General features: G+C 45.1%; 5 protein-coding genes across 15 annotated transcripts in view; 3 read left to right on the forward strand and 2 right to left on the reverse strand.

The window, feature by feature from the left end:
• Window positions 1–23,020, forward strand: part of LARP1 (La ribonucleoprotein domain family member 1) — a 41,402-nt gene extending 18,382 nt beyond the window's left edge. The window contains exons 1-20 of one of the 4 annotated variants that reach the window (XM_017834781.1): window positions 2,797–2,865; window positions 5,755–5,849; window positions 10,723–10,784; window positions 12,337–12,402; window positions 13,140–13,311; window positions 13,875–14,006; window positions 14,182–14,334; window positions 15,003–15,165; window positions 15,415–15,559; window positions 15,700–15,874; window positions 16,728–16,897; window positions 17,140–17,499; window positions 18,690–18,813; window positions 19,420–19,625; window positions 19,723–19,829; window positions 20,213–20,364; window positions 20,631–20,775; window positions 21,007–21,116; window positions 21,619–21,746; window positions 22,328–23,020. In XM_017834781.1, coding sequence (XP_017690270.1) covers window positions 5,786–5,849; window positions 10,723–10,784; window positions 12,337–12,402; window positions 13,140–13,311; window positions 13,875–14,006; window positions 14,182–14,334; window positions 15,003–15,165; window positions 15,415–15,559; window positions 15,700–15,874; window positions 16,728–16,897; window positions 17,140–17,499; window positions 18,690–18,813; window positions 19,420–19,625; window positions 19,723–19,829; window positions 20,213–20,364; window positions 20,631–20,775; window positions 21,007–21,116; window positions 21,619–21,746; window positions 22,328–22,549 — 2,856 coding nt within the window. In that variant the 5' untranslated portion in view covers window positions 2,797–2,865; window positions 5,755–5,785 and the 3' untranslated portion in view covers window positions 22,550–23,020. Of the gene's footprint in view, window positions 1–2,796; window positions 2,866–3,917; window positions 3,971–5,754; window positions 5,850–10,722; window positions 10,785–12,336; window positions 12,403–13,139; window positions 13,312–13,874; window positions 14,007–14,181; window positions 14,335–15,002; window positions 15,166–15,414; window positions 15,560–15,699; window positions 15,875–16,727; window positions 16,898–17,139; window positions 17,500–18,689; window positions 18,814–19,419; window positions 19,626–19,722; window positions 19,830–20,212; window positions 20,365–20,630; window positions 20,776–21,006; window positions 21,117–21,618; window positions 21,747–22,327 lie in introns of those variants that run through there. The other 3 variants (XM_017834779.1, XM_017834780.1, XM_017834778.1) reach the window with 3 other exon arrangements.
• Window positions 23,021–27,664: 4,644 nt separating this feature from the next.
• On the reverse strand, window positions 27,665–43,843 carry FAXDC2 (fatty acid hydroxylase domain containing 2). 7 transcript variants are annotated; one of them, XM_017834788.1, is made up of 11 exons: window positions 43,666–43,843; window positions 39,953–40,043; window positions 37,708–37,772; window positions 36,534–36,581; window positions 33,704–33,795; window positions 33,502–33,599; window positions 32,688–32,809; window positions 32,165–32,370; window positions 31,148–31,253; window positions 30,299–30,465; window positions 29,133–29,289 (listed from the first exon to the last, which is right to left on the reverse strand). In XM_017834788.1, exons 4-11 carry the CDS (start codon window positions 36,579–36,581, stop codon window positions 29,133–29,135), a joined length of 996 nt encoding a protein of 331 aa, XP_017690277.1. In that variant the 5' UTR covers window positions 37,708–37,772; window positions 39,953–40,043; window positions 43,666–43,843. The 7 variants fall into 7 exon arrangements, with proteins under 7 accessions (XP_017690271.1, XP_017690277.1, XP_017690276.1 ...); XM_017834787.1 differs by having other exon boundaries at window positions 39,953–40,062; XM_017834786.1 differs by having other exon boundaries at window positions 39,953–40,082.
• Window positions 43,844–44,076: 233 nt separating this feature from the next.
• Window positions 44,077–51,459, forward strand: CNOT8 (CCR4-NOT transcription complex subunit 8). The gene is made up of 7 exons (XM_017834814.1): window positions 44,077–44,177; window positions 45,424–45,619; window positions 47,252–47,445; window positions 48,867–49,028; window positions 49,828–49,972; window positions 50,647–50,757; window positions 51,080–51,459. Exons 2-7 carry the CDS (start codon window positions 45,503–45,505, stop codon window positions 51,227–51,229), a joined length of 879 nt encoding a protein of 292 aa, XP_017690303.1. The 5' UTR covers window positions 44,077–44,177; window positions 45,424–45,502; the 3' UTR covers window positions 51,230–51,459.
• A 2,131-nt stretch (window positions 51,460–53,590) lies between these two features.
• GEMIN5 (gem nuclear organelle associated protein 5) lies at window positions 53,591–69,937 on the reverse strand. 2 transcript variants are annotated; one of them, XM_017834811.1, is made up of 28 exons: window positions 69,722–69,937; window positions 69,396–69,550; window positions 68,707–68,888; window positions 68,051–68,202; window positions 67,697–67,825; window positions 67,370–67,502; window positions 66,779–66,938; window positions 65,946–66,158; window positions 65,170–65,255; window positions 64,591–64,685; window positions 63,767–63,903; window positions 63,401–63,474; window positions 62,839–63,020; window positions 62,595–62,734; window positions 62,023–62,194; window positions 61,564–61,791; window positions 60,943–61,056; window positions 60,431–60,559; window positions 59,740–59,835; window positions 59,303–59,440; window positions 58,790–58,937; window positions 58,548–58,667; window positions 58,110–58,320; window positions 57,269–57,526; window positions 56,453–56,615; window positions 55,247–55,820; window positions 54,722–54,818; window positions 53,591–54,186 (listed from the first exon to the last, which is right to left on the reverse strand). In XM_017834811.1, exons 1-28 carry the CDS (start codon window positions 69,924–69,926, stop codon window positions 54,031–54,033), a joined length of 4,647 nt encoding a protein of 1,548 aa, XP_017690300.1. In that variant the 5' UTR covers window positions 69,927–69,937; the 3' UTR covers window positions 53,591–54,030. The 2 variants fall into 2 exon arrangements, with proteins under 2 accessions (XP_017690300.1, XP_017690299.1); XM_017834810.1 differs by having other exon boundaries at window positions 67,697–67,828.
• Window positions 69,938–69,981: 44 nt separating this feature from the next.
• On the forward strand, window positions 69,982–77,033 carry MRPL22 (mitochondrial ribosomal protein L22; the record flags this gene model as incomplete). Its single annotated transcript, XM_017834773.1, has 7 exons — window positions 69,982–70,072; window positions 70,588–70,633; window positions 72,321–72,456; window positions 73,610–73,675; window positions 74,192–74,269; window positions 75,100–75,169; window positions 76,375–77,033. Coding segments are annotated over 7 exons (699 nt in total), but the record flags the coding sequence as incomplete, so codon positions are not given.
• Window positions 77,034–140,703: the final 63,670 nt, after the last annotated feature.

The raw sequence follows: 140,703 nt of genomic DNA on the forward strand, positions 1-140,703 counted from the left end.
AGACCCCTCTCTGAGGTGGCTGATGCTCCACTTCCCAGAGCCTGCTACTGTGTGTGGTGGTGAAATTTGCTGCCTGTTCTGGAAGGGAATACTTCTATCACTTCAAGCAGATCTCCTGCTGGCTTCGTGTGCTGTGCCTGTGCCCTCCTGGCCTCGTGTGCCACAGCCAGCCCTCCTCTCCATGCTGGAGGATCCCAGACTTTTTAGTCTCACCTCTTGAGGAGCTGCCTCTGGGTGGTTTAATTGCTTTTCTTTGACCGTCTGTAACACTGCTGTGCCCTTGTTGAAATCCAGAGACCAGAGCTGACTGCAGGGTGCAGTTGTGGATGTGCTGGTGTTCAAGAGAGCAACAAGTGATGCTCTGTCTTGGTCTCACTACTCCTGATGACTTTTTTTAATCTGCTGCTGCACCCTGACCTGTTCATTTTGTACAGTTGTCAGCTGTGGCTGGGATATCTTTCTTGAGTTATAAATGCCCCTTTGAATTAAACACTGTAAAGTTTTCCATAAAGAGATGAGGGTGATGTTACCACTGCAAGGAAGTAGTTTTTAATCCTTTATAAAGAAAAGGAGGGGAGATAGATCTTTAAATTAGGAAAGTTCTGTGTTGCTCTCTTTTTTAATTGGGTATTCCTGACTTCTTTGAGAAGACTGATTTACTGGGTTGTTTTTTATGCTGTGTATTGACACAGGGGAGGCAGCCACCTGTAGCACTGAAATTACCTAGATTAGAGAGAGTGGTTTATGCACCAGGATCAATGTGATTGAGCACCCAGGAAGGAAGCTGGCAGGTTTTTTTTGTATCAAAGTTATTCAGAAAATCTGGAATTTCTCTGCATCTGGCTTAAGGTGGGAGGCACAAGTGAGGATGTTGTATTTTGTGCTTGGACAGCATGCCCTGAAATCAGCTTGGCTGAGGTACAGTAATCCTTAAGTAGCAAAAAAAGAAGCCTTTCTGCTTGCTCTCAAAGATGGCAGGGATATTTAAGTGCCTTGTCATGGTTTTAATGCTCTGGATTTGCCAGCTGGAGGAAGCCCCCATACCTGCGCTTAGTTTAATCCAGGTGCTTATGGGACTGTAAGATTTTTCTCAGCTCATTTCTGGAGACACTTTGCTTAGCAGGTGACCTAGGTCTGGCCTCCCTGAATTCCTGGGAGCGTTTGCTGCACTTGCTCTCCTGCCTCCAAATCACTCTTGCTTTTCTCCACCCCAGGAGACAGGGCTGGATTTCTGCCTGGTGGTGGCTCTGTGTTCCTTGGCTTCACAAGCTGAGCTGCTGCTCAGTCTCCTCATTATATGCAGTCAGGGAGGCAGGTTTGCAGCTGTCCTGGTGCAGGCTTTGAGGGTGAGGTTAAGTGGTCGCTGCGCAGGGGACACTCTGGTCCTACTGAGGTGCCTCTGCAAAAGCAGCCAAAGTCAGGTACGGGAATCAAAGCGGGAGGAACTAGGAATGATGTTACTTAAATTACGTCACAGTTTCCTTTCTAAAAGCCCCTTTCTTTGAGATGACAGGTTTTTCCAGAGGCATATTTTGTGCAGAGGTTGCACTTTAGCCTTGTACAACCCCTCACCCCCTCCACTGGCGCAGTGGGAGCTGTGCACTCTCCTCACAGACAGTGTGAACGCTTGGAGCTGGAGGGTCGCGGCAGGCGCTTGGCTCTCGATTCCTGTCTCTTCATTGTTAAATATTTACAGTGAGATGTACCAGATGCTTCCCAGGAAGGGTTTTGTCAGCTTCCAAGTCCCCAGCTGCAGCTGCAGAAGAGGCTGACGGCCATTAAAGGGATAATGTCAGCACGACAGTGACCTCCTCTCGCTCATGCTGTGGGTGCCACCGGTTTTGCTGTCTCGGTGGCCACAGTGGGATGTGGGCAGAGAGCACCCCTCTGCTGATGACAAGAGATTAATGATGTCTGGTCCTCAGGCTTTTGTTTTTCGTCTCCTTTGAAGTTGTTTCACTGCAGTGGCAGAGGGAGTGGGTGATGCTCTTGGATTTTGTTGCTGCACATCTTTTCTTCTGGGACTGTCTCTCACAGCAGTAGTGCCCATGTGTGACTCCTGCACGACTGCCTTCACTCCCTCTCTGTTCTTGGCATGACAGTGTCTGTCTTGTTCACCTATCCACCTTGTGGAGAGAGGGGTGGGCTAACAGGGAGGCAAATTCCTATCACCAGCTCTGGACATCACCAGCCCTGGGCATGCAGACTCCAGCAGGCTGGAGCATTGCTGCTGAATGCCACTCCTGTGATGGTCTCACTGGTCAGGTTTCCAGTGTGCCTCCTGCTTTCAAGATAAGGTCCAGGACCTTGGGCTGGGCCCTGTTTGTGGGCTTTGGTGCTTATCAGCTTTTGCTGCTGACAAGGTGACCTGCTCTGCAGCACTGAGGATGAGGAGGGAGGGTCCCCCTAGCCTGGGCCGTGTGCTGGTCTGCCCCCCCCCACCCCCCTCGGACAGCCTGTAGATGCACACAGGGCTTGCTCCTGTCTCAGTGTTACAGCTGGGACGAAGAAATTCCCGGGTCTCATGGAGGTGGGATCTCCAGAGGTGGCAGGTCTCCTTCTCTGGGGGGGGCCAGGGAGGAGCAGCCTCGCTAGGTCATCGTTTTTCCAACTAAATATAGTTGCCTGTGCTTTCATAAGGTCAGGATTTTTGTATCACGTGACTGTCTTATCCCGCCGCCCTCGGTCAGAGTAGGGGATCGTGTGTCTGAATGGGTAATAATTAACTGTTAACTAGCTTTTCATTAGAGCCTGGCAGAACAGGCAGAGCAGTGCAGCAAAGGCTAAGGGGAGCAGGAAACTGCTCCTGGTCCCTCCTGGAGGGTGGACACCCCCTTTTAATTTGCAAATCAGTTGTCCCCAAAGGTGAGTGGGTTGGGTTTTCTATTGTGTTTTATAAGGAGTTGCAAATCTTGCATTGTTCGTCTGTCCTTGCTGTCCTGTTGTTCCTGCTCGTGTCACCCTTCCCTTCCCCCACAGTGAACTATCAACTGATCTCTGAGCTGGATTGGAGGAGGGCCTAACCCTCATCTCATCCAGGGTTTGGCCTGCCTGCATGCCCCGGGCCCCTGCAGCCTTGCCTCAGGCGCCCTGCTCTCCCAGCGCTGAGGTGTCCTTGCTGTGTGGAGCTGCCCTGAGTGGCAGCTGGATCAACTCATGCCTTTTCTCAGGGGCCCAGCCTGTCCAGGATGGACTGACACAGTGTTTTCCCTGGAGCACCGCTGGCTTTTTCAGCCCCTCTCCCTGAACCATTTAACCTGGCAGAGTGTTTGCAGGTGTCCTTGAAGGCTTTTCTGTCTTCCATCCTGGCAGAGGAACTGCTGGTTACGTGGTCTGCTGGCTGGACACTTGTCTGCACTGGTGCTGGAGTAGCCTCTCCGCAGGGATGGTGGGGTGATGGGTGCCTTTTTCCCTGGTTATAGAGGACAGGGTGGCTCAGCAGCTATGGGAGCCTGAGCCAGCCCAGCTTCCTCATTTTGACAGTTTCTGGAGTCTGGTCAGCTGGGTGACCTTGGCTGTGTCCCCTGTGTGATGCCTCTTGGTTTCTGGGAACCACTGGCTTTCTCAGCAGAGAACCCTTAGTTTAGGACTCATTTTTTTGTAGAAAACTGGGTGGGGGGGAGGGTTTCTTGTGCTGTCTCACTCTGCATGTGCCTGGCATCTCGGGGATTGTGTGCAGTGGTGTGAGCATGGATCATGTGTCAGAAGTTTCCTAGAAATCTCCTTCAGGGAAGAGCATTGCTTGAAAAGGCAGTGGAAAGATGTCACTTGCCCTTAAAGAGAGTTCATTTGCTACCTTTAATAGTGGCTGTCTGTGCCAGGAAGAATCCACAGTGCCCTCACTGACAGTGTTAACGTTAGAAATGCCTGTCAGCATTTCTTAAGCCGCTCCAGGACCGTAGCTTGGCCACAAGTTGAAGCATTTCTGTCTTGGGTAGAGAGATGCAGGGAGGATGATCATGCATTTTTGGTAAGTCCAGACCCTTCCTGTCCCCCGTTTGCCCTGGAATTAAAAGTCAGACCCTGCAGATCACTGGTGTGTGCAGAGCTTGTAGCAGCTATGTGCATTTAAAGGAGCAGTGCTGTTCCTCAGCTCTCCGTAAGCAGGGCTGTGCTCTGTCTGAGCTCCTACTCTCTCTGAGGGTCTGTGCAGGTCTGTGCTGCCTGTCTGTGCTGTCGGCAGAGATCGGCTCTGCACGTGTCCTGAGCTGCTTTACCTCCCCTTGTTCCAGGGCTTTTGAAAGTATTGGCTGAGGGATGTGAGAGCTTGGAGAGCTGGGATTATAATATGTGTGCCCACACTCTCATCCTGTGACAGAGGTGTCCTGCCTGTACCTGCTTGTATCCTGGCCTCTCTCCCTGCACTTTTCCAGGGCAAACTCATGAGCTCCCAGAGCTGCCTAGGACACCCAGGTGGGAATGTTCTCATGCTCTCTGTAGAGCTGTCAGATGCCCTTTTTGAAGTTATTTTTAGAGAGTGATCTTTGCAGCAGTTGCAGAGCTTACATTGCAGGGAGGTGTAGGCAGCTCCTTGCTTCCTTTGCTGTTACAGTAGGGCTTGTACAGTGGAGCTTCTGCTGAGGAGCTGTGGAAGATTGCTTGGAAGGCTTTAAGCCATGGTGCCTGCAGCTTATCTCCTGCTCCAGTGGAACCAGCTTCCCACATGCTTTACAAGCCTGAGTCCCGCTCAGCCATGCACCTTAAGGATCCAGTCTTCGGCTTGGTCCTGACCTTGCCTGTACTAGTCCAGCTTTTCTTGTATGTGCAGGAAACCTGTGATATTGCTAAACTGTTCCTAAGCCTTGCCTTTGTGAACAAGGCCAAATGCTTCTAGCATGAGACCATGTCCTGCAAGTGGTGGGACCAGCTGTGGTTCTCTGCAGTCCCCAGGAACAGGTGGGAACCCCTGTTGTGGAGACACCAACCTCCTCATGCTGGAAGATGTCCTTGTGATAACATCTCATTTAAAGTTGTCAGAGAACTCCATCCCGTGCTCCCTTGGTTTCCCCCTCTGTGCACGCACACACCTCCAGCTGCCACTGCAGTTTGGTGGGAGATAAAGCTATAAAATGTTTCAAACCTAGAGGAGTTGCAGTCTGTGTGCTGTCTGTCCTGAACCTTGCTGGCTTTGTGAGCCTTGTGATGCCTTCAGCAAAATGTGAGCATGCCAAGCAGTCAGTGCTATAAATCCCAGGCTTTTCCGCTCATGTGTGGAGCTGCAGCGACAAGCGTTACCCGTGTCGGTCTGGCATTTGCTCTGACACACGGCTGAGGCGGTGCTGGGAGCAGCTCCTTGGGAGGCAGGCAGAGGTGGAAGCTGCTAGTCGGTCTCGGGGGGTATCTGCACCTCTCTCTGCACACAGGAGTGCTACCAGATCACTCCCTGGGCAGGCTGAGGCCCCCTTCCATCTGCTTGTCCTTCCTGACCCCTTTATAGGAAGGATATGTTGCCCAGCACTGCTGCCTTGCTGATACAGAAATGGGTGCAGCACCCACAGTGGGCAGACAGTGTTTGTCCGTCCCTCAGGGCTTCTCTGCCTGTAATTTCAGGTGGTCCTCTTTGGGATGGAGTCTCAACAAGAAAAATCTTTATCACCATCTGCAGCAGGCGAGCTGCTGGTGGGAGGGAAAGGGCTGTTTTTGTGTTGTGGGTCACATCTGGCCTGCAGGACTGATCCTGCAAATGTCTCTGGAGAAGTTGTGCTGTTGGTGGGCATGAAGCTCAACAGCTGTGTCCTCTGATGGCTTGACCAGGCTCGGACTCTGAAGTCATGGAGCTGAGTGCATGGACAGCAATGAGTGCCACAGGAATGCCTCCGAATCCGTGTCTTGCCCCTGGTGCTGTGCAGGTAAGGCCACCCTGGGAGAGACCTTGCTTGAGGCCTGGAGGAGGGACAAGGTTGGTACTCTTGAGTTTCCCATGTTGGCAAGGTGAGGATACACCTTTGGAACTGTTATCTGTTGACTCTCTAGGTCTCCTTTTAGGCCAAGAAAGGGATTTTTGCAGCCACAGTGGTGTCCTGACAGGCTTGGCTGTGGGTGACTGCCTCTGCTGGGTCTGTCATATGGGAGTTGCTTTGCAGGTTGGTGCTGTCCCACCACATCTTTCATGTGTGTCGGTACCCCAGGAAGGACTCGCCCGCCCTCCTGGAAAAGTTCTGAGGAAGCTGTCTCCAGGGGAAACAGTTAATCTCAGGCTGGTTTTCTCTGTCCAAACAGTGAGCATGTATATACCAATAGTGTGAGCGAGCAGAGGTCCTCTTGAGTGTAAGCTGTCTAATGGTTTGTCTTTAGTCTTCTCAGAAGTTGTCATACCTGGGTGTCAATTGGTTTCTCAGGAGGTTAATGCAATACCTTGTCCTTACTGTGTCATTTTGACTGGGGCACTATTCCCCCTCTCACTTGCAACCTGCCAAGCCCCCCCATTGTTCTGGGCACAGCTCACCTTTGCTCAAGCTGCACTTGCTCTTTCTCACCTAAAAACCTCTAGGTAGCATTGCCAGAGTGGGTGTCCCGTGGTAGTGTTTATGACCTGTGGTCTTCACGTGTGCCAGGACTGTCCCGTGGAGCATGGGAGGGAGGGAGGATTATTTGGAGACAGAGTAGTGGAGTGGATCCTGGTGGACTGCTGGGCACGTGGCTGTCTATCCCACACGGCACCCTTGTGCTCCTGCTGGGGCTCTGGGGAAACTGGGGATACCAGTTTGGCTCTTCCAGCCCCGTCAGGACCTGCAGTACAGAGCATGCGCCCCTGCCTCAGCCTCTCCAGCACAAAGTCCGGGCTCTTGGCTTTGAAACCACCCTTATCAGCAGTTTCTCGGGTGCCAGGCCTTGGGCTGGAGCAGCATGGGAGCAGGCCCGCTCCTTTCTGTTGTCTTGGCTGCTGGGTAAGGAGAGGGGTGTGCTGTGTCAGGGATGGAGCATATGCTGGAGCTGAAGACTCTCTTCTATTCCTGCTGAGAGCCTGGGCTGCCCTCTCAGGCTATCCTAACTGATGCTGGGGTTCTCTGAGCCCTTGTCTCTGTCACACATGAGTGGTACACCTGAAGTAGGCACTACACCATTCTTACTGTAGGTGCAGGTATTTCTGCAGTATAATGCCAGGTCTCTGCCCATCGCTGTAGATTTATTCCCTCTCTTCATCCACCTTCTCTAAAATTCCATTACAAGTTGCATTGGGATGTAAGAAAAGACAGGGAACCAGGCTGGTGGGTGTTGGTGATTTTCAGAGGTAAGGTCTCCTAGGCCAAGCTCAGTTGTCCGTCTTGGGATGGAGGGACATTTAGCTGTGGATCTGCTGTCGCTCTGGCTGGGCTGTGCTATCACTCTGCCTGGCCTTGTGCAATGGCTCTTCTTCCAAGTACCAGGTGTCACTCACCTGGATGCCCCCATGTGCTCCCCCCCCCGAGGGCTGTGCCACTGCCATCCGTGGGCTGGAGAAAAGCACAAGGTGTCTGCACAGCCTTGCCCTTGGTGTTTGTCGGGTGCGTTGGGGAGCAAGTGTCAAAAGCCAGCGAGTGCTTTGGCTGTGCCGTGCCCATGGGAAGGGTTTGGCTGCGATACTGGTGTTGGGGCCACTGTGGGTGCTCCCACCTGTGCCTCGTCCCCTCAATTGCTAAGAAATAATCTCCTCATGGCTGGGCAACCCTATGGCTGGGCAAACGATCAGGTTCTGGCTGCAGGCAGTGAATCCAAACTTGAGACTTGCTTTTCTGTTCCTGGCTGTGCCAGCATCTGTTCTGTGGCCACAGGCAAAGCTGCTCCTTGCTTCCCTGCCCTCTGTCCCTTTGCCAGTCTCACACCACTAAAGCCCTGGCTCCTGCTGCAGCTGTTTTGTCTGTCCTCTCACACACTGAGGCCCTGTTTTTTGGGGGCTGGTCAGGGAGTGCTAGTGCAACTGAAAATTACTTATTGCCAACAAATAAAGGTAAAAGGAGGGTTGTAAAATTACCAGAGGTCTGAGACATCTGTCAGCAGCTTTTAAGGGCTCAGCTATGAACCAGGGCACTGCTTGTCCTGAGCTCTTGTGTGGGGTGAGCAGCATCCACTTGCTCCCCACTTCTCAGGTTGATGCAGTGACAAAGGACAGTTGAATTTTTGTACAAAGGGTCTTCTCAGCTGAGAACCACAAGATGTGTTGCTGTCCCTATAGGAAGGACTTCTGAAGCCTGAGCATCTGGATTAACCTAAATGTGTTTTGGGTGCGTCGGGTTTGGTTTTTAAAACACTTGTGTTTGCTAGAGTCTCTGCAAGGCAACATTAAGAGCAGTTTTGGGTTTGATGTCCAGTAGCTTGACTCCAGAATTGCTGATGGGTTGGAACTGGTGCCCTGGGTTAGGCTGGTGTGCCCTAGAGGGTGCCAGGCATGCATGGCTTCTGCTCACCATGGTCTTGGCTGGGTGGATGGTGTGTCCAGCTGTCTGTCTGCCAACACTGTCACACCCTCTTGGTCTCCTACCACCATGAATTGCTGGATCTCAACTCCATCATCCAGGCTGGCTTGGCTGTGCTGCCTGGAGCAGCCTCCTTCCCTCCCTCCCTCCCTCCCTGCCTGGCCGCAACCCTTTGTGTTTTGTCTTCCGTAGCCTCTGCAAATGCTAATTAGTCTTCTCCGCACCTCAGCGAGATAAGGGATCCTTGTTCGTATGTTGCAGATAAGGAAAGTGGCAGAACTTGTTTGAAACAATCTCCTCCCTCCCCCACAAAGATGATTGAGTCTGTGGCACACACCCCTGCAGCCTGTGCCCCTACGTCCTCTTTCACTTCGGTTGTGAGGGCACCATTCTTGACTGGTCCCCAAAAAAAGCACAGGAACATCTATGGCCGTGAGGCTTCTGAGCTGAAGCAGCTGGAGGACAAGGCTGGATGCCATTGCTGTGAGCCCTGGGGCAGCAGCATGGTGGGAGCAGGCACTGGGATGGGATATTCACAGAGAGAGAGGGAGCCCTGCTGTCTCTAGCCCAGGAGATCGGTGCTGATCAGGCTGCAGAGCAAGTTCAGTTATTTCTTTCTGCAGTGCCAGTCATGTCAGTGCTGTTGGAGCAAGCAGGGGTGCTCTGTATGTGTGGAAAACTGGGCTGGCTGAGGGTGCTGTAGCTCCGGGTGCCTTTTGAGGCTGTTTTTAGCTGGTGACATCTGTGAGCATTGAGGGGAGGATTTTGGGGACTGTTTTGAAAGAACTTGCTCGTCCTCCACTATCAGGAAAGTTCAAAAGCCTTGTGGCAAGCTTTGTGTGGTAGAACTGGGATTCTCAGTGAAGTGCATGTGGAATAAATGAGGGACATGTGGGACTGCCACTTCTCATGAGGGGAAGCAATGCAGATGGGTTGGGGAGGTCCTGCAGGAAAGGGGAGGATCCAGGGAGAGGTTGGACTTCCCTGGAGTTGAAATCCCTGTGCAGATGCCTTAGAGAGAGGAACTGGGGAAGGGGAGTGAACATGGCTCTGTCCTGCCATGTCTGACTCTGCCTTATTGACACTTCAAAGCCTCCAGCTCTGAGCAAGGCCGGGCCAGCAGGATGAATCACTGGTTTCAAGGCTCGGAAGGGGACCGGTTTTGATCATCTAGGCAAAGTTGTCCAGCCTTGCACAGGAGATCAAAGGCAGCTTTGAGCAGAGCTGAGTAGGCTACTTAGGGTGTTTCCTGGGGCATCCCCAGATAGCCTCTGCATTCCACCCACCCTCACCCTACCCCAGTCAGGGCTGCCTTGCTTTTAAACAAAGCCAGTGAGTCAGCGGAAAAGCTCACTCCTGCCGGCTGTGTGGCACCTGGCACGGGCTACCCCTCGAGGCAGGGGACAGTGGGCCCTCTTCTGCCTGTGGAGCACCACTGTCCTGGAGGAGACCCTCGTACCTGGTCCTTGTGGGGCTGGTTTGTGTTGGGCAGTGACGTGCTGCTCTGTTGGACTGTGTGCCCTGCGTGAGCCTGATCCGGAGACCTTGCAGTCAAACCTGTGAGGGGGAAAACAAATCGGAATTTCTATTTCTGCCTGTAAGGAGGTGATGTGTGAGCAGGAGCCAAGATGGGTCATGGTGGGGTTGAAGTCTTTACTTCCTGTGAGGTCTGTGGTGGTGTGAACCCCAACAGTTGCACTCTGATACATTAAAACACCCCAGAGGCACTCTGGTGCCTAAATACTTTTGGCCGTAGGAGGATTTGGGCACTTCATGGATCTGGTTACTTCTCTCTGTATATTCCCTGTTATGAACTTGCTGTCCCCTGCTGGGATGCTGGAGTTCAAACCAGGAGACAGCAGTGCCCGTGTGTGCATCCCTCCGCCGAGCCCTCCTCTGCACCCTGGGGAGGGCTGGCCGTGGCTGTCATGATGGGCCTTGGCTGTTCAAGGGCGTTTGCTTTGCTGTTCAAAGCAGATCAGGTTCTCCCTGGTGCTTTGCAGAGCGAGCTGAGCTCCTCGAAACCCCTCCTCCCTGGCTGGCAAGGCTGAGTCGGGAGGGCAGAACTAAGTCAGGGAGTGCCTTCCTGCAGCAGGACGGGGTTAAAAGTCCATCTCTTGGCCACCTGGATTGATTTTCTGATGTTGTGATAAGGCCCTTAGGAGACACAGGTTGGGAACTGGCTCTGTTTCCTCTTCACCTTTTCCTCTTAGCCCTCCTTTGCTGAAGGGGGAGCTGGTTTGCTTCCTGCCTGCTTCCCTCCAGAGCCAACATGCCCACAGCCCTCAGCTATGTTTTTAACAGTTTTGTTCTCCTCCTCCTCTTGCAGAACTTACGACTCCAGCAAAAGTGGTGAGGGCTGCCAACCCAAGACAGCGGAAAGGAAGCAAGGTAAGGCTGTACCTGCTGTCCCTCTCTCTGGCCTCCAGCTTCTGGTGCAGTTGTCAGTGCTGCATGAGTGTCTTGAGGGCCTGGAGAGCAGACCCCTCCCTTGGCAAACCTGTTTGTGGAGGGGCTGACTTGCTGGCATGGCTGCTTGCAAGGGTGTGGAGGAAAACATTGTGATTCTCCATCTCTTCAGCATTTTAGTGGTCTTGCATGATGCCTCGTCTGGTTTTCTGCCCAGCCAGGCAAGGGAAAACCTTCTTACCTCCTCTCTCACAGGGAGGAGCTTGGAGCAGTCCTGGATGTAGAAAACCTGTCCCCCCACTGCAAGGACACCCCAAGTTCCTTGTGGGCTCAGCCTGTGCCCTGTTTTGCAGTGCAGGCAGGGCAGCAATAGTGGTGCGTCCACAGGTCCCTTCTTCCCTGTGCTATCTGTTCCTCACTGGCACATGGAGAGCCAGAGTAATCGATTTCAAACAAAGCAACTCCTTTGGAGGAACCTGGCCAGTCTGTTCCAGGAGATCAGTGTGTGATGGAGGGACAGTTACTGCTGAAGATGTTACATGCAGCTGGGGCACAGCAAGGGACATGGGTTGTTGGTGTTGGCTCCCAGCAACCAGTGAAGACGGATCTGCAGCTTGATAGGCCTTTCCTTATCTTTTCCATTTTGGAGAGAGGAGAGCCCTGGGGATGGAAGGTGCTCCTATCTGTGAAACAGGCATGGCCCTGCACTGGAATTGGTTTTCTCAGGAAACCAGCCTCCTGAGGAGAGGAGCATGGCACCTGAATGTAAAGATGTGATGTCCTGAGGAACTCAGTGACTCCAAATTAATACAGAAATAAAAACCCCACAGGGGCAATGAGGAATTTCTGTGCCCAGATAAACTCAGTGCCCAGCCACGATTCATTGGTACCTGGGCAGCTCTTTAGGTTCTTTCCTCTGTCCACTGGTTCTCTCTGAAATGTGAAAGGTAGAAATGATGGCAATGGTGAGGTCATTTATTGAGCAGAGAAGTGACCAGTGTTCCCCATATGGGCAGGGGGTGACTGGAATGAGGGAGATCCCATCACCTGCTTGAATTTTCTCACCAGTCCTGCTAGACAATCTGTTTGCTTTGTTGTTGGCATGTGGGTGTAGTTGGGCACTTAAGTGGAGCTGTGCTTGGCTGTGACCTGCCACTAGGTGGAGGAGGTTCTTTAATGGGATGTGGTTGCTTCAGATGGATTTAGAGTGCTGGAAGCTGAGTGCTTTCCCTGTCCAAAGGATGGTGCTTATGGTGAGTTAACCTGGGCTGCTTGCCTACCAAATGCTGCTGCTGAGGCAAAATGAGACTTGCAGGACTGGTGACAACCTTGTTACAATTGCTGATAGACATAGTTTTTTGGGATTAATTCAGGGACCCTGCCTGGGGGGGAGAGGGGCTGTGTATATGCAGTTTGGATGTCACCCTCAAGCCTCCCAGGGACAGCTGTTTGTGGGACGGTGGTGTGTGGAAGTGCTTCTGGCTTCCCTAATGCAGAGAACAGCACTAATGGGACCTTTCTCTTTGGATTCCAGGTTGGTGACTTTGGTGATGCCACAAATTGGCCAACACCTGGAGAAATAGCCCACAAGAGTGTCCAGGTGAGAACACAGAACCATTGCAATGAGCAGGATAAGGCCCTTGCAGACCTCTCTGTCCCTCTGGAAGCACTGGCTGAGCCAGGCCATTTGGGGTGCTGTGTGTCAGTGTGGAGGCAGCCAGGAATAGTGTGCAGGGGATTTCCTTTTAGGGCTGCCCATGCAGCCGACTCCCTCCCTCAGTGCTATTCTGGGAACCTGGAGCCCAGTCTAAACCTGGGCTGGGTGAAACAGGTAAGGCAGCTCTCAGACCCACTCTCCTCAGGGCTGCTTAGTGCAGGAAGGGGCCTGGGCCAAAGTCAGGACTTCCATAGGAGGAACTGAAAATGTGTGAGAAAAGGGCTGGTGTGTCTGAGGGGCTTGGCCCTTCCTCTCCTGCTAAGGGACCTGGGTGTCATTGAAACCTTTCTATTTTTGGATGCTGCTCTGCCAGCCCCTGGTTGTCTGTCACTCACTGTTTTGCCAGTCTGGTCCATTATAGGACACTCCCATCCAGGAGCTCCAGGCCTCCCTGGCAGTCCATCTTAGTGTCTCAGCACATCTGGAGCACTTTGCAGCATCTCCCAGGCCCTTGCCCTGCTCATCCATAAGCTCCCCAGAGGAGCCGGAAGTTCTGGGAGGTGCAGAGCAGGGATGCTTCCAGCCTAGGACAGGGTCTTCCTGATGGGACAGTTGGGTTCTACCTTCAGCCCTTCCTTTTTCCCACCTCTCACATCTTTCTTGCACTGGTGTGTCTCCAGCAGCCGCATAAAGCACCAACCCTTCGGAAACTGCCTGTCAAGAAAGACATGAAAGAGCAGGAGAAGGGGGATGGGAGTGATGGCAAAGAGAGCCTGAAAACCAAATCAGATGAGTCGGGGGAGGAGAAGAACGGTGATGATGACAACCAGAAGTCAGCGCAGAAGAAGAAAGGTAAGGCAGAACCTGATGAGGGCAGTCCCCTGGCCTCAGCCTGTCTCCCCATCCACAACCCAGGTGGAAGCATCCACTGCCTTCCCTGGGGGACATGCTGCAGGAAAGAATCCCAGCGTGGGGACAGCTGTAGTGAAAGGTGTTTGCAGACTTCAGAGGAGCACAGTGTCATATTGGTGGGAGCAGGGCCCGAGTAGGGGTGTGACAGGAGCCTGCCCTCCCTGTGCTCTGTGGTGGCACAGAACAGCCCCTGACTGTGGGTTGTGTCAGCTGTGGTTGACACATGGGCTTGGTCTGGTCTGAGCAGGGGCAGAGGAGGGACAAGTGCTGTGGCAAGTGCAACAGGAAAGGTCTGTGTCATGTCCCTTCATGCCTGAGAGTCATGGTCAGTGCCCTTCTGCATCCAGCAAGGCCTGGAGGGATGTCCAAGGACAGGGTCTGTCCAAAAGGCCCTGCTGCTTTCTCTCCTCCGTGTGTGGGGGCTGTGTGGCAAGAGAGGGCTGCGGGGGAGGAAGCAGATGCTCTCTGAACCTATGTCACACCCAAACCCTGTCCTTTTGCAGGCAACAAACACAAGTGGGTCCCTTTGCAGATAGACATGAAGTCAGAGGTGCCTAGGGACAAAACCGCCTCTCGGAACAACCGGCAAAACGAGCAGCACAGGCACCCCTCCAACAACCGCAGCGAACTGAAAGGTGGGGGCTCAGGCTGGGGACCTGCTCCCTGCCCTGGCCGTGGGGCACAGCAAGCCCTCATGCCCAGTGGGCACATTTCCTGCCTTCAGAGGGCTCTGGGTGCAGCGGGCTTGCTCCAGGGAGGTGCTTTCATTCTGTAACACTCCTCCTGCCTCTCCTTCCCTGTCTGCTGCAGGCTGGCACCCAGACAACAAGTTCGACCGCAGCTGGCAGGACCACGACGAGACCTCCAGCGTGAAGAGCGAGGGAGGGGCCGTGCGAGGGACCTTCCGGGGCCGAGGCCGTGGCCGTGGCAGGGGCCGTGGCCGTGGCAGAGGAGGTGATCACTGTATGTGTGGTCTTGTGACAGCAGGGAGAGAACTGGGCATGTGACAAAGTGTGCACAGCTCTGCGTCTCTGTGTGTGAGAGATTTGGGCCTCCAGAAGTGGGCTGGGAAGGGCAGAGCACTGTAGGGATACAAGGAAATATTGTGGCAGGTCATCCCAGCTGATAAGTTGAGCTGCTTTTAACAAGACAAAAAATTCTTACTAGTATTTTAATAGAAGCAAATGTCTTCCCACTACTCAGACCAAGCTGTTCTTCCTGTTTTCCTTGCAGTATTTCTGTGAGCAGGAGTTGAAACATGTTGATACTCCGTGTAGGCTTTATGTCATGTTGAGAGCCAAGCAGGAGGTGTGTCTCGGATAAGGGAAGCGTCTGCCCTGGCATTGGACTGGGCAGTGTCTGTGCTAACCCTCACCTGGCTTCAGTATAGGGCCTTTGTGTGTCAACTGGGCTGCCCAATTACTCCTGGATAAGAGGGCTTCTGGCCTCTCCTGTGGCAAAGGCAGAGATCATGTGGATGAAGGATGTGGGTGCCCCATTAAGGGCTGCAGTGGGGTCCTCAGGAACAGTGCAGGGGGAACTATTTGTGCAGGAGTCTGGCCCCATCTGGCAGCACAGCCTGTCTGGCACATCCCAGTGTCTCTGTGCTGACCCTTACTGGTGTCCCACAGGGCACTTTGACTACCAGTATGGGTACCGGAAATTCGAGGGCTCGGATGGCTCCCGCACCCAGAAGTATGCCAGCAACATCACCTACTACTTCGACAACATCAGCAGTGCTGAGCTCTACAGCGTGGACCAGGAGCTGCTCAAAGACTACATCAAGAGGCAGATGTGAGCACCACCTCTTGTCCTTGTCTGAGCATTGGGTGGTGGGGGGGACTGCATGACCAGTCCCATGGGAATGGTTAGAACTGAGGTGTGTTGACACTCTGCTTCACTTACAGCACCAGCTTGCCCCACATCTGGGCTCCCCAGGCTTCTCCCTTCAGTAGCTTAATTGGGAGGGGGGTATAATTCCTTAGGGGTTGCCCAAGGGACAGTGACTTGGAGCTTCCTCTCACTGACATGTTGTCCATACAGAGAATATTACTTCAGCGTGGACAACCTGGAGCGAGACTTCTTCCTGCGCCGCAAGATGGACTCGGACGGCTTCCTCCCCATCACCCTGATCGCCAGCTTCCACCGAGTGCAGGCACTGACCACCGACATCAGCCTCATCATCAAGGTGAGGGCAAGGAAAGGTGGCCTTTCCTTCTTGTCCTGCATCTCACCACCCTTTGCGTGGTGCCTTTTTTCTATGGACGAGTTAGCCCCTCAACGTGCCAAGACTAAGTGCTAAGTTAACCAAGTATCCCTTGGTTCCAGGCTCTGAAGGACAGCAAGGTGGTGGAAATTGTGGATGAGAAGATCAGGAGAAAAGAGCAGCCAGAAAAATGGGCTCTGCCTGGCCCTCCTATGGCAGACTACACTCAGACTGACTTCTCACAATTCATCAATTGCCCTGAGTTTGTCCCCCGGCAAAGCTTCCAAAAAGAGACAGGTGAGCACTGGGGGAATGTGGAGGGAGGTGTGGGATGTAGTGCTAGGACTGCAGCAGGACTGAGACCCTGATAGTCAGGAGTGTTCCCCAGGGCAGGGCTCTGCCACTGGCTTTCTGCCTGGTGGTGGGAGCTGATCTGAGCTCTGTCCTTGGACCTCCAGAGCTGCTGCCTCCATACGTGGGGGGAAACATGAGAGACTGAGTCTTGTGGCTTTTCCTCTGTGGGGGCTGAAGGCATTCAGGGAGGGTCACTCCTGCTGGAAGTCTCTTGGCTGTGCCCAGTCTTATGGCTGCTGGGCGGAGCAGAGGACACTTGGAAATCCAACTTTTCCTTACCGGGTGAGGAGATACTGGGCATAAATTGGGCAGCAGGTGTGGAGCTGTCAGCCAAGTGCTGGGGAAGGGTCTGCTGTCCTTCATGAGCTGCTCCTGCTTTTGTCACCCAACCCCATGGGGGCTGGCAGGAGCCCAAACCTGCACCTGAGAGCCCAACTGGAGAATCTTCTTGGTCCTGTTGTAAGAGTTTTGGCAGGAGAAGATCTATTCCCACTGGCTCCAGACTGTCTTGGGAAGGTTTCCCAGAGAGCAGCACAGCATCTGCCTTAGGGCTTTGTGTGTCTGGGAAACTGTCACCTGGAAAGCTTTGTGGCCACCACTGGCATTAACTGGAGATTCCCACTCCAGCACCTGTGGGCACTGTGCTGGTAGCCTTGGCCACAGGATGCCAGCTAGTCCTGCAAGCTGTGCTGTGCTGCCGGAATGACTCCTCCTTTGGTCAGATAATTTGTAAGTACACAACCCTCCAGGCTCCCTCCCTCCCTCTAAAGCACCTTGTGGCTCTTTTTGGCTCTAGAGTCTGCTCCTGGCTCCCCACGTCCTGCCAGCCCCGTCCCCACCAAAACAGAGGAGGTCAGTAACCTGAAGACAATGCCCAAGGGCCTGTCCACAAGTCTGCCAGACCTGGATTCAGAGACATGGATTGAAGTGAAGAAGAGGCCTCGGCCTTCCCCAGCCAGGCCCAAGGTAGGTGGTGATGTAGAAGCTCTTGGAGTGGGTGGTTTCCCAGTTGTTGAGGTGACTTGAATCATAAGTTGACAGGCTTCAGATCAAATAGGGTATGTGAGCCCCTTTGGAGCTCCTCCTCAGTGGTGTGAATAAGGTGTTCTGGCTGGGGTGAAGAAACAAGGGGCAGTAGCTTGATCTCTTGTCACTTGTTTCGCTGTGTGGTCTTTACCCTTGTGTCACCCTTGTCCCCCTATCTTTAGAAACCAGAGGAGTCAAAGACACCCCAGCAGCAAAAGCAAAAGGACCAAGATGAGCCTGAGGAGCTCGACTTCCTCTTCGACGAGGAGATGGAGCAGATGGATGGCCGCAAGAACACCTTCACCGACTGGTCAGATGAAGATTCCGATTACGAGATCGACGACCGCGACGTGAACAAGATCCTCATCGTGACGCAGACTCCTCCTTACCTACGCCGGCATCCTGGTGGGGACCGGACTGGCAACCACACCTCCAGGGCTAAAATGAGCTCGGAGCTGGCCAAGGTGATCAATGATGGGCTCTACTACTACGAGCAGGACCTGTGGACAGAGCAGTTCGAGCCAGAGTATTCACAGATCAAGGTGAGAGCGGCTGATCCAAGGAAGGGAGTGTGTGTGGGCTGTGGGGAGCCTCACATGCAGCAGGGTGGCTGATGGTTAGTGTGGGGTGAGAAGGGCAGTACAGCAGGTTACAGCCCACTCATGGGGTAGAGCTAAGCTGGGATTAGTCCTCTTGCAATGTTTGGACTTACTGGTTCCCAGCATCATGCCCTGCCATGTCAGGGATAAACACAGCTCTGTAACAAGATGTAAGGCTGAAGCCAGGTAAACAAAGTGCCAGTAGTGAGGTGACCTGGAACATGGGGCCCATTGCTCTGCTGTCTGCCAGGGTCTTGGCTGGCAGTGCCAGATCTGTGAGGGGAAACAGGTGTCTGCACTATCCAGAGCACCCTGTGCTTCATGGCACAGTCTGTTGGAGACCACATGTATTGGGGACTGGTTCATAGATGGCTGGGCTGCACTTGGCCTCTGCTCTTCTCCATTTTGGTATCAGTTTGCACAGACATGGGCTTTTTATAGAAAGCTCATCTACTGCTTTGAAACATTTGAGTCCCAGCTTGGTGACTCTCACGGTTGGGGACTTGCCTAGACTTGCTCAGTGACAGAAATTATGGCTGGAAGTGGGGTGTCTTGTTGGAGCTACAGCTGGGCTCAGTGCTTCCATGTCTGGTTTGTGGCCCCTGGCTGAAGGAATGCTGCTGTCTGGGGTGACAGAAGCTGTGGGGGAAGCAGGTGACAGGGACAGTGCGTGCTGTGGGTGTGGGTCCTTCAGATACATGGGAGTGTTGTGCCCCACTGCTGGCGTGGCTGTAGGGGTGTGGGGAGGGAACTCTAGGGCCACAACACCGTGGCAGTGGCAGGGGGGCCTGGCTAAGAACGGGTCACTGAGCTCACCTTGAGCTTTTACTGCACCAACACTGGCCTGGGTGGGTAAAAGCCTGAGAGAAGCAAGTGCTAATTAGTGGAGCTGCCTTGAAGGATCCCTGGAAGCTTAGGAGCAGCAAGTGGTTCATAGTTCATAACTGGACTGTGCAGTGCCCAGTTTTCTGTCTGCCACACCTCCCCTTCCTACCTCTGTGCAGCAGGTCCCCCTCTGGGCACCAGGCCCTGTAACTGCACTCAGGGCCCAGTGCTGTGGCTGTTGCACATGGTTGTGATGGGGTAAGGGCAGAAGAGGGCAATTTCTTCACCATCTTCCTCTTACAACATAGCAAGAGGTGGAGAACTTCAAGAAGGTGAATATGATCAGCAGGGAGCAGTTTGACACCCTGACCCCAGAGCCCCCTGTGGATCCAAACCAAGAAGTCCCTCCAGGTCCCCCCAGGTTCCAGCAAGGTAAGAGATGGGGCATGAATGGGTTGGACTGAATTTGTCCCTGTTCCTTATGCTGAGAGGTTCTTTAAGGTTGGGTAGCAGATAGGGAGAAGGAATTGGGACCACAGGCACATGGGATTATCTTTCCCAGAGTAATTATGTTCTTCCAACTGAATGTTTTGGGTCTCCATCAGAGGAGGTGCAAAAGAAGGGGTGTCCCAGTGGAGTGAGGTGACCTTGGCAAATTTGGATGTAATTACCTATATGTGACTTTCCTCTTGGACCCTCTCTGAGTACCTGGAAGGCAGCTGCCTGCTGGGCCTTGTTTGCCTGTGCCCCAGTGCCCCAGTGCCATGTCCTTCTCTTGGGAATGGGGGGTTTGTTGCTGTAGTTTGCCACTAGAAAGCAAATACCTTGTGGGATCCCTGGAAGCTCCATCCTTGGATCTGCTGCTAGGCTTTGGGTTTTCTGACCAAGCTGATGTCATGCTGGATTTGATGCCGGTCGTGTGGGAGGGCTGGGATGTGTCCCTGCATTCCTCCCCTCCCTACTTCCCGTGTGCCAGATGGCAGAGACACTCATGCTCAGAGCTCAGCCTGACCTGGCTGGGGGGGTTTCTCCCTGCAGTACCTACAGATGCTTTGGCCAACAAGCTGTTTGGAGTCCCTGAGCCTTCCACCATCGCCCGGTCTTTGCCCACGACTGTACCAGAATCACCCAACTACCGCAACGCCAGGACCCCCCGCACCCCCCGCACGCCGCAGCTGAAGGACCCGACACAGACGCCCCGGTTCTACCCCGTGGTGAAAGAGGGCAGGACGATAGATGCCAAGGTGGGAGCCAGGGCTGGGCTACATGATGGGAGCTGGGGTTTCCCAGCTGGGGCCTAGGAAGGAAGGGAACACATCCCTGATATATTGTGTCTTGCAGACTCCACGGAAAAGGAAGACGAGGCACAGTTCAAACCCTCCAATGGAGTGCCACGTGGGCTGGGTGATGGACTCTCGGGAGCACAGGCCACGAACTGCCTCCATCAGGTACCAGGGACATGTGTACAAGATCACGGAGCAGCCAGAAATGGGAAAGGGAGCGAGTGTGGGAAGGAAGGGGGAAGGCAGCATCTGCTCTTGCAGGGGAAGTCTCCTCTTAGGTGACTGCAGAAAGAACTAGGACCAAACTTGCCCCTCCTGGAAGGGCTTGGGGAAAATCTGAAGCCATGGAGAACAGCGAGATGAAACTTTGTTAGAAACATTGATTCCCTTCCTAGTAGGCTATTCCATGGCTCAGATCCCAAGCCCAGGGTAGACAGTCACAGGGAGTGGGACCAGCAGACAGGTGCTATGGGGTGGAGCGTGGCCCCACTCCGCTGTTGGCTGGGTGGTGCCAAGGAAGGGTGTTGACAGGAGTCTCTCATGCTCAGCTCCAGCCCCTCGGAGGGGACTCCAGCTGTCGGGAGCTACGGCTGCACCCCACAGTCCCTGCCCAAGTTCCAGCACCCTTCGCACGAGCTGCTCAAGGAGAACGGCTTCACACAACACGTCTACCACAAGTACCGTCGGCGCTGCCTTAACGGTAGGGACGCTGAGGGGGGCAGGGTGTCCCTGCTCTGCTGTGTTGGGCGCAGGAACTGCCACAGGGCACAGACACAGGCATGGGCAGGGTCCTGTGGGACAGCCCTCCTGGCAGCTGATGTGTCCCCATGGTTTGTGGAGAGCATGGGCTGCAGTGTCCAGCACTGGGGCTGGGTGTTGTTACATTGCCATGTGGCCCTCCTGTGCATAAGCCCTTGACTCCCTGGGAGAGATCTGCCTTGTAATCATCCCCTCTTCCCAAAACAGAGCGGAAACGACTGGGCATTGGTCAGTCCCAGGAGATGAACACGCTTTTCCGGTTCTGGTCCTTCTTTCTCCGAGATCACTTCAACAAGAAAATGTATGAGGAGTTCAAGCAACTGGCTGTGGAGGACGGAAAGGAGGGATACAGGTAGGAGGGGAAGAGCAGATGGCCTCTCCTGGTAGGGGAGTGAGGGAAGAAGGGTTGGCCTTTCACAGGGCTCACAGCAAAAGGCAGCAGCTCTGCCTTGCTCGAAGGTGGGTCTGAGGTCACCCTCAAGTCACCTGCTGCTGGTGCTCAGCAGGGCTCTCGCCTCAAGAACCTCTGTGCCCTGTGTTGTGGGCACCTGTGTGTGAGCCCCCCATGCTGCTCTGTTCCCAGGTATGGTCTGGAGTGCCTTTTCAGATACTACAGCTACGGGCTGGAGAAGAAATTCCGGCCAGACATATTTAAGGACTTCCAAGAAGAGACCATCAAGGATTACGAAGCTGGTAGGTGCCTCCTTTGGGATTGGCAGTGATGTAGCCCAGCTGCAGGGCTGCCCCTGGGCCTCTTCTCATCATTTTGGGGAAGCCACATAATGCTGTATGTTAACATGTGCCACGGGGACTGGGTGGACATCCTGTTGCTCACTTTGTGGGAGGGTCAGTGGATGCTCACTGTCCTGAAGAGTCCTGGGGGATGGAGGAGGGCAGTGGGGGGCTGTAGCTCTCCCAAGGCATTCCTTTAGACACACTAGTTTGTATAAGATTTCTCAAGTCCCTCCAGTGGCTGGGCCTTGTCACCACCAGGTCAGCTGAGCTTGGAGACATCTCAAGTCAGGGGAGCTTCCCAGGACTATTGTAGGTTGCTTCCTTTGAGGTTTTCCATCTTGCCTAGGTTGTGCCCACCAGCAGGACAGGAGGGTTTGTGGGGAAGCCTGGAGGAAAGGTGTCTGACATCTGGTTTGGTTTTTGTCCTGCTGACATCTGGATTGGTTTTCTTTCTCTCCAGGGCAGCTCTATGGGCTGGAAAAGTTCTGGGCCTTCTTAAAATATTCCAAAGCCAAAAATCTGGACATTAACAGCAAACTGCAAGAATACCTCAGCAAGTTCAAGCGCCTCGAGGACTTCAGAGTGGATGTGAGTAGACACAGCGCCTGCACCACACTGATGTACCTGCAGACAGCCCTTGGCCCCTCCAAGGATGGAGGATTTTGGGGGGTCCCCAGGTGGTGGCAGGTTGGGGAGTGGGAGCAGTGACATCTACTGCTCCCTGTTATTGCAGCCGGGCCGGGAACAATCTGCAGGGTTGGAATGTTGTAAATCCACTCAGAGCAGGATGAAGGAGCTGGATGAGCCCGTCCTCCCTGATGAACTGAGGATGGAGAAGGAAAGGGAGCCTTGATGGTTTTAGTAGAGCCAACCCTGTGTGGAGCTTCTGCTCCTAAACTTCTGGACTATGCCCCTGTGTGGGAAGCAGGTGCCTAAGAACAAGTTATCACCATTGTGCTTGATTGGAATCAGTCAGTCTTTCTGTCAGCAGATTTGTCAGTGGGAGGTTTGGAGAGGAGGGCAGCTGAGTGCTTGGGATATGTATGTTCCTTGTGGGTCAGGGAGAGAAGTTGCAATTGGAGGCTTGCAGGAAGGCTCTTCCCTGATCCTGGGGGAGGGCACCTGCATTTGGAGGAGGCTGTGCTGATACTGGGGTGCTTCTCTTCCAGCCACCCATGGGGGAGGAAGGTGGACACAAGAGATACCCTTCGACGTCAGGGGGAGATGGCAGGAAGCGCTACCCATCCCAGTCTTCCAGCAAAACGGTCAGCCAGTGCCCATCCAGCCAAGCCCACGCCTCACCCAGCCAGCCTGCACAAGAGGATGCCAAAAACCTGAGCCAGCAATCCCCTGCCCCATCGGCCGCAGAGTCGCAGACAGTGGGGAAGTAGAGAGGCTGCAGCGTCTGCTTCCTGCCGGGGGGTGGGGTGGGTTGGTGGGGGACTGGCTTGGAGAAGGGAAGACATGAGGGGGTGGGACAGGAAGGGAGCTGGAAGGTGGGTGCCCAGGAATAGGCTGCTTGGGAGAAACTTCAACGCACACGATCTTCTTCTCTTGTGGCTGGAAAGCAAAGACTATCTACATCTAAAACACCATTTTGCTATTACAACCCTGACCAGAGCCAGACCCGCTCCCAGCAGTCCCACCCTTTCCCTTCCCTCCCCTCCTGTGCACACACTCATGTCTTAGCGTCTCTTCAAAAAAAAAATGTGTTCTGGTTGGGTTGGAAAGGGGAGATTTTTTTATTATTATATATATATATCAAGTTTTAAATTATTGCTAGAAGTTCGTCTGGATTTACCAAAACAAGTCTGCTCTGTGTGGCCCCAACGACTCCCCTCTGTGTCCCCCCTCGGATCTCGTGGGGCAGCCGCTCAGGAAGCTCGGAGGAGCGAGGTTCCCCAGTGGGGGACCGAAGCCACAGCGTGTCACGATGCTGCGGAGCCTCTGATCTCCATGACCCGGCTGGCGTCTCCCATTCCACGTACGGCGGTGCCTCTCCCGACACCGACCACCGCGACAGGAGCATCGCCCTGTTCGTCCTCCTGCTCCCTTCCCAACCCCGACGTCTTCACCTTCCCGAGGGTCTGGCTCTTCCCTCTGCCCACCTCTCCCTTCTGTCACGGACAATTTGGAAGTCAACCAAAGGACCTTTGCCAAGGATAGGCTTGTTCTGACTCCTTCCTGCGAGGATGGCTGGTTGGGAGGCTGGCAGGCACCTGGACTCGAGCCTGCGTGGACGGTGCATCCGCTGCCCCAGGAATGCCCATCGCATGCAAAGACAGGACTTTGCCGAAGGAGCTTTTCTCTTCATTTTCCCTTGGAAAAAATGACATGACATAAAAAAACCCCACAAACCCCTCCAAAAAAAACGATGACAAAAAAACTCTTTAAAAAGACACATCTCCCTTTGCTTTCTTCCTTGGAAATATTATTGAAGAAAAAAAAGAAACAAACAAAAAAAACAAACAAAAAAACCCCAAAAACACACAAAAAAAAAGTTGCCTTATGGTGGAGCTGGACGGGGGAGGCTTGTTGGTTTCCTGCATCCTGGGGTGCACTGGGCTCTTGGCCCCCCCAGGCCCAGAGACTCCTCACGGCATTGCTGCCGAGCTGATCTTCCCTGCGGCCTTTCCTCTGACCCCGCAGCTCGCTCGGATGCCTCTCCTGTCATGGAGCCTCCCTACCAGGCCTGAGTCTCCTGGGGAAGGTGCCGAGGGCAGTCAAATCCAAGACTTGTGCTCACGCAGTAGTTGAAGCCGCTCCGCTGTGTTTGTACCATGGCAGCCTCCTCCCCATGACAGCAACTGAACGTGCTCATGGCCTTGCTCAGACCCCCCGGCCCTCTCCAGGCAGGAGGTTGATCTGCTCCAGTCTGTGCTTCCAGCGTGGTTGGGGGGTGAGCACCGAGATTGTCACAGCAGCTGGAGGGACTGGTCCTTTCTGTGAGCAAGTGGGAGAGCTGGCGTGTTCCTGGTACCACTCGATGCTGTAGCCTGACAGGGAGTGATGCAGCCCTAGGAAACCTGTCCCACAGCAGTCGCTGGCTCGGGACTGCTGGTGCAACTTGTGCAGGGGCGAGCAGGAGACCTGCCCAGCAGAGGAGAGCTCTGGCTTCTCACTTTGTATGTTGTGGTTTGGCAGGTGGCTGCATGGAGCCTCCCACTCAACACAGTCCCTGTGCACCTCCCAGGGCTCAGATGACACCGTGCAATGCAGCTCCTTGCTGGGCTGAGGCAGGACATGGCTGCAGAGCTGCTGTGGCATTTACTTGATTGATCCTGCTACTCCACACCGGGTAGGCTTTGGCAGGCAAACCCTCCCCAGCCTGTGAGCTTTGCAAGGGGCATGTGTCAGAGGAGTGAGATCTGAGATTTCCAGTGGTACCTTTGGAGTTGCTCCAGAGGTAGCACCGGAAAGTTGTTTCTTTCCAGCCAGACCCACCTGCCTTGCTGCTACCATGCTCCATCTCCTCAGTCCCTGGAATACCTGCCGTGCAGATGGCTTGGCTGTGGCTCTGGTGCTCCATCGCCTGAGCTGCAGAACGTGCTCCTTTGTGGTGTGGAGTGGAGCAGGTATGCAATAGGTGGCTCCAGAGGTGCAGCTCATTGTGTGACCCTCTCTGCACCATCACAAGTTGGTACCAAACAGCGTTTTCCCAAAGGATCCAGTTGATCCAGAGCTGGGAGGAGTCATCTCTCCAGGGCTGTCCTTATGCAGCCACGGGGCAGGTGGGTGAGAGCAGCCAGGAGCTGAGGAGAAGGAGCAGGAGGGGGAGCACGGTCAGGCTGTCATGAGCAGTGTCTGTGGGTGCTCACCAGGCCCTGGCTGAGGTCATCACTTCCCAAACTGATACTGCCTCAAGGATGCTGCTTTGGTGGGGGGAGCTGGGCTGGAGTGAAGTGGCTTCGTGAACTGCTGCTAGAATTGAGAGCACGGCTGGGTTTGAGAGGCTGGGGAGCTGCTACTTTGCTGTTTCCTGGTGGTGTGATCCTGCCCTGCTCCATCCACCCCTGCTGTGTCACCCTGCAGCTGGTACCACTCACAGGCCAGATTCCAGCAGGCCAGCCTGCCTGAGGCCATGGATGCTCCACTACGGCAGCAGTGCTCTGGGGTTGTGGGGTGGGAACTGGGCAATATGGGCAAAAAGTTAACACTTGTACAGTGCTGTGGCCGTGACTGTTATATCTGGATTTCCCCTCTTGTGAGCCAGAGTCAGATCTCTTGAGGTTACGGATGTAGCCGGGTTTGTCCCTGATTTGGGAAGGAGGAGGCTGGATCAAGGACATTGGAGATGTGTTGCTGGTTGTTTGCAAGTGGAAGCGGGTCTGGATGTGCGCGGGTGGCCCCGTTGCCACGTCCTGTGCTCCTCTTGCGGGTGCGTGTTCTCTTTAGAAGCCAATTGTCTGCATTTTAGCAACAAACATAATAGGAAATGAGGAGGAATGAGCTTCTGCTGTGGAGTTGTTGCTTGTGGAGCAGACTGTGGAATTGCTTGGGTAGTAGAAGAGGTAGAACGTTTCCCCAAGAATTTCCCAAAATCTGAGTTGATTTTAAATAATATTTTCACTTCTGAGCCTGAGACTCTAGTCTCAGAGTTTTCCCTTCCCCCTCTGCCAAGTCAGTGGTTTGTCACCTTAGTGTGTGCACCTGTTTCCCAGGGGAAGGTGGGTCAGAAGAGGAGTCCCAGTGGTCCCACCACCCTCCAGGTTTGTGGACTGTGTGCCTTGTTTTACTGTCCATCAGAGAGCAGTGGGCAGGGCAGAGCAAAGAACAGATGGACATGACAACCTGAGGCAGCTGTTGCTTGCTCCCACCTGTCTTCCTCCAGATGGAGGGAACACAGAGCCATTCACTCCTGCTCTGTGCAGGGGTGGGTGCTGGCAGAGGGCAGGGAGCTCCTTGGAGCAGTGTCCTGCACCCCTGTGCTGTGTGGCCGTGGCCTGGCCAGGGCTGCCCAGGTCTGTGCGTGGCTGCAGGAGGCACCACACATGACTTGTGTCCCACCTGGACGAAGGGACAGCTGTCCAGAGGGGCGTTGTATTTGAGGAAGTTCTTGCCCTCCTGTAGAGGACGGAGTTTGGCCTTGCTTTTAGCTTGGATCCTTCACCTCCCCGTGTTCTGTGCTTTTTTTGCTTTTAGAGGTCCGAGTGGTTGCACGTGTGCTCCTGTGAGTGCTGATCCGTCCCGCAGCTCACGAGAGCTGCGTGGTGCTGGTGCCCAGCTGCTTTGGGAAAGGTCTGAGGGAGGCTGAGTCGGGAGGGGGAAGTGCTCCCCTCTTCTCAGGAGGTCCCCCAGGCTGCCACAGCTTGGGGCTCCTTGCTGAGGTCAGCCCATCTTTGGGGTGCAGGTGGCTGCAACAGGTACAGAGCTCTGGCGTGGGGTCAGGAGTGGAGGTAGAAGGTGTGTTTCAGAGGAGGTTTTGTTGCTTTGCCATGCTCATTTGGGAAAAACAAACAAAAAAATAATAATACTGCTACTCTGTTTTTGCCTGTCCGTCCCTCTTCTGCTGCCCCCTTGCACCCCTGACAGGGGTCCCTTGAGTTTTGGGAACTGCTCGGGACTGGTCGACTGTACTGTAACAAACTGACGTGTTTAATCTCAGTGTCCTGCCATGTGTCTGCATGGCAGTGCAGAGGGGGCCTTCTAGCTGTTAATGCCTTTCCAGTTATTTTGTCAAAAAGAAAAAGAGGAAAAAAAAAAAAAAAAGGAAAATTGTATATGTAGCAAGCTGTGTTTGCAATGCTTATTGTCTCCTGTCTCCTCTGAGGCTGGTTATGTCACTTGTCACTGTTTGAAATGGGTGCTGGGCTCTTCTTGAGGGGGTTGCTACACTTGATGTTAAATGCCTCATTGGCTTTTTTTAAAGCTTCCAGTACAGGTAACAGATAAATGACATTTTTAACAGATGTTCCTCTCGGTGGCATGGAGCAGGCGGCTGGAGGGCAGCATTTCCAGGCGTAGTTTACAGTTTCACTTTCTGCAGACACTTGAACATAGGACCGATGTATCTGTGACAAGCACATCCCCTTGGTGGGAAGCTCCAGAGGAGTGGGCAGTGCCCTCGGTGCCAGCAGGCCCTGCAGGGTGTGCTGGGGTCCCCCTGGCCCCCCGTGCTGTCCCTGCTTGCTCCCCAGGTGCCAGCCCTGCACCGGGGGGGCTTGTGCCCGTGGTGCCCCTCGTGGGAGGGGGTGCTTGGTCCCTTCAAGCCTCCCTGGTGCAGCCCCGCTCCCCCTCCTCCCCTCCCAGCCTGTCCTGGTCCCGCTGGGGTTGAAAACCTTTGGATCTGTGGCTCAGAAACCCCTGCTGAGCTGCACCCCAGTGAGTGCAGCCCTCTGCTCTCTCGCCTGGAGCTAAAGGGGTGATGGTTTGATGTGCTGGCCCTTCTCAAACCCCATGTGTCCAACCTCAGCCTTCTGTTTCCCAAAACTAGAAAGTGTGTGCAACCTTCTTCAGCTGCATTTATCGTAGAGACAAACTTAAAATGACTCATCACAGACCATGTATCACTTGGGAGGAAAATCTTGTTAATACGGCCGGCTGTACATGATCCATCTCTGTTGATAGTACATAATCTTTGACCCATGTGCTAGGATCATCATCACGTATAAACGGAAAAGAGAAAAATGTAAAATACTTGAATGAGAGCTTGTATTATAACATTAATATTATTCAGATTATCTGCTTTCTAGGCTGATGTGATTCATTATTCTAGTAATGCTTTAGTCCTTTGTAATTTGTGGTAATTATGCTTTTTCCTTTTTAATACAAAAAAAATGTATAAAAATAAAAACTTCAAAAGACATCGCAGCCTGGGTTTTCTTTTCTGCTGACTTGCCCTCCCCAGGGAGCTGGGAGCTGATGAGTGGGCCAGGTTCATCCCTGTCTGGCTGCAGGGACCAGAGGAGGGCTGGGGAAGCAAGTTGACTTCCACAGGTAGAGCTGGGCTGACCACAGGTGAGTGCAGCACAGGTCAGCCCTGCGTGTCCCCTCCTCGGGGGGCTGCTCTAGCACTGGGGGGAAATGTGTTGTTTTTGTCCCAGGCCCCCAGGCAAGACTGGAACTTAAAAAGATTGAGAAAATTCACAGTATGTCTCAATGGGTCTGTAGGTACTTGGGGATGTGCATAAAGCTCTGGGGGCTGCTATGCCGAGTCCTTTCTTACAGTGTTTCACTGATCTCCACAGAGCTCAGGACAGCAGGGACTCAGCTTTCCTTGGAAAGACTCTTTCAGTAATTTATCATTGTGGAATTTTGGTTGTATCTTGGAGTGAGATGAGGCTCAGCAGGAGGAGGTGATGGCATGTAGCACATTAGCTCCCAGCTCCTTCCCTGTCCCATGAGGGGAAACTCACTTTTGTTTGCCACTGGTCTGTGGAGCAGCCATGAGGCCGTGACAGCCCTAATTCAGAGTGGGACTGACCTCTCCCAAGGAGAGACTGCTCAGGGGCAGTCAGGTCTCTGCTGCATGGGCAGGGGAGAGTTTCTAAAGCTGTGGCACCACTGATTTTTCCATGGGATTGCATCTACTATCCCAGGTGCTCTGTGTCTCAGAAAAATAGTGGTTTTAATACTATCACATGCAATTACAGTGACCTTGCTGGTGTTTCTATAGAGTCAGTGCTGCTGAGAGAGGCCAAAGCGTTGCCTGTGGAAACTGGTGCCAAAACCTCAGTAATTCTTAATGAAAACTCCCCAGAGTCACGTGGCCCAGAACACACCTGGCTCATGCACAGGCAGCTGGAACCAAGGGACAGTGCAAGTAATTAAGAAGCAAACCACTACATTTTGCTTAAAAATAGATTTCTAGAGCAAGAGTTTTTTGCAGTAAATGTGCAGTCATTTCCAGCAGCATGTTTGACTTCAGTTTCGGGCCTTGTTATGTGTGAACAATAACTTGTTTCCCAGTTAAAATACTATTTGGCATAAATCATTGTCTCTCACTCTGCTGGTCACAAGAGCTGCTGGGCTGGTTCACTCGGCCCTCTTGGGTGCCTCGGGGATGCTTTCGGAGAGTGGTGTGAGGCCGAGGAGGACCTTGTGTCTCTCGAAGGCTTTGGTTTGTCTGAACACTCTGTCTGTGCCATGCAGATAATCCAGCACTCCCAGGACTCCATAGCACTGGTTGAACCTGAGAACCAAACGAAGATAAACATCGCTAGAAAGCTACTGAGGTTACCTCACCTTTTGTATTTCCATTCCTTTGGGAGCCCTGTAACCTGTCTGTGATTTCTGCCCCTGCACCAGTCTCCCTGGCAGCTCTGTTGAAGCCTGGGTGAAACTTGTGCAGCTTCCCTCTTTGGTGCCTTTGTTACCCAGAAATGGTGGCACTGAGCAGCAGCCACGACTCTCCTGGGCAGCTGAGCTGTGGGAGCAGCTGGACACTTGTATTACCATTCCATGTGCTCCCAAGACTCAGCTGCCATGGGACACAGAGTGGCTGTGCTTCCAGCACTGGGATACTGGCACAGCTGTCCTGCCCAGAGAGCATCTTGGATCTGCAATCATCTGTGTCCTGACAGGAGCTGAGATTTAGAGGAAACAACAGATAAGAACTGGCACCATGTTTGTGGTGCTGCCCAACATTTGGGTGGCGAGTGAACTGTCCCATGGGCTGGATCTGTAGGAGGGGCAGACTTGAAGATGTGTCTGGTACACATCTGGGAGATGGGAACAATTCTTCCACTGCTCAGGTATGTGTCCCTGAACAACCTGCTGCAACTGCTCTCTCCAGAATAGGAGGAGGCTGGGAATCTCTGCCAGGAAGGGTTGTGATTGTCTGGGCAAGGTGTTATCTGATTAGTGTTTCTAATCCCAGTGTATGGGAGAGGAACAGACAGGCTTCCTGCATGTTCCCTTCACCTGTGTGACTTGCCCTTGCTCTGTCTTTACATCACATGCAATATCCTCTAAACTTCTAGGAAGAGCCTTGCAGAGAACTGTCTTTGACAGGGCTTGAAATCCTGATCTGTTTTAACTGCTGTAAGAACTGGCAGCATTCAGCAAGTGAACTGGAGAGCTGCTCTGCCTGTACATGAGTCGTGCAAACCCACTTGACCCTTGGAAAGGAGCTCTGCCCACCAGCGGTGCCAGAGTGCCGGCAGGAGGGGAAGGGGAAGCTGAGCAGTGCCCAGACGTACTTGAGGTGGTGGAAGTCGTGGAACTCTGGAGATGGCAGGAAGGGCAGGTGGTATCCACAGTGTGAAATGCTTGTTGTTACGAGAGCAAGGGAGAACCACACTGAGATTGAAACAATGTGAGACCCCATGACCATCGGGCCAGTTATGACAGGCAGCGTGTTGGAGAGCTGGAAAGGAGAACAAACCACCTCAGTAATGCTCCACAACAAGCAGACCCTCCTCAAGGAGCTAAATTGTGTCACCTGGGTGATGCATGACATTAGTTTTGTGCAAACAGCACAAAGGGAAGATGCCTCTGTGAACATCTTAATAAAGTTACATAATCATCCAAAAAATAATTACAGGACTAACAGAGTTCTACTAACTGCAAAACACAGTCATAGCCCAAGCTCCCTAAGCTTGTAGGAGGAGTTAGACATGAGACCAAAATATGGATGTGAGGGCAGCATGATTCCAGTAAATCATCCTGGAGTCTGAGGTATGAATTTCAGCTTCACTGTGGAATAACACTGAGGCTCCTCTTGGGAAACCTCACTGTAAAAGGGTATGGCCTGTGGACACACACAGTGATGTGATGATCTGCATCACTTCACTGTGTCCTGCCCGTGACACACAGACTCAGAGCTGGTGCTCTGGCCCAGGACTCCTGTTAACAGGAGATGGGACTTCTAAGTGGAATCTTTTCAAGGTGGGATGTGTTTTCTGGGAAGTCTCAGCTGGAGCAGCGCTGGGAGACACTCCTGCAAACACTGATCACATTTGCTTCTCTTCCCTTACCACTCCTCCTAATCCCATGGAAATCATGCTCCACACAGCAACTGGAGGGTGATTATGGGAGAATCCACTTACTATGTGTTCTACAGGGTGAGCATAAATGGAGACCACGCCGACGGGGGCTGTCCACTCATGGTGCTTCTTGTGAATGTGCTTATACAGGACTGGGTGGTGAACAAGCCTAAGCAGAGCAAACAGAGAAAGGAGAAAACAGAGAAAGGCAGGTTTTGAGCTCTGCAGAAAGGAACATGGAAAAACAGAACACAGAATTTCTGTGGGGGACTTGCTCATATCTCCTCTCACTTAAGGATTTAAACTGGGAATAAGAGTGTAGGACTCCTGGCTTCCCATGCTCTCTCTCTGTAGTACTGAGCCTTCACTCAATTGATGTGTCCACTGGCTGATGTTAAACTTAGTCCACATAAATCCTATAAATCAATGTCCCTGAATGACTCATTTGCTCAAATATGGGAGTACTGCTTAGGGGAAGACTCTGTATTTTCACTGTTTTGACTTTTCCAACTGGCATCTATTAGAGTCAGAATTTTTGGTTCCATGGGCCCTTTGTAAGAAATAGATTTTACATTTTTTTGGTGCATTTGTCTAAAAGGGAAACCTACATATTTCTGAGAGTGCTGAGCTCACTTCTGCATGGGCTTTTGTAGGCTTTTGTCCTCCTTGTTCTAGCTTTGTCCTCTAGAAATCCTGCAGTGTTGGGAGCCAGGCCCTGTTTAGTAGGTGTTGTACAAGGGAACAGGAGATCAGTCACTGACCTTTTGGACTTTTTTTCTTTCAGGATACTGAGCCTCACTCTTTTCAAAGAACACAGCTCTTGTGTAAAGCTGCCTGTTTTGTTTCTCCCTTAGCTTCTAAGCTGTTCCACCTTTGTAATTTTACCCATTTTTGCTTACTCTAGGTAGTGGCAGCACCAAAGCCTCATGTTGTAAGGGTGCATTTCAGGACCTGTAAGTTTTCCCATATAAATACTAGACTGGTGGAAGAGGGGGACTAGGATTATTGCTGTTGTAGGAGATGAGTATAAGCTTAAAGGCATGGAGGAGAATCAGAGTCCTGTTCCTGTGCTCAACTCACCTGTGTGTATAATAGAAGAGAATTTCCTCTATTATGATGAAGATGCTTAGCTCCACAAGAAACCACTGGAAAGTGGGTAATTCCTTGCTGAAGGTGTTGCCCCACCATTTCATGACATGGAACATGGCCACAAGCATAGGCAAGGAGACAAAGAACTGATTACCCAGTGCTGTGTAGATGGCTTGGCACAGCTTCTTTGTGTCCACCTGCAAAAGAGAAGTCAGGATTTGAGGCAAAGTAAGAAGTGATGCAGCTTTAGTTGGAAGGATAAAAAGCTTTTAGATTTACAGGCAGTTCATTTTGGGACCAACTTTTTAACAAGCTGTCAATCCAGATCTGATCAGTAACCTGATTATAGGATCTGCCTTCCTCTCTGCAGTGGATATACAAGACTTGGCTTGATTCTCCTGGAATCCTACCTGGTTGCAAGAGAAAAGCATAACAGGTTCTTCTCCCCATTCCTGGCCTAAGAGACTGCAGGAAGTGTTTAGCCAGCAGAAGAGGCAGAGTGGGAAGTACTTACAGGATCATTCTTGCCCAGCTGAATGCGATAGCGAGTAATGAAAGTTGGCTTTCCTGTTATATCAGCCACCATAAGGATTCCATTGAAGCCCCAGAAAGCAAGTGCAGGCACCAATGCAGCCCCTGTGGCATGAGGAGAGGGCAGAGATGTGTGAATGAATTGAGAGCTATGAATAAATCAGAAACAAAATACACTGGCATAGTATCCAGAGGACCTTGCTGGGACTCAGACGTGCCAAGACCTGCCCTGAGATGCTTTAAAATGGAATATGGGTAAGTTTTGACATCCAGGTAAGATCTAAAGAATGGGGAGGAGGTTAGAGAGGACAAATGTCTCACAGGTTGAAACTTGAGAAAACTGAGGCTAAGAAAAGGCCTCTCTCTTCTGGGTTACTTTTAAATACAAGTAGTATAACGTTGAGTTGATCCCTAGAACCTTGCAAGGTCCCTATAAGTTCTGTTCACCAGCTGTTAATCACAGAGAAGAGTTTTACAGGTACTAGAACAAGAGTAAAATCCATTAATTGTACTTAAATTTTTAGTAATCAGTTCTGCTGAGTCATTCAGTTCTCACAGGAGCAAAGTATCTTCACAGGGAAGCCATTTCAGCAGCAGAAAAAGATCAGATTTTTAATCTGTACAGGGGGTCTAACGGTGACCCCATTCAAAGGCAGAACAGCTGCACAACATCAGCTGTCTCTGGCTTCCAAGCCAGTGCTTTTCTGTGGGATTAGTGAGTTTGGCAGGTCCATGAACCCCTTTTACATACAGTACATGGATGATTTCTCCTACAGAGGAGTGTTGTTAAAACTCACCAAGGAGGAAGATTGTCCACTCATCTCCCTCAAAGAAGTTGTAGAACTTCAGCCATGTTGTTTGCCAGAAATTGCCTAAAGTTATATCCTGCATAAACCTGTGGAAATAAGAGTTCTTGGTTGCCCATCTTCTTGTCATCCACTTTTTTCCCCTCTTCACAGAAAAGTTTCCCCTCAAGCCACTTTGTTTGAACAATCTTACCAAGAAACAGAGTTCACTAAGGCAGTGAACATGAGCAGGCCTGTACTGAAGGCGTAGGCACTGATCTTCAAGGCATCCCAGAGCTTCTCTTCCTGTGAGAATCAAAAAGAGAAAGCACATGCTGCTGAGGCCTGCCCTGGCATTTTTGGTATTTGCAGTGGTAAAGGCAGTCCTGTGATGGCCTGTTTTGTTTCACACACACTCTAAAGAACACAGTAACAAAGCTGTTATAGGATATTGTGTGTAATTGAGGGGGCAGTACACACACATCCATCTGCCATGCTTACAGAGACCTGACGTGTCACTGATGTGGAATTTCTCTGGAATAACCAAAGGGAGAGAAAGGACCACTGATTTTTTCCTCTCTGTTTTTATTTGGATGCTGCTCAGTACCTGGAGGGCTATAATACAAGGAGCTTCTGGATAACTCGGAGCAGTGGGAAAAGAACACCTGGGGGTAAGGAGTGCTGCTCCACTTCAGCACCTCCCTCCTTCAGTATTTTCTCCCTCCCAGGATACAGTATGCTTTTTCCCACCCAAAATAGTCAAGAGCTGCTGTGCTCAGATGACCTGGTTAACAGCTCCAGTTAATCCAGAACCTCTCCTCTCAACATTCCTTTTTGTTTTGAAGACCCTTTGTGAAGCCCATTGCCCACCTGCCCAGAAACTTGCCTTTTTTCCCCAAGTATAACAGAGCTTTAACACCTTTCCTTTCATAATTCACTTTGTTGTGCCTTTAGGCCATCACAGGTACAACTCAGCTCCAGTGCTGAGAGTACAACTTGGCCAGCAGGTATCATGTGCCATCTGTATAAAACAACTGCACATCAACAGGGAGCTAAAACACTCAGCTTCTCACAAGTACAAAGTTCTATAAATCCCTGCTCTCAGCCACAGAAATGTTATCTTCTGAAGAAATATTCCTGTGGGCAGCTCTAATGTTAGCAGGACTTTTTATCACAGTAAGGATTTTAACTTTACAGAGCAACTGCAAGACTCAGAAAATTACCAGTGAGACCTTTTGATTCTAGGAATAAGTATATTCAAAAAGCAGCATTCAATATTTGAATATTTAAATATTCAAAACCAAGATGTTTAGCAAATATATGACAAATTTGTAATTAATGATCTGTCTTTTAGAGTGGCCCAAATTTGAATTGGTTCTGGAGTTCAGCAATCTTAGTTTGGTTTTTCCTGAGTGAATATGAATTATATTTATCTGCAGGATAAATGTTTTTAAAAAAATCAATGTAATTTTAAAATAATATTATATAATAACCAGCTATTGTCTTCTTCATTCCTCTGTCCTTCCTGTTTTTTAACTGTGGTGTTGTGCTGTACAAACAGACTGGAGTAGAAATAGTATGATTCATAGTTGCAGTTCTGCTTGTCTCCTGTCAGAGAGGACAAACAAGAGAGGCAACTCACTGAGAAACATTGAATGCAGGTGGTTTAGGGTAATGCAATATAGAAAAATTCTCTTTACGTGGCTTTCAGATTTTGTAACAGCTACAGAACATTAAATGTGACCCAGGACTTGTCAGCAATATTTATCTGTCCCAGGACAGAACTTTGCTTGTTAGCACTGAAATATTCCTTATTAAAACAAACAAACATTTCCTCTTATCACCTTCTTTTTTTTTTTTTTTTAATCAAGTGAGCAACTGGGGAGGAATTAATTGCCAGGACTCTTACCCTACAGCTTGATGTTTGTGAACCCTAGAGGTTTATATTATAGCAATGCTATCAGCTGCCAGTGTTATCACTGGCTGTACTGAACTGCAAAGGCCAGGCTGGCAAAAGTCTCAACTCCAGCTTCAGATAGTGCCTGCTGGATCCTGGGCTGGAGATCTGCTCTCTTAGCAATTTCATACTTCCAGTTGCCTCCATGTTATGCTGAAGTAAGACTTTCTTAATCTTTAGACCCTGGAACATCACCCACATATTCTTAAAAAAAAATGTTACAAAAGCTATAAAAAGCTTTGAGCTTTTTCTCCTGGGATGAAGCAAGAACATACCAAACAAAAATTCTTATTTGGTCTAACTAAAAATTTTAACACTTGTAAGACATCAGATTTCAGATGCTTTAGCATCCTCCAGCTGAAGAACTCAAAAGTTTCAAAAATTAGTAACTCCTAATACTCACCACACACTGTGCAAGTCTTGCCTTGAGACAGGATAGAGTAGGTAAAGCTCAGAACCTCAGCTATTTAAAAAGCCCTTTGGCTAGAAACTGTTTTGTTTTGGGGCTGTGCTTTTATTGCATGTGATGAAGTGATTACATGAACAAGTCACACACAATGTAATTACATGAGCTGTAGAAGCAGAGAAGTTTACATATATATATAAAAAAAATCTTGTTCATCAAGTCCAAGTACTTAACACCCTGTTTCTCTTCATGCCAACAGCTCCAGCACAGTAGTTTCCAAACTAATTCATGGATTGCTTGAGTTCTTGCCCTTAAAGGGCTTGTAGAAGTTGGCAAATTCCTTAAGTGCAGGTTGCTGCTGGCATGGTGAAGAGACTGGGGCACATCAGCTGGGTCTGGGCCCAGTGAGGTGGTCCAGCTTCTGGTTATGGGGGAGTGTTGTGGGTTCTTGCCACACAAAGATAACAGGCCTTTCCTCACTTGCTGCTGTAGCTGCAGTCCACTGGAAGGGAAAAACACAGGGGAAATACTGCTGTAGTGATAAGAGATGAGCTCCTAATTGTACTAAAGTGATCGGAACGCGGATGTGTCTGTCACTTCTCTTAGAAGATGATTCAACACATCCAGCCTTCCAAAGCACCTGGATAATTCTTCCCTTAAAAGTTGACCTTGAGCCTTTACCTGCTTCTGCTGCTCAGCCACGGTGGAATATCCAGAGTCTCTTTTCATCTGAAATAAAAGGTGATCTAAGTAAGTGAACCTTGGACAGCTGGAGAGTGAAAGAACACACGCTGGCAACAGCAAATCCCCTCAACTTCCAGTCCGTTGCAAAAGTGTAAAATATTTACTCTGTGCGCCCTGTCCTGTCCTGCTCCATCCTTCAAGCTGAGCTCTAGAGAAGAAAAATGCCCTTATTTCCTGATGAGTTAGAAGTGTCCCAGAAGACTAACAGGGATGCAAGGATAACAAAGAAATATAGGAGGATAGCCAAACCCAAAGCTTTTTGCTCGTGGCACACGTGTGTTGTGGCACAGCTGCCTCCCTTGATCTGACCCAGGAATACAGTGCACCCAGCAGCAGCTCCAGCCCTTCTCAGACTGTGAGGAAATGATGATGTGGGATGTTTCCTTCCATAACAACAACATGCAGTTAAACTAACAGGAATGAAAAAGAAAAATCCTAAAACAACAAAGTGAGTTTGTGCCACAAAGGATTAACACAGTAGAGCTCCACAGAGCCTTCACTCATGTGGCAGAGAAACTGTAAATTACAGCCTAAGAACATGGTAACTGATAAAATCATCTTTGCTTCAAGTCCTGCTATGGTCAGTTGGAGGGTTAAAGTCCTAAATGGACATGTGGCCACCTCATAATAAATCCCCTTGCATCTGGCTCTGGCTTGACCATTTGTTAATCGTTTTGTTAAAAAAAACTTCAAAAATAAATCAGACCCAAGGTTTAAGTAGCTGCTGGCCTTCACCACTGGCCACAGCCATGAAGGGTTCTCTATGTCAGGCCACGTTCTGGCTGTCCTAGGGATTATTGTGTAGCTGTTTTTATATTGCAACACTCTTATCATCAAATATAATTAGCAAAAGTTAACAAAACATTCCTTAATGTTTTCTTGGTTTCACATGATCTTTAAGAACAAACACACAAGTTCTAATAATACAATGGCCAGATTACTGAGGACTGAGGAATTTAATCCATTTTGCTTTTCATACTCAGCAGAATATTCAAGCACAGGCAAAACATGTTACCTAAGGTACAAAGGAAAGCACAGAAAGGTTTAAAGGCACCTGTCTAAGGCACAAACACTTGGAAAATTACCCATTAGGAAGATGATACTCTATTACCTTTATGATGGAGGGAAGTCTCTTAGGAGTACTCTTCTTGCAGCGACTCAGAAAGGAGGAATACACTGCCAAAAAGAAGTCCCCTTATTAGCCAGGAGGTTATAGTTTACCTTTGAAATTATAGCCTTCTGGGTTCTTGCAAATATAACTCTGTTTATTTACAGGTGTTTCCAGCTCTGTTTCTCTACATTACATATTAGTATGCAGGCTAAAGGGCATGAGATAGAAAAATTAAGACACCTTCTTCCTGCTTACTCTTGGACAGAAAAGGACAAGAACAGCCCACCACACACTTCAGTGGAAGAAACTAATGTTAAACAGTTTTGAGAAGGAAAAAAGAAAAACTAGGTAAAAAGTGATTTGAAACTGGAAACTGTGAGCTCAACTCCCAACCCCCTATTTCAATACCAGGGTTGGCTGTACTCCTATGGGAAATGCCAACTTTTGGTAGCAGTCTTAAAAAAAACCCAAACCCAAGTTCACTTCGTCTCCCTTGGCCAAAAAAGGTAGTGTGAGAAGTGCCCTAAGGTGCTATTGCTTAAAATGAGAATGCATTAGGGAGCTCACAGTGTCCAGGGCTTCTTGTCTTTCCCCAGACCTAGAGCTCCTCACTACTGGACTCTGTGAGCTGCCAGGGCCAATCCTCTTCTCCTCTTATATGTTGTTTGCCAACCACAATTTTATTGATAAAATATAGTTGGACTCTAAGATAAGTTGATGAAGAATACCTGTAAGAAACAATCATAAATAACCTGCTGGCCTGAACACAACAGCGTGAATAATCCTTGCCACAAGGATAAATTTAAATTGATCTTATCATAGTTTTTACAAGACCTTCTGATCGCATCTGTTACATAACATGCATTATATGCCCATCTTGTCACAGAGGTCCTCTTAGGGCAGGTGTGCCCACTGCCTCCAAGAAAACAAATGCTTGAAATATGTCAGGCTTGAATAATCCATTCATTTTTGAGGCTTTGTTCCATTCCAGCTTTCTTAACAGGTTGTTCAGAGCCTTCAACAGTTGAGTGTCTGCAGGGAGGGAGATTCCACAGCTTCTCCAGGAAATCTGTTCCAGCATTTGACAACCTTCACTGTGATTTTTTTCCCCCTCAGAATTTGCCTTGTTATAACTCCTATTATTTGCCCTTTGGCTGTGCACATCCCTATCTTTACAACCACCCAGCAGGGAGCTGAAAACAGTAATGTGCAACACTTATTAATGTGTAAAATGCAATATGCAACCTCTAGTAAGCCACATTTCAGGATAAAACTTTACATTATTTACACTAAACCAAAATAAATTTGGATGGATGAGGTTTTCCCCAACATCTAATTACCTACTCTTTTTAGTGTTGGGTAATGTCTCTCCTGATTCAGAATAAACCAAATACATTAAAAAACCATTCATGTAACCATGGCTGTTTCAGCAAACAAAAAAGCCATTCAACTGCTTGGCACTGCTCTCATGTTGGCATGTTTTACAGCCCCGAATCAACCAGTGAAGCTCTCAGCTGCCTGCAGCTATTTCCAAATATCAGCTAGAACTAGAGCTGTGTAAGAAAAAAAAAGAGTTCCTTTTCAGTTATTTCAAATTAGTTAACACAAAATTTGATCCAGATCAAATTCTCAACCTTAAAGTAAGAGTAACTGATTTTCCAGTCAGTCTCTTGACATTAAAGGGGATTCATACACTAGTCAAAAAAGAATTCTAATACATTTTTTAAATTATTATTTCCATGTATAACTTCATTTGTCCAACAAGTGTTCATTAAGTCACAGATCTGTTTTCAGCAAATTTTCCACTTCAGGTACCAGGATAGGTTAGTTTGTCTAAGCCATGTTTTACAATGCTCAGTATAATCTGAAAAGGAAAGAACTGCCATATTTTTTACAATTGTTTTAACATGTGCATCATTACTTATGCCCCATCTCTGCTGTCCCCTTAGATTTCTGGTGCCAAGATGAGGCACCACAGGTGCCACTCCCCCTGCACTGTACCCATTGCACTGCACCCTTCTGACAGCAGCCAGACAGTCCTGCACAGAGGGTGCAGCTGAGTGACTGGCTGCCCACCTCGGTATTCCTTCTGCCTTCCTGCTTAAACCTTCTGTTGTAGACCTTAATTCCCTGGAATCAACCTTTATAGTGCACAGACAGTGGAAAGCTGCTCCTGGGAGAAAAAAGGCTGTAACTATTCATGAAAGTACAGAACATATAGAAACAAAACCACAGGACCACTCACCTGGTCACCTGAGCAGTTGCATATCCACGAAGCTCTGTGGACAGACACTGGACCAGACGTCGTTTGATGTCCTACCAAGCCCTGCACGGGTCTGAGGGCAACCACCGTTCCTAGAAAAGCTCACAATGGACTTCACACAGACACACGACACTGCCTTTCAATGACTTCCTCAAAGTTTCTATCATATCTTTTCAAGCTACTACACCCTTGAACTCTGGCTGCCCATTCTTCGCTCACCTCCTGCTGATGGTAGCCTAGGAGAGGTCCTTTGTGTCTATTCAGAGCCCAGAGTTCAACTCTTCACCTTTCACTACTGCTGTGGAAACTTTATGAGGGTTTAGGCAAAGGCAACAGGGGTGTGTTTCCAAGCAGAGCCGGCTGTCCCCTCCCAGACAAGTCATGTGAAGCCAGTGCCATGTCACTCACTGTTAGTGCTGGCAGTGTTCCCCGTGCCTATGTGCTGTTACTCAGTTAAGCATGTGCAATACATCTCTGCAGGTAAGAATTTTTCATCAAGAGTTCATCACAGTACCTGAGAATAAAAGAGCCACCAACGCCCTAAGGATAAGTAGTTTTTATAATTCAGCAACTCATGTTTTGAGCACAAAATAGCTAGAGTGAGTACAACTGAATGGGTCAAAGGTGTATTTGTTAAAAGCAATAAGGGTTACTGTGCAATCTGGCAAAAAACCAGCAGTCCAGTTTTCATTCTGCTGTACTAGGTCTATAAATTATACCAACGCTGTTGTTACACAGTGTCCTCAACCAGTCACAGGCAGTGGTTCCATGAGGAAGAAGATGCATATAGGTTAGCACGTGCTTGGGCTTAGTTGTCTTTGAATATGATGTTTACAGACCATAAAGTCTGTAATTATGCTATTGCAGAGAGCAAGATGTAATTTACAGTAGTATTGGTCTTTATTATGCAAATGTGGCCCCAATCTGTTACTTACCCAATATATAGTGACTTATTACAAACTAAGCTCTGAGAACTGAGTGTTATTATCATAACTTTCCAGACTTATTTTTTCACATGAGGAAAAACAAGGAATATCACCTCTCCCTCACAGTTAGCCTTGTATGGCCACTCTCAGGTGAAGCAACCTCTCACCCCAGTAGAGCCGGAGCTGCGGAGGGCTGCAAGCGTGACTAGAATTTAACAGCGTTACTGTTGCTGTTGACACTTTCTCTTGACTAATTCCAACTGCTCCATAGTAGGAATTTGTAATTCTTAGCTACTGCTACTAATTGTTATTTATCAAAGACAGCAGACTCAACAGGGAGGAATGTGATTCCTTCAAACTATGTACTCACATGCAGAGGAGGAAGTGGAAATGGGCATTTCAAGAGGGGGATGCCACATGGATGATGTCCTGAGCCCATCTTTGTTTGGACTTGAGATTGCAGTGGGAGGATTGTCCATCCAACAGCCAAAAGCAGCTGATAAAACAGCGAATTTCAAAGACCTCGGTGTTCCTTTGTAACCACTGCTCAATTCCAACATGGGTGATCTCTGAAATATTCATACCCATAGGAACAGACAGCTCAGCACATCAGGGATGTGACAGCTCATGACATTACATCATAGGGATGTAAATGTCATTTATCTTCTGCTGTAACTTGTGTCTAGCACATGTTGTCACTAATCAGCTGCTTCTCTGCTGGCTGCCCTGTGCCCTGCACTGGTGTCTCCACCACAGACACTCCAAGGCTGGTGCAATCTTTGCTGAGGAATGCAAGAAGTCTGATTTCTTCTCAGCAGAAAAGCCTTTTGATTAGAGACTTAATACCTTTGATCACTCTCCACAGTTTTTTTAATAGTCACTGGTTGTTTCAGTTGTTTGAAAAGAGTATCAGGAAAAATCTCTGAAGTACATTTCAGGCTTGTACGAGCCCACTCTGATAGTTCCTCTAACACTGAAGAGGAATCTGACCTTGGCATGCCTCACCTACTCCCTAATTCCCTGTGTTCTGAACCAGATTTCTAACCATCTCCTAGGGCACACGTGGCCACCACCTACTACTGCAGTGGTGGCTTTGGAAGCATCTGTGGAACCACAGAAGGGTTAGAAAAATGTAAAATTTTAGGATTTCCGTAAGTAAGTTATTTCCTCATTTGTGGTGCTGTGACTGAGCTCTACAAGAAAGGAACAACTGTTTCTACAGGTCATGATCCAGGACATGCAGCTCCAGCTGCCCCACACGAAGATGTTGAGCTAAAGCCCTTTATTCCACTTTATAATGTAGCTCTACACACACAAACTGTTTTTTGTACTCTGCTCTTAACAGAACCAGAGGGTGTGAGGACTCCTTGGACTTCTGGACCTGGAGCATGGTTACTTCCAAGTACAAAGACCATGAGACTTTTTTAAAGAGGAAGGTGCCTTTTCCAGCTATTCTTCGTCTTTATTAGCTATGATCAAAATCAGCCATGCTTGGAAAAACAAATTCTGATCTCCATCAGCAAAATATGTCACCAGCACTCCCCACCAGTGCTTGCAAACATCCTTCAACAGCCTTTTTTTACATGGGAATTTTTAAACACTACAAGTGTAATTTATCACAGGCGATTATTGCCTGCAACACATTTTTGTGAGAGTACCAAGGCACAAATATTTACAGTGTCCTGAGAAGATGCATCCTCCCTTTCCCCCTGGATTCAACATACCTTCGAGTGCTGGGTCTGTGAGCAAGAAAAATATGTATGTGTATTTAACTCTGAACTCTTTAGAAATAAAAAAAAAGATCTATGCACAGAGTGCTGTAATCCAACCTGGTGAATTCACCTGCTAACAACATGTTTTCTAGCATGAAATCCCAAACTCAAGTGACCACGGGCAGAAAGGTGATTACTTTCTGCCCATGTAGCATATTGCATAATAGATAAGATACTCAATGCCAGAGACTGCAAAGCTAAGGCAAAATGGTAACTATCATCTATGAAGATAAACTTCGACTCAAAATAACATGAAATAATGGCATGTCATAAGATGTTGACAGCAACAAGGTCACTTGACAGAGAGCAGCACTCAAAAACCCTCTTCTAAATGTTACATTTCTGCTGAGGCACGAACATTAAAACTGAGACACTGAACTATGAAGTGGGAAAGACCCCATGAATCGGTTTTCCAGATACTTTGATCGAAATGGGTGGGCAAGTAGCTGAGACTCAGTGAGAAGAAAGACTCCCAAATGGTGGGCAGATAACACAGTACTAGAATGCATGTAAATATATATATATACACACACACACATATGTATTTTATAACAGATGCAACCCTGTCCAGAAGGCAGGCAGTCTAAAGGAAATACTATCCAAGCTTAATTAGTAGACAAGCTTCCAAGTAAATTGCCTCTCTGCCATCAGCATCAGCCCGCAAAACAGTGTTGGCGGCCGCGTTCCACAAGCAGTTCGCTTATGCTGCTTCACCAGGTAGAACCTTCTGTTGCTAACTTAATTGAAATTCCATTCCCGGAACAGCAGAAGCCAGGCTAAAAGTCTGCAGGTGTAGCAGGGACTTGTAAGACTTCTACGCTCCTGCAGGAAGCAGCAGAATTTCCTCAACTAATGAGCTCGACACGCACTGCACCGTAGGGGCGACACGTGCCGGGACAGCGGTGGTTTGCACTCTGGGCCTTGGAAAATGAACCCTTATCCCGCTCCGCCACCCTGCGCGCCCTCGGGCCTGGCCCCGACCCGGGGACCCCCTCACCTCCCCTGTGGTGAGGGAGGGGCGGCCGCTGATCCTTCCGGGGACGCTCAGCCAAGGCCCGGCGCAGCCCGTATCCCGAGGGGTCGGGGCGCTGGGGCTCCCCATGCTGGGAGCCCATCCGGTCCCGCCGGGCGGAGGCTCCCGGCTCCCTCACCCTTCATCCCTCCCCTCCCCCCGCCCGGGGGCTTTGGACGCGCCCGCCGCGCGCAGCGCTGAGAGCCCGGTTGAGCCCATTCCCGGCACCGCAGGGGGGGGACGGGGAAGAGAAACACTGCTCTCCCAGCGCTCTGCGCATGCGCAGTGCGGGCGGCGCGGCCGCGCGCCGTAACGTTTCCTCTCTCCCCCAGCCCCGCCCCGGCCCGCCGCGCGCGCCGCCGGGTTCGCCACCTCGCGCGAGAGCAAGAGCCGCGAGACCCGGAAGCGCCGCCCCCCGCGGCGGGGGGGACTCGGAGCCATCGCGGCTGCGCGGGGACGGAGCGGCGCGTGCCGGCCGGGGCTGCCCCGGGCTGCAGGTACCGCCGGGGCTGCGGGAATGGGGCGGGCCCTGTGGCACAGGCACCGGGGAGCGGGGCTGGGCTGCGGGGCTGGGCTGGGCTGAGGGGCCGCCGGGGACAGCGGCCCGCCCGCTTCCCCCACGCCGTGAGCCGCGTCCGGGCGGCCCCGGTGCTCTGAGGGAGGGGGGCCCTGAGGGGACCCCTGGGCTGTGAGGCTGTGCTCGGTGCCTCCCGGTGACTCGTGCCTCAGGGCCCGGCCGGGGGCTGGGCGGGACTCCTGAGCAGGGTCTGTGTTCCAGCCCGGGAGCTGTCCCGGGGTAGCGCTGCTGACGCTGCCGGTGTCAGCTGGAATGTTGAAGCTGAGATACCCCCCTGCAGCCTGTCCTGAGTTACATCAGGGAATCACAGCATCCCGGAGTGGGTCGGGTTGGAAGGGAACACTGCGGGTCAGCTGGTCCAACGTCCCTGCTCCAGCAGGGCCATCCTAGGGCACATTGCACAGGATTGCGTCCGGACGGTTCTGGAATATCCCCAGGGAGAGAGACTCCACAGCCTCTCTGGGCAGTCTGTTCCAGTGCTCGGTCACTGCACAGGAAAGAAGTTCTTCCACAGTTCAGGTGGAGCTTCCTGTGCATAAGTTTGTGCCTGTTGTCTCTTGTGTTGTTGGGCACCACTGAGCAGATCCTGGCTCCAGCCTCTTGACATATCCCCCGTCAGACATTCATGCACATTGACACTTATGTTGGTGAGTGTTCTCTCTAACACATTCTGTTACTGTGTTTAAAAGCTCTTCATCACAGAATCACAGAATGATTTGGGTTCAAAGGGAACTTAAAGATCATCCCATTCCACCCCCTGCCCTGGGCAGGGACACCTTCCACTGGACCAGGTTACTCAGAGCTCCATCCAGCATGGCCCTGAACACTTCCAGGGCTGGGGCAGTAGCTGAGGGTTAAACATGAGGATTCCCTGCTGTACATCGTGTGCCCAACGTTTCAGAGCTTATGCCAGGAGAAGGAGAAAGATGGGATAATGATTCTTTGCATGAATAACTGTACTGTTAATTGTGCATCCGCTCTGAACAGGTGCTCTAGATTTCAATCAGCACATTTACAGAAAGTGATAAAAGCAAGAAGAAACTTGATGTAAACTTTAAATGGGTTGTTTGAAGCTGGAAATGGAAGTGTGACTGACTGCTACAGAACATTTATCCTCATGTGACTCTTTCTTCATTTAAAGCATTATTTATGTCTCTTTAATGCAGCTCACTGATAAGATTGCACAGCTTGTGATTCTGCACTGTTGTCTGAGTTCAGCATCAGCTGCCTTTCCTCTGCTGCAAGATGCCAGCAGCTCTTGCAGAGAACAGCCAGGTTATCTGTGAAGTATGGGCCAACAACCTGGAGGAAGAGATGAGGAAAATTCGGGAGATCGTTCTGAGTTACAGCTACATTGCCATGGTAAATGTTTTATACTTGACCCAATTGCCTTAGTCAAGGGATTTTTTTGGGTAGAGGGAGTAAGTTGATTCTTGAGTGAGAAATGATTTCTCCCTACCCCCAGTCAAGCTGCGATAGAAGAGGTGAAAAATTAAAAAGATGTTGAGTAACTTTCCAGAATTTAATACAAGCAGTGTTGAGCATGGATTGAGTGAAAAAAGGGCAAGATGGAGACCCACTTAAAAAGATAAATTAATTTAACATTTAGCTATTCATGGTGTTTTAGTTTGTACAATACAAAAATGGAACAGGTCAAAATTGTGTTTAAATTTCTATTTTTCCACTGGTGTATTTGTCCTTTGGATGTCTTTCTCTGTTTGGCTGTGGAAGATGCCATGGGACTGTAGGTCAAAAGGCCTGACATCCAGTCAGCTGGGCTGCCTCCAGCTCCCTTTTAATGAGGGCAGATGTTGATTCTTAGGGAAGAAAAATATTCTGGCTGTAGATAAGACAATGTGTTCAGAAAGCTTTGTTTAAGAAGACCAGAATCTCCCCCGGGTGGGAGGAATCTCCTCCTGCTCTTACAAGTCTGTATCTGCTTTGCAGCACCCAGTGAGTTACATAAAGAACTGGTTTTAGTTTTGATACTGCAAGTTCTGCCAACTTTGCTTAGGAATACTAAACCTCAGGATAGGAAAAGTCCTTAATAAAAGTCTGGCACAAAGACAGGTGCCCCTGCAGTGTGTGCAGGATTTCTGTGTCAAATGCAGTTGTGGATGGGAATATGATTTCTTGTTGTCATATGTCAGTGGGAAATGAACTTTTTTGCATCTTTTTCATCCCACTGAAAGTGTGCTCAGGGCCTGTTTTAGTGTCTGTGCTGTCAGAGTGGACACAAAAACATCTTGGGCAAGGGAGAGACTCTGTCAGATGCACCAGCACTGGGTTTGTTGTGGAAGATTTTGCATATAGTCAGTAGAAGCTACCTGACCTAATCTGAGGGTAAAAATAGTGTGGCAGTTTGGGTTTCAGCAAAGGTAGCACACAGTCTCTGGCCAAGTAAAATGTTTTTCATCAAATAGATGGTTTTTTGTCTAATAGATGGTTGCTGTTATTGAAGTCTGTTTTGGTTGACAGTTATTTTTGTTAATGTAGGCATTGGCTGTTCCTTAGAAACAGTGAAGGTTTCACTGTCTGGGCTATCAAGTGAAGATGGTCAGAGTGCCAAATCTAACTTGTATTTAGAACGTGAAAGAATGCTGAATAAATAAAACCTATTTCATTGTAGTAGATTTAGGGAAAATGAGGGAGTCTATTGCAAGGGAGAGATGTTTAGATTATACAATAATGCATGTTGGAGGGCTTTGCAACGTTTTTGATTTGGAATAAAACAAAACTGTAAGAAGGCATATGTGTAGTAAATTAATGCAATAGTTTATTAATTGTGTGGAGTTTTTTAATGTCTGACTTGTAGCAGTTTAAAAGCTGTATGAATGTGGAAAAGGAGGGGAAAAAACGCTGATTTTAACAGAATAATTCACAGAATACAGTGCTGAGACCTGCAGGTGTGGAACCAAATAAACTTCCAATAGAGGGATAATAGTGACTTCTAACAGAGAACATGGTGAAACAAAATTTTCCCTTCTGTCCTAGGACACAGAGTTTCCTGGAGTTGTTGTCAGGCTGATCGGGGAATTCCGCAGTTCCACAGACTACCAGTACCAGCTCCTGCGGTGTAACGTCGACCTGCTGAAAATTATCCAGCTGGGCCTAACTTTCACAAATGAGAAGGGGGAATATCCTTCTGGCATCAACACCTGGCAGTTTAACTTCAAATTCAACCTCACGTGAGTCTTTTGAGCCGGGGAATAATTTCCTGTTCTCTTCTGCTTTGGAGATGTTTTCCTTTGGCAAATGCTGGTGTCCGTGTGCTCATCATCACTGGCTGATTCCCAGCAATAAAAATTCAGATTCTAATGGAGAATATGTGGGAACCTCTTTTGGAGTGCCAGGAGTTAATAATGTTTCTCGAAGTCAAAACTGTGCTAAAATCCTTAATATCCTTTCTCTTGATAATTTTATGTGTCTTATTCTGGAACAATGTTATAGTCTGAAACTTCGTGTATTTTATGTAGATATATATATGTATATAAAAATCCATGTCTTTCTGCTAAAAATAAATGGATGTGCTGTTTTCATCGTAAAGGAAAAGACCTCCTTACAGATCCATGCTAAAATATAAACTGGGATCTAAAAACATGTTGGTGTAATCATCACACCTGTTCAGGAGAATGAATATTGTTAAGTGGAGCGTGGCAGTTCTTGTCTCCTCCATCCTGCAATATCCTGGGTTGCAGCTGAAACAAGTTTCATTATTCCTTCCCCTGTAATTATAAAGACAAACTCAGCATAATTACCACTAGAGCTGCCTGGAAATAAAGAAAGGTTTATCTGACAAAACCACACACTTATAGGAAATCAATTAGTATTTTTATGAAGCTATCATTGGAAAGCAGTAGTTACTTTGTGCAGGGCACACAGTTCTTGAACCCAAAAGTTGTACTATTTACTCCACAAATCTGTGAGCCTCTTAGAAGTATTGAATCAGAGTGAAGGGGTTTTCATAGTGTGATCACTTCATTTGACTGAGTAATCATATTGATAGGAACTTTGATCTGTGTGTTGTCATGTCCTTTCCTCCCCCTCAAATGAAGCAAAGCAGTAAAGAACTCAGGTTCCTGCTCAGCTCTCTACCAAGCACATCATCACTCATCCCCGTCCTCCTTCCTGAGTCAAGGGTGATGCAATTTTGTTTACTCCCAGAGATGGAAGTGGAGGTGATGATAAAGTGGTACATGCTGTGAAGTGAAAAGGAAAAATGTAGACAGGAATGATGCTCAGTGCTTTAGAGTTGCACATCTTCCTCTTTGAGTGAACTCCCCTTTTCTCTGTGGTGCTTCCCTTTGCCTTGCAGAAGTGGCATTTTTCAAAACTCAGTTTTATTTCTGTGGAGTTGGAATCTTTGGAATTTGCACTAGCCAACAGAGTTATTAACTAGTTACGATCACAGAACAGGTTGTTACAGATGTAGGAGGCTGTGGTAATGATATTAAAACTGAGTCAGTTTGAATTTTCTAGAGAGACGAATGTGGAACCCAGAGGTCTCTTAATGGTCAGTCCAATTCTTGAAATACTGTGTGGGGACAATTTTTCTAAAATGAACTTATCTTGGCAGCACCGTAAGTGCAAACCTGTTTTTTTTCTTCAGGGAGGACATGTACTCTCAGGATTCCATAGACCTCCTTGCCAGCTCTGGGCTGCAATTCCAGAAGCACGAAGAAGAAGGGATTGACACCCTGCATTTTGCTGAGTTGCTGATGACATCTGGGGTTGTCCTAAGTGACAGTGTGAAATGGCTCTCCTTCCACAGGTGGGTCTGAGATGGTCACTGACCCTGTCAGATCTTTTCTTGATTCTCTGCTTTTTTCCATGGAGACTGACACAGATTTTAAGGAATAAAATTAGCAGTCCTGCAGTTTTTAAAATAAGATATGAAGGCCAAGCTTAAGAAGTAAGGACATGTGACACTTCATGGTCTGAATTTTGTGTATGTGTTGCTTGCAAATCCTTTTGCTGTTACAGTCTCCTTCAATGCAAGAAGTTAGTAACAATTTAAAATATGATTACACTTTAGTAAATGCATTGTGAAGTAAGGATTTTGTTTCTTTTTCCTTACCATACTGTTGGTGGTGCTCTGAACTTCCATCTTGTGTTTACATAGAGCAAGAAATCTGTGTGGTTAAGATGTGTTTCCTGTAGCCTTTCAACCAACTTGATTGCAAAGCCTGTGGTGTCTGATGCCATCACAAGTGAAAGGACCTGCCATCACCTCCTCCTCTCTCAACAGACACTTCCAGGGTTTCCTGCTTTTCTGTATTGCCCATAGCTACAGAAATGTACAGTGTTGGGAAGAAATGTATGTTCTTCCCAATGGCTTAGCTGTTTCACAAGGGGTTAGTGGAGTCACTCAAGGAGGATTCCAAAGTCCTACATTGGCATGAAAATCAGGATGAGTTCTGGCTCTGATCCAGAGATCTTTTGTGAGTGTCAGAATATGTTAAGGCTTGAAAGGTACAGCAAGTAAAATTCTGTTGAAAAATGAGATATTGCTACTGACTGAGTTACAGGTGCTGCCTGCTTATCTGGTTTCTGTATGGCTTTTTTTTCAGTGGTTATGATTTTGGCTACATGGTGAAGTTGTTGACAGATTCCAAGTTACCGGAAGAGGAACATGAATTTTTCCATATCTTGAACCTTTTCTTCCCATCTATCTATGATGTGAAGTACTTAATGAAAAGCTGCAAAAACCTCAAGGTAACTTGTCTCTCCCCAGCAAGCAAGTGATGGGCATCAACACTGTAAATGTACAGGAAGCCAAGTGACAGAACTGCTACTTATGTTGTCTTAAAACTGGAACTTGTGTAAAAGCCAGTGGTGACACAGAAGCAGCTATGACACAGTTTGTGTCTAATGGATGCTGCCCTCTCCACATGGGACTTATCAGTATGTTTATTATAAAGGGGACATTCCCATAATGGGGAATTCCCTTCCGGTTTGTGTATCAGAGGCTAATTATAATTCAGCATATTTCCTATGCAGGGCTGTTTCTTTTACGTGAACCACTCCATGACTTCATTAGTTAATCAATTAGTAGACACTCAGAGGGTTGAAAGTAATCTATCTACTGAATCACAGCCTTGTTTGAGTAAAGGGAGGGAAAGGTCCAGCATGTGTAACCTATGAATGTACCCACAGTCATCTCAAGTATCTGCAGCAGGAAAAGGAAGGCACCTAAATTTGAGAAGAGTTATTTATGCACTCTTGAACAGTATTTGCCACTGTGTTTCACTCACAGCTGGTGTGTGTGTACTGCTGGAATCTGCATCGATTTATCATATTCAGTGTTTGTCCTCATGTTTTGGAGAAGTGTGGCAATTTTGGCAAGAGATAGATCTTCTAAAATAAAACCTGTTCTGTTTTATTTGCAGGGTGGCCTTCAGGAAGTGGCAGATCAGCTGGATTTGCAGCGAATTGGACGACAACACCAGGCAGGATCAGACTCTCTTCTCACAGGAATGGCGTTCTTCAGAATGAAAGAGGTACTGCAGTGTCCTCCTTTCTCCCGTTCCTACCCATAAATGTCAACATGTACAGTGTGTTCTTTGTTTTGTTTTGGATTTTTTTGAGCCTTGTGGCCATCACACTTCAAACTGTCAGTAATAGGAGTTGTTGATATTGGCACAGACTTGTTCTGTTTACTCCTCTTTCATGTGCTTATTTTAATTTGCACGCTGCATCTTAGGGGTGGCCGATTTCAAATGAGCTGTTTAATTAGCATTGGATGCTTTCTGATTTAGAGGCACAATTAAACAATACCTGTTTCTCTTCCCTGTTTTTTTTTTTTTTTTTTTAAATCTGCAGTTGTTTTTTGAGGATACAATTGACGATGCAAAGTATTGTGGGCGACTGTATGGCCTTGGCACGGGGGTGGCTCAGAAACAAAATGAAGATGTGGACTCAGCCCAAGAGAAAATGAGCATTTTGACCATTATCAACAACATGCAGCCGTGATGAGCGGTGCCCCCCAGCAGAACATGTTTACCACATTGGCAGCTGCTGTCCTCAACCTTTTTCCCTAATAGTGTCTCAAACAAAAGGCCTCTCCAGTCCACAGGCTGAGCAAGGCCTGCAGTGTTGCTGAAGAGCTGCTTCTTCATTTGAAACCCAGAAGAGTTGACTGAATTCCTAATACCAGCATTTGTGGTTTGCCATATTTTTAATACCAAGGCCAAAGGACAGAATCTACTGTGTATACCTCTGTTTATTTTTTCCTCTTTATACTGTACAGAATCTGCAAGGAAGATTTAATGGTAGCTACTCAGTAGAGCTAAGGGTCTGGAAATCCAGTGACAATGGACACAGACATGCACACAGATTTGCAATTTGTGCTTTATAAAGCTTATTTTAAAACGTCTGCATGGTGTGAGGGTGACAGCTTCACCTCATGTTTTGCTAATTTTATCTTTGTGTAGTCTGCGAAAATTGCTCCCTTTGATCACTGCAGAAGTTTGGGAGTGGATGACATTAAAAATGATCCTTGCAGCTAAAAATATTTGGAGATTTGCTTTAACAGCCATGGGAGTGGATATTAATGGAGCTGATTTGATCAGAACTCCTTAGTTTCTAATTCTGTATGTTACAGGTTTGACCCATACTGAGCCTCAGCTTTGTTCTTACGGGTATTAAGGAACTGTTCTGGAAATAGATTCAGAGGCCCAAAAGTTTACCTTTGACAGGGGATTGGACCAATACTCTGACTTCAGTTTTCTTCAACTCAACCTACAAATTTTATTCTTTTCCTTGCAACACAGCTAGTTCAGCAGATGGATAAGTATTTGTTCCTCTTCTCTCCCCTGCTTCTCCAGCCCCTAATTTTACAGTTTGCTTAACAGATAAAACAACTGGTTCTTTTCATTATATACACCTGAAAAGTAGTTAGAGGATGGAAGAACTTGGGATTCTGACTTTGAAAAAAATGAGCTATTCTGCAGTACTTTTTTTTCCAACAGCTCTGTAATGACATTTCTTAAAAAAAAAAAAATCCCTTTTGGACATGTCAAACCTAAAGTTCAAAAGACTTTGGTATTTTAAAAAGTCTTAATCCATTGTTATGAGTTGAGGTTTAGAGCTGGTATTTAAAATGCTTGTAAATACTAGGTTTTATTTTTTGTAAAATAAATTTTTTTAAACCAGGCTTTGTTTTGGATTTTCTATCAAGCACTAGAATTTCCAAAGTTGAGGCTCTGGAATCTGAATTTGGGCGATACATGCTAAAAGATGCTCAAGTTTGTTTCCTTTACTATTTATGATGTGCAGCTGGGATAGTTCTTTGTAAAATCTGCTTTTGAGCTTATTGTACAATAGCTGATGAAAGCTGAGCTGAAGATCTCTGGGGGATTTGTATTCTCTTCCTGCTCATCTCAGCACAGTCACAGGAAGGTGGAGTATTCTCACAGTGCAGAGTGGCCACTTAAAGGGAAAAATTGTTGTGTGTGGCACTTTAGTGGTTCCCGCTGTAAGTGCAGAAGGCAGTTTGGTTAAGCACTGGCTCCCCCACGTGGTTTTCGAGTACTTTGTACAGAATTTAGCGAGTTCGAGTAGGTGGCAACAGTTTAGTGATTAACACATCTACAGAAAGATCTTGTTTTAGTCTAACCCCTGGCTTTCACCTGCTGCTCTTGAAGTTGTTCTGAGGCTTTATTTAGCTTGAAGCAGGAAGTCTATCAGGATTAAGTTTGCATTTTGGCTGGAAGAATTTGGAACACCCTTTGATCTAAAAAGTCCATATCACTTAAATCTTTAGTGTACTTACAAATTTTCTAAATTCATGGTACACGCTCCCCTCCCACCCATATCAACCTTTCTGCTGCATTTAAAACATTGCTTCTAGAAGTGACTAAAACAGCTGCTATGTTCACTAAGGCTCATACAGCCTTGTGCTTTTCTTAGGAAGAGTTACTTTTTCTAACCAGACAGACAAAGCCTACAGGTAAGCTGTGAAACTGGTCAAAATATTACATGTTCAAGACTGCAGAATCCACAATTGGCTTTGGCACTTCTAGAATAGCACCATTCTAGAGAGCTTGATTGTACCTCAAATTCACCACCACTGTAGCAAAAAGCAGTTTGTTCAGCTGTGGATGTTTTCAAAAGCAGGGACTTTTCCTGACCTGGGGAAATTCCTTCTCTCTTGCTAGTCATGCTGGAAACAAAAGATCTTGCCCCCTTTTACCTTGTACAGGTGGCTTCACCACACAATGCTAAGCCATAGCACACATTTAACAACAAAAAAGAACCCAACCCAGACGTATTTTTAATGCATTTGCCCTTGCTTGATACTGATTTCTATACATCAAATTAAATACCAATTCGTGGTGGTAGAAGACTTTATTTAAAGGAGGGAAAAATAAACTCACAACGCTTCTAAGAACAATACTGGCTTAAGGGTCAGTTTGGTTACAGAAACCATTGATTTTCCTGAGGGCAGCTACTCTTCCTCTGCTGAGACTGTACAGCTGCTCAAAACTGCTTCTCTTACGTGTAAATAGCAAGAGCTTTCATGAGCATAGTTTCCAACAAATAAAAAAAGACTATACAAAAATCCTGTATAACAGTTCAAGCCCACACCCTCCTGCTTTTCAATTTTCTAAGTGTCCTTAAGTATTGTTAGTGAATGAGCACAAGTGGGTCTGTATATAAACCTGACTTTTTGTTTCAGTAACAGCCACAGCCATCAAAACAAGCCTTCACTTGAAGAAAGAAGAGCCTTGGTGTTAAGTAACTGTAGGCAGCTCAAGAAGGGAGACAGAATGTCATGTCAAGAACCTCCTGACAGCTTTTTTGTAAATATTAGCACTGCTGTGTTTCCTAAGGAGATCCAGAGCCTGTTCCTGTAGCTCAGGAGGGCACTGGGATCCAAGGTGAAGGAGTACAAGGCAGCACTCCAGCACGTCAGGGAAGGGCAAGACCTGCAAAAAAGGAGCATGAGGTGACTGTCAATTACAAGTGCTCAACAACATATTCAGGTAGGCAGCTCTCTAAAAACACTGCTTTATAGAACCCTTGAAACAGAGATAGTCAGGATGCATTGTCTCCTCTTCACGTTTAACCCCGTTTGCCCCCTCTTGCATCATCACCATGGTTACATGTTTTCAAACGTGATGAGTAGTTTCTACAGTTCCTGATCTATAAAGGCCATTTTATAGCTTAAATTTCTGATTTTACTGTTTATCAATTTTTTTTTTTCATACATAAGTAGCAAGGAATTACTTCTAAAATGCATGAGATGGATCCATACAGGATATCCCATTGAATTGTCCCATGCAGGAGCTTTAGCTACGCTTTCCAACTGCACAGGAAAAGTTATGCTTGAAAGAAAAACACCACCCTGATGCCACGTGTCAGCTGTATCTCAAAATTCCATAGGATCACAATCCCTCCATGGAAGGGATTCTGTAATGAGGTTGCCCTTTCAGAACCACAATGGCTCTTCTGAAAACTTACCTTTAAACTGTCTGGGAATTCCGCTAGTTTCTGCTTTGCATTGAGAAGCTGCTTTGTGAGCTCAGGGAGTGTAATTGGTTGCTTTATTTCATCTTTGCTGTCAAGAAAAAAACAGGTGTCATCAGTAACTGTTTTGCTTAAGTTACTGCATACCCTCTCTCCTGTACACAGAGCACAGGAGATAAATGGAAAAGTGTTTTATGTCCTAGCTCCTTCTTGCCAAAGTCCCAAACAACTGTTCAACAAAGAAACAGATCTCTTAGACCATGCCTGTCCTTTTCATTGTCCTCCCCTTTTCAAGATGCCCTATTTTTTCACTGTAACAACACACTTCGTGTATCACGAAGCTGTTCAGCTGCACTGAGTTTAGGAATATGGTGGTTCGGCCCCAGGAAAATGCAAGATTTCTGACTGTATGTTTAAGTGTCCCTGGGTGTTCAGCTGGAGATTAGAGGCAATTTGCTGCACAAACACACAGAAAAAAGCAACACTTTTCAATCCACTGATTCATGTGCTGAATCTTACCCATTCATCTGGTTGCTGTCAGAGGATGGTTTGTCTAATTCAGTCTCTGAACTCTGCTCCAGGTTGCTTTCCTGGGTGTTTCCATTTGTGTTTTCCTGGAGATTGTTCCTCTGCTGCTGATGCTGGCGGATCATTTCTGCTAAAGTCTCCTGGACCTCCGCTATATCTCTCTGGGTGTTCTGTAACACAGCCATCTCTTCTGAAAGGAGCACTTTGCAACCCTTCAGTTTTGATTGTCCGTCTACCAAATCGACCAAGTTAGTTCCTGAGTCACTCTGCGTCTCACACTTCTGCACTTCAGTTGTATTGCAGAGGTTTTCATCCATCTCAGCTGGAGTTTGATCCGTTTCTCCAGGGGAGGAGTCACCTGAAAGGTAACTCTTCTCAAGAGCTGTCTGCTCACTGGGGCACAGCACAGGATCCAACACAGCCTTTTGCAAGCCAGGAGGGTCTTTGGGTGGGTTCCACCACAGGTCATAGAGCAGTCTGTAAGCCACAAAGCCCTCCAAACTTCTGCAGGCATCCATGCTCTGGGAATTTGTGTTGTCTAGTTTGTGTCTCAGGTCATCACAGCCTAATAATGAAAAGAGGATTACAAATAGTTCACAGAGCTTTCCAAAGACAAAGAGCAGATCTGGTAAATGAACCAGGAAACCCTGGAAACCCAAATCAGGGATTTACTCAGATGCTGGCAGAGCAGTACAGGAAGTATGAAAGCAAATACATCTTCGGAATCTTTGTAAACACAATACTTTGTTCTAACATAGGACTGTTCTCATCAGCTACAGCAAACTTCCTTGGTCCCAAGCTGCACAACACAACAGTCATGAAATCAAGAGCCACAAAAGAAATGCACTGCATACTCTAAAGAGAATGAATGGAAGAGCAGGTTGAAGTGATCTGTAGCTGTGAGATGAACACAGCTTTCTAAAGTTCCCTATCTTCCTTACAGAACAAAATTCACTCTGTTTCCTACATCACTCACATCAGCTGACACAGCTGAGCTTCCTTCCACAGGCAGGAATTTTGATCACCCAGCGCCCCTTGCACTAGCAAAATTCTACAAGTTTCCATAGATATGGGTGTCTTGCTCCTTCCAAATGTTATTGTGCCTAGGAACATTAATGGACACAAAGCTGTGCTTACAGGGAAGAGCCCTGTATCTGTCTGTCAGTGCCAGGAGAACAGACATAGGGAGAGACTTACCCTCAGGAAGGATGATACTGCAAATCTCCTGCATCAGAGTGAAATTACCAGCATCAAAACTGCGGGTCACAGCCCCAAGAATACTTTTCACTGCCTCATCCCAGGTACCAGACTGACAGCTCAGTGCTGCAAGGGCCAGGTCATGGGAGATATGGAAAAGCACCTACAGAAAGCACCAGAGAGCATAATTAATGGTTTTTACTGCAAAGTATGAGCTTATGGCCACTGTGGAAGTGCCCAGAAGCACATGACTTAACCACAAGCAATTTTAATGACAATGCAATTTACAGTCTCCTTCATGCAGGAAATACAGCACTTTTACATCCCTTACAGCTGTAAAATCAGCAGCTGTGCTTGCATGTGTCCTACTAAGTAGATGAGAAGTGGGAGCACACCAACTGTCAGTGACTCACCGTGGTCAGAGAAAAGAGCTGCAAGAGCACCAGTCTATGGACAGACCTTATAAACTCCAGGATATTTTAACAACAAGCAGCCCTGTCTCCCCTAAGTTCAATACAAACCCCTGAACCAGTGCTGAGACTACTCAGCTATCTCAGTCACTCCTGGCCAGCACATCTCAGTGACCTCAGTGCTCACCATGACACCAAATGTCAGTTCTTATCCTGCACAGAAACAAATGCAGAAGCCCCTGGTGGCTACACAAAGCTGTCCCAGCTGATGATCATCTCTTTCTCCCAGACTACAACCCATCCTGCAGCAGGGTGCAGACATCAGTGTCCTGGCAATGTCTGGTACAACAGCACAACCTGGCTGGTTTTAGTGTGTGTGTGTGTGTGCAGATCAAAATCCATTTACCTGCTTTGGGGGTGTGTTGCTGGTAGAAGGAGGATGCTCAATTTGGTGCAGCTGCTCCCATGCACATGTGGCTCGTTCAGTGGTGTCCATGCCCAACACATTCTGCCACACTTCTATAACCATGTCAAAAAATGAGGCCTCTCTGTTCAGCTCCCAGCTGTGGTAACAGGGGGGAACGGGGCTCTTTCGCTCACAGGGATTTCTTTCACTAAGGCACCTGCAAAGCAGCTCGTTGAGGCAGAAAACAAGTCTTTGTCCCTTTAAAAAGGAAAAAAAAAAAAGAAAAAAGAGCACTGAGCTGTTGCTACAAGAAAAACAATCCCTTGCTGACCACAGCAGGTACAATGATTTAAGAACATCATGGCTGATAGCAGTTTGCTGGTGACAGACTGACAACGGCAGCTACCAAAGAACAATGGTGACACAGACTCTAATGGGAAATCAGAAGGCAACCTCAGAAAAGGTCAAGGTAGTCACCTGCTTCTCAGCCCACTTGAAAACAGATTTCGGGTTTAAGCCTCCAGCAGCTGAACTTACAGTTGGGCTCATTTGTTCCTTTAAATCTTTTCTCACACTTAAAAAAAGAATCCCCCTTTTCTCAACAACCTCTCATACAACTAACAAGCACAGAGAGTCTACCCACCTCCCCACCATGGGCCCTCTGCAAAGACACATGCTTTTCCATAGGGTCATTGCAATATACTCCTAGAAAAATATTTTCAGGCAAAACCAGCTCAAAAGACTACTTGTGGACTACTAACATATGGGAAGTAGTGCCAAGTTAAGATAATCTGGAGAGACAAAACACGAAAGAAAGCAGAAAGGAAATGACCAGACTCACAAATAAAGTTTTATGTTGCTGAAGGACTTCCTGAGCTCCCACCCAGTTCCTCGATAACAGCAGGTCTTGTGCACATCTCAAAGACAAAGTTGCTGACAACTCCTCCTCTCCAGATATCAGTGCAAGCTCAGCAGCAGTTTTAAGGGATGTCACATCCCCTTTTCTTGACAACACTTTTACTGCATCATAGGGTGAAGAAGCCCCCAAATAACTGAGATAAAAGCAAATCAGATTGATTAGTACTAAAATACAATTTTAAAATTGTGTTGCAACACAGTAGCTTCTTTTCCCACCTACATTAGAGGGAATCTAGTGAGATAGGCTCACCTCAGACAAACGATGACCAGAGGAGTTAACAGAATTAAACTGCTACAAAACCAAGGACTTTCTTTGTTTCAGGCATGGAACCAATTCTGTCTTTTTCCCAGTAACACTCACCATTTGGCAGCCATGGAATAATGACCAGCTTTTTCTAACAGAGCTGCCCAGCTGGTGTAGAGATCCCTCAGAATTGGATCCTCTGGACGCAACCTGGCCTTAGCAATTACAATTGCTTCTCTAATGCACATAAGGGAAACCAGACAGAAAAGTTAATTGACTGTGTACAAAAAGTGAAACAAAATGTCAAATCTAACCCACTAGAAAACAAGATAAAATGCTAAACATAAATATACAGCAACCTGTAAAAACTGTTCACTTTCAGGAGCTCGATGGCCTCATACACTTTATGGATGGACAGGAGATGGGAGGCAGCCTTCACATACTGCTCCTGGAAACACAGTTGCTTTGCAAAGGCTTCTACTGTCCAAACCCAGGCCTGATATCCAACTGCAAAAGGATAGGCAATATCATTGGAGGCAAAGGTTAAAACTGGAAGAATTCGTGTGGGATGACATCATCACTGGTTCTTCAACACGTATCTATTCTCTGCCCCAGATGAGTTTCTTATTTCTTAACCATCCTAATACAAGTCCATGAGGCAACAAAACAGGGCAAAACTGGGGCTTGAACATGACTGTAGGAGTTCACTACCAGTAAAATAACTTAAAAGCACATTTACATCAACAGCCAGCTGTAAGGACTGCTACTTATCAGAAAGAACCAACTCCTGAGTTCCTACCCCAGAAGGACCAGCACGAGGGTACCCTTGGCATCCAATTTCACCAGCTCATGTGTTACAAGAGCAAACATACCCATGGGTGACATTGCCACGAGCTGGTCTGTCAGCTCCCCTCTCTCAGCAGCTGCCTGAAGGACACCCTTCATGTCTCCTTTCCACAACATGAGCTGCTGGAAGAGCTCTGGATGCCCATTCTCCAAGTGATGTTTTCCTGTTGGAAGCAAGCACACCTCCTATCAGCAGGAGTGCAATAGCATTATTTGTCACAGTAAAATATCTTGGCAAAAGTGAGATCAAGCAAGCCGAAGATACTGCAGGTTTGCATCTGAAAGGTGCAAAAACTATCTGGGAAAAATATGTATTTTCTTCTTTTCACACAGAACTGCATTCTTAATCCTAGACTGTCATCCACAGTAGAGAAAACTCGAGCATTTTTCCCAATTTGTTTTCTCCTTGAATGTACCAGTTACAATGAACATACTGGCAAAATGGATTCATTATTCCACTTACCTTCCACATCAATCATCTTGTGCAGAGAATCCCTGTCTGTAAACAGCCCCAAGTGGATGCAATCCTTAAGGTCAGGGGACACATCTTCATTATTATCTAAACCAGATAAGAAGAATATTTAAGAAAAAGATTTAAGATTTGGTACAACACTGGGAACTGGAACGTGCCAAGTCACTACCACCCAGTTACACTCAACTGTTGGCAAATACTTATGTCTTTTACTTCCTTTCCTGCATAGCAGATTTAATAATCTGCAGATCAACACTCAACACTTAGTTTTAAGTTTGATTAGAAGGATGGTATTTGCACAGAACATTTATTCTAAATCAAACATAGCACATTCCTTTGCATGCTCTAAGGAACAACACTGTGAGTAGACAAACATCTCCCTCATGGCTTGTTTTCCTCTGCTCACGTTATACTTTTGAAGGTGAAAGCATTTTGCACATACACAGACAATTCTACCCTGTCTCAACAACATAGGATCTTACTCAAAACCTGGCTGTGTGCCTACAGAGCACAGAAACACTACAAGAGCAGTGAGATAAGAGACCACAGTTAGTCATACACTTTGATAAAGGGGAGGATTTTTAAAAACTAATGCCCAGTTGTCAGCCAAGTCCCTGGACACACATGATTCTGAGAACTTGAGAGCACCTACCCTCTAAGCATTTTAGTTTTATACTGATACCTTTAGTCTTCAGACATGTAGCCAGCCTCAAGCAGTCCTGATGCAATTCATCTTTTGATCTGTGATCCATGAATGTGCTGAAGGGCAGAATAGAGCGAGGCTTCTTCTTCTTCAGAGAGGCATCAGGAGCTGAAAAATCAGACACATTGTAGTCACTGCTGCAGTTACAGCAGAACTCCTCAACGTATTCCAAAGCACCCTCTTTTTCACACTGGAAATCAAAAAGCACATGCCTAAGAGCCACAAAAATCTTTACTATGACAACCCTGACTTTTGAATACTGATCACTTTGCATATTTTCTGCCCATCTTGCCTGGAATAAAACTAGCAACTAAAAGGCACCATTAAACACTTACTGAACTGATCTGACAAACAGGGCAATTAAAATAAACAAGCACACTCTTATTTCTCTGGCACTTATTTGGTCACATCAGGAAGGGAAGCTGCAGCCAAACACAAGCCTAGAATGAGAAACTCTGCAGGACTGTTAAAAGACCCTAAAACACACTAACCTGGTTTCTCTTTAGGTGGATCCTTTCTCACAGGAGCAGCTTTCTGGGTCACAAAAGGCTTTGGCAAGTTGAATGAAGAATAATCATATGCAGATGAAGATGTATCCTCGGACACTGTGGAGTTAAGTGATTAAAAAAAGGAAAACCAATGAATGGAAAAGGCCACAGCAGAAAAATTCACATATTCACAATCTGTTACATTAACTTTGAAATATACCAGGCTTTGCTTTGCCATAGAACTTAATAGCTTTTTAGGGAAAGGAAGTATCAAGAGAACATTACAGAACTGTCAGAAGGCTAAATAAGATGTCAACAGACACTAATGAAGGTCCACCAATATTATAAGATTTATCACCAGAAGGCAACACTGATCAAAAAATCACATTGTTTCAAGCCAAACACAGTAACTCTGTTCATGAGGCCAGAATCTTCTTATTTAAGGACAATTAGTCCCAAACTAGTCTAGAAAATGATGAAACGCATTCCAGAAGCATATTTCCTTCAAGTGGACAATTTCAATAAAACCATATAAAAAGAAAATCTGCATGAAAATTAAAGTTGGTGGTGCTCTGAGGGCTGAACACTCTGGGAACCATTGAACTAAGACAATTTAATTATTACCAGTCACAGAGACTTTATCAGGCAACTCTGTCTCCTGAGCTTCTTTTTCTCCTTCATGGTCCAACACTCCATTTTCCTCCAGCAACGTTTCCTTCATGCTTTCATCTCCATTCATGGCATCATTTACATCCTGCTTGCCTGAACTCTGTCCTATAGGCTTTTTTTTCTTCTTGGCTTTGACTTTTGGTTGCATACTTCTTTTTTTCTCTAATTCTATACTCTTCTTGCCTATAAAAGATTGCAATGTTAGTGTATTAGCTGCCTGTCTCTGAAGATCAACATTTAGTTTCCAAATAAGGATACAACTCAATTTAAACCTGGACATGGTTTATTCCTGAAGAGGAAGCAGGCAGATTTGGAATTCAGCATAAGAACTTACACCATTTCAATGTGGCAACCCTCTATTTCCCAGCTCCAATATCACATTCAGGAAAGGATGTTTTGTTTGAATATACTTACCCTGAGGGGGCCGTGTGTGCTCCTGCTTTGAGATGTGCCATTTGTGAACAGAAAAATCATCTGCTCCTGTATAAACACAATCTGAATCCACTGGTGACCACTGGACACTCAGCAGGCGGCCCTGGTGCCCTCGGTAGTTGCAAAGTGGCTCTTCCTTCATAACATCCCATACCTTCAACAAGAAAGAAACCCAGTTACTCAGAAACTCTATTCTTCCCCTAATACTCTGCATCTTCTCATGATTTGCACTTGTAGGAACTTCTCTCTTGGGTTTTTGAAGGGGTATCTCAAACACCAACACGCAAACGGAGAAAATTCAGGGCTTGCTTTGTTTGCATTGATACAGTTGCATAACACCTTTCTTTTTTAAAGATTCCAAAGTGTTAATACAAAACCAATAATGACTGGACTTACAAATCATTTTGCAAGTTGCAAAAACATAGAGACAGGTGCGTATCAGGTATCCAGAATCAGGAGATGGTTACCAAGGGTAAATTCGCAGTACTTCAGTAGTTTATCTCACAAAAAAGCTCTGGTGTTTAGCAATACTTCTGAGAGGCTGTGGACAGTACCTGTGCAGTGCCATCATAGCAAGCAGATACCAATCTTCCCTCATGGTGGGGGCTCCAAGAAAGACTTGTTATTTTAGCTGTGTGCCCAGCCAGAGTTCGAAAAGGCTCTGTTATTGTCAAAGGACTTTCTGAAGTGCTCTCTGAAAGAAAAAAAAAGAAAAGGATCAAGTATGGCCAGCAAGACAAACCAGAACTAAACCAAAAAAAGATGCCAAAACTTGAAATATAATCTGCAAACTGTTACCTACAACGCTCTTCAGATTATGCACATAAATGGTGGCATTGATTGAGCCTGAAGCTATCAAGTAACTCAGCTCTGGCTGGTTCCCATGCTCATGGTGCCAACGAATGGCATTAATCAGCTTGTGATGCTGTTGGATAGTGCAGAGCAACTTCAAGTTTGGGGCCTGAAATATTTCAATTGAGCTGAAACATAAGAACAACAGGGTAAGAATTCCAGTACTTGGTGAAAATGGTTGTCTTGCATGAGCAGAATTATAGAACATAACTACAGTAACTGAGTTTGTGCTTTCTGGATTCAACTCAAACCCTTGTTTCATACATCAGTAAAAGTGCATTTCAACCATGAGTGGATCCTTGAAAAATAACTGAATGTGATAATGAGGATCCTCCATGACAAGAGCAGCTAAAACAAGTAACAAGGAATGCTATATTATCATAACTCAAATACATCAGCAGAGAAAGCACAAGAGACAAAGCAGGGCAACAAGAAGTACTTTTGCTTCACCAGTGACTCTAGTGAAGATCAGCACAGACACCACACTTAACCTACAAGTGAAACGTACCCATCCTCGTTGCCAAGAGCCAGGAGTTTGCCATCTGGTTTCCAGCTGATCTCTGTACGTGCAGGCAGTTTGTGCTGTAGAAAGAAGACACAACTATTGCCAAAAACTCTTAAATATCTGTCAGAGCAAGACTTGCAACTGGATAGAGGTGCAATTAATCTCACAAAAGGCTCCACTGCTTTCATAGCAGTTTAAACAGTTTGAGTCAGTGAGTGTCTCTGAAGTTCACCTGTGGAGACTGAGGGCTTCAAACTCTTTGTTACAGATATATCAGGAAGGCCAAGTTAGAAGTTTACAACTACAAGGCCACAGAAACTATGGCATGGTTACTGTGAATTCATAAAACCCCCTCAGATTCATACTCACTTTGATTGAATTAGTGTCTCGGATGACTTTGTTGATGTCATTTGCTTCTCCATTAAGATTCCAGGGATTGTGCTGAAAAACAATACCTTCTCCAGCACAACTATATAAAGTTACAGAGGGCCGCTCACTTTCTTCTCCTATCCAACAAAGAAAAAAAGCTAAATATACTGTGTTCTTCATCAGTCTTAGCAGAAGTAATCACTCCCACTATAAATCAAAGCATTATTTCAAAAGGCTCTATGCATGTTTCAATTGCCTGTAGTCCAGCAGCAGGAAATTCTCACAACACAATCCTCTGAAAGGACCTTTCATTTCTACCAAGAGATCTCTCATAGCACAATCACTGCAAGTATTAAAATGCCCTTTAAAGTTTGGTCCTAAAAAAAAAAAAATTCAAGTTGTGTAAGAAGAGCTAATGGAGCAGTTCTGTTTAGTTCAAATGGCAGAAACACACTTCTGGAGCTGAGGAACATGTATTTCATCTGATGCAGTCACTGAAAGAAGCCTGTGTGGAGTTACTGGGCTGTAACACCCTGACAAACAACCCCAGAGGTGTGGTACAATCCTCCTACCTATTTCCTGAGGATACTAGAATTCAAAAACTAGAATAGTTTGCAAAAATTTTTAGCAAAAATTATTAGCAAAATATTACTAACAAAAATTATTAACAATTCCTCAAGCAGAATGCATTCTTAGCTGCTACAAAGGATTGCTACCAAGCAAATGGGGCTCCTTCTCCTAAGAAGGGAGGGCATCCCAGCTTCATGGCATCTCTGAGCTCTGCATGGATGTTCTACTTTGTCACAAGGTGTTGGAAAACTCACCAGAAGTCAGAGGAGGAGTTGGAGGCCCCCAGGCTAATGCATACACAGTCTTCTTGTGGTAAGTACTGGAGATCTGAGGTGGCTTGTTCTTAGCACTGGACAAGAAAAGGAAGCAGGGCCAGTCAGGTTTCAGCAAACAGAAATTAAAAAAAGATAAAATCAAAGCAACACATTTCCAGACACAAGGTGCTTTACCATACTAAAGCCATGGCACAACCAAGCTTTCTTCAACATCTGCTCTAGGACACTACTACAGACTGTCCTGGTGAGCTTCCCCTGCACAATGCTTCTCCTTCCCCAAAACTGTCTTTCTGGCTAAAGTCTTCCCCAACTCATGTCCTTCCACAGGTGATCTCTGGTCATGCAATTTTAAGTTTACCTTAAGGCAAGTTGACCTCAGAAGCCATCAAACATAATGGAAATGAAAAAATGCACCGAAAATCTAGCTGTTTGAATGTTTTAATTTAGTCCTACTCCTGTCCAGCAGCAAAGATATTCCTCAGGAAAGACCACACCACCCACGTGTGGTAACACATCAGCAGGATCTGACACTAATGTATTTGAAAGCTACTTTTTTACCTGCTGGACAAGGTGTCAAATATGCCAACTTTTCCATCATCTGTTCCAAAAGCCAAGGAGCCTTCCTTAGTTGGATGCCAGGATAACTGCAAGAAAAATACAGAGAAATATATAATGACATAAGCCAAGACACTTCAATAATAAGTAAAAGGAAAACATTGAAACTGCTGAGCAAGGACTACGCCTTACACCCACCCTTCCAACTACAGCCACTGGATCTGATCACTCTGCTCTGAGTATCAAAGGCTCTCCCTTACCAGGTATGGTGGGATAAGATAAAATGGACTACAAATCATTAAAATGCTATTTGACACCTACACCGCAAAACAAAAATGGAAAATATGATTTTACTTCTGCCAGCTATTTTACCAGACTGTAGCTTCTGGCTAGTTCCTGGTTAGCCTAAACTGAAGACATCTGTGTTGGTTTTTGTATGTGTCAAACTTCCTAGCAGAGCAAGGGCAACCACAGATGAAACAAGGAAGGATGATGAAGGAGGATAAAAGTAAAAAGTAATGTAACAGCCAGCTGGACTTCAGCTGATTTTCACTAGATGTAGTGAGGGCACCTAGGGTTGTAAATAGGTCTAAAAATTTGCTGGCAGACCCTAAAATGTGTTGTAGACTGAAAGAATCGAGTACAAAATGAACAACTTGGCTTTTGCTGGGAAAAACCTTCTTCAGAGTGAGAGAGAAAAAAACCCCATACTTGAAAAAAATGGAGTGAAAAGAGGAGAAGAGATAAGAGAAAAAAAAAGGAATCCAAAGCACACTTACTGCTGTGACCTTGGACTTTATGCTTTGCCAGAAGGTTTTAACATCGTAAATATTGTTCATGGACAAAGTATTCCACACCCGGATCATGCTGTCTCCAACCCCGATGGCAAGACAGCCTGTGTCCACGGGGGAGAAGGCAAGACTATAGACAAAGCCTCCAAGTGAGGGCATGGTCCAGCTGCAATCCAGAGTTGACAGGTCCCAGCACTTCACCTGAAGAATATTTAAGGAACAAGGAATAGTTAAATATATAGAGTGACTGATATGACAAGGAAAAACAAAGCATATTGTGAGATGAAGAATTAAAAGGTAAAATTCAAGGCCTGACAGTATGTGATCTGCACCCAGAGGATCACATGTCACTGACAGGGCTGCAACAGTTGGAAGACTGTAATGAAATGGACACAATGAATATATTTTAATATTATGCTCCTCTTCAAATTTCAAAATAGGAGGCACTCTGCTGCCTGTAAGAGGCCAAAGATTTAAAAAAAAAAAAATAAAACCCAGATGCTTTAGTTAGTACAATTAAATGATTTTAAGAAAGAAAACCAGATCTTTTAAAAGTGAAACAGGAAAAAGAAGCGGTAAATACTCTTTAATAAATGCTTACCATTCAAGTCCAGAATGTCATAACAATTCACCAGGGTAAGAGCCTGAGCTTATAAGCTAACAGAAAAATACACAACCTGTGTTCAGAGCAAATCTGAAGCAGTGATGTTACAAAATGCTGGGATAAACCCACTTAAAAAGAAATATTGTGGCCCTAAAAGGCTTACCCTCACTCAGCCAAACTACAGGCATTTTTATGCTAATTTTAAAATGGTTCTTACATCTCTGTCCATTGAAATGGAAAAAAGGAGCTCTTTGTCTTCCTGCTTCACAGAGCTGAGATTGAACACAATTCGGGAGTGGTTTTGTCCTTCTGATGATCCCAGAAGAGTCCACTTGCGTTTTCCAGGTTGGGTCAAATTCCAAAGAAGCAGTTCTCCTCTGCAAAATTTAAATTTATTTAATTTTTCACTTCAAAAGAACAACATAGGCCATATACAGACTCCACTACCTGTGCACATTCTGCAAGTACAAGACTAATACAGCTCGACATACATCCACTGCACCTGCCTGTACAGAGCTGCACACAAACACCACCCCGAAAACTGACAGGTCATTTTTCCCCACTAGATGGGCAAAAACACAACTTGTACCATTAGCAGTCAACATTCAATTAGATTATGGGAGAAATTATGGGACAAACAGTTTTCTAGAAGCCTGAAGTCCCATTTTTACTCTTGGCCTATCTTGTCTCCTGTTATACTGGGAAAAAAGGAGGAAGGGAGTGTCTTTTCTACCCAGCACTTCTTTAAGTATCAACAAATGTATCTGCAGCTGCTGATGGTCCCCAGGCTGCTGAGTGCCCTACTCACCCAAAACCACTGGACACAATTTCTGTGGCACGACCAGGAGGCCAGTGAACAGTGAGCCAAATGCGCTCCTTAACAGCGGGATCAACGGCTCCCCCTCTTCTTTTGGTGGGGGGCAACTTCAGAGTCAGCACACCTGTGGAACCAAGAGGGATCATCCAGACCTTGCACATCAGAATTCCCTGACAGAAAGAGTAGCCCTGTGAATCTGCAGCTTTAAGTACACTGCCCATGCTTTAAACCATCAGATTAGCAGACAAAGGCTGCAGTCAGAGAACAGCTCTTCCACCACACTGTCACTGTTTATCTCACATTATTAATCCTACTTACTCCTGCCTCTGGTACAGCTCCATATTCGTATGGTCTGATCTTTGCTTCCCGAAGCCAGGTAACAGCCTTTCTTTGTGGTTGTGTCCTGTGTCAGCTCCCCATTTGGAACTCTGCCTTCCTCTGAAGGAACTGCTGAACACCATTGAAGTCATGTTATTACACTTTGAAATTCAAAGCTTTAAAAAAAAAATAGCTGAAAAATAGACTGGTTTCTATCAGAACACACTGTACTGAACTTATCAGTTGCCTTTGCTTAGCTACTTACCAACCTTCTATAAAAAATTCAATTCTCCAGAAACAGACATTTACATGAACTAAAAATTGCTTCACAAACTATTAATCGCTTCTACATACCCTGGACCTCATCTTGCCAAGCAGGTAACCTTTCTTCACCAGGCACAGGGCACCAGGCCAGACAATGTATTTCATCCTCGTGGCCCCTCAGCCGATGCAGGACTTCTCTTTTCCTGCTGATATCAATGACAACCACCATGCCATCCTTGTAGCTGAAAGCAGAGATCTAAATTAATGGAGAGATTCTTGGATGCTTGTGGGATAATTTCTAAGTGATTTCCAAGCTCTTTCCAGTGATCACTATTATATTATAGACGGAGAAGCCAAATCCTAGCAGCAATGGGACTGGCAGCCTAATGGTAATGGGAGCTCCAGTATGGCAATGGGGTGCTTGCAGCTGCCTTTTCAAGAAGGGCAACCAGTATACTTGGCTGCAAGAATGACAACAATCCATTACTAATGCAGCTTTCAGTCAAGTTTAATTAAAAATAACAGTTTTAAGAAACCTCAAAAATGCAAATTGAACCTGGACAATTACACTGTTATGGATTTCTGTGTCTTGCAGGTTTACCACATCTAAATGTTATTTCTAACTTGTACACTAGAAGAACAGCCACCAAACCCTCTCAAAATTAACCCTACAGCCACGTAGCAAAAAATTCCCAATAAGGTTCTTGCAGGAGAATAGTGGAAAACAAACCATAGTGAATATTTACCCGATGGCCACCAGGTTTTCATGATGAGGGGAACAAGTGAGGCAAAAAACTGTGCGAGGCTCTGGGAAGAACTGCTGGCTGTCACTTCTGTTGTACCAGTAGCAAACAATGACACCTTTTTCATCACCAGACACAATGAGATCCTTCACAAGAGGTGACCAGTGCAATGCAGAGATTGGGTTCTGAGGAAAGAGGATTGAACACACTTAGAGCTGTTCCACCACACTTAACACAGAATAAAGGGCAGAAAATAATCTGTGAGAACTCCCCAGCATTAGTTCAGAAAACAATCTGCGAGCACTTTCCAGCATCAGTTCAGTTTGTTCCAACGTGTCCTGGGTCTGCTGGGCTTTAAAAGGATGCAGATGCTGATCTGGTGTCCTGAGTCACAGAAAATGTTCAAACGTACCTTTAGTCTGCCCCAAGGGAAACAGATAATTTTAAGCGAGCTGGGTTAAGTGGCAACGAGTCCAGACCGCGAGCACACTGGTTTACTGCGGCTTTGATGGCAATCAACAGCTCATTGAGATGATGCAACGAGGCTCCAGGGCAGAACTAAAACCCGGCCAGAGGGTTTGAAATTCACCTTTGGGTGAGGCAGCCCCACCCTGCTTTGCGTGCGAGCCCTAAATCACCGCACCCTCCTGCGAGTCCCTTTGCCCCCCGCTCCCGGTGGCTCCCGCTCCCACCTGGTGCCGGCTGTACTCCAGCACCGGCGACAGCGACGCCGCATCCCAGATCTTGACGCTCCCGTCGTCGGAGCTGCTGGCGCAGAGGCCGCTCTGCCCGGGGCAGTGGCAGAACGCGAACCCGGAGATCCTGTCCGTGTGCCCGATGAGCTCCCCTGCACCGACAGCGACAGACCGTGATTCAAATCCTGGATCCCCGGGAGCGCACGGCGGCTCCCTATACCCCCCACCCACCCCACACCTCCCCGGGGCTCCCGCCACCTCCCCCGGCAGATCCCGGTCCCTCCCTGAACAACGCGGGGGGCCAGGGAGGGCTGTGACGGTACCGTAAAACGTGGGGGCGGCGGCTCCGATATCCAGCAGGCAGACGCGGTGCCGCGCCGCGAAGCCGAAGAGGTGGCCGTCGCTGCTGGCGTCGCTGCAGCGGCTGCTGTACCAGTTGGGGGAGGCGGGCAGTGCCCTCACCCCCATCCCTGTCCCTGTCCCTGTCCCTGTCCCTGTCCCTGCTCCCGTTCCCGTCTCCGCCGCCATCGCCCCCCGCTCCCCCCACGTGCCCCGGGCGCTGCCGCCGAGCACCGTCGCAAACTGTCGCAAACCCCGCGCCTCTCTGCCCCCGCCCGGCGCGCTGCCGCAAAGCGCGGCCGGGAAGATGGCGGCGCGCTGGGCGCTGGGCGCGGGTGAGGCGGCTGTCGGGGGGACGCGGCGCTGCTGGGGGTGGCTCTCCCCTCAGAGGAGGGCACCGAGGTGGTCAGAGGGGTGGAGCATCTCCCATGAGGAAAGGCTGAGGGAGTTGGGGTTGTTCAGCCTGGAGAAGAGAAGCTTCGGGGCGACCTGGTTGTGGCCTTCCAAGGAGTGCCAGAAGGAGCGGGCGGGGAAGATGGGGAGAGACTGTTTACAAGGACATGTAGTGACAGGACGAGGGGAAATGGCTTTACACTGACGGAGAGTAGGTTTAGATAGGACATTAGGAAAAAAGTCTTCCCTGTGAGGGTAGTGAGGCCCTGGCACAGGTTGCCCAGAGAAGCTGTGGTTGCCCCATCCCTGGAAGTGTCCAAGGCCAGGTTTGGAGCAACCTGGGATAGCGGGAGGTGTCTCTGGTTTGAACAAGATGATCTTCAAGGTCTCTTCCAACCCAGCCATTCTGTGATTCCATGGTTGTGTTTATTCCTCGATCTCTGCTCCCCCCTTTCAGGCGGTTCCTGGGCACGGGGTCTGCTCAGCTGGGCGCGGCCGGAGAGGTGAGTGTGGTTCTGTGGCTCCCCTGCCATCCCCAGGCAGTGGGACACGGGCAGCCCTGCCTGGGGGGGTACCTGGGGCTCTGCCCTTTCTCTGCCTTTCCCTCCTGCCCCAGGGCTGTGGGAACAGGTCACTCTCTGCCCCTGTGGTGTCTTTCTATGTACTGAGATGTTGTGCCATGATAGAGGTGTCTTCCAGATTTCCTCTGACCTTGTGGTGCAGGTCACAGTAACAATGTACCTATTGCTCCCCCCTGTGCTGTCCTCAGCCACTGCTTTTCTGTAGTTACTGAATTTCCCTCTCAGTCTGGAGGGATCACAGGCTGTGCTGTGGGAGCAGTGGTACTGCTGTATCCCTGACTTCAGAGGGAAGGCTGGTGTAGATCCTCCAAGTGCAGAGCTTTGGTCTCTGCTAGAGCCTGTGTAGTTAAATTGCAGAGACCTGTGACACCAGAGGAAGAAGAAATAGGTTTATGTTGCCCTTACTTTGCTTCCTTGCAGTTGGACAGAGTTATCTGCTCATTATTTTACTAAATTTTTGTTTGTGTGTCCCACTTGCTGCTTGTGGATGGTTCCTTCTAGTATTCCTTCAGCGTTTTTCCGTCCTGTTCCCCTCACGCCTATATAATGTATTTTGTTTGTTGTTTGTCACAGTTTTCTCTTGCTTGCAATGTGTTTGTGTCCTTTCCTAAAGTTAGGATAGTTTTGCTCTTCACATGAGGCTGGATTACTTTAAGATAGAGGGAATGTGACGTTCCTTAAGTTGTCAGATATATTAATGTGCTCTCTGAGGGCAGGAAGGGAATGCTTAGTTCATTCCTGCTCAGTTTGTTAAACTACAGAATGATATTCATGTGCTTGTCAAAAATTGTCCATGATATTCTCCCTGATGATGATGACTTGTTGCCTTGTTCAGTGACATTTTTAGGTATTAATCAAATAAACCAAAACGTAGAGGTGTACAATGTCCTCTTGAAACTAATCAGCATGTTTTGTTTGCCAGTTATTTTTAAGATGCTTTGCACAGTTTGCCACTCACACAAAGCTGTTCAAGGCTTAGTAAAACTCACAATATCTGGTCTTGAACTTGCAGTTGGGAGTGGCTGCCCAGTGCTGCTTTATTTAGGCAGCAGAGGGGCAAAATGTAGCTTGGTTTTTCAGGTTCTGAGGTGAGCAGACTGACTGAAGACTGATTTTTTTCGCTGTCAGCTTGTCTTATATTGACTTGATTGCATTTTGGAAGTAGTTCAGAACATCTCTCCTTTCAGATTTCAGAATGTTTATAAATTTCTAATGCTTTGAGATACTCAACCCCTTGAAAAACTAGAAATTTTTATTGCTAAAAATGTTGTCGGTAAGAGTTAAGTAAGTATTGGTAGGTCTTGGAAAAGATATAAACAGAGGTGACTGTGCCTTTGTGGGATGATTCAGGAGCACTAAATGTGGAGTCTTGTGCTGTACCAATGTCACTGATGGTTCATGGTTTGCTTTGGGAAGTCTGGGGTTTCTTGTTGAATTAAAAAGCCCTTCCAACATAAACTATAATACACTGTAATAGTTTGATTTTATGAGTAGGAAAATGTGTCGATTCTCGTTATCAGCACAGGCAAGTTCACAATTTTCCAGCTAAACTGGGCAGGGAAAAAGAACTGTTGTGTTCAGCAGCTGAGGCTGTGGTCTTGTCTTGCAGGTGGCTGCCATCCTGTAGCCTTTTCCCTCTGTCATGCATCCACACAAGCACATCTCTGCAGAAGACTGGGAAGTGGGAGAAAAAGAACAGGGTTGTTTACCCTCCACAGCTGCCTGGAGAACCCCGCAGACCAGCTGTAAGGATGCACCTGGGAATGTCCTTACCTGTGTGTGGTTAGCAATTTCTGAGCAGATTGTCACTGGCTCTGGGTGACTGTACAAGGCACTAGTTTTATAGCTTATTTGTTCATTATTTCAGTATATTATCTTTGTAACTAGGAAGTTGCAGGTAAATGCAAGTGGAAGCAAGGCTCTGAAGTTGCATAGGAAGAGAATGTTGTGTATTTGATAACTGAAAGGACCAATTAGTGCTGCTTTCACTACAGCTCAGCTTGGGAGGATTTTAGGTTAACTCTTCAGTATTTACTCGCTGTCAAGAACCGATATTTTTGAATTCCTTTTTTGTAATTTTTCTCCATTGGGAATTGATGTGTTGTGGCCTCTGTTAGACACACTGCTCAGCAAAGTAAAGTGTTTGCATGTCAAAAGAAAAGAGATTTTTTGGGCATGTACTTTTGTGGGCCATGAGCATTCATTGATTGCCCCTGTGACCATTAAGCCATAGGATGTAGAAATCCCTGGTGTGGCCTGTGCTGACTGATGCAATATGGGTGAAAATGCAGCTATCGACTGACTCGCTTATTAAATCAGTTTTTTACCTGTTTGTAAAGAATGCCACTACTTTCAAATTTGTATTGATGTTAAATGCTACTAGCTACTGTTAGTCTCTGTCAGTAATAATGTTGAATGGGTCTGTGGAGGCAGCTCTTCATGCCAATCAAACTTGAAAGCCTCTTCTCTTCTGAAGTGGTAATTAAGTTCATTCTGGTAATATTGTTTAGTTGCTCTCCCAGTAAGTTGACTTGACAGCAGAATAGTATTTTTAAGACTGAATGGGCACGTCAGTCTTTGCTTCTAAAGGTGGGGAGGATGAGAGGAAAAGATGATGAGAAATCTTCTGATTATCCTTTTCAGGGACTTCTATTTATGAACAGATTGTCATAAAATTGCATTAAACTTTTCTGTGTGCCAGCAACTTTTTTTTAATACTTTCAAATATCAAAGTTTCAAATCTCAAAGCTGTGCCTGATCCAGTGTGCTCATGGTATAGTAGGGAGAGCCATACTTATTTTATTCTTAGTAAGAAAATTGTGGAGCAGGCATGGATGGTCCATTCTTATTTTCACAGGAAAATTACTGATCCTGGTAACTTTTGTGTTTTGCACCCAGGTAATATATCACTGTCGGAGAGACATAAAATACAGCAAAGATAAGATGTGGTATCTGGCAAAACTGGTAAGCAAAGAGTACTTTGTACTGTGTTTGTTAGAATGCAAAATTTGATTGCTGTATTTGCCTTAATGGCCTCATTTGGCCACAATCTAATCAGCCTCTTCAGTACTGAGTCCTTGGGATGAGCCTGGATCTGGACAGGGAGCAGCTGTTTGTGGTTTGGTTTAGCTGCTTTATCCCAGTGTGCTCTCTCAGGTGTACCCAGGATCATGCACAGATTATGCACTGTGGAAGAATTTCCATGTTGATTTCTGCCTTGTGGTAGATGGCAAGAGGAATTTTGAAAGATAGTAATGGACTGTTTTTTTCTTTAAGAAAAAAAATAATTTAATGTTTTGTCAAGATTTATTCAATATTTAGCTCAGACTTTCTGGTTGTAAGATATTGAAGAAGTGGTAATTAAAGAAACTAAAGTATTTTTGGTTTTCATAATGGCAATGTAAGTAGAGTAATGTCTTCTGAATAAGAGAAGGGAAATAGTTGTAATTGCTGGAGTTAATTTTAACGCTTTGATTGCAGATAAAAGGAATGACCATTGATCAGGCTCTTGCTCAGCTGGAATTTAGTGACAAAAAGGGAGCAAAAGTGATCAAAGAGGTATGTAGTAGTATTCTTTGACACTTCTAGTTTCAAGAAAACTTGAAAATCAATACCTGTCACCTGAAGTTTGGAGATGTTTCTGTAGGGTCTTATGTTTCGAGTAAGCCTGTTGAGAACACATTCAAACAACATAGTTTTGTTACAGTCATGTCATATTGTGACTTATAAATATGTTTGGGTCACTTGTGCTGGCTGTGTTCATTTGTCATGGTGATAAATTACATGTGGGTGCCCTCTGCAACAGTGCTTGGTGTTAAGTTCCTGGTAAATGATGCAGAATCCTGGTCTCTAATGGCTGTTACATCTGTGTGCTTTGGTTCTTTAAGAGGTGAAGGATATTAGCAAGGAAAGGCCTGTAAAGGCACAAAGGCTTTTGATACACTGTAGTTGTTAGGATTCTCAAATTACTCATTTTCTTGGCTGAAGCATTGGTTTCTGGCATAATAATGGCAAAGATGTGTCCTGTATGAGCTGAAAATGTTGAATGACCCAAGTTCATTTTGCCCACCTTAGAATTTGTTTCTAGTCTGATGTCTAATTAGACAAAGGTCTGTAGATGGAAGGCTGACAAATGCTGATGGGAACCATCGTTTCCACTCCATTTCCTCCCCAAAAATGTAATAAAATTCTCCTGAGGCTATTTCAGTCTGTATGCAAGGAACATCCTTATGTAAAAGATGCTTGTCTTTTAACAGTTTTTATCTCTATAAAATACTTTTTCTATAACTGACTTAAACTTTCAATTTCTTCCATGTTATCTAGAGATAAGAAATAGCATTGCTTGAATTCCTACTCAAGTATTTCCATTTCTTTTCCTTTTGTTACAGGTTCTGTTGGAAGCACAGGACTTGGCCGTAAGAAAGCACAACGTGGAATTCAAATCGAATTTACATATAGGTACATTTTTTTTTAATTTAGTGCAGGAAAATGTCATCCTACCCTATCCTGCCCTATGAAAAAGTTTTATCCTTAATAAGTTTTTCTGGCTTTAAATCAGCAGAAATGAATAGAGGGCAGTTTCTGCTGAACTTACCTTTGCCAAAACATGAAAGGCACGTGCTTGCAACACAGCTGAAGTTAGTAGTGGTTTTTGAGCCTTTAGCCATCACTTTGTTGCAGTTGGTGCCTGACTGGTGGTGTTCTGGCATCTGCCAGATGCATAATTTTTAAGATGCATTCATCTGAGAGTGGAATTTCTGCTCCTTATGTGAACAGAAGGTCCTGAAGAGGAAGATGCTTGACATGAATATGAAAGCAAACCGTTACTACTTTTTAATGTTGCCAGTGAACAGAGATGCTGGAGGCTTTGTCTGTGGCTGGTACAGCTAGATTTGCAGGATCAGGATTAAACTTCTGTCAGAAATTGTATACAAGTAAATGAGTATTGACAGAAAACTTCTTAGTAAAAAGATGTAGTTGTTTACAGGATAAGCTTGGAATAACTACAGCACTTTTTAGCCCAGAAAAATGTTAGAGAAATGTTTACTTGTGGGTGTCCTTAGGCCCAAAGATATTACTTCCCATTTTGTCTAATGTGGCGTAAATTTTACTAAACAGACCTTATAAGCTTAAAGTCACCTGGATTGTAGAGCAAATTTGATTAGAATTCTTTGGAGCATTCCAGGCCTCTGCCATAAGAAGGTTCAGCTGCTAGTGCAGGACTGGATGTGTAGATAATGAAAATACCTGTGATATATGCAATAAGGGGAGAAAATGAAGTCTGTAAGACTTCTACAGGAATTCATGAGGCAAACCACTGAAAAGCAGTGATATTAATATCACCTTCAGAAGAGCTATATAATTTAGTAAGTGTTCAGTCTAGCTTCCTTTGGATTTGCCCTTTCCTACATATTTATCTTGTGTGCATGCTTTCTAAATTCACCTTTTTTGTGCTCCTGAGGAGTGTTAATTCAGCTCACGGGGCCCTCTGTATCACTGATCTGCTGAATGTAACAGAAGAAAGATGGGGGAGAGAATCCTGAGTAGAATTCACTTTCCAGAAGCAGGCACGAAACATACACTGGCTCAAGACAGGTGTTTCTGTTGCAGCTGTGTGGCAGTTCACCCTCAACTCAACAGTCCTTCTCTCCTTTCCCCTTCAGCCGAGTCCTTGACGGGCAGAGGCCGCTACGTGAAGCACATTCGTTACCATGCCAAGGGCATGTTTGCCTTCATGAAAATCAACAGGTGCCACTACTTTGTGAAGCTGATGGAAGGTCCTCCTCCCCCTCCAGAGCCACCAAGGACTGGCTTTGACCAGGCAAAAGAATATGTGCAGCAGCTGCGAAACAGAACCCTTGTTCATACGCTCTGACAGACTGTTGTGACTGGATAGGTATCTCTTGTTTGACAATGTAATTGTATAAAAGAGTAATTAAAATAATGCTTTAGTTATATCTTTGGTGCTGCTGGAGCTGGATGATGTGAGAATGATCATAGGGTTTTTTCTTATTTGTCAAGCCATAGCCATGGAAAAATCTTGGAGCAGCAGATGTTATTTGCAACACAGCATTCAGACTCGACCCTGGACTATCAAATCTAGAACATACCATGCTGTTATAAAGCTTGTAATGAACTGAAGTTCACACAGGTGTCTCTGTTATGTATGGTGGGGGCTTTGATGGTAAAAATATGTGCTTGACAGTCAAATTGCAAGATCAGACTTGGACTAAAAGTACTAAAATTTCTTAAAGTAGCTACAGCATTGGAACAAAAAAAGCAACAATAATATTTAAGAATACAGACATCGATTTATGGTTTATCTGGGATGTAATACTTTCCTTACAGCTATTATTGTGCCTCTTGGGCAATGTGTCTGGGAGTGGGGAATAAAAAACCAATCCTTTAAAGTTCAGGTTTTGGCAATCAGTAGGTGGCAGTGTTTAGTTTGTCAGAGAGGAAGCGGCAGCAAAAACTTAACAGGGCGTTGAAACTCTGTTCTGGATTCTGCCCTTGGCATTAATAGTCTGATATGTGCATGGAGTTCAGGCTGCTTTCTGTGGAAACTCAATGTGGGTAGTAGGCAAAATATGGAGAAAACCTTGTTTTGTTGAAGAGTGAACTAATTATTCTGCACTGTCTGGAAACAAATTGTGTTGTAATGCTGGGGAAAGTGACACTCTGTGGACATAATATGAAATGGCTTGTTGCATATACAAATCAGGCTTTCAGTTCTATGAAAACAATCCCATTTTTATCATTATTTCTTTGAAGAGAAAAAGACTGAGATCAGTAGGGGGAAATCTCATTTCACTCAGTCAAATTTTTAACTTCAGGTGGCCAGAGTTCATGAACATCACCATAAAAGGAGAACGAGCAATTGCTTGTTCATGCAAATGTCTGATATTTAGACTTTTCCATTCTGGGAACATCAGTATGGGAGATAGATTGCTTACCTCATCTGGGTCTTTTTACCACACCAGCCTGTGGTAGCCTTTCTTACATGTGTTTACTTGGATCAGTACTTGAATGATGGTTGAGAGCAGCTTCTGTAAGGAAACAAATTATCTTTATTGTCCTAATGAAGGTGGCATACAGGTGTTTCTTTTGGCTACCAAAGAAAGGTTCTCATGATGTTAAAGAGTATTGGGGATGGTGAAGTTACACAAGAGGTCCATGCAGAGCTCAGCCCTGTTAATGGGTGCCTGTTTGCAGTCTGGATTTCTGCAGTGCACTTTCAGACACATTACTTGCTGTTAAAGCCACGATTTAGTAACTTGTCTGAAAGGTGTGTTCTGATAAAACTCTCTATCTCTGCAGTCCCTGATGTGTGTTTGAAGAACTGTTTCTGTTGTACTGTGATAAACAGCTGTGCTTTGCTCTGCCAGCTGCCCTTAAACTCTTCTGTCATACTGAATCTCTTACAAGTTGTAGCAAAGTTGAGTCATTTAATCTTTTTGGGGATCAGCGATCTGGGAGAAGACTAAAGAATTGCAAAATAATTCAAGTTTATTAAGCACTCACACACATTACACTTACATACATATAAATATCTAAACCCTGGCTTCTAGGGGTTTTATTCCAGTACCTATTTCTCCTGCATGCTGTAGATTTTGCTTTGGATCCTTTTTGAACCTCCAGAGAAGGCTATATCCTTAGAGATAGCATTGCTCTGGTTATGAATCTACAGAGAGGGAGAGAAGTGAGAATGCAACTGATGTCTTTTCCAGCTTCTTTATGATGCAGCAGATGGCCCTGAAACTCCTTTAAACAAGCAGACCTGGGGCTTTCAAAAATTTTCAGTCAAAAGGTATGGTTTTTGCTTGTCATTCTTGTTTTCTTCCTCAAGATAGTAAGTGGGAAAACTCCTTTTTGACATGCTTTTAGTCTTCTTATTCCTGAGTAGCCTTTTCTGCCATCTTAAAGATGCATAACCCAGAGTGGATCTTTATGGTATTGGCTAAGGAAGCTCTACAGGTGTGTTTGTAACAGGGAAGTTGGGTGAGGTGAGGGGCTTGAACTGGCTTGGTCCCTGCCTTTCCTTGGTAGGATGGTAAGAGTGAAGTGGTTTCTGTGATAGTTGCATCAAAACACTGATAAGGGAACCTGCCTGAGATGTAGTGATAAAGCTTTTTACTGGCAAGTTCTACATATACATAAAATTTGAGGGGTTTGATTCTACTGTACTTCCTTGGTAATTAGTACATCTGCACTTTAGTTTGGTATCTGATATGGATTCAGACATGAAATTCCATGCTAACTGCAACAAGGTTTTAGCAAAACATCATTTATTGCTGTGACCTCTGATAAAAGAGTGTTCTTAAATGAGAAGGGGCGGGAAGGAGAAACACCAAGGCCTCTACTTGGTGCTGATTTCATGAGTAACATCTGGGGGCACTGTAAACTCACCACTTGTGTATGTGCTGATGTTACAAAAACTGGAGAAGGAGCAAGTAAGTGTGAAGGTGCAGTGAGGCTTCAGGGAAATCTGAGGAGAGCAGAACTGTGAGCTGTGCTCAGCAATGTGAGATTTAATTGAGAAAAACTTCCAAACCTGCTGTTGGGCTTGTTCATAAACATTTTAAAGTATCCACTGAGAAAGTAGAAGTACTTCTGTCAAGTCAGCCTGATGTGTTTTTGGATGTGTGTGGTTTGTTTGCTTTTTTTTTCCTTTTTAAAACTCCTAGGCACTTATTAAGGAGGTAGTTCATCAAAAACAGAGTAAGGAAAGGCTCATGAATATAGTTATAAAGTTCATCAGCCTCTTTTAAAATGTGGAAGATAAATGAGAGTGTGATAGACAATGACTGGACAGCTGGGTGGGTACCTCTGGCTCTGGTCAGGTCTGTCCTGGGAATTGCTGTGGTTGAGGTGTTGGGGCTCGGGGGGTACCTGGGCACTGACAGTGTGTTCTGCCCAGTGCTCCAGCTGTGTTCCTGTACCTGGTATGGACTTGACACGACCAAGGCCATTCAGTGGAAACTGTGTCATTACCTGATGCACAAACAGGAGCTGTGTCACAGCGCTGCTGCTCCTGCTTGGGAAACCAGTCACTGGAGTGAAGGAACAACAGGAGTTGCTGCTCTCTGCCAGTCCCTATGAAAATCCACTGTTGGGATGCCGGGAAGTCATTTACAAACAGTATTATCCTTTAAATAGTAATAAGGTTACCCCTAATGTCCTCCATGGACCATAGAAGCAGTGTGACATTCCTCAGCATATGAGCTACAGTCCTCCTGCTAGAAAGGCCCCTAGTTCAGGCTCTTCAAAGAACAAGCCTTTTTGCTGAATGACATCTATCCACTGCTATATATCCAGTTGCACTTCAGCTGTGTAATTTAAAATAATTAAAAATTAAACAAAATAAGAGACTGTAATAGCAGAAATAATCACACAGGCTGCTGTTTGCTGGAGCCTTACCTAGGCAAAATTACTTGAAAGGAGGGGAAAGTTTCAGGAACTGACTTTTGAATACTTAGACTGAAGTAAGGAGCAAGATATCTTCTGGGAATAGTCAGCAAACGCAGAGCTCATTTTGTATTTGCTCTATAACATCAACACTCTCTTCGTGTTTCAAGGAAGTTGTATGCTGGTATGGAGGGCAGGCTGCCATTGAAGGGAACAAACCAAGGAGAGTGTAACTTTACCTTGGGCAAATTAGATGTTCACCTCAGAGTATTAGCTGAGGAAATTAATCTGAAAGTCTGTAATACACTTGAACTGAGCATCCTTGAAAATGAAGACAAAACGTGGGGCAGAGCATCTGAATAACTACTGCATTTGTGGGTGCTGCTTCTGTGTATCTCACAGTAGTGCAGCCATCAAGTTCTGTGTGGTAAAATGAACTTGTCAAAGATGAACCTAGATAGACTCCCTTTTTCCCTGCTCCAAAAATAATGAAGTGGAGGCTGAAACCGTATTTGTATTCGTATGATATCTTTATTTTAAATTAGCTCAGAGTTGGGACCTTTGTCAACACTGCATCAAGTGTCTCTAACACTATGGGAGGCCCAGCCACCTCTGGCCTGTACTAGTGCTGTGCTTGTCTCCCTGTAAAAACTTCTTGCCAAGCCAGCCTGAGCTTCCAAGCTCTGTTGTCCTTGTCCTTTATTCTGTTCCCTAGTGCTACTGAGAAGTGGTTGACTCCATCACATTGTAGCTCCTTGTTGCTGTCAGATCACCCTGCTAACCCACCTCTTGGGCAGGATGAACAAGCCCAGCTTCAGCCTTTCCTCATAAATCCTGTTCTCCAGCCCTTGTGCTGTCCCCTCTCCAGTTTCCCCATTTCTGTTGCAGTGCAGAACCTAAAACCAGACTTGGTGTTCCAGGTACAGCTTCACCAGCACTGATGAAAGGGAGATAACTTCCTTTGGTCATCTGGCCACACTTCTGGTGGAGCCAAGGATGCAGTTTGCAGCCTCTGATGAGAGCGTGTTGTTGGCTCTGATGTTCATGCAAGTCCCAGGTCTGTGTTAGGTTGCTCATCAGAGTTGCACTAAGGACCTGTAACACCTGTATTCCAGCTCTCAGTGCTTTTCTGTTTACACTGATGGGGACTCCTTTACTGCTAGGAAATTGTTCTGCTGCGTGGGTGACAACTTTCTTTCCTGATAGAAAAGTTACAAAACAGTTTTCTGGCTTCTGTTATTAATCAAACTCTGATGCCAGCGAAGGGTGGAGTAAAGGCATTTGTATGTGCTGTTGAGGTAAACTCCAGCCGTGTGTGCAGCTAGTAAGTGAAATGTATCTACAACTCTCCTATTGATTATCACCTTCAAAGCAAGACAAACATAGGTCCTTACTCTGTGCTGGCCATGTAAATTAAAACTTTATTTAAATGAAAACAGAGTGGACTGTGAGATGCGCTGGATTGGGCCAGGAAAGGATTGCTGTTCAAAACCAGCTCCTCTGGATGCCCCCGATTCTTTGCCTTCTTTTTTTCCCACTTAAGAGTCCCAATAGTGCATTAAGATGAACTCAGTGGTTAGTAAATTTTCCCCTGTGTAGTTTACAAGCTCAAGGTTATGGGCTAGAACAAGTGGTGTCATGCTATAAATCAGATGTAATGGAACAGCTTGAGAGAGTGCACAGGAGTCCTTCCCCTCACACAGTGTGTGTCCAAAAACTCTGAAGGTAGAGCTGGCACAAGCCCAGGAACCCCCACAAATGGCTGATTAAATAACTAATAATGAGCCTCGTGCTGCTGCCCTCTCTTCTGGAGTTTGAATTTCCTGAATCATTCACCTTGCTGTACTGAAAAACTCTTAAAAGAGCTGAAAATTGGAAAAAGCAGAAGTTTTCACCAGAAAGTGGGTGTAGCTGAACCCCAGTGTGGTGCAGAATGGAGGTGGGACATCTGCCTTGTGGTAGTTCTTCCAGCAACTAAATGCCTTTTGTCATAACTTGCATAACTTATCATAACTTGCATAGCTTTAGCTTTCAGCTATTCATTATTCTGATTCTCATCACGGGCTTAATAAGTCCTTTTCTATTTCTTTCAAGCCTGAAATGTGTCACTAGTTCAGTGAGGTCTAAAGAAGAACCTGGCTGTACAAGTGGGGGAAGGCATTCCTGAGTTAGGAGGCAGGCTCTTCCCAGGGGGGCTGGGCTTGGGGTTTTACTGGAGTTAGTACTGAGGCTGAAGGCTGCCTGGAGGGTTTGTATTCTGTCAGCTCAGAGCACAGGCTGAAGCAACAATTTGTGCTGTGACAGAGGTGCCCAAGTTGGAGCCTGTAACATGGTTCTTGTGAGTAAAGACAAGCTGGAGATACTGAACCTTGAGCTGGAAAGGCTCAATCACCAGGGATGACTTCTAGAGACAAAGAACTTCTAGTGGGGGATAGTATATCCATGCATATGCTCCAGCTGGGTTTTGTCTGCCCTGTCCATATGAATTGGGAAGCTGCCCAGGATACCCGTTGGTAGCAACCTCTTAAATAACACTGGTTATGAGTTTCACCCTTAGTGTGCCCAGGGCCTTAGGTAAATGTAGAAATGGGGTTGCAGGCGGGTCAGTGAGGGAAGACAAATGGCATCTTCTTGACCAAGGCATATCCAGAGAAATCTGAGTGTGAAACAACCAGAACTGAGGTGCCTTTAGGAGGGGAAGGTGGATTCCAAAGTCAGTGAAGGGAAGGGGTAAAATTATTTCAAACTTGGATTTACCTTGGGCTGACTGGAGCCAAAAATAGGGGTCAAAAGTCTGGTGCAGTTACACCTCTCTTACCTACAAAAGTCAGTGAAAATTTCTGAGATTAAGGCAATGCCAACTGAACTATTGGCTAAGTAGCCAGAAATGTCTGAGTTTGTCTCTAGTATGTCACACTTCAAAGCAGAGATTCCCAGCTGTTCTCATCAAGTCTGAGGTGTTTGAAGATACTCTTCATTTTTCTTTTGCTCTTATTATCTGTCTCTTTAGGGGGCCTGTGCTCACTGCTTTCGTGGGCATGGATGCTTGGAAAGGAATTATTGTTCATCTTCTCCATCTGTTCTGATGCTGGATATGCCTGTCTTTTTGAAGGCTTTCAGAGTCTGTGCTGGGAATGCATTTCTCTTCCCAGTGTTGAGAGATTTGTATTTTTAATGGGTATTTGTTTTATCTATCACATGCTAGATTTATTCACTTGATAATCTCTCAGCAACGCAGGCAATCTTCTCATGTCCTGATCTAGCATGCAGGGATTTTATTAATTTAACAGTTTGGCTTTGGGCTCAGATAGCCATTAGAGGCAAATCCTGCAGTGTGCTGAGTGTGCTCACCACCCCCAGAACTGAGAGCAGCAGTGACTTGCAGGGATCTGCAGCTGCCTTCAGGATTGTGCTCTTAGAAGCTTTCCTTCCACATGTAGTCTATGAATAAGTTACTGTGTAGTGTGTCTTTCCTTCCTAGACCATACCTTTCTTTAATATGATTTCTCAATGTTAAGTGAGACTTCTTGATGGAATTTTTGCAATGACTGCCCGTGCTCAGTTAACCACTTTTGCATCTCTTAGGAGTTCTTTTTTTATGTCCGTCGTCTTTGATACAAGACAAAAGCATCCTTCCTTCTTCAAGGTGTGTTTTCTTAAAGTTAGTTGGAAAATGAGGGGGGGAAGCAAACAAAAATACTTTCATGAAATGACATTTCTACTCCACTCCAGCACAGTCCTGGAGTAAACTCAGTATCATTGTGCCTGAATCTAAGATGTTAACATTTCTTTCTATCTACAGCAGGGAAAAACAACAGGTCTACACAGAAGCTTCAAACTTATTACTCACTTTTTAAAAAAAAAAAATAATTCAGATCCTTTATCAGTCAGCATCCTATCTTCGTTTTTCAGAAACAGGTTTCAGATGTTACATTTGGTCCTGATAGTAATCACCTAAAATTCTAGGTTTCAGAAGGAGGCTAATAATAAATCTTTCTGATATGGCTCTGGGAAAGCAGGGGGATAGGGGTGATGACCCAGGGGTTCATCATATACTGACAAGGTGAAAGGCAACAGCAGCCCCTGCAGCTGACAGTTCCTTGGCACAGCTGTGACTTTGGCAAGTCAACACACTCATGGCACTGATAGCGTAAACATTTTGTGGCAACTGTGCAAAGCAGGCAGCCAATTATTTTAGTAATGATTGCTTCTCACTGCTCTCCTCCTCCTTCATCTGCCCTAGAGAGGAAGACTTTCTCCCCTGTACTCTGTCCTCCTGGATAATGGCAATAATGGTTTCTTTCTCTAAAAATGCTGTCTAACTCTGCAGTAGCCTGTGCTGTGTGGGACTTGGCTCGGTAATTATGGTCCTCTCCTAAGTTCCCTCATTTTCCAGATGTTATTTGTAGATCTGTCTGTTGCTGTGGTGGCTGTAAGCAGAGATAGTTGTGAGAGCCTGCATCCCCAGTGATTCTGCTGCAGTTCCACTGCTTCCCATTAACCAAAGTGCTAGAAGAGTTTGTGCTTCCAGAGGTGTCTAAAATCCTCCTCATGAGATGCTCAGTGAGGGCTTTGCATATGTGGGTGGTGACCTGCTGCTGCTTCATTTGTACGGCTGATACTGGCTGACTCCAGTACTTTCAACTGAGGAACATAATGGTTTGTGTGCCCATTAAATTCTCAGAGTAGTCTGGCCCATGGGGAAGCTGAGGGCTGTAAGAGCATATATACACCAACACAAAGGAAGAAAATGTTTGGTACAATATGTGGGTATGTCAGGAACAGAGGGGTAGTTTTTCCTGCTTGCAGAGACATTCTTGATTCAGTGAGCTGAAGGTTAGTTGTGGCCTAAACAGGAGCAGCAAAGCAGGATTCCCAACTTAAAAAGCTGTGTTTGCTTTCGGAAGCCCAGGGTTCATCTCTGTTTAGTGAATCCTGTAGGTTAAATATGAGTTGTCCTAGGTTAACACTGTTTCTGTATAGCAGATGCCTACTGGAAATGATTCCCAGCTTCCTTAGCAGTCATCTAGGACTGTCTTCTTAGCAGAATCTTGGATGGTTTCTGGGCATTATGACCATGGCATCATTCTGACCTTAATTCTGATAAATACTGTGATATAATACAAACTGAGCTCCGTCCTGCTGGTACTACATTGCTACCAGCCCCCGAGCTACCTGGATTAAAGGCAGGTGGAGTGTTCAGCAGTGAAAAGGAAATTCAGATACTGTCCTCCTCCATCAATTTTCGAAGGAGAGGGGTGCAGCTTCCTAATTGAAGACTATCCTCTCCCTCATCACTGTTGTCAGCTATGGAATCCAATACAGGACTTTCATCTAGAGACAGTGATGAAGTGGTTATTAAATGCAATAGAAATCATTCAGGCCCCTTTTGATTAAAAGCTTCACTCTTATCTGTGGCTTTCTATGTTCTTAGGAAAGAGCTTGGCAGAGGCAGAACTAGGGAGAGAAATACTTCCCCATTTGGTTGTTTTGGGGGGATGGGGCTTTAAAGCACACAAAGGTAGGTGGTAGGTGTTTGCCTCTAAAGCAAAGGGTTGATATATTATGATGTAAATCTTAATCTTGAGAGGCTGGGGTCCCTGTCCTCCCCAGCCTGAGCACAGGGCATTTGAGCAGTGATCCAAGTGCATTAAACTGTGTGGAAATGTCATCTTTTGGGTACTTATCATGGAATAAAGCACCAAACATTTGAGAAATAACCATTGCTTTGCATATAACACATGCCAGAAAAAGAGTGTGAAAAAATGTCAGAACCCTTCTATTAGCCAGCTCTTTTGAATAGAAACATAAAATATTAATTTAAATCAACTGAAAGGCATTAAAAACTTGATGTTCTCTTTGCCCCAGAAGTACTCTGCTGATAAGAAACAAATTAAAAATGCAGAGTTTTCAAATAGCAAAAATGCTGCATATTTTAAATGAAGTTGGTCTTTTTATGTGTAGTGTTTTGGACTAAAAAAATAATATTAAATGCACATAAAAATGATTACTGTAAATGGTGAAAACATCAAAGTTTGGCATCAAAGTTAAATGAAAGCGCTCGGAAGTCTGTTTGTTTGATCTGTACATAAATAAGCTTAAAAACAAGCCAGGGTGCTTTTACACAGCCAGAACTGGGTAGCCAGTTCAACTTCCTCTGCATCCCAGAGATTCCCAAACTAGGTTATATCCAAACATGGTCAGTATTTTTTGGGGTGATTTTTGTGTTTGCCCAGCGTTCTTCTCTGCCAGTGCACCAGGGAAAATGAGTTGGGAGAAGACACGAGTTACAGGCTCTTATAAAATGCAAGAGTAAATGAACTCCAGGACACTGAAACAAATACCTCTTTCCTCTTCTAGTTTTGGCGTGAGGACCATGAAAATGAAGATAAATGATGAGTCCTTCACCTTGTTGAAGCCAAGGCTCATACAGTTAACCATATTCTCCCTGAGTTTATTTCACCACCCATTCCTGGCTTGGCAAGAAGTGTGAATTAGGAATATGGGTCAGAGCTCTGTTAATTTATATCAACTAAAGATCTACTACAGACCTCAGCCACACTGATGTTCAGTTTATTTCAGTTTGCTCCTAGAAAAAAACAAACAACAAACAAACCTGTGATGTGGGCTCTGTAGGGAAAACAAATGGGACGAAAAAGACCCTACTGTGCTTTACAGGAATCTGCATGGTGCAGAGGAATGACTCTGAGCTCTGGGAGCTCTTTTGGTATAGTGCAAATGTAAGACCTTTATCTACACAGTGCCAAGCTGCAGCTCGTTTACTGTGGGAGCTGGAAGTTGTAAGCAACTGGAAGCAAGACTTCAAAGAAAACCACCTTGGCTCCTGTGACTTCTGTTTAGCAGCCTGAACCTTTTGGGATCAACAGACTTTCAACACTAAAGGGGTGTGTGACAGTCAGTAAAACACACTCTCGAAACCTCTACAAGTTTACTCTGTTTCATTTGGCTGCTAATCACAGCCCCTCTGAGCACAGACCTTTCACCAGGACCCTAAGCTAGAGCTGCATGTGGCTCTGTGGTGCAAGGGAAGATGTTCTGCTTTGAAGAGCAGCTTGAAAGGCCACGTGTTACCTGACACAGGAGAGCATGCTGCTCCTTCACCTGGCCTCTGTTTGTAGCCCTGGAGTTCAATGTGCATCCTCTTCAGGAGGCACATCCGAGCCTGTGCCTTTGCAGATGGCAACTTCAACTCCTCTTCTGGGACTGCTGCATGAGGTCACTGCAGGGCAACCAGTAAGGCAAGCCTTAGCAGAGGACTTGCCCTTCAAAAATTCAGCTACAGCCTTAGGGTGTGTGTGCCTCTGACTTATAAAGCTGTTATTTTTCCTTGCTGAGAAAGTCAAAATTGTCCTCCCCCTGTGTTCTCTTCCATAAAACAGTTCCACAACACGCCCCCCAAAACAATTAATTATCTTGTTAAGGTGGGGTTTCTTTTTCTTCCTGGAAGCTTCCCCTGTCAAGTGCTGGAAGGAGAAATCTAAAGTCTCTGGATCACTTTCCATTTTCTTGCTGTGAGTGGGAGTGCAGAAAAGATGCTCTTAATGAAAATAGCTATTTTTTAAGTGAGAGAAATAAGAAACCTCCCCTGGAATGAAAACACAGCCTGCATCCTGCCAGAGGGGTGGCAGCTGAGATGGCAGGCTGCAATTTGGTCTGTTCTTTGGGCAACATGCTGCTTTTTATGCCGTGAGCCCAACTTTCATTGGAGCCCTGTGGGAGGGTGGCTGGGCTCAGGGGTGCGTGGTAAGGCTGTGGTCAACCCTCCTCTGGGAGCGTGATGCTGAGGTAGCTGGGCTTGCCTTCTCTGAGGATTTATCAGCTTTTCAACCTGCTTTCCTGGCTCTTGCAGATGTTTTTATTGTAGTTGCCACTTTACAGTGTCTGGTTTATTTTAGTTTTGTACAGTATTCTCCACTGCTTCCATTTAGTGCCAAGTTGAATTTCACAGTGCATCCCTGAGGGAGGGCTGAGGGAAGGAGGCTGCAGAAGGGGACAGGGTTGGTGTGTTGCTGTGCTTACAGTAAGATCAGACTCTGAGCAGAGGTGCAGAGAGCAGGCTCTCAATACATGCAAAGATGGTTTTCAGGTATGAAATTAGCTCAGAAATTCTCATGGTTCTGCTTTGTGAACAAGAGGAAAAACCAGGAGGATTCAATGTTATCACCTGCATCTCCCTTACCTGGGAGAGCTTCACTGCAAGTGCAATAAATCTGTTTTCCTATGAATGCAAGAGAGCTCTTGAAATAATCTCATTTCAACCCCTCCTGTTATTTTTAATGGATTCCAGGATGAGCAGGTTGCTATGTATAGCTTTCTTACATACGAATTCAGGTTTGAACCCAGCTGAATATTCAGTCCAATTAAAAGCAAAGTCTTTGCTAAAACAGAGGCAAGGGGAACAGTAGGGAAGGATTTCATGCAAATGAACAAAATAATGAAAACAGGAGGACTGAATGTTATTCATACATATTCGTACAGGTAATTATTGTGATTTCATCCCTAAAAAGTACCCGCTTTAAGAAGAGGTGATTGTATTCTAATAAGTACTCGTTTATTAAACTTGCAGTGACTGAAGTTGAATATGAATTATTAAAATGTCTGTGAGGTGCAGGGTTGTTTTTCTTTTGCCAAGTGTCTGTGAAAAATAAAAACAACAGGAGAACAGGCAGCAGAAGAGGCAAAGTATAAGGTAAGAACTGGCCCAGGATCAATGGTCCCAGTCCTGCTGGCCACGAGACAGGATTCCCAAAGTCTGCCCTCAAAGCCAGAGCTTTGGGCCCCTGTCACCTGCAGGACAGCCCCTACCCTGGGATGTGGGGAGGGGTCTGCACTGCCCAAGGAAACCATCTGACAGTCTACTGCTCTCACAGACTTGTGTAAGGCTGAGGCATGTGTTTCCCTTGAGAAATAAGAGGAAATTCGGGAGAGAATGAGAATACCAAGAGTGCAAAAGTAACAGCAAGTGTGTTGCAGCACGTGACAAAGAGGAATGAGGGAAAAGGGAATGGTCTGTGAGGACAGGTAGCATCTGTCTGTTTATAAAAAGCGTGGTGTACCCCGCAATTTCCAAGTACCAGAAAGGTTTCGACAGGGAAGTAATTACAGAGCAAGGGAAGCCTGGAGAACTCGATAGATTTAGCCTTGTAAGAGGTTAATGGCTTGGCCCTTAAAATGTACCAGAAAATGCAAGTAGGTTTATGTGATGGCTTTGACACATTCTGGCAATAACTGCAATGTGAAGATGTTCCCTCCATTTGCTCTAAGCCTTTGACTTTACTCTGTCACTCTGGGAAACTCATTGTACGTAAAAGAGTGGATGTGAATTTCTGCTCCAAAATATTTGTGTTTAGCATAGTTTAACACAGAAAGGAAGGTTATGCCTTTGCACTGGATATCTCCCAGACTTCCCACCAGTGTCAGGACCTGTTGACAGTTGAGGACAAGTGTGGAAGAGATTGAAGTTTATAAAAAATCAGTGATAGGTAGAGTGGAGATCCTATATGCACCTGAAAAAGAAAAGCTGTGGTGCCCTATAGCAAAGAGGCCTCATCCTGGTCCTGTTCCGGGAGAACTTCCACGTGCAGTTCACAACTTCCTAGAATGTGGAGTACATCACACACTTCACACAAGCCAGTAGAAAACCAAACTGAATTTTTTCTTTTTGTGCTAATGTGTCTGAATTCTGGAGAGCTATGGAACCAAAATGTCCTGAACAGGTGATACTTCTCATCTTGAACAGCACTTGTGCAATTGCAGGCTTTAATTTCCCTTGATTCCTGGGAGTTTGCTGCGTGGTTGTACAGTTTTGTCTAAAAGAAAGTTCAAAGATTCTTCTTTAAGCCCAACAACTTGCTGGGTGACAGAACACAGGTGCAGTCATATCCATATTTTTGATTGCTGGTTATTCATGAGGTGCTGCAGGCATATCTGCCTTTGCAGCTGAGTTCCCTGCTGTGTAGTCCTGCTTCTGTCAGTCTCCCAGAAGAAAAACATGCTTTGGCCCACTGATGTTTGCACGTTGCTGTTTTCTTCACAGTTCTCATATTTTCAACATTTATAATTCAAATGTCTTCAGAAAGAAGTGACAATTTGTCTTCTACAAAATAAAGGGCATAATTACTTGTCTTAATTATTCGTCCTCACTTACTTACTTACCAGGTCATATATTACTCCAAGGCTTTTAGTGCCTTGGGCCAAAAAGGGTCATTACAACACAGAGCCTAATGACCTGACCAAAAAAATATAAGTGAGGGAGAACAAGTCCTTCTCCACTCTGAGCTCTCTGAAGTCATTAATGGATGCCTTGGGAATTCTACAAAGCAACAGCTCGGAAAACAAACAGAATTGTTCAGTGTTGAGTATCACTCTCGTGACATCAATGCTATTACAAAGATTTACAGCTGGAATAATTCAATCTGGGTTTTTCTCTTCCCCCCATTGACTCACATTTTGGAAGGCAATCAGACCCTGAGAGTTGGGTTTTGCATAATTGAAGCACCAGAACATATTAAGTGGAACGACTAATGGGGACGAAGCTTTTCCTTTCCTTCCAGACTGGGTTATCAATTATGAATTAGTGGCAATCTAAGATCAAAGGGGTTCCATTTTTGCAGCTGAATTTGAGGATTTTGGAACTGAACAGATGAAATACAACTAATGACTCATTTCAGGAAGGCTGAGACAGGAGATAACTGACGGGTGGAGTTAAGTGTTTGCTTTAATATATTTCTGAACACGAACATACATTCTCGAATGTAAAACTGGATGCTGAGATCAAGTTACTCAAATAAAATGTTGCTGTTTGTCATGTGGGACTGTGGTCTGTAGCATTTTTTCTTAATGCTGTATATGACCTAGTTATTGACACGTACTATAGAAATGTGTTAGGGTTACCATGTATTTGTTACACAGAAGGCTGATTTACATTAATACATGTTCCATTACTGTAGAGAAAATACATCTCTCCAGGAAGAACAGTTCAACACATGCTTAGAACAAAAAAAATTATGAGGGTTTTAATTTAAAAGTGGCTACAGCCTAATGGAGGGACATTCAAGAGAGCAGTCTGAGGCAGGACTTAGCTACACGCTCCCCAAGGTAGCAAACAAAGCAGTTTATAACTCAAGATAGTAGATGATGCCACAAAGATCTCAGGAGCCTTAGGGAACAAACAGCAATCTGCTGTGATTTCTGCAAGGAAAGTGCATGAAGGCTGGACAAAGACAGGGACGTCAGGTGCCTTTGGTTTCAAAGCCTTTTCTCCTTTCAAACACTCTGGTTCTGAGTAAGTGACCCAACCCAGGCCAGACCAGGTGAAAAGGGGTTTGTGATCAGGGGCTGAGAGCTGCTCCCCACAGCTGCCCATGGTTTGGGGTAACGGGTTCTGTGGGGGTGGGAGGCTGCTCAGGTGAGGCTGTGATTACTTGCTGGGGCTGGCAGGGAGGACACAGCCATGGAGCCTCCCTGCAGCCAGAGAAGAGGAATTTCTTAACCTGAAGGCTTCAAGGCAGCAGGAAGAATCTTCTCAAGGAGTTCTGGCTGCCCTGGCAAAAGTGAGTCACTGGTGTAATAACATTTCTGAATTTCTAAGGGAAAATGGAAGACTGGATCAGAGGAGAGGGCTTGGGTGGGCTGCTGGGATCAGCCCTGGGGGCTTGAAGCCTTTGTGATTGCCCAGCATTTCTGTTTGTTTTATCACTATTACTGGCTATCTGCTCTCACTTCAAAAGCACAGCATAAAAAGTCAATTATTTTGTATGCCTTTATGTAAAGTATTTCTTTTTGGCCTCAAAGTTATAATTTTTAATAGGATGTTAGATAAATTTCATGCTACATATTACTTATTTTGTTTGGATAATGCCTTCTAAATAGGATTTTAGATAAATTTAATTTTAATTGTTTCTTATTTTATTTGGATAATGCCTCATAGTAAGACTTTTGAAATTAATGTGAATCTATTACTAAATTATAATAAAGCAATTATGAAAATAATGAATTTATTATCACAATTGCTGTTGGAATAAGAAGGAAGGAGATTCTAATGACCTGATTCACCTTTGGTGATGTATCAGAGAGAAAATGAGGCCGGGAGTACTAAATGTTATATTCAAACAGATTAATATCTGGGGAGAAACTTTTAGAACTTTGCACTTGTCTGAAATGGGAAATGAATATTTACTTTGGAATAAAAAAAATAATTCTAAACGCAGAGGCCAAACGAATGAAACCTGCTTCAGCTTTTGTTCAGCAATCATCTGGTTGGTTTTTTTTCTTTTGTTTTGAGGACTTTGAACATTCTTTTTTGAGGTTCTCTAGTGAAAAATGCCTTTTCCCCCCTAATTTTGCTTTTCATTTAAGCAAGCTTTGACTTGAGGAAGGTGTGTTCCATTGCTCTCGTTTGCACAAGGCATTATTGTTATTTGGCTGTAACACTGAGCACCTGGAGATGAGAATATCTCCCTCTACAAAACAGCAAGGAGCCTGTTTAAATCAGTGGTTTAAATGTTTCTTTTTCTTTCTCTGGGTCAGTGTCTGTATTTGTTCACCTTGTCCGTGTTTCTGTAAGGGCTTCTCTACTTCCTGATACTATTTTTATTCAGATATAAGATAATTTATAAATCTTAGTGAGAGACAGCAGAAGGCATGGCCTATGCATGGTGTTTTAAAAATAAGCCTAAAACAATTATTATAGGAAAAACAGCCTTTGTTTAAAACTCTGGGCTAGATTTGATGACAACTCTCTTGTCAGACCACAGTGTAAAATTTCTTTCTCTAGAGGCTCTTTCTTTGGCTGTAGAGCTATTGCTTAAGTTACTGCTCTGTCTGGAGAGGGGAACTGACTGGTGCACTGAAAAGGTGGACAGTGATAACTTTGTGTTACTGATTTGTTATCTGATGGTTTAAGTCTGCTCCAGGAATGGGCAGCTGCCCTCTCACCTCTGGCATGCGAGGGGTTCAGCCCTTGGGGTCTTGCTGTGGCTACAGGAGGGTGTGGGGACAGGGAACCTCCAGCTCAGGGAATCTTGTTTGAGAAGTGGCAGAGATCTCTGGTACCTGCCTGGGTTTTCACAAACCTGCCTGGGCTCACTGCTGGGTGTCGTGGCCTGAGAGGGGAACATCTCACACTGCTCGAAGGGATCTGACTAAGGCAGGCAAACGAGTTGTACAGTCCCTTTCAGGCACAACAGGAAAGCTGCTGGTTTCTTAACCCCTGGCAGTACATGTAACCTTTAGTGATTCTGTAAAGGATCGTCTTCAGTGGTTTTTGGGCTTTGATCCTAGATGCAGGCTCCCTGCACAGAGGGAGTCCTGTGAACCTCTCTGCTGCTGTTGTTACCCAGCCTGGGCTGGAGCTTGAGGGATGCTGTTCTTTATGAGGCCTGATCCAGGGGCTTCTGGAGGTGAAAACCTGTCAGAGCAAACCACACACAAAACTGTTCTGCTCAGAGGGCTGCAGGGTTGGGGGCTGGTCTGGGGAGTTAAACCCCATTTGTTATCTCTGCATGGCTCTGCATCCTCTGGGCTCTTCTCTTGTGCTGACAGACCATGCAGCAAATTTATTCTCTGGAATGTGCCAGCAATGGGAGCAAGAAGCTCCTCTCCCCTCTGTTTGCTGTTTGTTTTATTTGAGGTGTTGTTAACCTTTACTCAGTGCACTTATTTACTTCAGGTTTTAATAGTGTGATAAGGTCACTACAAATTTAGTGGGAGGCGTTTTAAGCACTTGCAGCAATAAATCACAGTGTACATCACCCTTGCGTGGTTTATCCAGAACCAGAGAAATCCAATTTGGTCCATAATATGAAGGCCAAATAAAGCCAGATATCATAGTGAGAAAGCTTTGACGTATGGCTCTGAAAGAACCTGCACACTTCTGCTCCATAAATTAACAGCTATTTTGCAGAGCTGACAAGTAGCTGATATTCTTGGAACTGATCCTATTTGTGGCTTTTTCTCCCCCCCTCTTGCATTCCAGTCTCTTGAACTTTCCCTTTAGAAAATCCAAAGAGAAGAAAAAGCAGGTTTAAAACCTAAAGTAGGTTTTAAAACACTGGTGGTATAGACGTTTCTCACAAGTCCAGTGAACTTGCTGGTAGTGCATGAAACCCTAAAACCTCAGGGACTCGTCTCTGCAGGAATATGTTCTTATCTGTTCCTTTATACACTGTTTTTTTTTTTTTTTTCCTTAGACAAGACAGCCTTTGCAGGTAGGATCAAACCAGCCTGCAGGTCATTGTAAGAGCTGCAAAGTCCTAGTGACCAGAAATGAATAGCAGCAAACTCTGTTCAAGAGCTGTAGATAAAGCACAAGAGAATATGTCATGGGCTAGTAAACTGCACTGGCCAGGAAACGGGCTTGATAACCTGGCATGTATATCCTGCTTTAATTCCTGTTGGTTTATGGCCCCTGCAGTACCCCAGGAGCCCAGCCAGTCATCTGACCTTACCCCTGCCTTTAGTCCAGCAAAATTGAAAGGGTGTTTGAAAGGGGAGGGAAGAGGGGGAGGAAAGGATTAGTTGCCAGCAGTAGTGTCGGACTTCTGAACTCTCTAAATGACCCAAGAGGAGATTGATTTTGCTGATGTGTAAAGCCTAGCAACCTCCTGGGTTTTAAGCTAACATAAAAAATTAAATGCCAGTTTCCATGTTATTAAAGGTGGAATAAAATTGCTGCATCTTACCACATTCAGAGCAAGAAAAAGATGTAGGCTTTGTAGAGCTCAGCAGTGCTGTTACTGTGAAGTGCAAAAGCGGTGTGAGGAGGAAAGACAACTGTCTCCTCGAGTTTCTCCTTCATCTGGGTAGTGAGAGAAATAAAAACACTCTCTCTGAGTGAGAGACAGTGCTGTGATATCTGCCAAACTTGCCAGAGAGCAGTGTCTGGCTGGGCTGTGTGAACAGCACACCTGATGGATGCTCAGACACAGCCTCCATAAAAACAGGCAAGTCAGGTTTTGCCAGGCACTGCTGCCTCTCACTCAGTGTCAAATACTTTCTGCAAGAGCGACTCCCTGAGTGATAGATTAAAAAGTAGCAAGAGCTCATCAAAATCAGGATACATCTTTTTTAGGTAAATAAAACCTTGTCACTATGGAAAAGTGGAGGTACTGGATGAATTTTTGCAAGGGCTGTGGGTGAGGCGATTTCCCTCTCACCACCATGAGGGTGTTTTGGGTACACATAACCATTGCTGGTTCTGCCATTTTAATTTTGAGTCCTTGCCTGATATCTTTTTGAAGACTGCGGCTCCTAGAAATGCCCGATTTGTTTGTTTTCAAAGGCATGAACCTCCTACCATCATCTGCACAGGTGGATCATGAATGTCTGACCTGTCTGCGTCAGGCTGGGAGAAAAGCCAAACTTTTTTTTTGTCATAGAACCCTGGGACTTTTATCAGAGTACATGTGTTTTTGGAGCGGTGGGGCTGAGAATAGCTGATGCTGTGTAACCTGATGGAGGTCCCTATGACAGGACACAAAAGCAGTTGGTCCCTGCTGGGAAATTTAGGGAATGGGGGACAGAGGTTTGAATAAACTGGACATGCCCTTGCTGCAACCTACCATAGGTGCAAAATATAGCTGTCATTGGTAGAGAATAGATGGGAGCAACACAGTCACTGGGAAAAGGGGCACTTGTCTTTAAACAGGATCCACTTGAAGCACAGGGTACCAGACATGGTCACTGCCACACACTGAAAGCTGCAGCTCCAGAGCATTTTACATGTCAAATAGTGCCTCTTGGTCTTTAATGCCTAAATATTGCGATTATCCTCTTTTAATTTTTTGCTGACTAACTGCATCCATAACTTCTTTGCTCTAGTAAAAATCTGCTTAATGCACAGCCATGTTGTGAAGTCGAGCTGCAGTTCCAACATGCCTAATCATAGAGGAAGCATTTGTTTAAGAAAGATCCTCTTCTCTAGGAAATTTGCTTTGATTTGCAAAATAGAAAACGTATTCATTTAACTGAGCCATTCCTTTGACAGGTCATTATTTCACCCTTTTGGTGCAGTAAAAGTTTATTTTTTAATAGGTTTATTGCTCTTTGATTATTTGTTTCCAAAGGCCTCACTACAGTGCTGCAGCTCTGATCTGGAGTACAGAGAATTAATTCTTTTTATGGTAGTCTATTCCTTTCACAAGTCGTCATTTTAACTGCAGCTCAACTGTATTACAAATAGCAGTATGTGGTCCTAGAGGGAGTACCAAAGCCTCTAATTTAATATTGTACTAGAGGCCTTATAACGTCAGCGCTCCTGAATCGAGCTTTTCTCTTTCAAGCCCTCCTCTGTCCCAAGGGGAGTCATGAGATACCAGGCTGGCTGTTGTCAGTGTGTGGATGCTGCTGGATGTATGTGTTCATCCTGCTAGTTTTGGATTTTTCAGGTCCTGAGCCTCATTAACAGAAATGAGTGTCCAGAGTGAACACTTATTTCAAGAATCTGAGGGGGGGGGATATTGGACTAGTTGACCTTTAAAGGTCCCTTTTGGCCAAAACTATTCTATGACTCTGTAATATAGAGGAAAGAACTGTGTGTAAAAATCATCTGTTACTGTCAGGGTTTATGTGGTGAGATTCTCTGCTGTGAAGGCACCAAAACCCATGGAGATATCCTTAACTCCCTCTGTTGGTGTGATGCAGTTCCTGGCAGATCACAGCAGGCTGCATTCAGCGCCTCAGGAGAGGACACCTGAGTTTCCAAGGCCAGACTTAGGCATGGTTCTGTGTGTACCATTTGCTTTGTGTCTACTCCCCCATTCAGTGCTTTGGGAGAGTTTGAAGGATAAAACCTTAAAACTCTTGGTTTGGCACCAATAGATATTTGAATGGAAATGATAGTTTTATCAAAAATGATAGAAAATGACCCACACTGAGGAGTGGGGTTAAGACCACTCAACATCTCACATTACCACCAAAATTCACCATTCCTTCATCTGTAGTATGACTCAAAGCTCTGTAAAACTCTTTCTTACCTCTTCATCTTTTGCAGAACTATTCTACCTTTACTTCCTTACTTCCTCTTCCTCCTCATCTAGCTGATTTTTCTCTGGGGAGGTTCCCTTCTCATTGCTGACAGACAGTGGCCTAGATCTTGTGCATCATTTTTGGAGAAAGCAGCTGAGCTGTTGCTCCTTATTCTCTGTGTGCTGTTTAAAGCTGGGGAAGCTTCAGCAGAACTCAACCACTTTGCCCTTGAGAGTAAATCTCAAATTCCAAGATGCATCTTTACCGTTGTGTTTCATGCTCTGTGGACTGAAGTGCCTGTCAGGATTTCCTGTGAGCTGCGGGGATGAGCTGATACTCTCCATCTCCCTTCAGCATGCTGACAGGGCACTTACCATTACATGCTGACTGGTTCAATTTCAGTTTGCTTGTGTCATATTGGTATCTCAATCCCTGTGAGATCAGAGACCCCGTTCACTTCGCAGGACTGGATTCTGTCTGCACTTGTGGTGAGCAGTGGTTGGACCTGCAGGAAAAAGTGATCTGGGTCACCAAGATCACTTGGAGGAGGGCAAAAAACAAGAATATTTTCCCTTTTCCATAGGGAATTAAAGGCAGAGAGAGGAGAGGAGCAGCCTTCCCTGTGGAGCTTGCTAGAAGCCCTAGCAATGACTTTGAGGCTACTCTAGATGTGGCAGCATGGGAAGCATGTGTGATGCTCCTGGATGGAGGTCTGTGACTTCCCTTGGCTGTGGGAGAGTGGAAAATGGAATTTAACTGTCTGAACAGTACAGGTTTACTTTTGAAATAACTGTTTATTATCACTTACCCTGGTGCTGTTTCTCCGTTTTCAGCACTCGCATTCCCAGACTTTTGACCTGGGATACGAACAACAGCCTGTTCCTGCATATGGGGCTGGCAGTCCAGTGGGAGCACATGGAACTGGAGGTGATGCCCAGTGAAAGAGGGAAAGGGCACAATTTCAGGATGTCATTTATAAATATGCTTCTAATTGTTACCTTGCTTTGAAAGGCTTTGTGAAAGTGTGGACATATGGACTCGCTCAGCATTCAGTTGTTTTCAAGAGGCATATTGTGAGTGGGTGAATGGCTGATAGGACAGAAATAAGGCACGCAGAATTTTCCCAGATGAATAGCTTCTGGTTCTCCCATTAACAGAAGGTCCCCCTCTCAAGGTGACTTTGTTAATTGGGCCCTTTATCATCTCTTGCATCACAGAGGAAAGTGAAAAGATATCAGCAACTGTGTGGCCCTGCGGACAGCCACCGTCTGCAAAATCAAGCACTTTCCATCAAAAATTAATTAAATTAGCCCAGATTCCATAAGTAATACAACCAGATCTCCCTGGTACCTCACAAGAGAAACACATTTTAACTCAAGTGCACCCAGAGACCGTATTTGGAAATTAAGCAATTATTAGTTTAATTTAGTCATCAAACTAATTTTACAGGAGTAGAAAATGCCAATCACTGGAGGAGGTGGTAGCAGAGTGTGGCACAGCCTGCTCTGGCTCCAAGAGGACTGTGCAGTGAGAGGACAGACAGACCAACCAAGCTGTCTGACCACTGTTGGCATCCAGACCACCCTGAGCCAGAAGAAGCCTGTTAGTCTGTTCTCTCCTTGCTTTTCTAGCTGGAGTTTTTATTTCATGCAGTAGCATTAGAGGCACATAACCGAAGGGCACCTTCCTTGGCTGACAGAGGTGCTGAATCCCATGAGCTCCAGAGAGCACGGAGAGGTTAAGACCAGGAACTGGCCAAGGCTCCTGGACAACTTGCACATCAGCCACTGAAGAGAAGTAGTCATGACACCTAAATTAGAGTCTGGTAGGACTGTAGTCAAAGTATGTACTGAGCATCCCCATGAAGTGCATTAAGTGGCCTGTCACATGCAGTTTGCTTTTTGCTCATCCTCTGTCCTGGAGGCGATTGTGTGCACAAGGAGTTATTTGCAGTGGTAGGAATTTTTCAAATAACCCAACACCCTTCTGCCTGTTAGAGCAAGCAAGCTGCGATGTGGAGAGGGTTACAGCAGAGAGGGTAGTGATGGTCCTTTAATCAGACAATCCTTGGAAATTCTTTGATAGATACAGAAAAACATGTATGCAAAACTTTTCCTTTTCTTTTCTTTTTTTTTTTTTTTTCCCGGCTTGTTGTGCATCTAAGTCTCTTACAGAAATCAGAATTAGGTTTAAATATTTCCATTTCAGTATCCCTATGAGCTGCATGACTTCCTGAGAGGATGCCTTTTCTAGGCTTTCTGGGAGTACTTGTGTTTCCTTGCACCAGTGGATGTGCTTGTTCCATCTATACTCAGCTTGTCCTAAACTTGATTGATTTGAGTTCCTTTGCCTGCTGATGGGCTGTCTTTATTTGATGCCTAAATATTTCACAGTTTTTTTCCAAAAGGTATTTTTTTTCTGCCTAGCACTTGCAGCTGTATTCTAGCATTGGTGTTAGTTTCAAGTACTAGTAACATTCTGTTTTGATCTGTCCAGTGTTGATTTTTTTATTTCAACCCCCCCATATTGCTACTTTGACTGATCTTCACTCTCCTCCTATTTATGCCTCTGTGCAGGTTTCTCTGTATGGTATGGTGGTGGGTTAACTGCTTGAAATGTGACATTTGACAGTTGAGGGATTTCTTTTCACTGGTACACATGGATACTTTAGGCAAAGTGACTTGAGGTCTTGGCTTGACAGATGAAAATAAACTTCTCATTTTGAATATCTTTAATGGTTAGAGAAACCCAGCACTATAGGCTTTCCTTTACTGTTTCATGCACTAAAAAAATTCTTAGATCCAGGCACGTAGTCAGAGTTGTGATACCATGATGTTAGTGTGTTTGAAACTTTGACTTGGGTAACCTTTCTGGTATTTGCAGACTTGAAGTGAAATAAGACAGGAGGGAACATTTGGAGGCCAATACTCAGTGGTCTGTATGTGGAGTTTAGCCATCCACATGGTTGCTATTAATTATAATGATGGTTGTGAATCTACATTCTCATGCATCAGGTTGCACAATTACCCCTTTGGTGCTATTAGAGTATCTCTTGAGGCTGCCTCTTCACTTTTTGCCATCAGCCAGAGCACATGCCTCTCCTCCAGGGCCTCCCTGTGTGATCCACTTCACCACTCTCCTGTAACAGGTCTCATTATTTGCTGTATTTCATCAGTTTTTACCTTAAGGAGAGGATCTAAATAGTCCTGCCAAGGCCCAATAATAAAAACTGGAAGGGACAGTACCAAGTGACAATAAAAGAGTTTCTTCTTTGGCATCCAATACACAGAGCAGGGCCCTGTCAAGTTCTCTCTCATCCTTCTCATGTGTCCTAAGTGACCACTGCTGTACCTGCAGGAACAGTTTCTACTGACAGTTTAGTTACCCACCTACAATTTTGTCTCTTCAGCAGCAGGAACTGCCAGTCTCTCTGCCCAGGGGGTTAATCTGTGCATCTGAGATGAAGAGTGGTGTGTCCATCATTTGATCTGTGCATGGCAGGAGCTGCCTGGGTGTATCTCCAGTGAAAGATGGCCCATGGCTGAGGGGTTGGACTAGATGATCTTTAAAGGTCCCTTCCAACCCACACTATCCCGTGATCTCCAGCCTGTCCAAAATTCCTGCTCTTGTAGCAGTCAGTGGCTTTGTTGTGGTCCATTGACTCCATGTTGGTCCATTGCTGCTGGGGAGTTCCTGAACGGTCCAGGGCAGTGATGACTGACTGCACACAAACAGTTCTGTCCCTGTTGCTGCTTGAATTTACTGCTTAAATCCCAATTCTTGCTTAAATATCAGGTTGGGTTCTGGTTTTCATAGTTTGGCTCTAGATGTGATGAGAGAGACACAGGAAACTTCAGCAGTGGGAAGGGACTTGACCTGGATATCCCCAAAGCAGCTTCCTGCTGACTGTGCTCTGCTTCACAGCACTGGGGCTCAACCATCCTTAGTGCAACCTGCTAATCCCGTCGGTGACACTCCATGGAGGGATCTGACCCCAGCTGCAGTTTCCTTGCCCACTTAAGCGTGTTTACTTAGCTTTGCCAAAAAGGTGGTGAGTGAAAATTGCTTTTATTACCAGAAAAAGAAGTTTGCAATAAAACCTGTCTCCTTGGGTGCACTAATTCTATTTTACAAAGAAAGAACATATTGTTTTAATTAATCATATGAAAGCAAAATTAGCATGATTATGTGAAAGGTGCTGTAAATCATTCTGATCCACATCATTGAACAAAGAGCACTTAGTTATTCCAGAGTTGTTAAAGATTTTATCTACCCAAGTGAAAATTCAATTAGCACAAACCAGTCTCATATAAAACTAAGGATTCTGACTGCAGGAAAAACTTTGTGTGTGAATACTACCTTGTGCCAGTTTGATAAATTACTGTAATTAACTGTATCCCACGCAAGCTAAACAAAATTTACAGAAATGTTGTACGAAAGGAACCTCTTTTCTCTCATTCTTCGGTAGAAATCTGAATACTGTCCATAATATTGTTTTGATGATCCTGTTCCACATCAAGGTAAAAAAAAAAATGCTGCCAATAAATGCAGAGAGCTCTGAAACTCATTGTTTCATGGTTTTTTTTCCCCTCTCCTGCTGCATTAGAAAAAGGCACTGCACTTAACAGGTTTCAACTTGAATTCAATTAGTTAACCCAAGATGTTTCAATTAAGCAACTTGAATTCAATTAGTTAACCTAAGACATTAGTAGCGATAGACAAACTAAGAAAGAAATGAGATTGCTTAGAAAAAGAGCTGTATTCCTGTTCCTGGTCTAGCAGGGAGACTCACAGAGGTGTTAACAGTGGACATGGCAAGTTATGCCAGAATACATCGCCCTAGTGGAAAAATAACCATACAAATAAACACGTTTGCTCTTGGACATGTCTTTTTCCTCACCTGTTAATTGTATTTGACAGGGTTTGACTGATTCTCTTCCTGTAAAGGAAAACTGCTGTCAGTGTCTGCAGGGTCAGGCTCTTTGCTGGTTTGTGCATGCAGTGACATATTGATACAGGTCTCTGGTCTGAGGTTTCTGTGTTGCTGTCATCCTGTGCTGCTCTTTGTTTGTCTTGCAGAACACCTTATTAAGCAAATGGTAGTGGCCTGTTCTAGTGGGAGCAGTCAGGTAGAATGGAAGTGGCAGTTTTGTTTCGGTATTCCAGGAGGGTTTTATGACTTCTGTGTAGGTGGTGTTAGGCAGAATATGCTGTGTCCCTTAGCCAGGCATAACTGTATTTGGGGAAGATTATCATTATTATCCCCAAATAGTTGTGGAATTAAGTCTTCTGTGGACTGGACCGTGTGTATTGAAGAAGGCAGCCCTCAGGGTATTGAATGTAGTTGCTACCTATTCTTGTTGGAAATGTTCAAGGTATGACCAGATGGTGTCTGGTGTCCATCCTTCATCTCATCTAGGGCAGTCTTTCCCGCAGAGAAATAGGAAAAACCGTGATAAAATTGTGCAGTCTGAAGGGAAAAAAATGGGAGAATGAAACCTCCTCTTTCTTTGGATGCTTGGATGTAAAATCTGTCCTGTCCTTTGTTTCAGTTGTTTGCTTTGGTTGGATTTTCTTGGTAGTTTGAACCTCCTTTCAAACGTATTGTCCCAGTTTGGATCTAAAGATGGCTCTGTTTGCCAGAAGTGGCACAGATTGAGTGTCTTGGCCCATGCAGCAGTACCACAACAGACCATCTGATTTACAGGGTCTCTCTTAAGACTGAAAACAAAACACCTGAATATAAGTAAGCCTTGAACAGTAAAACTGGGCTGGTGCATGCCCACGACTCCTCACCCTTCAACTAAACCTTGTGGTAGATCTTGGCACGTTTTGATAATCAAAAGAGTGTCTGGATAAGATCCCTTTGTGCCATAACCCTTGCACTGATCATCCCTGTTTGATTCAGAGAGGGGGGGGAAAAACCCCTTCTGAACTGCAGAATTGCTGGCACTGCTTCCTGTAGCACCTGAAAGTGTCTTGGACACCTCCCAAACATGTATTGGCCTGGTTTGATTCTACTTCTATTAGAGCTCAAGCACTGGAAGTCCTGTGGTCAGATCCTCAGCTGGAATAAATGAGGATTGCTGTGATTGCAGTCAAAGATCTCTGCCAGGCAGCATCAGCTGAGGGGCTGGCTTCTGGTTTTTAAGGGAACATGTGGGCAAATGAAACTGGTAGCAGAGAGAATACAAATGGCTGTAAACTGAGGCAAAGCGAGTAAAAGTCTGTCGGGGGGAGTGAAGGGGAGAGGATGAGAGCAGACACTTCAAGCAGCTGTCATAGAAGCATAGAATCGTTTAGGCTGGAAAAGACCTTTAAGATCCTCGAGTCCAACCTTGCTGTCCCTGTGGTTTAGATTATTTAAGTGAAAACATTTACCTGCAGCACAAGTGAAAGATCTGAGTGGCTAAAGTTACATTTGAACTTGTTCCCTTGGAGGTGAACGGGCAGACGATTCCTTTTTCTACTTAAAAAACAAAAAAAAGGCAAAAATAAACCCCCAGAAACGAGCACACACCCCCCCCCCCGGTGGTGAGGGCGTCATTGGGCTGTGACTGCTACACCCCCTGTACAACCCCCAGTCCTGCAGCAGCTCTGCCTTTCTTTCCAGAGCAAATTGCTCTTTCTCAGCAGCTCACCTTCCCTGCCAGTTTAATTTCAATACAGTTGGATTTCAGGCTTCCTCCTCTTAATCCCCACTTATTTCTTTAAACAGAAATGGTCAACCATTTTGGGGCGAGGTGGATTAGTGGAAGTGTTGTATGTGCTGGCAGAGAGTGATCTCTCAGTGTGGGAAAACCCTCAGCGTGTTTCCTCCAGTGCCAGATTATCTCTGCTGGTCCCCGCTGAGTGAAGAAATGGGTCATTGCTAATGTTGTTTAATTTTGCTTTTCTGAGATGTGCTCTGGCTGCCTTAGCTCTGTGTAGCTCAGCTCTATCAGTTTGCCATCCGTAAGCCTCTGTGCCTTTCAACGGCAGGATGACAGTGGTAACGCTTCCACAGAGCTAAAGTGGGTCAGTTGTGGGGTTTTCTTGCCGTCCCCAAATTTTGCACTGATTTAAAGTCAATCACGTACTGAGCAGTTTATTCATCCTTCCCTCTCTTGCCCCCTTACACTTTCTTGGTCTGTTTGCTGACCAAATGGTAACTCTTACAATTTTATGGCTGTCAGGTTGTGGACTTTATTTGGCCAGTCACTTTTTGTTTTGCAAAATTAATTAGATAAGGATAAATTTAAGCAACTGTGGAAGTCGGCAATGAAACATTACGTTCTCATTAGCCTGAATAATACAGTTGCTGTGCTGTAATCAGCAGAATCTCCACAGAGTCAACAAGACAGATGCGAGTGAGAGGAGAGCAAGTTTTGCAGTGACCTCTTGCTGAGAGGGGTGGTGGTGGGACGGTCGTCTGCAATCAATATGCCTTCTTGGGAAAGGGCATCCTTCTTGGTCAGAGCCACAGAGCGTGACCAGGAGGCTGTTCCTGGCTCTCAGGAGCAGAGTCAGCACTTCTGGTGCATTCCCAAGGCACTTGGCTGTCCTCCCCTTCCCATTGCTGAAGGGTTTCCTTCCCCACCCTGTCACTGTAGACTTCCTGCTGGGAGAGGCAAAAATTATTTCTTCTTTTAGAGATAGAGAAGAATAGAGGGGAAAGGAAAAAGAAGAGGTAACAGAGAAAATCAAGCTAGACAGAAGTTTATGTAGCAGGAGGGACGGAGTCTGTCCTTGTGTTCGGGTTGGTGTGTTCAAGCATGTGTGATTTTGAGCACTTTGAGATGCTTTTTATCATCACAAGTGCTACCATGATAAAAATAAAAAAGCTTTCTGCTGGGATGAATGAAGAGCTAAATTTTATATTAGAGTAAGGCAGGATTTAAATGTTGTGCTATGTTTAATAGCCTGAAAAATAGATTTTGGGGACCCCCCCTTTTACCCATTTAAAGTTCATAACTCCATGTGCAAATGACTGTTGTGAAGGCTAAATAGAAATCTGCTGTGGGGTAGGATGGAGCTCTGCTTTTGCAGAGAGGATGAGCTGTCATGAGTGGTGAGCTGCAACCTGGGAACAGAAAGGTGATTGAATTCCTGGGAGACAAACAGCTGAAGCTGCACTGACACATGGCTGGGGGCATGGATCTGGGGGTGGATGAGTCCCTTCTATAAATAATTGCTGAGGAATACAGCACACAGAAGGCACAGGACAGGAAACAATGCCAAGGACAAAAATGTACAACTAGGGAATACTCTGAGAGAGTGGAATGAATCATAGAGTGAAAAACAAACCAGAACAGAGGAAGGTTCTGGGGTTATAGCAAATAATGATGCACCTCTGCTGTAAAGAGCCTCAAATAAAAGGCACTTGGTGAAAGTGCTTTATAAGCTGTACACTGGATTGAATTCCACCGAGGCCAACGGAATTGCTCCCATTTATTTTTTTTAATGAGTTGATTTGGGCATCAATGGCCATGTTTTCATCCCCTGTGCTTTGTGGATGTTTTCTTACTCTACTGGGCAATATATCAGTTCATTTCAGCTGGACTGTTTGAGCACCAAGTCTGTGTTAATTGTGAGTTAGGATATCCCTGTTGTTGTTTAGGATTGTGAGCTGTCACGGGATCAAGAACCTCTTTGCGAACCAGACCTTTAAAAAGGATTTCTGTTCCCAACACAGATAATGTTCCAGTGCAGCGCTTGTAGGGCTGTAACTGGAGAAGTAGTACTTTAAGGAAAGATGAAGAGCTAGAAAGCAGAACCTATTTGCAATCGTGAGGAGCACTCAAAAGATTTTCTTTTTAGCTGAGAAATCAAGACTGGTGGTGGGAATTTGTCAAATCAAGGCTCTCTAACCTTTTCTTCAAACCAGCGTAAGAAATTCACCTGGATTAAATTCATGACCTAAGTAACATAATTCTTTTATCTGCTAATGATACCAAGCAATTAGCCTGTCAAATATTTGTAGCTGACTCAAAAATATTTATATTTTTTAGACTTAAAATGTAAAAGACAATTTTGCCTTTATGTCTTTGAAACTGTCAGACATTCAGCTGACAGCAGTAGCAATCTGAGGCAGGACAATGCCCTTAGTGGAGGCCATCCAGGGGTCAGATTCGGATCCCCATTTCCAAAGCACTGCTGGATCTTTAACTCTTGCATTATTCCCTCCCGGACCTTCTGGTCAGAGTAGTCCCAGGACACTGACACAGCTTTGTATTTTATTTCTCTCCCTCTAAATTACTGACCCCAACTATCTCTGTTTATTTTGAAGTTTGCTGTAACCATGTACCACATAACTGCACATCTGAGTGTAAATCGGGAAAAGGTGCCTGGGGCTTAAGTTTTATTGTCAAGAAATCATCAAGAGAATCTGGGAGCTGCAGCATGGTGAGGAGTACCTGTGGACCAAAGGGGTAGGATGCTATAAGTGCAGTGAATCAGGAGGGTGGAGAAAAAAGAACTAATTAATGCTTATTGAATAAAACTATTCTGCTCTTTATCTGTGGGAATTAGATTTAGAAAGAATTAGATTTAGAAGAGGCTCGAGCAAGCTGATTCAGTGACATGGATTTTGGTGTAGCACTGAGGCCGGTGTTGTTTGCAGAAGCAGACACCAAGGTCACATCTTTGAACTACACAGGTTTTTGATGGGAATAAAAATGAAAGACGTTAGTGGTGTCTTTGAACTGGTATCAAAAACAAGAATTGGAGGTCACAAAGTGACAGAGAAGGAATGGATGCACCTGAAATATTTGTGTCAAAAATGTCTTCAGCTGGGGAGGGCTTGGCACTGCACAAGAAATTAGCTGCATAAAAACACCCTGCAAGAAAATGCTTGAAGGGAGCAGCACGGGCCTGTATTGGGAAAAGAGTGCTGCAGTGTGTAAATCAAATTGTTTGGAGTGTTGGCTGGGCTGGTGCTTCAAAGGCAGCAGCCAGATACCAAAACAGGACCTGGGACCAGAGAGATACCTCCACACCCTTGGTAGGGGACAGATGCTCCTCTCCCCTGCAGCTGGTAGAGTACGAAGGACTGGCGAGTTAGTAAGTGAGGTGAGACAGGCAATAGGAGTTACACAAGAAGTTTGGAGCTGGTTTCTATCTTCCCCCTGCTCTTTTGCAGCTTTTGCTGGGGTTTTCACCCCTGCAGACCTTTTGGGTCCCTGTAGTACAGCTGCTTGATACGGCAGCATCCCTCTGTGCTGTGTCACTATGGGCACCTGTCCAGCTGCAAGGGGAAGGACAAGTGCTCCCAGCACAGGGCTGCTGCTGGGGACACGCCCCTGGCAGGGCTCCTTCAGGGCAGGGATCTGCTGTGACTTCTTGTTTCTTGGTGAATGTAACGTCTGCAGAAGCAAGGCCTGGAGACAAGAGCGTCCCTGAGATAAAGGCATCACAAGGAGGGTGTTTGAGGTGGGGGAGACTGAGCCACGTGTCTTAAAACAATTTGTAACAGTCAAGTGTCTAAAATGCCCAAGAGTTTTTTCCTGATGGTGGGCTGTAGCACAGTACATGGCTGCAAGAGGACCCTGCTGAGACCACTGACTCACCCCTCCAGTTCTTCCCATCCCATGTGTTACAGTTCAGTTACAGACACTTAGAACTCACCTGAGCTTAAGGAAAAAGTTTGAATTGACTGTGCATCTGCTTTTGGTTTATTCCCATTTACTGACCTTTCCTGGCTGCTTCCTTACCCTTTCCTGTGATGTCTTACTCCTGTCTGTGATTCTGTCAGCCTTATCCATCCATCGAGGAGGAGTGTTAGAAAGGGTTGTCACTCTTGATGATTGACAAAAGGAAGGGCATTTGTCCTTTTGTCTATCAGTGTGATAAGCAAATCCAGTGCCAGTCATTTGCATGCAGAGAGGACGGTTTCATTAAGAATTTCATTAAGATGGTAATGTTTAATGTTTCCTGGAAAAAATGAGTTTTTAGGTTGTTCAATTATATAATTAAAGTCAGAGAATTAGGGAAGATTGCAAGCTGCTTGCATAATGTGGGCAAGTTTAATGGTAAAACTTGTAAATAAGTTCAAAGGAAATGAGCTTGCTTTATGTTACTTGCCTTGAATGGAGTTTGTCTCCTGCAAGGGTGAGGGATATGGAGAAGGGCAGATGGGGAGTTAACAGGCTTTGACAGAGGAATGTATTAGCAGACAGATCTCATTTTTCTCTGAGTTTGAGCAACAGGAGATGGGTGACCTGGTAAAAGGCAGAAAGTGCTGCCAGCCAGCCAGGCTGGGCCAGTCTGCTGTGTGAGCTGTGCCAAAACCATGCCAAGGCTGGGACTTGAGAGCACTCCTTCCACTTTATTTAGCACAACACTAGGTTATAGTGGCTTTGGCCTGGTGTTTTGCAGAGTTGCATTAGTTTTTTCCCTGTGCTGTGTCCATTCCCACCACGACAGGGGTAGAGGTCCTGCACGGGTGGAGGTGCTGCACAGGTGTTGTGCCAGAACTGGCTGCCTGCTCTGTGTGTGAGCAAGAGGGGAGCATCCAGTGCTGCCCTGAGTGAAGGGTCAGTGTGTAACCAGGCTTGCAAAGGGGTCAAGGTATGCAGGATGTGTGCACATGAGTGTGGATGTATATATGGACATGTTTACTCCATACACAACACGTGTATCTGAGAAGAACAAATTCAAACACAGTGTTAATTCCTGAAGTTAACAGAATATACCCTGCTTTGCTATAGGTTTCCTTCAGATCTAAATTTAAGGCAGTGGGAATGGTTTAAGAGGGATCCTTTCCTCTATAGGGGACAAACTCTCCAAGACAACTTTGCCCCATCAACACAGTTTCCACTGCAACAGGCTGAAGTCCTTCTGTCTCTCTAGTTTGCCCAAATCCTACCTGCTATAAAAGTCTCTCCCAGCCACACCTTGGGTTTTCCAGAGCACTAGAGGAGCTGAACCTGAAGTTCTTTAGTGTCCAAATGGCTCATGAGACTCTCTGATTCCTCTCCTGCACCAAAACTTGTTATTGTTCAAGTGGGGAACTGTCAGGAAGCTGCTGTGCTCCTTTCTGCTGAGGGTTACCTGCTCCATATAGTTATTTCAGAAGATCTCCAAATCTTTTCATAGCATCCTTTAAATGTCAGTCCTGAAAAGTGACATAAAGGAAATTTATTAGAGAGAATTCCCAACAGAAACTCAGGCAGTAAAACACCTTAAAAAGAAAATGGTGACCTGACAGAGCTGCAACAATGTCATGTATTATGTGCTTCTTCTTTTAGTGCTTTATATAGCTTATTTTAAGGAAATTACCATTTTGGATGCACCATTATTCTTTATAAGGAAGATCTATCTTTGAATGATTTGAGAATGACAACTGTTTCCTCTGTACTTATTTTCCTGGTTTTCAATGTTCCAGTTTGTTTCACTGCAGGCTTTTATTTTGTTTTGTTAATTTGATGTTAATTTGTGACTTTTGAATGCTGTCCAACATATTAATATTTCATATGGAAAATCATTTATATGAATTAATTTATTCAGTACTCTTTTCCTCATTCAGCTTGTGAAATATTCACAAAAATTTCCTTTAATTTCTTAAATCCCATCATTCCCCCCCCCTCAATATATATTTCACGACCACTCCTTGTGTTGTGAGATAGTTTAGAGCATTTCTTTTGGATCATATGATGATGCTACATTTTTGGACACAAGATCAGTCTGGGTATTGTCCAGTGCTAATAGTCTGGTCTTGGTGGCAGAGTCCCTTTAGCCCCTGAGTGAGCTTTTGCCTCAATATCTATCTCCTGTTCTTGCAGATGAACAGTTTTGATTATTTTTTTTTCTTCTCCCCAACCTCTGTGCATTTAGCAAATCTTTTCAGCACATTTACAAGAATGATGCATAGGCCTTTCATTATTATTTATCTGTAATGTTTTATGAATCAGTGAATCACATATTTGCCTTCTGCCTGATAAATACTTGACTGCAGGGAGAAATATACCCCCTTGGTCATTAGTAGTCAAAGAATGGTATGTCCTATGAGAATACTCCTGGGTCAATAAAATTGTGTCTAGGCATTATGCTGGACAGAAGGGGATTACTGGGATATTGAATGGGAGGTGAGTGATTATTGATTGGAGTATTTGTGTTTTGAAATAGCTTTGAATAAAAACACACCATACATATTGTCACTTGCCAAACTTTTGGGTTGTCTCTGATAATAGAAATAGTCCTTTTGTGTTGCCCATTAATAGTGATGTTATTCACCTGTTCAGTTGTGGAGCCTGCCCACAGCATTTCAGGCTTGATTTGTAGCTCTGAGTTCTTGCCAATGAAACTGTGTGAATACCAGGATTCACAAGGTCCAAAGTGCACCCCGTGGATTTGCCCATGACCTGTGGGTCCAGCCAGGGCCAGTCCTTGCCCCACAGCTCAGTCTGGCAGTAACACAGTGGTCTGGAGCAGCTCCCTGCTTTAGCGCCACTCTTCATTTAACATTTCTGTATTTACAGTTATCATAGCATTGAGAAGAGCGGGAATGTATTTTGCTTCCCAAATTCCCTGGAGGGATTGGATTTCTTCCTGCAAAGTAGTTAAGAATGCTGCATAGATGGGGAAGATTGATGAGCAGTAAGTAAAATATTTAAAGACGTGTGTAAGACAAGCTTTGCATGGTATCCATTTATCATCTTGCGTAGATTTCATCTCCAAGCTGAGTTCAGACTTTTAAAGGAGAAAACAAGAGCCTTTGCTCTTGGAACTGCAGCTTTAGAGAACTTCAAGGAGCAGCAGCCACAGCAAAATTAGTCTATCTCTGGATCTTTATTGAACTGTTAGTAGTTCCACATTTATTGCTGCAAAGGCTTGGTTGGTGCTGACGGCAAGAGGGACACAATCAGACATTTCAACAGTGTAATTACTCTGGTGTGGAGGCAACAAAGTTGTTCCAAGGTCATGTTGTCACATCAGAGCAGGCTGTTTCCTGCATCTCATTTTTATGCCCACACACAAAGAGACACTTTTCTGGCTGATATTTATAGAGAAGTCCTACAGTCATTTTAATTATGCACAACATACTGATGCCTGCTTCACTGATCATAATTGCAGCTCTGACCTGTTTTATTTTGTGATTTAGATGTTTTCTCTTAAGTGTTGCTCTGGGATATGATTTACAGTGGCAGGTACTGGAAGTGAGGAGACAGCCATTGATAACACACCTTCAGCTGGCAGAGGCTCAGAGCTGTGGGCTGTCACTGAAGGGCTCCTACATGTTCTTGAGCAAAGTGTTGCCATGTTTCAAACAGCTCAGAGGGGAGAGACCTGCCCCTTCCTGCCGATATGACCTGTCTTGTCCATCCCCTCTAACTTTGTTTTGCTTCCTAGTGCTTCCCAACCTGAAAAGTTCACACTCTTGTCTATTGCTTCTGAAAGGGATTTTGTTTTTTTCTGATCTGAATGATCAGTCATGCAAAGGCAAGTCCAGGAGCAATGTCAGTGCTATTCCATAGGCAGCCTTCTGCATGGTGGTGTCCAAGAAAAGCATCCCAGCACTGTTACAGTGTCCCTTCCTTTTGTCACATTAAAGTTTCACTAAGCAGAGAAATCCATTTCTTGTAAAACAAGAAAATGTAGGAACGTGGCATCTCACGAGCAGCAGCGCTGCCAGCCTGGATATCAGAGCAAAAGCACCCCCAGGGAGTGTCTGGGGAGACTTAATTTTTTAAATCCCTTGTCATGTTGTTATGCCACTGGTTTGTTTACCAGCAAAGGTGTCAGAAGACAAGTTCCATGGGGCCTCTGCAGCGCTTGTCAACAAAACATTTGTCACCTAATGCTTTTAAGTGGTTATCCAGAGCAGGAAAGGTCTGAGTATTTGGGAGAGAAAACCCATTTCTATCTTTTGGAAGTCTTTCTCAGATGGAAGCTTTGCTAGCAGGGATTTCTGCTGGTGGAAGAAAGGATATAACAAGCTCTTTGGAGAGTACTTCTTCTGTGGAGTGCTGGTTGCAGAGCCCTGTTTCGATCACTTTAGCCCCATTAATAAGTCAGGGCTTGCATCCTTCCATCCGTGTTCAAATCCACCATAACTGGCACATCAAGACGCGGCCCATCTGCACACAGACCCTGTGGTGGTTCTCATGAGATGAGTTTGGAATCACGAACACTAAAATTGAGTAATCCCATGCCCGGGGGCTTTAAATAATGCCTTTCTAGCTGCAGCAAAGGCTCAGGGTATTCCACAGGGTGATGGGATCCTGATTGCCAAGTCAATGAAGTACATCAGGCTCCCCCTTGTCAACTGGCAGGTACAGAGTAGGGGTTGGTCCCTGTTTCTGCTGTAGGAACTGGGAGCAGTTCAGTTTTTGCTATGCCCTTTTAAAAACCATTTTAACATCTTCTCTGAATTCTTCACTTCAGCAAAAAACAACTGCTGGTGGTGACAGGATAAACTGGAGAGCCACTTCCACAAATGCCAAATAGAAATCTAATCAAGAAGTAGTGATCAGGAAGGTGGTTTGCTGCTAGCTTTACTTCTCCCCTGGAGTCTGTATTCCCCTCCAGGCATGGAGTCTGCTTTTTTTTGGTGTGGCTTTCTCTGGTATTTTAAAGAAACATGACATGGCATAACTCCTGTAGGAGAATATTGTATGTTCCATAATGTAACACTTTAATCACTGTGGAAGTGTTCAGCACGGGGCACCTAATGGCCCATTGGAATGGGCTATGGCTTTTCTCACCTCCAGGTTAATGGTTTGTAGTGCAGTTAGCTACTCTGAAATGGGTTTAATGCCACTTGCTTAATCTAGTTTGGAGAAGAAGCCATAGTAAGAGAGGAAATGTTGAGCTGTGTTTCAGTTGGGTTGTTGTTTTGTCGGCTTTTTGTATTTTTATTTTCCTGAGGGTAAAATAAATGGAGGAAATGCTAGCCTTATTATGCAGCATTCCCAGGCTATATCTGCTATATTTTTTTTTTTTTTAGCAGAAACTGCAACAAAAATTCCCCTTTTCTCCATGTAACTCAGCGACGCATCTTCGTCCCAGGTTTGCTGCCCTGGTGTGAGAGAGCTGGGAACAGCTATTGACTCCATGCTGATCTGAGGTGTGAAATTAATTTTATTTTAGCTACTGAGTTGCAGTGATTGTTCCTTATTGTGTGAGAGTAAACAGCATGGGAATCTCTGGGTCCCCTCACCTTCTCTAGTTGCATCACATCATCTGATCCACAAAGCTTGTCAGAAGCTGTGATTCTGTACAGGATCTCCTGCCACAGCCTCCAACTTGGTCCTGGGTTTTGTAAGCATAAAACTTGCTGGGATAACCTGCCTCCATCATGCCCATTGCAGCTTCTGTGCTGGGACGTAGTTATTGGAAATCATCAAAATGCTGTCTGTCAAAAACCACCACGACTGTCAGTCTTTTAATGCCGGAACACAACAACATGCTGACAGAAGCGAGCAAGGAGAGTGGTAACAAAATCAGCAGGACAAGTATGGGAGCTGTGAAGGGTTGTATATGCCCAGAGAGAGCCTTCCCCTGTGAGCAGCAATCGCACAGCTCACCTTCCCCTTCCGATCTGCCAGTAATGCACCATCGGCTGAAAGCCAAAAGCTGTTTATTGATTATTACACACTGTTGTTAACAGGCACAGGCTGAACAGAGGCATTGAAGTAGAGAGTGAAAATCTGGCTTTTGACTCCTGGGACTGATTTTCCAGGAAGGTGAAAGTAACCCTGTGACAGTCAACAAACTGGGAAATTCCTGATGTGTCACACATCACTGCCAGGCTGTGGAGCAGCTCAGGAGAAATATGACCCATCAGTAGACCTCGTATGTTCTCAGTATTCTCAGGGATGGGCCAGGGTGTAAAACTAGCCAGGCAGTACAACAGACAACAAGCCTGGTACTTTGGGAAAGTTCATCTTCCTGAAGTGCCCAGGATGGTGTGAGGTTACTTTGAATGTGCTGCCATTCTGGTATGGCAGCTGGTGGCCCAAAAGCAACTTGGGCAGCAATGATGTGGCATGGCCAGTTCAAAAGGAAGAGATGAGTGTGTAGGCAGGCAGAGGAACAAGATTGAGATTTTTTTTTTTTTCTTGTGGACATGTGAGTTGTACATCAGAAGTTGAATCCTTCAGTAGCAGTGCCAGGGTTTGTAGCTTCACCCCCAATGCTCTCCAGGCCAAGTCTTCAGGTGGTGGGAGTGGATTGCTGAGGCTGTCACCCTTCCTTCACTGCTCATCACCTGAAGCCACCTTGTTGCACTGTAATTGGTGAGAAAACGTGCCAGAATGGGCATGTGTTAGAGCCGCTTAGTAATTTTTATCAGACAATAAATGTTTTCATTTATTCTCTGTTGCAGAAGAGGCTTTGGTTACTTTTTGGGAAAATTGAACAGAGATAATAGGTTTCTGCTAATGCTCCTCTTCTATCTTGCTTACTCAGAACTGGCCCTGTCTCTGCGGTGGGGAGACCAGCTTGTCCATTGAACATGTCACTGCCAAAGCAAACCGTGTAAATCTAATGATATTACACATTGCTCTCAAAGATGGAGAAAACATTTGTAATACTCTGGCTTATCACTAAGCTGCCCAGTCGTGAAAGAAGCAGCAAACTGGTGCATTCAAATAATAGTATAAAAAATAACAGAGGAGAAGAAAAATGTTTTATTAAATCCCTGCATGATTCTAGCTTTTCCTGTCAAAAAGACCAATGTTTTGGCCAGGTCACCATGATTGTAACGGCATCTGTAAGATAAGTTTTGATGCAATATTTGTGGGGGTTTTGTTTGGTAAGTTTATTTTAGTTTTTCCCTACTGATCTCCTTTCCCATTCCACAGTTATGCTGAAAAAAATAGGAATTATATACACTCTAAATTATTAAGTTTTTATTTATGGTGACTACCCACTGGTGAGCTTTAGTAACAATTATCTTCCTCTCAAAGTACAGGACTGCATAGCAGGAGATTAGATTGTTTTTTGTGACTTTGCAACCAACTTTCTTTCTAACCTTGGGTGAACCTTTTGATCACAATTATGTCTCAGAGCACCATTGTTATTAAATTTAATTATATTTAAACATAGAATTTAAAACAAATATTGTGATATTAATGGGTACTGCCTCTTTTTTTTTCAGAAGATCTCAACTCAGGGCTTTCACTGAGCTTGAGGGCAGCCTACCTTTGTGTTTTGAGCTATTGGGTTGCTTCATATCACTTTTCTTGTTTGTGTGGACCAAGCTCAAGCCCTCATATGGCCAAGGACTATGGGTCATGTGCAACATATGGGGCTGAGGGAACCCAAACCAATGCCTCTGCTTGGAGTGGACACCACAGCTCCTGCTGTGTTGGTGCAGATGGGCTGCACAGGGTGCACGGGGGGCTCCAGAGTCACCCTGTCATGGAATGCTTTGGTTCACATCCATCCAGGGCTGTAGGCATGGCCTGGCACCCGCTCCCCATCGCACCAGGAATGGTGTGCTGCTGCTCAGGGTTGGGCAGCTCCTGGTGTGTAAGAATTAAGAGTCTCACACTGAACACAACTCTTGGCCAAGGGGATTTTGCAGTGTCTGTATTACCTCTGTTGATGGTTTTGATGCCTTTAACAAGATTGAATTGTAGCCTTCTGCCAACAGAAATAGCTAAAAGACCTCCAGTGTGCCCAGTATGTTTGATCCGAAACTCACAAAGGACAGAAGGCACTGCTGCATCTCTGGTCTCTCTTATCTTTGGCCATTTCTGCCTCTTTAGTACAGCAATATCCAGATAAAGCTGTTTAATTGCTTGGGAAATCTCCTTTCCAGGTCCTCCTCGTGTCAGCTAATGCACTGTCCGTGGACATGCAGTTGATAATGTGTGCAAGGTGTAGCCCAATGGACATCCTCTTGCTCCACCTCCATGTTTTGCTCAATTTCTCTTTTAGGAAAGGACCAAAGGTCACAAAGGGGGTTCCTAGAAATGATCAATCAGCACAGTGAATCCTGTCACTTCCTCCCCATCACTCACTGGAAGGGGACACTGCATTCTAGATATCGGACTTAATTGCTTTCTGAATGACAACACATTAGGTTTAATTACCCATAAAATTGAAGTACAGAGACTTTAAGTCCAAAATAATTTTCCAGCTCAGTAATCTATATGTGGCCAACGTCTCAGCATAGTGTCTTACGTTTCCAAAGGCATTTCAGGGTGCAACAGTTACATGTGTGTCCATCAAAACACTTTTACCTGGAAAGACTCCTTTTGCATGTGGCATTTTTTTGGTTGCAATCAAAAAGCAGGAGTCTGGCTGAAACTGGTGTCTGCAACCGAAATAACCTCTAGGATTGCTAAGTAGATGTGAAATTCTCCCAGATCAGAACAGTAGTGTTACCTTTTATCTTTTAGCTGATTGCTCTTGTAAAAAGTAACAGTGGGAAAAACTAAGCCAAATAAAACAGATGACGTTCATCCTCTTTTAACTCTATTGATATTAAAAGAAATAAGCCAGATCAGAAGCAGAGGGAATAACTACAGAGAAACTTTAATCCGTCTATGAAACCTTGTTAAAATTAAAAGAGAAAGTAGTTCTTGCTTCTATATTTTAGTGAATAGAAACATGATTAAAAGAGGCATCCTTGAAGATTCTGTTTCTTTCTGTTTCTGTTTGGCTTCCCTGCTTCTAACCATTGGGTTCTCCTGGTCAGGGTCTGTCTGGAGCAAGTCTGCTTGGGCACTTCCAGCTGCATGTGGTGCCTCAGGTTTTCATGTTGTCATCTGCTGGGGCTTCATAGAGAATCAAATTGGGCAACATTTCAATTGCTTTGAAGCCTGACCAAGATGAGGCTCCACAGAATGAAAACAGGGCTCTTCTATCATTCCTTCTGGTGGTTTTTTTTTTCTTTTCTTTTTTTTTTTTTTCCCCTTTCCTGCACACAGCTCCCCCCTGCACACCTCAAAGGTTTCAGGAAGGGAACGTTGCTATTTATGTGAATAAGAATACCTGGAATTAAATAACTAGTATTAGAAGCATTAAGGCTTTCAAAGAGATTGAGAGATGACCCACATTTCAGAGGAGGAAAAATGCTAAACAGTGAGAGTTCTGAACCAGCTGTCCATGAACAGGTCACAGCACTGGGAGCCCATAGCAATGAATCTTGCACCTTCAGCTGCTTTCTGTGGAATAATTTCTCCTGCATTTGGAAGGAAAATAGTAGACCCTGGTCTTACCCTGTTAAACTGTAAGTCTGTTTCCATTTCTTCCTAGTCTGTGGGAAGAAACCACAACAGAGTCTGTTATTCATGGTGGCTCTGAATTCAAGGAATTAAATAAGATAGGTACAGGCTATGTGAGCTCAAGCACAAAAGCATATTAATATTTCCATGGTGGTTGGCTGGGATTCTGCTTGCAGTGAGTCACAGCTTTGCTTATGCCTACTCTGTATCTCAAAACCATCATGAGTTTTCCTGTTGCTTTCCCTATAAATCGTTCTTTGTCGAACAAGCTACATACCTCACCGAGCAAAAGCTGAACATTCCCTCCTTTATCTGCAGTATATATTATTCTGCTAATGCTTGTATGGCTACTTTTTATTTTTTTTCAAGGTCATTAGTCACTTGCCACGATGGTAAAATGTGATGAACAGCCCCATGAAAAGTTCAATGAAATGAATAACTGGCTTTAAACTATTTTATGGGGGAAAAAAAAAAAAAAAAAAGAAAAAAAGGCAGCAGTAAACCAGGCAGTGTGTTTCATGTAGATGATTTTTCTGTGATTAACCTTGCAAGGCTGAAATTCAGTCTTGTGCTTTGATCTTTAGATACTCTTATGAAATTAATAATCAAGAATTTCCTTTATTATTTTCCTGTATTCTTTAGCTTCTCAGATAAGGTGTTTGGCAACTGGAATTTCCTTGCCTCTGAGAAATAGTGCTAGTCCTTGTGCATATTTATTTTTAGTAATTCCAGAGTTTTCCCCCATAAGTCACAGAGTAGATGAGTAATGAACTGGTTTCTCTTGGAGCTGTTTTACTCGACATAGAACATGCTGTGACAAAGTAATAAATTCACAACAGAAAGGGTTTATCATGGTGGTGGATATCCTGATATAGCAAGAACCTGGTTCCTCAGCAGGAAAGATGCTATAAAGATATCAACCCTGGTGTTTGTATTTACTTACTCAGATGAATGAGTAAATAAATCAGAAGCAACTGGTTTAAGAAAATAAATTAGTTATTGTGGCCTTCAGGCTGAGCTAGGAAAATGACCTGTGGCATGGTGCTGTACCTTGCTGTGAACACATTGGTCTTCTGTAGTGACACAAAGGATTAAAGGCTCATCAGTGGTGTTATCTAATGCAGAGGTGTCCAGTGACACCTGAGGAGGGTTAGCAAGTTGCTCTGACATTTTGACTGGAGGTTCTTTTGTCTGGGTAAAACACTGTGCTTATGAATAGAAGTGGAAGTCAGTATGACTCTTTTTTCTGCTGCCTTTGAAGGTTTTCAAATTCCAACGCTTTCAGTTTCTGCAATTTTTTGTTTCTTTAGCTGCTGCAATGCACACAGAGGTGAGGTTTGTCTTTTTGGGAAGCTCAGTGCAAGTACATTAATCTATTTGAATCCCAAGGGCTCACTGAGAGAAGTCTTGTATGGATCTTGATTCACCTTTGAATAGGAGTGACTTTTTCTTACAACTGTAAATGAACAGCAAATTCAGTGTTGCCTTTTTTTTCCTTCAATTTTTTTTCTTATGATTACATTCCAAATCTTATGTTATTTCACTTTATAAACCAAGCTCTCTAAAAGGGTGCTTAAAAAATTCTTTCTTTTGTGTTGAATAATTTTACTTCTGTCTTTCATGGTTACCCAAGAAGTCTTGAGAGCACAATCAGAGAGTCTCCTATATAACTGAAAGCCCAGGGAGCAAGCAAGATTAAGTTTTTTCTTTTCATGTCTTGCCTATGTAATTTTTGGAATAGGGCAGATTCAGGTTTTTTGATAGTTTATTGGTGGCAATAAGACTTGCATTCCTTCCAGTTAATGCATAGTGCAAAAGTAAAAAGGCATCTAAGCAACTTGGGATATTTTGGTGGACTACCTGATGTCAATGGAGTTGGGAGACACAAGTGACAGAAGGAGCATATCCTGGGGTGACAGTGTAGCTGCAGAGGTGACTTCCTCAGAGCTGGAGAGTGAGTTGTGAATGCTGGGAGCAGCCAGATACTGTCTCTTTTGAGTCAGTACACATAATGTCTGAAAACATTATGTGTACAATAGTGTAACCACACAAATAAATGAAGGTTAACCCACTGGATTTGATGGAGTTTAAGTGCTAAACCAGCAGTATTTTGGAGATGACTGCTCCCAGCCTTGGAGTGCTCGATGCTGGCCGAGTCCAAACAAGCTGCTCTGTGGGCAGGCCTGGGGAAGAAATACCTCTGTTTGTTTCTACTGGGGCTATAAGTGGCTTGAGTTTTCTAAAGATGGCTTCTTATTGTCAAATTATCAGTTATTATACTGTTGTTGAAGTGCTAGACTGGATATCTCAAGTGCCACTTGAGTTGTAGCAGCAGATTTGTTGGCGAGCGATGGAGACAGCGAGAGAACACAATGCTCGCCCAGGGAGAGGTTGAAACTGTCACTTTGCTCTTTAATGGAGACAGGAAAGGTAATTAACAGCCAGCGTTGTGTACAGATTCGTATTTCATGGGGAAGATGACTCATTTTGGCTCTGAGCAAGCATGAGAATGAAATTAAACCAATGCCTGGTGCCATGCCAGTGACTTTGGCATTTTAAAAATATCTCCCCTCTGTGTCCCAACACAAGCTCACTATATTTTCAAAATCAGTATGTGCTTTGTGGAAACAGGGTTTTCCAGGCTCTCTCTGTAGGTGAAATATAGCTTTTATTTTCCTACTTGCATCCAAATCCTTCATTTAGTAACCTCACTGTGCATTAGCTGTGTGGTTTTTATGTGCATCAGCTTCTTTCCATAGAGTCTTTATATTGTACTAGCTCAGGGTCAGATTTATTGGGGTGGTTGAGGAGTTTGTTGAAGACTGTGTCAGGCAGGATACATGGAACATGACATGGGAAAAGGCTGCAATTTTTCCTCCCATTGGAACTGTGCTACCTACAGTTTTCTCCTGCATCCCTGATGATCAGGATGGCCTGGAGCTTATCTCCATCTCCAAAGAGTTGTGGGTTTTTTGTGTGTAACGAGTCAGTGGGAAACTCCAAAGAGAGCTGCAGTTTATGCATTTAAGTTTGGGCAAAAATGCTGTGAATGAAGCACAAGACAAACTGTAATATTCAGGGCAATATATTCTCTGCTCAATGACGTGGATTTACTCTCTTTGTTATCCTCTTTGAGAAGTGACCAATGACAAAGGTCACAAGTTAGACCAGCCTTGTCCTTGCTTCCCTGCCTTTTCATTCTGCAAGTCTTCCCTTTTTTCCTCTGAACAATATAGTTCCATACTTTTGCCTGCTGGTGGGTGAATGGGTGTCATCACCAATTCATGGAGAGACTCTTAAGGCACCATTCAGGTCTGGCCAAGGATGGGTGAGGACTTTGTGGTCAGTGGGAGGAAAGAGGAAGAGGGGAGTTACCTGCATCCTCAAGGACCCAGCCTCCTAAATACCATGTTATGACAAGGGGGAAAATTGCTGCTGAATGTGCCACTTGCTCTGAGAGAGAGGTGGGGACAAGCAGCAGCAGCTGGTTGAGGTTGGGACTGTGTTCCCTGCTCTGTGGAGCAGCCTCGGGCAGCCGTGAGTCTGTCCCTCTGTGCTGTCCACAGTTTCTCCAGGGTCACTTGTGCTAACACTGAGTATTGAACAAATGAGTTAGAATTCCAGCTAATATTTACCTTTCAAAGCTGTAAAGGACTATCTAGTGCCTTTTTACTACCCTGGCAATGTAATAACCAAAAATGAGGCATATTTTGATATATTCTGAATACATTCCCATGCTTATGCTTGTACATATTTTTGTACAAGGTGGTGGAGACCTTGATTTATTTTAAAATATTTATTTATTAAGGAAAAACATCCATAAATAAACCTCTACTGATGGACTGATTCATTATCTCCTCCCCCGCCCAATTCAAAAATAACAACCCAGATCCAGCCCCCCACCAGCTTTACCACAGCAGGAGCAGAATTCAGATAATGAGGGCATGAGGAAAAGGTTACCAAACAAAGCTAAGGGAGTTAAATTTAGAAAAGAAAGAACTAACAGGTGGCCAGAGAAAAGGGAGGGAGGAAGACTTTGGAGAGGCAGTGAATAGAAATGTGATTGCATTCGTTATGGGGTTTGTATAATAGGGAAAATGTTGGGAGTAAAATAAACTCTATAAAGAACTATTTAAAAATGTATTGTTTGCAGAAAACTGTAATCAATCTAACTGACAGTCAGGAAGGTCTATTCAAATTGCAGGGTTTTTCTCCCTTGCACTCTTACCAAAATCTGCTTCAACAAATTGGGAAGAATATAGAACCAGTTACTGAACCCATCCACAGACAATTTGAACAATTCCCAAGTCCTAACTGCAATTGTGCCTCTCCCTTTCCTTTACTTTATGGTATGGTCTGACGTGGTTTTGATCCCGGGGTTCATCTTGGGATGGTAACACCAAGATCCAAGTGCCTTTCAGACCTTTGCTTGCTTGTGTGTCTTCATACCAAGTTGTTTTTTGCCTCAAAGCCAACTTTCATCAAAGGAACAGTAAAAAACCAGAGATCTAACACAGTCATCTACCTGCTGCTTTCATTTGGCAATGATAACTTTGACTGCAACTGTGCTCCATAGACTGACTCCTAAAGCAGAGATTAATTGTCCATGCGGGGGACTGACATGTAGCTAAAGAAAGAAGCAGAAGCTTGGCCAGTATTATTCTACACAATGCCCTTGGTCTCACTTTTTATGATGTTGGAGGATATTGCCTGAAAGAAGGATTTGGCTCACAGTGTGTGACAAGAGTGACTTGGTGACTAACTCAATGCTGTATTTATTTTGAATCAGTACTGGGGCTTTCTTAGTTTTTTGTTTTACACAAAATTGAAGAAAACTCTGTCTTGGCTGCAGAGCTAGTTTTCAGATATTTTAGACCGAAGAAATAGGATTTATTTTTAGCATTAGTTATCTGCAATGCTGCTTGTGTTTATCCATCAGTAATGGGCTCCAGGAATACCTAACTCCTCATGTATGGAGACTAAATGAATTTTCATATGTAAATATTAATGTTGCAGGTATTTGAAGTTGGACAGATGAATCCCAAATGAAATGCTCACTGTACTGAACTGGAATTTGGGAGTCTCAGCTGCACTGCACTTTAGAGGGTTTTTGTCAGTATAGCAGTATTAAGCCCTTAGGTAATATATTATTGTTTATACTTAGTGAAAATCCTCTAAGGATTACTTTCTTTCTTCTTGTAGAGTTTGACTAGATTAAGGAGGTGTATTATGACAGTGCTGTATCACTACTGGGTTTTATCTGAAGGAGTAAGTTACGTTTCTACTGTCCCTGAACCATCATCAGTTGAGCATTGATATGGTCAGGTTCCCTTTATGGCACCTAGATATGGCCTGTGGCTGGTGTGTCAGAACACAGCATTATCCCAGAGATGATGTTTCAGTCTCTTTTTATGATTCAGGGACAAACTCTTGAATTTCTTCTTTGACATGATGGCAACTGACACTATTTTCAGAAATATTGATTCTGAACAGGAGCATTTAGATAGTGCCACAGCCATTGTTACAAGGAGAATAACAAGGTTTTTCTTTCTCTCTCCTTTGTTAATCCCTGGAAAACATAGCTCTGGCTACCTCAGCCAGCTTTAAGAGGGAAAATGCAGCATACAGCCTCTGGTCTTCACTCAGTGGAAATGGTTTTGGTTTGGACATCCTTTTAATTCAGCAGATTGGCTCAATCTCAGATGGCCTTTCGATCCAATTCTGCCCTGACTTTGATTGATGCTATCTCTCTATTCGGGGATTGACTAATTAAGACTATGCTATCTAAAATCAGTTTGCTTTCCTTGTTGTTTTTTTGTTTTGGTGGGGTTTTTTCCACTCAGCTACTTAGAGTTTGAAATGGAGCAGGGTACCCTGTTGTACAACTTCTTTTAAAGTGTTTTCTTTCCCAATGCTAAAACCAAATCAGATTTAAACTCTTCTCTTTACTTTTGAGTTTTCCATGATCCAATCTACCTGTACTTATTTAACCCAATCACCCTGTTTTGGATGACCACGTTGTTAATTTTAGTATTGATTACCTCCTCCCTTCATTCATTTTTTTTTCGGGCTTGTTAACCAGTAGCTTGAAATTCTGCAAGGGGAGTTTGCATAGCATAGCTTTGAAATTACACTTGGAAACTATTACTTGGACAGTTACTTTAGAGGCATTCTTGGAGGTCATTACAGTTTTTGTCAAGAACAGTTTAATTCTCTGCCATTTTCCACTTTTGTTATTATTGTGGATTGTCACGGGAGCAGGTTAATTTGGTCCAATTTCCTCCTCATGTTCTGTCCCTCATCTCATGAATGCAAACACGTGGAAACTGGACTCTGCAGAAGATTAAACCTGTGGCAACAAGTAATTCCTGTGACAGAGACTTTAATGAGAAGAGAAAAAGACCTTAAAATATCTGCTTTCATTTAATAAGGATAATCTGAGCAGTGGTATGAAAACCACTGGAGGACAGCTCTGACTTGTCTGCTGATCATGTTGCAAGCCATGCTGGGACTGGCCTTTGGGCAGGTACATGTGAGAAAGTGACTCCATGGGCAGGCAAAATTAAAGCCCCTCTCTTTGGAAAGCAAAGAAAGCTCCTCAGTAGTGACTGAGGAGAAAAGATGTCGATGGTCCTGGTGTCTGGAGAGCAATGCTGTGCTTGAAGGGCCAACTCCTGCACTCTGGCTTTGCAGTGGCTTATTCCATAGTGTCCTCTCCCCCTGCTCACTGCTAAGGATGACATGGAATAAGCTGTCACCTGGTCAGCCAAAGCCTGTCTGGTGGCAGATGTGTAGAAAAAGGCATGAGAAATAAAGAGACACTGAACTCAGACAAACCTTTCCAGTTTTTGGCAATCACTGGCTTAGAGGCTTTCAAGCCATACCTTTAGGTACTAAGTCTTCATGACTTTGTCTAGTCCTTTATTAAATCCTTTTAAAACCCTTTGTCTTCTGCAATAACTTGTGTCAAGAAGTTCCATAAATTAACTGTGTAAAAAAGCACTTTATTTAATTTGTGTTAGACAGGCTGCCTGATCATTTCATCAAATTCCACCCCTCACTCCCATTTATTAAGTTGGGAATGGGTGCCCTCTCATTACCTTTCCACTCTGGATTTTGCAGACATGTTAATCCCCCCTCCATCACTCTCCTACTGTTCTCTAGAGAGAGTCCTTTAGGGAATTCAGACCTGTTAAATGGGAGAGGCCAGCTTGGAGCTGCTCCTTGGGCTCAGGTTCATCAAGCAATGCTCCAGCCCTCAAAGGGAGCACTCTAGCAATGAATGTAGAACTCACCCATGATACCAAAAGGACCTATCCATACAACTATTCAGGCAGGCATAAGCGTGGTTTTAGCGTAACTCTGTTACCACTGGAAGCAGTGAGTTTGCTGTCACTTGCCAGAAACACCTGCCCATCATCCTAGGGAGAAAATAATTTTTTGGGGGGGTTGTTGATGGCAGCGCTCTGACTAATAAATAATTCCAACTCTGGGTTTCTCCTGAGACTTGCCTCTTGCTGGCTTATCTCTTGACCTCTCCCTAAACTTAGCATCCTTTGACCAGAGGAGCAAAGGAAGCAGGATGAAAAATAGGTGCCATATTTCAGTGAGATTGCCTGGTACATCATTTAGATGTGCAAGCGAACTTAGCTCAGCAGGTCGGTCAAGCCTTGCTCCTGTGTTGGCATCTCAGTGACTTCAGTAAAAGCCAAACACATGCAAACCACGTGCCTGTGGTTTCTCCCTGGATCAGGATGAGAGAGGTCTCGTAGAAGGTGGCCTGGCTGTAACCCTGGTCTTCCTGGTCCTGACCTGCTGGGTGACCTGGGGTAAAAGTCAGTGTTTTGTGCTTTCAGGCTCCCTGGTTTTCATTTGGAGCAATAAGCTCCTTGCAATCTCTGGCAATGCTTCTCTAGATAGGTTATAGGTGTTACTAAAAGACTGTCATGGCAGCAGCTTGGAGGTTACACCCACCATCTGAGAAGCTTTTGTTGTTGGAAACTGGCTTATTTGTATGTGAAGAAATCAATATTTTTATAAGTAGAATGTTGGTTTGTTTTTTTGTTTTGTTTTGTTTTGTTTTTTTCCAGTTCTGGATGCTCCCAAAAGCAAGAGTGTTTCCATCGGGTATTAAAATCTGGCTTTTGCTTTCAGCAGCAGGCAAGGATGTGTGTTATTACTGTATTTGGACTAAATGTCACTCAGGATAATACAGAGCTGCAGACAAGCATTGCTCTAAAAGCAGGCCCTTGTCTCTCTGTATTTCCTCAGCACACTGAATGTTTGGCTAAACTCCAGGAACTTTCCAAACACAAACAAGCATTTATGTATTAAGCCTTTTTATCAGACTATGCTCTGTCTGAGCTGGGATGTGGGTAGCCTTTATAATAAGGTGTATGCAGAATTGTTAATGGCTCTCCCATCCACCTGTGCAACAAAAAATATCCAAAATTTTAAATATTAATTTTTTTTTTTTTTGGAAATACATCACTGTCTTCCTTTCACTAAACAGTATTAGAAGAATTATGGGTTTGATAAAACCCATAATTTTTTTTCTTAAGTAGGTGGATTGCTGCATGTATATGAAATGCAGGTTGAAGGTTTTGGATGTGGCTTGTGCCTGGTGCTGGAATGAACTTTGGCAGCACTGGTCCATCTCTAGTCAGTGGTTGACAGTCCCACCAGCTTCCAGTTAGCAAATAATAACCAAACTGATAATTCCTGTACAGTTGCTAGCGCAAGACAGCCATCAATTTAGGTTTTTAAAATGCAGTTCCAACAGAAATAGCACTAACTACCTTTAATGGCAAGGACAAGTGGGAGTTGGGAACAGTATGATGCTGTGTCATCTCTAGTCCCCCACCCCTATTCGGGGAGTGACTGCCCTGGAGCCGTTGCAATCACACTGGCATTTCAGCTTGATGAGGTTTGAATTGCTGATGCTCAGGATGAGCTTATTGCAAACTCTAGTAAAGGATTTCAGGACTTTTACTCTGCTCTACATTTAAAAGATGTATGTTTAAATATGTAGATATATTTTAGATTTGAAGATGCAATCTGTGGTTCAATCCTTAGTTTATGTCTGTTATGGCAGTGGGACGATCCCCAAAATAAACTACTGCTCCTGAATGCCACCACAGCAAAACCTGGCTTCAAATAGTGCCTTGAAATAAAGTCTCATCAGCTGCAAGATGTGTTTTGTATTCACCATGTCAGTCATATTGACTCATTTCCCATACGTTTATAGGTCCCATGCTATCCTCTCTGTCCTCAGGCAGCAGGAGGTAGTCCTCAAAAGAGAAATTTCAGCGTAAACGTTTGCCTCTTCCGATTCAAATTTCACTTGCATCAAATAGCATCTGAAATCTCATGTATGTTTTAATCAAATAGGTAAGTAGGAGTTATTAAGTAATACCCTGTATCTCCTTGGGGAGTTCAATAGAAGTGAGCTGCATGTGTGCAGGTAGAAAAGGGGACAGGACTGGGGCCACAGGGTTGCATTTCCTGTGCTCCCCTCATCAGGATTCTTATCACTACACAGCTGAGAAAGGGACACAACAGCAGTGGGGGAAAAGCAGCAGTGAGATCTGGAGAGCAGGGGTGATGGTGGCAGATACTCAGGGTGAGAAGCATTGACCAGGTCTTGCCTGTGTCCAGATCGAAGATTGTGGAGAGCTGTGTGGGGAGGACATTTCTGAGCAAGCTGCTGCCACAGAAATGGTTGATGTGCTGAGTGAATTGGGCTTTGAGGAGTAGTCTTTGATATGCCATACTGTTTCTGGAAAAATCAAATATTTGGGTTCAACAACAGTTCAGTTTTAAACCTCTGTGGTATACTGGAGTTCATCATGGCTCTCTTTCATTCCAGGAGATTTTTTTTTTTTTTTCCTCACCCTTGTTCCTGGCTGGTCCCCGTTAGCATGCAGCTCTTCTTGCATCTAGAGATCAAAAAATCCTGTGTATATGACAGGGCTATTAAAAGTAAAAAGAGGATAAAAGAGTGATAGCTGGGAATAAAGCCAATGTTGTGATTTCTCAAAAAGCACCCTTCTGAAGTGTAAGTGCTCCAAAAAGGTGCCAGATGTTGTGTGTGTGTGTTTTTAATATAGCTTTGACTGGAGGGAAGAGATAAAGATGGTTATCTCTAAAGAAGGGGATTCAGGGCAGGTAGATGATGAGCTGAAGACCAAATGCTCCCCTTCGTTTGTACTTCTTGTCAGGGAGAGGAGGAACATTTTACCTGATTGATCTTTGGGCCAGATTATCTTTGGATAGTGGTCAACAGACACTTTAAACCACAAGTTTCTCAGCATTAGCCTTTCTCCTTCTCAAGTGAAGGGGAGATGTCTTTAGCATCTGCTGTGGCTTGGGATTGCTTTTTCTTGTGCAGTTGGGATCCCTTCACACGTGCTTGAGGCAATGAACCTCCCCTGCAGAGCAGATCTCCAGGTCTGCCAAGAGACAAGGAAAAAGTGACACTCAGCCAGCTCTCCCCATCCTACTGTTCTGCTGATACCTGCACAGGCACTTCAGTTTGAGGAGCTGAGGAACTGACAGGGTTTCTTGCATAAAGTTGTCTTTGAAGAGCTGTCTGCAAGGTGGGGTAAGGCTCAGGGCTGCAGGGGGAGTCAGATTAGTCCCTGCAGTCCCAGATCAATGCTGGAGCTTGGCAGCCCATTTCAGTCTCACCAAGGACTTCTCCCTTTTCTTTCTGTTCCCCATTTTAGTAGGACAGGGTCTGCCCAATTTCCCCCAGCTGACTAATGCACTCAGCCTGACCCCTGTGCATCTCCTCAGCAGAAACCTCAGGTCAGGGAGAGCTTGTAGATGTGCCCCAGGTCACACTGGGACAAGTGCAAATGCTCTGTGCCAGCAATCCCCTTGCTGAAGAGTTTGCAGGCACAGGGCTGACATGACCTCACTGAGATCACAGGAGCTGTGGTAGGAGAAGTTTCTGCTCAGCAGTTGAGAATTATGTGCACCTCCGAGACTCGATTCTGTTTTGGCAGGATGAGCTGTGAACAAAACAAGGTGCTTGAGAGGAAAGGGAGTCAGCTCAGTGGGCTGGGAAGGCAGAGAATTTTTTTTTTTGAGTCATTTTTCTGAACAACTCAAATTACAAAATGAGGCTGTTAATGCCGAAATAGCCTGACTATTGCCACAGGGGTCAAGGAGGCACTGTGCTTCTCTTTGCCAAACCACTAATGCTCTGGGCAGCTCTAAGCGATGTGAGTCCCTTTCCGTGTCAGTCATTTTTTTTCTGTATAAGCACAGAGAGAGAGAGGAGAAACTGAAAGGGCAGGAATCTCCTGGAAAACCTGGGACCATGAGCCATCCTGGGGCACATTAGCAATCTCAATGTTGTTTGTGGGCATATTGTTAAGGAAATGTTTCTAAATAATAACTTTGTTGCAGTTTGTCTATGTAGAAAGCTTACTAAAAATGATTTCTCCCAGGGTATTTAGTGTTTTTCTTTTCTTTGGACAAACATAGAAGGGTAAAATGGATCTATCCCCAAAAGCCCCCAAAGCTGCTGCTTTCACCAGCAGAGCAGGCTGTCAGCTAGGATGGCCAGGAGCATCACTCTTGGAGCATCTCAGTAATTGGACTTTGCCAAGGAAGAAGTAAATAAAAGGTATCCGGTGAGGATTGCTCCAATAGCTTGGATTTCACAAATTGAAAACATATTAACTTCTGACAGCTCTGTTCTTCTATAGACTAAACAACTACATTCCCAGGAGTTCTATGCTTAAAGTTTTAAATCTTTTCCCTTCTGGTGAATTCTTTGTGCATCTAAAAAAGGCTCCCAGAGTCTGATTTTTTTATGCTGTTTTGCACCTTGGTTTATCATTCACACCAAAGCCAGCAGGCTCAAAATGTTCTTTTGCAACTGATTTGGCAGCATTTCACATCCACTTGGCACTGGGACGTGTGTTTACGTCTCTTACTCTACTGGGTATGAGGCAATAACAAATTTGACCCTCTAGATATTTCTTACATTTGAACCCAGGGTTAGATATATTCTCTGGGACTCTGCAAGATTTCAATTCATTTATTCCTTCCTCTGCTCATCCTGCCTCTGTTCCTGATGCCTGCTGATAATACCAAAAATAAAACCTTGCTTAAAGTTTTAAAGACAAAAAAATGTCAGGTACATCTTAGAAACAGGCTTTTAGCTCAAGTTGATGGCTTCTCTGTCCTGCTAGGCTGTGTGCAGTGTATTCTGGACTAGGAAAGGAAGGAGACTCATGCAGTGGTTAGCATCTCCTAACAGCACTTTTGCACACTACTAAAGAGAAAGCTCAGTGCTTTGTGTCAGTCTGCCAAAATAGTTGAGTCAATAGGGGCTTTTTTTTTTTTTTATTTTCTACATGGATGAATTTGGCTTGTGGGTTTTCCAGTAAATCACTAGAAAACTATCCGTGATTTGGTCTTCTTTGTATGACTTCTGCTCCAGCTGCCAGTTACACCAAATAGAAAAACTGACAATGAGGCAGATCTGTGCTCCTTGTCTCAGTATAAATTGTGGTCATTTTTTGCCTGGTAATGGTTTTGCAGCCAACCCTTTCCCATATCCATGAGAAGCAGAGGTGAATCCAAAGTTGTTTTGTTAACAAGTAGAGATGAGTGGAGCATGAAAGACTTGGGAGGCAAACATGATAATCTGCCAGGTAATCTTGGAGGCAGCTGGGAGCACTGTTTCCCAGGCTTGTTGGGAAGTCAATGCTCTGCTCTGAGGGCGTTTTCATGCAGACATCCCTTGAAAACACCCCTCCCTTGTACAAGTCCTCTTTAGCCTCCAGTGCTAAGATTCATGACTCAGAAAACCTGTGTTGCAGAGAGGAACTCAAGAATTCATTTCTATAGAGCATTTCCAGGCAATGCTAGTTGGCTTTGAAAGCTTCAGCTTATAATTATTTTTGATTATATCAATGTTTATATGCTACTGTGTGTGCTATGGGCCAGATGGTACAGCTGTTGTTACCTGCATTGCAGATGCAATTTGGCCCAAATGATGGTGGTAAGTCACTCCCAAGTGTCTCTCGGGTGTCAGAGTTAAGTGTCAACTTTTGTGAGTGATATTTTTCCCTCCTACATATGAAACAGGGAAAAAATAGGTATGGTGAAAGGAAAAAAAAAATATAACCAACCAGCACAGCTAATACAAGGCTAATCCCTGGCAGCAGCTTTGGGATGTTGCAGCACAAATAAGACAGCAGCCTTCAGACTTCACTAGTCATCCCAAAAGAACAGGTCCTGGGCACCCAGGATAGGATTAGGAGAGTACAGAAGCATGGAGCTTGTGCCATTTTTGCAATCCTTTCCATCCCCGTGAGCTGCTCTGTGCAAAGACATCCTACAGTCATGGCTGGGCAGAGGCAAGGTTGAAGACAGCAGGAAATTTCAGTGCTGCTCGAAGTGCTTCTTCCTCATCAGGGGGATTTAGTGTGGTCGCTTAGAAAATAGGCAACTGGATTGATTTAGCAGCTGTTGTAGCGTGTGATATACCTGAATATACTTGACATCTAATGGATGAAAGGCAAAAAAATCAGGGAGGCAGGTTGAAGTGACCTGTAATCAGGGTTACTAGCACTCGTGATTTTACCAAATGTCTTGGAGTATTTGAGTCCTGTGATTATGCAAGACTGTATCTCTGCAAAGGGGAAAAAAAAGGCATTTCAAGAGCAAAGCATTGCCATGTGGTCCTTAAAATTCAAACACCAAGCAACAAAAAGAGCATATTGCATGTATTTCTTTTCTGTGACAAAAATACATGCAAAACACCATGACTTTAAAGTCCTGATTTCCTGACCTCTTCCCAAACTCTTGGCATGGTTCATTCTACACCTTTAGGAAAAAGTAACAAGGTTTAACTGATAACAAGGTTTCCAGTGCTCTATGGGTTTTCAATACTTTGTGTTTCTGAAGCAGGTAGCCCACAAGACTCTCTTTCTCTGCCACAGGCTTAGGCTGTAAGCTTTACAGGAATCTAAACTGCTTCGGTCTTAACCACAGAACTGTGAGCTTCCCATCTTGAGAATAAACTGTCTTGTATATCACAACTGCAGCTTGTGTACACTTTCAGGAGTGTACCCTGAAAATCAGTGTAAAGCCTTTAGTCCTTTCCTGCTTTTTGTTGCTTTCTCCCAGGCACTGTGACTGTCTTGGGGAAAAGAGAAATGGCTTTTAGAATGAATGAGACAAACAGTGAAGTAAAGATCAAGGATGCTTGAAACGAAGTGTAACGTCCTCCTTTAATGCATTGGAAAATAAGTACAAAAAGAGAAATATGAAGTGCGATGGATTTTGACTCCTTCAACAATTGCTTAAAGAAACCAGTGTTTTTGTCAGGACTTGGATTTCAGGAGTAATTGCTGTGTTAACACTGCAGTGTAGATGCATTTCCTCTGATCTCTTCTTGCAGTATAATTGTGGTATCGCTGTGGTCAGCTGCATTCCCTCTCCCTGCATTTCCTCTCCCTTCATGCTTCCCCTGCAAATAGGAGTGCTGGATTCAGGATCCACGCTTCAAAGGCAAATCAGAAAAAGCATCTGCATACAAATGGCTCTGAAATAAGTGAGCTTTTCTTCCTTGGCACAGAGGTCTTCAGAGCTATAGCACTACTGTGACTATTTCCTTTGCTTGGTTTCTAGCAACTAGGCAGGAAACCTACTTTGAGATCAGAAGAGCCTTGTGGTGGGACTCAGCTTGGAAGTAGGACTGCCAAGGACTCTGCCCATCTCTGCTACAGCGCTGATGGGTTACACAATGGGTAAATTGAGGCATGAAGAATTTAAGTGTTCAGCCCCAAAAGCTAAAGCCAGGCTTTAAAGTGTGACTCTGTTCATTGAGTGAGTCACACTTGTTTGTGAATGTGCTGCCATGTTCTCCATCAGCATTTCTTTTCTTTCCCCATATGCTATTGAAGGGAAGTGTTTCTGAAGGGCGGGAGCCCTGTCCCTTTCCAGGGCTGACTTTTTTGTCCCAGCTGTGGCCTGTGGTGTCTCTGATGGAGCAGAGGCCATTCTGCTCTCCTCTTCTGCACCCTCACTGCTGTCTCTGCTGCATGTCCTGATGTACTCGTTAGTTTATTTGCTGCCAAGGTTGTCTCGTGGCTCTTCTCCTTGATGCCTGCAATGCATCCAAGCTTAGACTGAGCCCTTTGAAGTGACAGCTTGGAATTAGGCACCCAAATCCTAGGAGGTTTGCTGGATTTTTGGCATCATTGTAAAACTGTGCCTTGGTGATGCTTTTGGTGCTGTGACTGTCTGGTGAAAACCAGAAACAGCTGATTTCTACAGAGCCCAGGATATGCCTCCTCCTTTCAGTTTACTATTTATAATAAAACTTGGTTTGTGATCTGACAGTTTTTAATCTCAGCAAAACCATCTGTGCCAAGCTAGATGGGGTGACTTTCTGTAGTAATTTCTCATGTGTCTTTATTGTCCTCTTGGTACCTCCTGATATTTTTTTTGTGTCGCCGTTGCTCTGTGCATAAATACATACATGGGAGCCATAGTCAAATTACTTCAGTTCTTTGGGACTTCCTGAAGACTGTTGTCTTTTCACAGGCTGCTTCTCCATTTCCCCAGAGGTCTTCCAAAGCATTCAGTGATGACTAAATGTTTTGTTGCCTTCTAAGCCTTTGAAAAGCCAGTTCCCTCTGGGCTGGGCAGATGTTGCTGTGGTATCTACACATCACTGAATCTGGTGGATTTGGCTGGTTTGGGGTTTCCTGATGTGAACTCTGGTGTGTGTTCTCCCGTTTTGGGTAATGAAACATGACAGAGAACTAATGTTTTCTCTTCCTTCTCAGCTGCAAAGTTATAGCTGCTGACCCCTCTAGAAGCAGACAGAGATTTGAAATAGATGGAATTAAATGGTTTTTTATCTGGATGGGTCTCCTTAGCTCTTGGACTATCAGATTTTGCCTAATCCAAGATACAAGGCTGATACTTGTTATTGTTATACTTGTGTAAATGGGAGTCTATCAGTATTTGTGGGAGCTGCCTGCAGGATTTGGGGCCAGCATTCTCTAAAACTTTTACACAGAGTGGAGATACTTATAAACCAAATTTTGCAGCCACTCACTATAGCAAACATGGCCCTGATCCAGCCCAATGCTGAGCTCCCACACCTCTCTGACTTCAAGTAGAGATGGTTATTTCTTGAAGGGTTTTTGCCTTTGTAGGGGGGATTCGCCCTGCATAGCTTAGGCTGGAGTTCAGGCACTTAATTTTCTCTTGTGAAACACCAAATTTATGTCAATTTTTTTAAAAATTAGCTTGTTGGGGAATATTTAAATAGAATTGATGTGCTCAGTGCATGTATCCTTTTCCAATTCTTTTTGGTTTGTGTGACTCATGTTTTCCTCACGCTTCAAATCCACCGTAACACAGAAAGAAAAGTTTCTCATTTACTTAGACTTTCACCAAGTTTTAATACCTGTTACTTCACAGGGCATGAAGATGCTGAATGCTATTATATTTCCTATTTACTGTTTGCAGTTATAATACTCCTCTTAATGGTGTGAAATATAAATGAATTATGTGCCCTCATTTGTGGTTGCAAGTTGATGTTATAAATAATGGAAACTGATGCTCATGGGGTAGTAAATGAAAATTTTTTGAAAAGAAACAACAGGAAGAATGGAAGAAAAGAACATTTCTGGTTGGCTTCTGGCATGCAATAATATGTGACTGAGTGTGCAGAACTCTTTGTATACACACTCCTTTTTGTTAATTTGTTTTGTTTAATTTAAATCTCTTGTCTCAAAAACTTCTTATATTCCCAAGTGCCATTTTGGTGTTGCCTTGACTTTCCTGTTATAGATGAGAAATATGCTTTAAAAATAAATTTCATTGCAGAAAAAATAAAACTTGATATATAAATCCTTTGCGAGGACTGTGGGAATAAATGTTTTTTACAGGATATAGAGTACAGGACTGGTTTTGAAATCGGTGAAGCAACAAAGCTGATTTCTTATACCTAGGATACCATAAATAATGCATTTAGTGTTGTAATTTATCATTACTTACAAATAAAAAAAATTAAGTTTCACATATTTGTTTTAAAAAAAAAGTTTTCCAGCAGTTTCTAGGAACTGTATCCTTAATTTTAAGTACATGGAGAGTCAGATCTGCTGGTACTATTTCTTTGCATGGCTGAGGCCATATTTGCCTCTCCATGCAAAACCGAGAAACTAATAGAAGCAAAGCCAAAAGCATCTGACAAAAAAAGAAAATATTTTGACCTGAAATTAATAGAATTAACCATGTGGGTAATATTATTCTTTTAAATATTTTGTTGAATTGCAACTCAAATAACACAATCTTGAGTGATGAGGGTCTAAATACATTTTTTCTAGATTTATTCTTTAATAAATGAAATATAACTGATCATAATTCAATAAAATACTTTGTTCAGAAAAATACATGTGTTAACAGCTTTCTGAATTATACAAGTATTGCATTCAAAGACCATCTTTCTTGTTCTTTTTGGCATTGCATTTTTCTCCCATTTCTCTTTTATTCCTCATTGCCAGTTTTGACTGCTCAGCTCGGGCACAGGAGTTTATCAAAATAAAAAATGTTTTGTTTAAGATAAATGTGGACATGAGCTGTGAAATGATTAAATGAAAACAGGAGTGAAAAATACCCCCTTGAACATCAGCAACTAGAGTGAGATTCGGGATTTTCTTTATTTTGGTGAGTTTTGAACTGCCCATTGAGTTTGTATTAAAATGTCCCCAATTAGCTGTTACGAGCAAGTTCTGCAGCATCTCCTCGTGCTTGCAGCTTTGAGGTTACTTAGAGTAACTCATATCTGTGTTAGGAAGCTACAGGTTTGGGGATTTTGGAGCAACTGGATGCAGCCTGAGCCCTCCGTACTCTGCAGCAACAAGCTGTGCCTCTGCAGCTCTGCAGGCGAGTAATTTATTTCTGTATTGAGTCCACAGTGGTGTTTCCCCTCATCCAAGACCAAGGTAAGGTACATGGTCTGTGACGTGCAATGAGTTGTTAAACTTTTCCATCAAAGCCATTTCAGTGCCATGAGACCCTTCTAAGGATGTATTTGGTGCTGCTGATGTGTTACAGCCCCAGACAGGGTGCTGCTTTTCTCCAGGCTGCTTTGCCTGGGTGAGTTTCGGGGACATTTTGTCTCCTGTCCGACGGGCCTGCGGGAGAGGGAATTCGATGAGCGTGCTTTGCAGATGATGATGATGATAGAAGAAAAAGACTTGCCGTGAAACCACAACAAGGATCCTCCCCCCCTCTTTTCCTTGTGCTCTACCTTCATTTATCTCGGCAAGCTTGAATTGCAGTCCCATTGCTATTAACCTTTCGACTGCTGGCATTTTACCCAGAGCGCTCAGCCCCGGCTGGCAGCGGGAAGGGGAAGATTGGAGCAGCTCCGAAGTGATGAATTGACGTTGGCTCTTCGCTCAACAACCACTCTCTGGAAAGTGGAAAAGACGTTGTGCAGCTCTGTGATCTTAATACTCTGCCTGTCCAGGTACCAGCTGCAAAAGCCTGAAATCTGGGAACGAAGAAAAGGAGGGGGAGCTGCAGCACTGGAAGGCTTACTTTTCTTCCTACCTTCCACAAGTAGCTTCTTTGCCTCTGAAAAAGGAGATAAACTTTGTCAGCTCCCAGGGCAACAGGTGCTTTCCAGCCAGTGTTGACAAGCCAGGAGGTGTGACTTTGCCTGCTGCAAGTTAGCCTGTCTCTCCCAAGGGTGGTCCCCTTCTCTCTCAATCCACCACTCAGTTCCAGATATGACTTGTTTTCTTGGCTGTGCCACCAGGTTTTAAGGTTCTTGCTGGCCCGTGGTGTTGGTTTTGGTGCTGCTGTGCTGCCTTCAGTCCCTCTCAGAGCACCTCAGCACCGCGGATGCACAGTGCAATGCTCGGGGCTGCCTTGGCTGGATCCTGGCTGTGTAAGTGCCAGTCCTGCCATCTGCTCTGTGCAGGGCAGGGAATGCTTTGTCCTGACTCTCTCTGGCCTGTCGTGTAGCACACGGCAGGTGCTATCATAAAGCACAGCGGTGTCATGGTCTGGCCTGTTCCTTGGCAAGGCAGGGGAGGCTCCTGTCCATGGTCCAGCCCCCAGGAGCTGCTGGCAGATCCACCCATCACACTGTGAGTCTGCTGGGCCTCGCAGGAATGTGGTTGGGCACGAGCAGCCTGTGTTCTGGTACCTTCATCATTCTGCTCCAGAGAATTGCACTAGATAAATGTCAACACATGACTCGATCTCTGGTTAATGAAGAGAGGTTTTTGCCTTAAAGAGCTAATTGTCCATCTTTTCTGCATAAGAAATTCAGAGGTTTCTGTTTTGGATATTTTTTTTCCCCTAGAGATGTGGCAGAACTTAGAGACATGCAAACACTGTGGGCAACATCTATTATTTAACTTTCATTACCATTAATATGAATTAAATTGATGGCATTTGTCAGGATGGTTTATGTGTGGTAGCAGATGCCTTAGGGAACTGATTTTGAAAGGAGAATTTCAGGAAAAGAGAAGTTGTTTTACTGGCTAGGAGGAAAGGGCTCTGGAGAGATGAGTTTAGCTCTCACAAGTCAGAGCTGAATTTGCTTCTCTGTAGGACCTCGTGTAAACATTGCAAGGCCAGAGTTTCTCTCAAACTCACCTCCTGTTTATACAGCTTCCTGAAGTGGGTGGTTTTTTGTAACAGGCATGGGTAACCCAAATGAGATATGAGTTTAATAATTCTGTGTTCTCTTCAGGAAAAAATGTGAAAATACAAGAACAAGTGGCAGGTAAAACCCGTGTACATTTACTCAGATGTGACCGAGGAATGTTGGCTGTGATTTGAATGTTCAGTTGACCCGACTGTGCAGTGACATAACTGGAATTTCTGTGTCTTACTGGAGCTAAAAGATGGCTATGTCCAAAAGGACACGACTTGAGAGATCTAGGTATACAATTTCTGGGGTGCAAGGCTTATAGAATCATACAACTGGGCATCAAATAGCATGACTGTCTGAGTGGACCAGGCAGTTTAAAGGCTGGGTGATCTGCACCCGGTAACTGTGGCTGTTTCTATTGCTCTTATCTGCTGAGAGGGGGAGAGAAAGAAAGGAAGAAAAAAAGAAGAGCTTGAACAGAAGAGTTCCAGTTTAAAGACAGTGGAGGTACTGCAGCAGGAGCTGTTTCCTACCTCTGCTGGCTTCTGCCTCTCAGGGAGCGTGTCTGGGAGCGCCTGCTTTAGTCATTAGTTGTGTTTGTGTGGGCTTGGTGAGTCAGTGCAGGCAGGAGATCTGTGTCTCTTAATCCCCTTTACATTTCAATTCTTAAGCAATTTCAGAAGATAAACTCTTTTTTTTTTTTTAAGTGGATTTAAAGAAATGGGAGAAAATAAAAAGAAAACTCAAAGACCTTAATACTCAGTCACTATATTATGCTTAACTTAGGTTAGTGCAAGTGACTCAGTCTGAGATAAATAAATCCAAATGCCTTGTTATAATAGTGCAGATCTTGCTGCAAGTGGGGGATTTGAGCTGCCATGCTCTCCTCTCCTTTCTCTTCCGATTTTATTTGCTGGACAGTGTGTACTCCTTTAATAAAAGCATTGACTTGCACAGCACATAATGTGAAAGAGCCTCTTAGAAACACCTAGGTAGTTGGTACTGGGCTAAAAGTGAAAGATATAGCAGAAAAACAGCAGCAGTTTTTCAGCAGCCTTGTTGGGAGCAGGAATCAGTCTGGCCCTGGCCAGACAAAACTCGTTGTCAATCTGTAAATAGGGAGTCATTGTGAGCCTGCCAAGAAAGCAAAACAGTGTTTCTTCTTCACATGCAGGTGTTCTCCCTTTATACTGGGTATTTTAAGATTACCCTGGTGCAGAATGGGAAAGCTTTTCAAATCCTTGAGAAATTTCACAGGTTCCTGAATTTTATGTTCCCAAATTAGCAACAGTGTCCATGGCATGAGAAGAAGTCTCTCAGTATTGGAGTATGGTAGATCTCCAATCATGTGAGAAACTAAAACCTGGTTTATACATCTAGATCAATGCCTGTTTGAGGAAACTTTTCACTGAACTTCCAGACTCTGCAAAGCAGCAAGCGTGGAGATGTTGGTCATGTAATAACCTGGTATAACATCCAGTGGATAATTTGTTCTGACAATTTTTATGAGCATGAAAGAAAACCCTCATCAAATGCATGTCACACTTTCTGACCCTTCTTTGTGGTTCATTTACCTCCTGGAAGAACCACCTGCTTTCTGCTTTGATGCTCCATTTGCAGTACTTGAGAGAGGAGTGATTATAGTGGCATGCAGCCACTGGTTAACTTCTTTCCAGATGTGTGCTCCAGATGGCTATCCTGAGAATCCACCCCAGACCCAGATTTCCTATTTAACAGTGACAGGCTTGATTCAGACTGAAACACAGTCTTCTGCTGTATTGTCCTCCTTTCTAAGTGGTAGCATCCGTGGAGTGATGCAAGCCAAACACAGTCCATAAACATCTAGACTTTATCTGTTGTTGACATAAAGATGAGGGTATCAATTAGCCTTCTTAAAGCCTGTCTTGATCTATACAAATGGCTACAATTTGCTGCATTTCATGAAGATCAGAACTGACCCTCTGAAACTTAGTGTGTTGGCACTGGACAAACTGTTCAAATGCTATTTTATTTTAGGCATTCACGGGCTTCTCACAGAATAGTGGCTTCTCTCCTTGTTGCCTCTCTCATGTTTTCTTTCCATCTTTCTGTACAATAGCACCAGCCTCTCTATTCTTGAGCTCTCTCAGGATGTTATTTGTTTATCATCTTTCTTTAGTAAGAACCAGTGTAGCTGAGTGATATAATTTAGCTTTATGAAGTCCTGACCATGGTAGAATGCAAAGTGGCTCCTCTCATTTCTCTGGAGCTCAGGAAAGCTTCAACAAAAGGAAGAAAACAAGTTGTGCTCTCTCCTTGTGCTCACTTCTCTATCTCTGTCTGCTTCCTAACAAAAGTCCTTTTATTATTGTATTTCCTTTTTTTTTTTTTTTTTTGAACATGGAATCAATAATTTTTTCTTCAATTTCTGTTGATCATCTCAGGGTACACAGCAGAGCTAGGCTGAGCATTCTCCTCTCAGATTATGTCACCTGCAGATGTGATACTGGGGATAACAAAGCACATCAGGTCATGCTCTGTTTCACTGTTGGTGCTCTTGAGTTGGGATCAAGTAACCTCAGGGCATACTGTGACTCCTCTGCAAGAGAACATCTCTGCTGGGGCACCAGGATGCAGCACAGATCACAAGGAAGGAGTGAAGCCTGGAGACCCCTAGCAGCTTTGCTGTGGGGGATTTGTTTCTTACCTACCAGGTTACAACACACAGGGCTGTGTACGTGGTTACAGCACTTGGAGGAAGTGCTGCTGCATTGAGGAATTCGGATGGTGCTCTCTAGGTGAAGTCCCACCTTTGAAGCTAACAAAGCCCCTCAAGCAACAGGCTGCACTGGCATTGCTCGCATCTTCAGGAATTAAAAAACCTAGGAAATTACAGCCAACAGAGGCAGGAGAGTCTGATGCTCCATACTGTAGTTTTTAAAAAGCTTCACCCATGATGCGTGTCTCGTAACTCCCTCCTGGGATGCAGCAAGAGGATGTAACAACTGTTTGGAGGATGTAAAATCTGGCCAAAACCACAAGGACACAGGGCTTCCCAAAGCTTGGATGTGGGGTTGTGCTGAGGAGCATGATGACCTCTAGGGCCAACTGGAAACACAGGACCCAGGAATTCCAGCTACATGATCAGAAGGCTAAACCCCAGATTTTGGGAGTCTGTGACAGCTGAAGTGTCTGTGCAAGATGCTGCAGAAGGGGAGCAGCACTGCTCACTGGGCTCCTTTCCATCAAGTCCTGAGAGTGCTTTCAACACCTTATTCCAGAAATTATGTCAAGAAAGGGCAAACATTCCAGTTATTTATAGGTCTTCTTATGGCCTTCTTTATTACTTCCTGGAGTCCATCAGGGTAGGCATTTATGTACTGCTCTGACCTTTTCTGCCAGCTCAAAGAACACAGACCCTCTGGTTCTCCACTGACCTGCCAGTGTATTCTTTCTTGGGAAGACAGAAATAAGAGAAGAATTCTCAAAGGAAGAAACATTTTTCTCTCGTTAAAAGATCCAGTGTGAGTATTCATAATTGGCAAAGAAAGAGATTTTTGTACTTTTTTGGCTTTTTTTGTCATGAGTGTGAATCAAACTAGGAATTTTTTTATTTTTTTGTCACCTCCTCTCAGGATGATAGGAACAATTTTTGTCTGTATGAAGTCACTGTTGGGAATGTTTTCAATACCTGTTTTGAACAGAAGCAGAACTCCCACAGCAAAGCCTCCGTTAATCTTTGCTGCCCTCATCTAGATTGACTTATTCAGTGCATGAAGTAGATCATTAGCAACACTAGGGATTTCCCC

This window comes from Lepidothrix coronata, unplaced genomic scaffold, assembly GCF_001604755.1.
Source record: "Lepidothrix coronata isolate B3197 unplaced genomic scaffold, Lepidothrix_coronata-1.0 Scaffold240, whole genome shotgun sequence".
NCBI lineage: Eukaryota > Metazoa > Chordata > Aves > Passeriformes > Pipridae > Lepidothrix > Lepidothrix coronata.

Coding starts and splice junctions, on each gene's coding strand:
- CNOT8 (XM_017834814.1), top strand. CDS start 45,503: ATGCCAGCAGCTCTTGCAGAGAACAGCCAGGTTATCTGTGAAGTATGG. Junction 49,029..49,827: donor AAATGGCTCTCCTTCCACAG/GTGGGTCTGAGA, acceptor CTTTTTTTTCAG/TGGTTATGATTTTGGCTACA. Junction 50,758..51,079: donor CGTTCTTCAGAATGAAAGAG/GTACTGCAGTGT, acceptor TTAAATCTGCAG/TTGTTTTTTGAGGATACAAT.
- FAXDC2 (XM_017834782.1), bottom strand. CDS start 36,581: ATGAAAAGAGACTCTGGATATTCCACCGTGGCTGAGCAGCAGAAGCAG. Junction 33,600..33,703: donor TTAGTGAACTCTGTTTCTTG/GTAAGATTGTTC, acceptor TTATTTCCACAG/GTTTATGCAGGATATAACTT. Junction 29,290..30,298: donor CACGACTTCCACCACCTCAA/GTACGTCTGGGC, acceptor TTTGGTTCTCAG/GTTCAACCAGTGCTATGGAG.
- GEMIN5 (XM_017834810.1), bottom strand. CDS start 69,926: ATGGCGGCGGAGACGGGAACGGGAGCAGGGACAGGGACAGGGACAGGG. Junction 67,503..67,696: donor GAGCTGTACCAGAGGCAGGA/GTAAGTAGGATT, acceptor TTGGTTCCACAG/GTGTGCTGACTCTGAAGTTG. Junction 62,735..62,838: donor TAATCTGAAGAGCGTTGTAG/GTAACAGTTTGC, acceptor TTTTTCTTTCAG/AGAGCACTTCAGAAAGTCCT.